Source organism: Monodon monoceros, unplaced genomic scaffold (genome assembly GCF_005190385.1).
Source record: "Monodon monoceros isolate NGI ecotype Baffin Bay Population unplaced genomic scaffold, NGI_Narwhal_1 Super_Scaffold_18, whole genome shotgun sequence".
In the NCBI taxonomy this organism is placed as follows: Eukaryota; Metazoa; Chordata; class Mammalia; order Artiodactyla; family Monodontidae; genus Monodon; species Monodon monoceros.
The window spans coordinates 133,673,297-133,817,475 of record NW_021703774.1 but is presented as its reverse complement, the minus strand read 5'-3'; the positions used below and the strand labels follow the sequence as shown (position 1 = coordinate 133,817,475).

At 43.4% G+C, this 144,179-nt stretch overlaps 1 protein-coding gene across 1 annotated transcript; it reads right to left on the bottom strand.

Annotated features, from left to right (window-relative positions):
* Window positions 1–26,096: 26,096 nt before the first annotated feature.
* Window positions 26,097–106,792, bottom strand: PLPP3 (phospholipid phosphatase 3). The gene is made up of 6 exons (XM_029228496.1): window positions 106,066–106,792; window positions 65,774–65,931; window positions 51,243–51,523; window positions 50,780–50,837; window positions 39,707–39,883; window positions 26,097–26,357 (listed from the first exon to the last, which is right to left on the bottom strand). Exons 1-6 carry the CDS (start codon window positions 106,202–106,204, stop codon window positions 26,232–26,234), a joined length of 939 nt encoding a protein of 312 aa, XP_029084329.1. The 5' UTR covers window positions 106,205–106,792; the 3' UTR covers window positions 26,097–26,231.
* Between the last annotated feature and the right edge of the window lie 37,387 nt (window positions 106,793–144,179).

The window sequence follows — 144,179 nt, the reverse complement described above, 5'->3', positions numbered from 1 at the left end:
AGGATCTCTGCCTTGATAATTCCAGGGATACCACTCACATCAGAGTCTACAGAGTAAGCTGGTGGTTATACGCCCCTCATGGCCCTGGTCGGGAGGCTTGGGTTCAATGCCTGACTCTGCTACTAACCAGCTGTATGACCTTGGGTGATTCTCTTCCTGTTCCTCGCTCCCTTCAAAAGTGGAATCAAGAAACTGAACTGGGGCTTCCCTGGTGGCGCAGTGGTTGAGAGTCTGCCTGCCGACGCAGGGGACACGGGTTTGTGCCCCGGTCCGGGAAGATCCCACATGCTGCGGAGCGGCTGGGCCCGTGAGCCATGGCCGCTGGTCCTGTGTGTCCAGAGCCTGTGCTCCACAACAGGAGAGGCCACAACAGTGAGAGGCCCGCGTACCGCAAAAAAAAAAAAACAAAGAAACTGAATTGGATGGTATCTAAATAATCTCTTCTCTCTAGACTCCTCTATGAGTCTGTGAATCCAGGGTGAGATGAAATGACGTAGGAGTTAAAGCTTGTCATTTCAGGACTGAATTAGGCATTGTCCTTGGAAATAAAACTCTAATATTCTCCAAACTCTTGATTTGTGTACATTTTTTACATAATGTTAGTTAAACATTGATATATAAAATATGAGCACTAAAAGGGAATTTAAAGATCATTTAACCCAAGTGGTTCAGTTTTGAAAAGGTGAGACTGAGGCCCAGAGACAGTAAATGATCCACCCAAAGGCACATGGTGGGTTAGGTCAGGACTAGGACTCGACCAGACTCTTTGCCCCAAATTTGACCCCAACTCCTTCCAAGACATTATAATTTTCTTGGCCCAAGTTTCAGGTTTATTAAAAAACAGAAAAAAAAAAAAGAAAAAGAAGCAGTATTCTGTTAAGAAGCATAATGTTGCTAATGAAGGCTGCCTGCAGATCTTCCCCTGTGCCTCTTGGACACCCTATTCCCACTCTGCTGGCTCCCAAATATCAGAGCATCCAGTTGACCAAACCTTCAGATCTAGGACCATAGCACACTTCCACCTAATATTTCTTTGAAATACAAGAATTCCAAACCCTTTTCCTCATAAGTAAATTAAATCTATGTATATATTCAAGTCACTTTACATGTGACCAAAATATTCCAAGCACCATCCACCCAGATACCCAAATGAGAAACCCGAGTATGATTCTAGCTCCTCTTCTCTCTGCCATTCTCTCCTCCTAGTTCCAACACATTCCCTCTCTCCAACCTCACTGACCTATTTCATAGCCTCACCCTTTCGTACCTGGACTATTACATTAGTTGCCTAACTAGTCTCCCTCCCTCTCATCCATCTTCTTCCTCCTGCCACCATGATGGTTTTGATTCTGCCCTGCTCAAGGGCAAACTAGGGGCACTCCCACACCTATCCAGTCTTAAGCATGGCATCTCACATGGTTGCCACCTTCTCCCACCCACCGTCACTGTTTATCTCTGCCTTCGTACTCCACCAGAGTATGTACAGTTATTATTTACGGTTCTACAGGTATGCTGTGCTACCTCAGGCCTCCACACCTTTACTCAGGCTGTTTCCTATGCCCGGAACGCTTCCCCCATCCTCAAATCCATCTGCCTTGTACCTGCCTCCTGTTCAAGTTTGCTCAGGATACCACAACAAAATACCACAGACTGGGTAGCATAAATGAGAAAAATTTATTTCTTCACTGTTCTAGAGGCTAGAGGTCCATGATCAAGGTGCCAGCAATCTCAGTTTCTGGTGAGAGTGCTCTTCCTGGCTTACAGACAGCTGCCTTCTCTCTGTGTGCTCATGTGGGCTTTGCTCCACGTGTGTAGGAAGAGAGAGCTCTCTGCTGTCCCTTCTTCTTCTTACAAAGCCACCAATGCTATGGGATGAGGGCCCCACCCTTATGATTTCATTTAACGTAATTGCCTCCCTAAAGGCCCTCTGACTATATACAATCACATCGAGGGTTAGAGTTCAACATATGAATCTGGCAGACACAATTTAGTCCATAACACCTGCATTATAGCACTCATCTCTATGTATTATGATGTTTTATTTTCATGTCTTTCTCCTCCATTGGATTCTAAGTTCTTGAGGAAAATTAGAATCGTCTCTGAATCCTTATGTTGGTGAAGCCTGGTCCAGGTTTTGTGAAGCCCGAGGCTTATAAAATGTGATGGGCCTTCACTAAGGAAGGGATTAAAAGTTAGGTCCGGGGCTTCCCTGGTGGCGCAGTGGTTGAGAGTCCGCCTGCCGATGCAGGGGACACGGGTTCGTGCCCCGGTCCGGGAAGATCCCACATGCCGCGGAGCGGCTGGGCCCGTGAGCCATGGCCGCTGAGCCTGCGCGTCCAGAGCCTGTGCTCCGCAACGGGAGAGGCCACAGCAGTGAGAGGCCCGCGTACCAAAAAAAAAAAAGTTAGGTCCAAAGTGACTTGAAAAAGTGTCCATGCAATTGAGTAGCCCTGGAACTTCAGCTTCATCGCTTCACAGTCTACTGCCTCTGGGCTAACAATAAAAAGCTTCATTGGATCTTACAAAGACCACAGGCTGGGGCGCATTCAAATTTCTCATGTGACTTTGGGCAGGTAACTTCATTATCCACACTTCAGTGTTTCTGTGTGTGTAAAATGGGCTTATAATACCTGCCATGAGGTTGTTTTGAGGATGTAATTAAATAACCTGAAAATACATTAAATATTTGTTTACTTGCTCATTGTCTGTGTTTCCAACTACGATGTAAGCTCCTTTCAGAAAAGAGACTCTGCCTTGGTTGTGGCTGAATCTCTTCCAAGATGGTGCCTGGAAATGGGTGGATGCTCCATAAATATTTGCTGGGTGAAAGAATGCAGTGCCTTGTGGGACCTGAAAGAATGGTGCTCGGTAAGTTCTCCCAATTGTAACTATTGCTACTATTAATGAGTCTTAGTTAAATGAATAAGGAAGAGACATAAAATACCAATGATCAGAAGACGTAAAAAATCACTGATAGCTAGACTCTGGAGAGTGTTACCATTCAAAACCTCTTATTGTCTTAAATGTTTTTAAACTGAGAATAAGAATACATCTGGAAGGAAAGAAGGAAGAAAGGAAGTTGAGGGAGGGAAGGAGGGAAGGAGGAGAGGGAGGGAGAGAGGAAAAGAAAAAGGGAGAGAGACAGACCAAAAAATAAATAAATAAATAAAACAAAAGAACACTGAAAACCATCCAGGCAATGGGGAGAGTCAAAATAGGAAAGCCCCAGAAATTTGACATCGTTTCTTCCAAGACCAAGATAGCTTACATCAGCTCCCTCTGTGCTCTCCAGGGAGTAGGGAGTGTTGCTGGGTGCAGAATGCTCTCCAATCAGCCTTCTAAGAGGGGGCAGGCAACTTCAAATCACGTCAGGCCCCAGTCTCTTCCAGCTTGGAGCTGAAAAGCCAGTCCTCCAACTTAACTCTGAACTCCTCACCCCAATCAATTAAGAGAAATCCCATCAAAAACCCCAAGTAAGTTTGCTTGGCCTGACCTAGCGAAAGAGGCATTGCTCCTGCTGGAAGAATCTATCATTTTTAAATGGCTCACACTGGTGGTTGAGGAATTCAGGGAGAGAGGCTGAATCCCAGCACCTCAAGAGCCTAGAGGGACCCCCACACTCACAGAGGGCCCCCTTCATTAGAGATGGGGAAACTGAGGCTCCAAGACAACCAGCTACTTTGTCAGGGTCACAGAGCTTCATTATTACTATCGTTAAAGGGAATCCCTGAGATAGACCTAGCCTCCTACACAGTGCATTTAATTCTCACACTTGACTGTGTCAGTAACTCTGACTCATGGTTCAAGAATAAGACCCTCACCTCAGCTTCACAGATCTTGTTTCTGTTTCTCATTCTGCTTTGCATGCGCTGTGGGAGCTCGGACAAGTGACTGCACCTTCCTGGGCTCCAGTCTTATCCTCTGCAATTTGTCTCACACGTGCACTGTCAAGATTAAGTGAGGTAGCATTTTCTTAAAAGCTGGTACTTTTCATGCTTAAATGCTGATTTCCCACCTTCTCCCTTCCTCCCCCTTGCCCTACCTTCTTTCTCCTTCCCTCCACTCCTCTTTCCTTCCTTTGTCCTTCATAGGTGCTACGATGAAGGCAAAGAAGTAGAATACAGGGTCCTTGCTCAGAGGAAGTTCATCTCCAATCAGGCTTCAGTTTTCACTTCTCTAACACATAAAGGCGGGGATACACAGATGTCCATTCCCTGTCCTCAAGGAGCTTATAGAAAACCAGAGCTAGATAGAAGGGGGAGAAAACCCTACAGGAAGCATGACATTTTATAAACATTTTCAAGCGTTCAGAAGTCATGAAGAAGGGAGGGAATAGCCACGTCAGGGTCCAGCAGTAAGGTGTCAGAGGGGGAAACCCAAGAGGTACTATAGTTCTCCTTGCCTGATGCAAAAAACAAGCCAAAAAAAAATGTTAAAGGGAAGTAGAAGTTCGCCAGTCAGGGCAACTATTTCTGGGCACCGCATTTTCTGAAGAGAATCTGGTACGTACCAACTACTACAATTTTTTTTAGTCCTCTGGGCCCTATGATTATTGAACCTCGTGGGAAAAAATCTAAACTTACATGAAACTGAAACAAGAGAAAGAAAATGAAAGGAGAAGAGGAAAGAAGAAGGAAGAAAGGAAGGAAACTACCTTGGGCTTTCACTTCTAAGTACTAAGTCCCAGGCCAGTTCCCTTTATTTATTCATTCTATGAGTGATAAAAAGGAGGAAAAGGGGCGGGGGAGGGGGGGGGGGGGAAGGTGGAAGGAAGAAGGAAGGGTGGGAAGAAAACGTGGAGATGAATATTATCTTCTGTTTAAACAAGAGGAAACTAAGGTCAAGAGAAAATGCCTTGCCCAAGGCAGCAGAGTCATAAGAAGAAGAACTAGGACTGAAAGCCAGCTCTGTGTGACTGCAAAGCTTGGGCTCCCTCAGGACATCACGATCCCTGGGTCAGAGTCCACTTTATCCCCCAAATGATAGCATCAGCGGTAAGGTATGGTCTGAAGAGCCAGGACATCATGGAAGCAGCAATAGAAAGCACAAAGCAAAGAGCCCTCCCAGGTGCCCAGTGAATCCCACCACTCCTGCAATTATCTCCACAAGATTAACTTCTCCCTGTGCTACTGACCAAGTTAACCCTGGGTGGGTCACTTAACCTCTCTGGCCCAAAGTTGTCTTCTCTGTAAAATGGGTCCATAATATCTTCATCATTTGATGAAAGAGACTGGATTAGCTGAAATCTTGAGCTCCTGTCCAGGTTGAAGTTTTTAGATGTTACTCACATCACAGAATTTCACACCTAGAAAAAAAAGTGTAGAAATTCATGTGTCTCAAGCTTGAGAAATGGCTAGACTCTTGGCAGAGATTACCATTTGGCCCATTTGTCTGTTCTCTTCTTTTGCATAATGATAGAATTTTTAGTTGGTCACAAGACTGCCCAACTAAAGAGATTTCTTGGCCTCCCTTGAAGGTAGGGGTGGCCATATGATCAAACTATAGGTAGTGGATGTGAAGAAAAAGTGATTGTGTAACTTCTGCCCTTAAAAAGAAATGGTAGGCTCTCCCCTTGCCTCCTTGCCTCCTTCCTTTTGGATGAAATGCACACTTGACGGCAGGAACTGGGGCTGCCATCTTGGATCACAGGTTGGAAGGCACACGATGAGGACTATAGAGCAACATGATGGGAAGAGCTCGGGTCCTGATGCTCAAGGAACCATCATTCTATCCCTGGAACGCCTACCTGGACTTCATATATGAGAGAGAAATAAATTCCTATCTTGTTTATGCTACTGTCTTCTAACAAATACATCTTTTTTAAGGAAAAAAAATCACAGATTGTCCAATTTGGGAAACACACTGCATGGAAAGTGAAATGGAAAACATTTTAGACTTATTCATGGTGCTGCCATAGTCATAAATAGAAAGTCAAATGGGGGCCACTGAAATCTCACATCTATACATAGAAACAGAGATGGGGGGAAGGTCAAGTAGATAATCCATATTATGTTTATATGGAATGGGGAGAGGGGCTGGATAACCATTTCAATGGATACACAAAATTATCACAAAACTTTTTAATTGCACTCACCCCTACCCTGAACCCAGGGGCCAGAGGAGCCCAGTTAGAGGAAAAATGATCTAATCCATTCATTTTCAAACCAAATTCCACTCTGACTCCAGGACAATATCTGGTAGTGGGAGAAGTCCAGGGAGGATGAGGCAGGACAAGATGAGATCAGCAGATCTCCAGGCCCCACCACTTGCCTTAACCGCGGCATCACTGCTTTTATCTGTTTTACATACTGAGGTCCCACAGAAGAATTCAAATGACTCTGTTGTTCAGGTTTGAATAAGTTCAACCTCCTGGTTAATAGAGGAAGGAACTACTACCCAGAAAGGGGAATTGACTTGTCTACAGCCACATAGTGAGGAAGAGGACAATTTCCCAGGCCTAGGAATCAGCCTCTTTCACTGAATCAGACCTATTTATTGATCAGGCCAGACCCAGCTTCTAGCCCGGGGATAACCCTCTCTTACCCAAGAGTCAGAGCTTCCCTTTTGTTTGTGATTTCTAAGTGACTCTCTCATCCACACCGGTGCTTCAGCCAGAAGAGAAACAGCCTTTGACCCAGCAGATGCTCATAGCCTGAGAACGAGCCAGTGAATTCCTATACAGGCCCCAGGAAGTCACAGGCCATCCAGCCTGCTCAGCTGACCCAGAGAGGTTGGATCTTTCCTGGTCAGGATGGGCCTTGAGAGTAGAGCAAGGGAAGGCGTCACATTTCCTGTCGCATCAGGACCATGACAAAAGGTGTCTTCTTCTCAGAAGGTAGGATCAGGTGGGTGCCAGGAACAGGCCCCCAAATTCCTGGGCACAAGTGTTGGTCACTCAGATTAAGATTAAAAGTGATTGAGGGGCTTCCCTGGTGGCGCAGTGGTTGAGAGTCCGCCTGCCGATGCAGGGCACACGGGTTCGTGCCCCGGTCCGGGAAGATCCCACATGCCGCAGAGCGGCTGGGCCCGTGAGCCATGGCCGCTGAGCCTGCACGTCTGGAGCCTGTGCTCCGCAACGGGAGAGGACACAACAGTGAGAGGCCCACGTACCCCAAGAAAAAAAAAAAAAAGTGATTGAGAATTCCCTGGTGGTCCAGTGGTTAGGACTTGGTGCTTTCACTGCCAGGCCCAGGTTCAATCCCTGGTCGGGGAACTAAGATCCTGCAAGCCACGCAGTCCGGCCAAAAAACAAAAGATTAAAAGTGATTATTTATTGGAATGATTCAGAAGTTCCCAGTTCTCAAAGGCCTTTTATACACATTATCTTGGTTGGGGGCTCATACAGTGCTAGAGGGGAGGTGGGTCAGAAATCAATATGGCCTCATGATGCCGTCATGGACACCGGAGGCCCATCGGGATCTCACTAGAATGTGAATTCCTCCAGGGAAGGGCATTGGGTTGATTTTGTTCACTATTTCCCTAGTATTTATGGCCCTACACTTGGACTGATACCCACTAACTGTTTGCTTCATAAGTGAAGAAACAGCCTCTGCCAATCTTCCCAACCTCATCTCTCCTCAATCCCCCCATTAATACACCACCCGCTCGTCCCTCCAGTCACTGAACCACAGGCAACTCCCCAAGCGGAGGCAGCATTCTCTCCAGCCTGCGGGGTTTATACACACTCCTTTCTGAGCCTGAAATGGTCTCTGCCACCTTTTCCTTCTACCGGACCTTTCTATCTCAATCTTGACATTCAGGGCTGCTGTGTTCAGATAAGCAAGTTGTTCACCAGGCAAGAGTGATCAGCCTAGGAGGCAACTGGGGACACAAAGATCTGCTTGGGCTCTGCTTGCCAAGCTGTACATCCAGGTATGAGGCTACATTTGTCCAGAAAAGGAGGAGCCTTTTTCAAATTTTCACAGAGCTTCCACAAGGGCTAGGGTCCTGTTGACATCAGTTCTTCCAGGGGGCATTTACCCATATCCCAGAGCAGCTTAGAATCCACTCACAGTCTCTAGCCTTGAGCATTTCCCCCCAGAAGCTATGAGGTCTCCCACTGCAGAGGCTGTCTTGTTAGAAGCTGTCTCAACCATTAAGACGGTGCCAGGCCCACAGTAGCGCTTCCAGAAATGTGTATGGAATGACAAAATGAGTAAATGAATAATGATGGGCTTAGAGAGGTGAACTGCCTTTTCAAGGGTCACACAGTCAGTCATTGGCAGAGCTGGCTCGAGCCCCCCAGACCTCCTGGGATCTGGTCCAGAGATTCCTTCCACAGTGGAAACCCATCTTTCAAACATCCCTTCTGGAAGCCAAACCCTCAGAGACACCTTATTGAGCAGTGAAGACAAGCCAGATAAACCTAATTAATTTTGAGCGCTCTCATGAAGCTTATTCACTCAGTCAGTGAGGGTTACTAGTGAACGGAAATATTTGGGGAGACTCATTTTTCCACCCCCAATTCATAATTCTGTCTACTCGTCACTCTTCACCCAGATGTAAGAGGTGCTAACGCAGTTCAAGCAGGCCCCAGGCCTCCAGCGCCACTGTCCCGACCGGGCTTTGCCCCTTGATGCTTATCCTGCAAACTTAAACCAAAGGGGCTTGACCAAGTGGCTTCTCCAAAGGACCCTGGAGCTAAAAGCATCTCACACTTTGGTCTTTGGGGGATAATGTGATCCAGATCCCCTGATGACAAAGCTGCGCAGGAGAAAGTGAGGAGGAATGCAGAAAATCACCTCACTGGCCTCCGGGAGACCCAGGTCCCTGTCTTGTTAGGATAGGTAATTCCTCATTGGAGAAGTAAGATTTGACCAGAGCCACTTGGCCTGCAGAGGACGATCCCAAGGCAGAGCTGTCTGGAAGATGTGAAAGACGATCAAGAGACAAGGGGCTTTGACTGCTTCTCTCTCCAAGGTGGGGCCTGTGATAGGAGTAGAGAGAACCCAGGAGTAGTCACCACTGCCCCCTCCACCACTTTATTGCTCTGTGACCTTAGGCAAGTCACTGACGGTCTCTGAACCTCAGTTTCTCATCTGAATAAGGGAGATAAAAATACATACGTTGAAAAGGGTTTTTTTTTTTTTTGGTCACACCCTTCTTTCCGTATCTGCTTATCACTACTAGAGCAGAGAGGAAAGAGCCTGGGCTCCAGGCTCAGACTTGCAGTGTGATCCTGAGTAAGTTACTTCCTTCAGTCTCAATTTTCTCCTTTGTAAAATACCGTCTACCTCATAGAGTTGTTCCAAGGATTAAAAGAAAGGAATATATATAAAGTACTTGTTTAGTAAGTGCTGAACAAGTGTGAACAACTCTTACATTGTGTCTTACTACTAAATTACTAATAAAGACAGACCACAGATTAAAGGGCAGAGTACTGGGGTTCCAGCCCCAATTTGGGCACTTGCGTTTCGTGATCTTAAATAATTAAGTCCCCTCTCTGGGCCTCCATTTATTCCTTCAGTAAAATGAAGGGCTGGGGTCTCCCTAAGGGCCTTCCCCCATTACATTCTGTGGATGCCAGAATCTCTTCCCCTTTGGACCTTCTGCTCCCAGGGCCTGAAATGTCCATTGTCAGCGTGTGGAATTCCCTGCTCATCCTGTAGGGCCAGGTTAAATGAACTTCCTCTGGGCATATTTCCCTAAAGGGCACAGAAACAAGCAAGCAAACAAAGTAAGTCATGGTGTTTTCCCTTGCTTTTAGTGGTCGCCTGGAGTCTGCACTTCCGGCTTTACTTAGTTCTCTTGTCCTCTCCCCACCCAGCAAACCCAGTATCCCTGGAGGGCATGGCTCTAGTAGAATAATAGATTATACCTGGGCTTTGAAGGCAGATCAGGGCCAAACCGAATTCTGTCCCACCTATCTAGATGATATCGGTAAGTCACTTCATCTCTCTAAGACTCAACTGCCTCATCTGAAAAATGGGAGACTAATGTCGACTAAACAGGTTGTGAGAATTCAATGCAGGAACCACCAAGAGCTGGGACGTGAGAATGAGAGGCAGTCACTCCAAAGGGCTGGAAGTTGTCCTTCTCTTCGGAAACGTCCCCGGGGTGTGGCACGAACGAAGCACGAAATACAGTGTTTGGTGGACAGCACTCTGTGCGTGGAGCTGCTTGGAAATCCAAATCCTCCGGCCGCCAGGCCTCCCTGACAGATAAACTGCCGCCACAAAGAGTTAATGTTCAATCACCCTTCCGACCCCGTGCCTTTCAAAAGGAGGACTGGCTGGAAGCCCTGGACTGCTCCCACTGGGTGCGTGCCTGGCCACCCGAGGAAGTCTGGAGAGGGCGGGGAGTGGGCGGGGAGGCAGGCCAAACAAAATCTGTCTCTGTGATGTCACCGCAAACACTCTCCCAGATAAATGCCCAGCTACAAAGCATCTGCATTGCATGCCAAAACGTCCGGCTGGGCAGAAAACAAGAAATCAGGTCCCCCGTGGCCCGCACAGTCCCGCCCCGGGAGCCCGCCTCCCAGGCCCGGGATGGAGGGACGGCAGGAGCCCAGCGGCCCAGGGAGAACCGCGGCTGGCTCAGCTCCTGGCCGCCCTCCCCGCCTCCCGGCAACAGGCCCCGCACCGGCTCGCAGCACAACCAATCAGCGCTTCCTTCTCCCCCAGAACCTGAAGGGACCGCCCGGATCCGCCGCTGCGGGAGGAAAGCCGGCGACCAAAACAAACAGAAACGCGAACGCCTAGGAAACGTGCAAAGCGGGCCACGCAGGCGGCAGAGGTAATGGTGAAAGAAACCGCGACTGACCTCCTTGAAGATGTTAGAAGATATTCCACCTGTGAAAACGACGACAGAAGTATTGAGGACGGAAGAGGAGGAGAATCGGAGAGTCGGTGCCCTTGGGGGGGGGGAAATAAGACGGCTGAAATTTTAAAAAGAAAGTCAATACTCCAAACGCAGCAGTTGGCCCCCGACAGGGAGTTAATTATTCATGGATTGCATCACCCATCCCTGTGGCCGTCCTGTCCCTCCTTCCGCAGCTTAAAGTCCAGGCTCCATCATTTTAATGACTCGGCCTCAACTCCCTTGCACCCGCACCCATCAGTGTGTGCACCTGCACATTGCAAGCTGGGTAAATACAACTCTCCCGCCCGCCCTCACCTGCGTCCACCTGGCTGCACGTGGCGGAAGAAGCACACCGCCTGGCTGTCTCCTCTCAACAAACTCCTGAAACCAAGCCCAAGTCCTACTGCACTTCCCGAGTGAATTCCGTTCCACTCCTCTAAAGGACCGTTCGACATCTTCTCTCTTGTCGTCCCCAACACCTCCTCCCGCGCCCTTCCTCACGGCTGCTAATCTTGCTTTGATTTTACTGAGGAAATAGACTCAGTCAGAGAGAACTTCCTCCAGCCACCACCCGCTCCTCCATCCCACACGGATATACGCGCTTGCCCTTCGCCCATCCTCTCTGCCCTCCCTCCTGGCGTCGGCCACGTCGCTCTGCCTTGTCCTTTCACGGGCCTCACATCTGCTGGTACTCTGTGCCCACGTCCTTCACTGCCCCAAGCCACCGTCCCTCCTCTCCCGCACCATCACTTTCACCTTCCTGGCTAAATCATTCTCCTCGGCACATAAACATTCTGTAATTTCTCCCATCGTTAGAAACAGGAGCAAACCCAAACCAAACAGGTCTTTTGAGGTTCCATATTTTCCTCCCGCTACCTACCCATTTCTCAGCATCCTTTACGGTACAACTTATCAAGGACAGTCTGCGCCCCCGGTTTTCAAACTGGTTTGGTTTACACACCCACAAAAGAATTCTGAAAAATTAGGTACTCTAACACACATTTTACACTGACATCTAAAATTGTTCATTGTAAGGTTACATAGTTGCGAGGAAATTTATGGCAATTTGTAAATATTGAAAATTTGAAATAAAGGTACTAAGTCACTTTTAAATGATCTAGTTGAAAGTGAATATCATAGTGTTCTGATGCCTACATTTACTTTAAAAAATGTATAAAAGAACTCTTCTCAACAATCAGAAATTTTAGTTTCTTTTATTCCTTGAACTCATATTTCATTCCATTTACCTCTCCTCCAGAATCTTAACCTAATACAGATTATAAGATTGAAAGTCTTTTATTGATCACCATATCATATATCTCTAAAATGTATATAAATGCTATATAAGATGTTTTGTTTCCTCTAAACATATGGTTCTAAGCATTAAAAAATTCCATCTGCATTGAGTTATCATTATAATGATTAGTATACACAATTGATCAAAATAACAAATCTGGGTTTAAAAAAATAATTCCTAAACATATAAAGTAAGGAAACATACAAAGTATAGGGAATTTATCTCATAATGGGATATCTGAGAATTTTCTTTAGTATATATATCCACTGGTATATAATATTTATCACTAGAGTGACACAGAGTTAAGCACGAATTCTAGTCCTATTTATCATATTTACAGATGTCAGCACAGAGAACTTAGTGTCAAGAATCAGTTCATGGGGAAAGAGTTTTGTTTACAGGACTGCGACTTCATTCTTTGAACTCCTAAGTTGTATGCCAAAAATCACACAGTGAACTATCATCAAAAATTATTTTTAAGAATATACCATCTGATAACTAGTAAATCAAGAGCTCCGTATAGCTGATTGCAAGGTGCCTATCAGATTTTCAAGCAGAGATGTCAAGGGACATCTGTCCTGCAGCAGGAACCGTGGTGCCCCAAGCAGGATCAGGATGTGAGAGGTGGCTGCAGAGGTTGCCCCTGACCCCTGACCACAGGTGGAATGGGGAGAGCGCTGCACTCAAGTCAATGACTCGGGTTCTAATCACAGGACCAGCCCTGCTGACAGTGTGACCTGGGACAAATTACAAAACCTCTCGGAGCCTCAGTTTCCCCTTGCCCCTTTCATGCAGGTTCATAGATTCGGAAAACAGGAAGAACTCTCACTAGGAACACAGACCTTTTGAGTTCTTTCACTTAGGAGAACAAAATAACACAGATTCAGATGCAACTGAATCACTAGTCACACTCTGAATTTTATTTTATTTTATTTTTTTACTTTTAAATGTAGTAAAATACATATTACATAAAAGTTACCATCTTAACCATTTCCAAGTGTTCAGTAGTGTTAAGTATATTCACTTTGTTGTGCAACCAACTGCTGGAACTTTCTCTTCTTGCAAAACTGAAACTCTACACCCATTAAACAACTATCCATTCTTCCCTGCCTGCAGTCCCTGGCAACCACTATTCTACTTCCTGTTTCTATTTCTTTGACTATTCTAGATACCTCATATAAGTGAAATTATGCAGTTTTTGTCTTTTTGTGACTGGCTTATCTCATTTAGCAAACTGTCCTCAATATTCATCCATGTCAGAGCGTGTGTCAGAATTTTCTTCCTTGCTAAGGCTGAATGATATTCCATTTCAGGAATATACCAACGGTGAATTTTATTTCATGCTGAGATGAAACTTGTTTATTCAAAAAATATTTATTGAGCACCTACTATGTGTATATACATCTGGATATGATGTGCTTGTGAGCCAAACAGATATAAATTTCATAGTCTAGTGTAAGTGTAAAGTGGATTCATTCTCCTGTCCTATCTTTTCATCCATCAACCAAGCCTCTGGGTCAGAATACCAAGTTGGCATCACAATCCCAGTATTCCAATTTGTAGCCCCGAGACCACCTAGTTCCGTCCTCCACACATACAGCACATCTCCAGACCCTTCCTCACAACAACCCAAACCTCTGCCCCGCTTTGATTCACTCCCTTATAATAGCCGCATAGGTGTCTGTATCTCTCATGGGATTGTAAACTTGTTTGCAAATAAGAAGCAAGTAAGATTTCTGTATCCCCAGCAGTTTAACAAGGTACTTGGCACATAGAAATGTTCAAGAGTTGTTTATTAATATTTGCTCATAAAGCTGGAAAATCCTTCATTTGTTCAAAATTATTCAAATTCAAAATAATTCAAAAATTACTGCTTGCCTACTACATGCTAAGCTTTCTTCTAGGAGACTGGACTATCACAAAGAACAAGGCAAGTTTGACCCATACTTTCATTACACGTTCTGGTTAGGGGGTGCAAGAATCAACAATGAGTAAAAAACAGTAAAAGAAATAGCAGACAGCGATTAGAATAGGGTGCTTGAGTATCAAGGGCCTGGGTTTGCACTGCTTTATCCTGGAGGGTCAGGGAAGTCCTCTCTGCAGGAGTGTTAGTGGGGCAGAGATCTGATGAGAAGGAGCCCAGCAGGGGAAGGTCACAGGGAAGATCTAGGCAGAAGGAACAGAGACTGCAGAGGTCCTGAAGCAGGAGAGTTATACCGATGCAGGTTAAAGCCATATTATTCCTAGTTTAGAGATAAGACCATCAAATCTAAGATTCAGTGACTTGTCCACCTCTCACAGAAGTGGTAGCTAGACTGGGAGTTGAGTACAGTCAGAAAGTAATCATATTTAAAGGGTGTGCAGACATTTTTCAAAGCAGTTCAATCCTCTAAGCCATAGAAAAGAACTTGATCCAAAACAAGCCCACGTTTCTCATCCTACACAACCCCGCTGGGCCATCCACCTCATCCACTTCCCACGTCTTTCTCCACCTCTACCATGTCCAAGCTGTTGATTCCCATAGGTCTGTCTTCAGCCCAGATGTCTGTTATGTCTATTCTGAGCTAGAGACCCTAGTCCCCAACTGGAATGCAAGCTCTATTTTGTTTTGTATACTGCTGTCCAAAACCAAAGCATTGCCTGGCACAGAGTAGGTACTCAATTAACATTTGTTGAATGAATGAATGAGTAACTAAATGAACTGCAGGCCTATTTATCCAACTATTTACTGGACACATCTATCTCAACATCTCACAAACAGGTGAAGTTCAGCATATCCCAAACAGAGTTCCTCATCTCTACTACTCTCTCCTCCAAACTGCCCTTTCCCCGTTTTCTCTCTCTCTGAGATCAGTACACACTCCACCTGATTGCCCAAGTCAGAAACCTGGGCACCATGTTTGATTTCTTCTCTCTGTTTTCACCCATATCTAATAGGCAATGAAGTCTTCTCAATTCTAACTCTTTATATTTCTAGAATCCGCCCTCCTGCTTGTACATCCCTTCTGGCTTTGCCTTGGCTAAAAATCTTATCACTTCTCTCCTGGGTTATTGTAATAGTCAACTAACTGTCTCATTTCTTTCTGTCTCTCCTACATAAACCTCTATTCTATACAGTGCCCGTAAGAGTGATCATTTTTAAAAATATTTTTAAATTGTGAAAGCTACATATTCATTCTAAAGATGTGGAAAGTACAGAAAAAACTTGAAAAAGAAAACAGAAATCACCAATATTTCCACTATGCAAAGATAACTATAGTTATTTTTTGGTTTTGGTACAACTCCTCCCAATAGTTTTGCATATTTATTCATTTGTTTATTTATTTTAAATCAAAACCAGAATCACTGTATTTAAGCTTTGAATTCTCCTTTTTGGCTTGGCATTTCATTTTGAATGCCTCCCTATACCTTGAAATATTGCCAAATGTACTTGAATGCTTTAAAATATTGCATCAACTGGATGTATTGTGATTTATTTAATCATTTTCCAATTAGTCAACATTTAGATTGTTTCCAATTTCCTTATGTGCCTTCAGCACACATTCTTGTACATAAACTTTTGTCTTTATTTCTGATTATCTCCTTATGATAAATTCCTAGAAGTAACATTAGTAGAGCAAATTATATGTCCATGCTTAAGGCTCTTAGCACTTTTGTCAAGTTGCCTCAGAGAAACTTCTTAGAAATGCGAATCTAATCATGTTACTCCCTTTTGAAAACCTCCAGAGATACTAGCTCAGACTTCTTAGGTAGGTATACAAGACTGCATGATTTGGCCTCAACTTACCTCTCTGACTTCATCTGTCATTGCTTTCACATGCGATCCCTTTATTTCAACCACATCAAGCTATATATCAGCTCATGAAATGTGTCAGCCCTTTGGACATGGTTGTGCTCTCTGCCAAGAACACCATACTCCCTTTTCTTTATGTAGCCATCTCCTACTTGTTGTTTCAAAATTTAAGCAACATCTATATAAGATAGAAAATATCTTCAATTTAAATGCTTGTGGTGAGTTGGGCTCTATACTAAAATATCATTTCATTTAATCATTATAACCATTTTGCATAAGTATTATGTTATCTCCAACATCCAACTGAAGAAACAGAGGTTCAAGAAGTGAGGGGCTTATGTAGTTAAGTGGCAGACTGGAGATTTAAACCCAAGTCTATCTGACTCTGAACCCATGTTCTTTACAATTTGCTTCCTCTCTGATCTTCCTGTCATTTAGATTCCTCTTTTTTGGGTTTCCAGAGTATCCTGGTCTTACTTTTGTCTTTCTGTTTGTCCATCCATCAGTCTCCCTCGTTAGACTGTAAATTCCTTGAGGACAAGAACTATGTCTTATTCAAAGTGTAGGGGCTCAGTGAACATTCACTGAATGAATGAGGAATGAATAAACAAACACTGGCTGTACTCTTATAACTCTGACCTCAGTTTTCCTTAATTTCCTTTGCTGTCACTGATGATGATTTTATGAGCTTGTCTCCTTGGGGGATCACCACTCATTTCCTCTGATGTCTTGATTCATGCTGGGGTCCTCCAACTGAGCAGAGGTGACATCATGGTCGTGGAACTCCCCTGCCAATCAAGGTGGACCCCCAGACAGCCTCCCGTGAATCAGGCAGAAAGAGAAAGATGTCGAGTGAGAGTGCCAGTAGAAAGTTTCTGTTTGCCCACACATGCCAGAGTAATGAGAGGGAAGGAAACACAGAAATAGAAGGCAGACGCTTAATGGGATGGAAAGAGGCCCCGGTGTGAGGCAGGAACTGGCCTTAAAGGATTAAAAAGAAAATGAAAAGTGAAAACTTGGCACATAGCTTCTACTGGAGTTAAAGAGATGAGGTCCACAGGAGTCATTGTTCACTGAGGCTGTACCACTGATGTCAAAACTCCTTCCAACCCCTCGTTCCAACACCCTGAATTCAAGGGCAGTGCAGTGCTTACTTAGGTACAATGGATTCCACCCCCCCATCCCCCATAAAAGGCACCTTCCATGGGGCGAGTTTCTGAGAGCTGCTTGGACCACATATTCCACAGTTTGGGCACCAAAGTGGCAATTATCCTTTATTCCCCCTCTCCGCCGTCACCACAAACATCATAGCATCCCCACAAATGCCACCTAAGAGTTTGTGTCGCCTACTCAGAGGAAGCAGAGTGAACATTCACGTACGTGCATATACTTGGACACACACACACACACACACACTTGCGTGCATGCCCAGAGATACACAATTGTGTATTGGCAAATACATGTACATCCTTGCATATATAATTCACACACACACACACACACACACACACACACTTCCAAACATATACTAAAGAAGGGACTCTCTAGTCATCTATTCAATCAAAAATATTTAATTGAGTACTTACTCTGTGCTAGCCACTGTGCTCCATCCTAAGGAAATGAAGGATAAGACATTGTCATTGCCTGCAAGGAGTTCACAGTCAATAGGTGAGATAGTTGGACATCTAGTCAATTGCAGAGCAAGAGGACAGTGGAAGGCCAGCAAAGCCATCCAACACAACCTCTGGGCTCAGAGTTTTCCCAGGTAGGTGGAGGCAGATCTGATTCTTGACAATCACTAGGAAGAGGTAGCTACATATGCAAAAGCAAAGTGATATGAGTTTGGGAGAATTGCAAGCAATTCAGCATAGCTGGATTTTAGGGGACAAGGGGAAAGGTAGGTGTATCACAAGAAATAGGGGTTGAGGGATAGGAAAATCCCAGATCATGGAAGGAATCCCATGCTGAAATTCCAAATCTAGCGACGTGGCAGACTTCATTAACGTAGAACTACCTCTCCCAGAAAAAACACATAGAAATACTGAATAAAATATAACAGTTCTCTCCACTGAACATAGTTCCCTTCCTCTATTAATACATGGACCAGATCAAAAGACATTCCATGTATCAGAAATAAAAGGAGAGTATAAAACCAAGGTAATAACTTCTGGCTGAAGTTGAAGTTGGAGAGGCACATAAAAGTCAAATCACACAGTCTTATATATCCATCTAATAGGACTGAACTATTTTCTGAAATCCTTCTTTAGAAAGTTTAAAAAGAGAATAACATAATTTGATTGCATAGCCCAGGGTCTATGAACCCCCTGGGATTCCTTCCTGGTGGCAGCAAATACAAAACTGCTTTTTAGAGACCAGGATGCATGGGACTCCCATAGACAACAGAAATCCTGCTATAGATAAGCTCACAATAAAAAATTATAAACCACACACACTCAACCTATTTAGTTTGCAAGATGAAAATTAAAACTCAGAGGGATTTTACTTATTCACACTTATCAGATTGTTAAAATGTTAAAGTCCAACAGTACCAGTTGTTGAAGATGGAAATCAAATAGAAATTACATATGCTGCTAGTGATAGTATAAATTTGATACAACTACTTCTGAGAGCATTTTGGCAATAATACCTGTTAAAGTGGTGACGCATATACTCTACCATCTAGCAATTCCATTTCTTTGTGTATTGGGACTAAAAGGAGAAATACATAAAGGAGTCTATTTCTGCACTGTCTGCAATAGCAACAAACTGGAAACAATCTAAACGTCCATCAACTTTATAATGGATTAATAAGGTGTGGTTTACCCATACAGAGATGCTACAGTGTTAAATGAACATTACGGATCTGTGTGCCATCATGTATAAATCGCAAAAACACGATGTTGAGTAATTAGAGCAGATTATAAAAAACATACTACTTTGATACTCTTTATATATATGCTTATTTAAAACTCACTAAACAATTCTATATAGGACTCATGGATGCATACATATGTTGGGTCAAGTAAGAAAACCTGATTTGAAAGGGCACGCACCAAATTCAGGATAATAGTTACCTGGCGGAGAGACTGTGTGGAATGAAGGGACTGGGCTAAAATTGTATCTCAACCGCTTCTTTCTTAACAACAACAATATCTGATCTGGAACAAATAGGGCAATATGCTAATCTCTTATAGTTGAGTGGTAGGCACACGGTTCTCGTGTTATTCTCTGTATTATATTATATTTTTTGAAATAAATTCAAATTTAAAAAGAAGAATAAATACCATGTGAAGGATTTTATTCCCTGAGCAGGTGAGTGGCATGGTCAGATTTGTGTTTAGAAGGTTCCCTTTGGCCGCTGTATGGAGGAATTCTTACAAGAATGTAGACTGAAGCAGCGATACCTGGTAAAGAGGCTATTGCAGTTGGTTAAAAAAGAGTTAATGGGGCCTCACATAAACAAAGGGAATAAAGGGAAGGGATGAGTTTGAAAGCTATTTAGGAAGTAAAAATTGCCAATATCTTGTCAATCTTTTTATTTTCCTTTGGTATTGAACAAATTTCCTTCTGTTCCCTTTTTCAGTTGAAGTGTGACATAGCAATAGACAAATACATGAATCGAAATGTACTGCTTAATAAATTTTCACAAAGTGACTACCACCCACATTAAGTCCACCTAGGGCACTGGTCAACTGCTCTGTGAGGTTCTGGCTTTTTCCTTATGGCTGGCAAGGTAGCTGCCAGAGCCCCAAACATCATACCCTCACAGCACAATGTCGAGGGAAGGAAGCAGCAATAACCAGGCTAATGAGACATCTCAAGTGCTTTCCTGTTTTCTCAAATACATAGAACATGATCAGCTGAATGGGGGCTGGGAAAGTCAGTGATCCCCTTTTTTAGAATCTGTGATAGGAGATGAGTAGAGAAAAACAAGGTTGAGTATCATTATGACAGTCAAATAATTTCCTTGGTTTCCTACCAGGCCCGATTCAATGCTAGGAATCAAGTGGTACAAATATTTATTTTGGTTCAAGTGTGTTTTTCTGACCAAGGTATAATCATTGCTCTGGAATTTTCTGTTCTTACTGAACTCCTTGAAATGTATTGTTTTTGCTTGCTTGTTTTGGGTTTTTTCTTTTTTATTCCAGTTTTATTGAGATATAATTGACGTACAGCACTGTATAAGTTTCAGGTGCACAGTATAATGTTTGACTTCCATATATTGTGAAATGATTACCACAATATGTTTAGTTAGTATTAATCATCTCTTATAATACAAAAACTATATATTAAGAAAAATATTTGTTCCTTGTGATGAGAACTCAGGATTTATTCTCTTAACCACTTGCCTATATGCCATACAGCAGTGCTAACTACATCATCATGTTGTACATTACACCCCTAGTTCTTATCTTGTAACTGGAAGTCTGTACCTTTTGACCACCTTCATCCAATTCCACCTCTCCACAACCCCTGCCTCTGGTAACCACAAATCTGATGACTTTTTCTATAAGTTTGGTTTTTCTTTTTCTTTTTGTTATTTTTACATTTCACATATAAGCGAGATCATACAGTATTTGTCTTTTTCTGTCTGACATTTCATTTAGCATAATGCCCTTCAGTTCCATCCATGTTGTTGCAAATGTCAGAATTTCTTCTTTTTTATGGCGGAATAATATTCCATTGTATCTATATTCCACAACTTCTTTTTTTTTTAAATTTTTTTTATTTTTTGCAGTACGCGGGCCTCTCACTGCTGCGGCCTCTCCCATTGCGGAGCACAGGCTCCGGACGCGCAGGCCCAGCGGCCATGGCTCACGGGCCCGGCCGCTCCACGGCATGTGGGATCCTCCCGGACCAGGGCACGAACCCATTTCCCCTGCACCGGCAGGCAGACTCTCAACCACTGTGCCACCAGGGAAGCCCCTCCACGACTTCTTTATCCATTCATCTGTTGATGGACACTTAGGCTATTTCCATGTCTTGGCTATTGTAAATAATGCTACTATAAACATGGGGTGCAGATATCTCAACACAGGATTTTCATTCCTTTCAGATATATACCCAGAGGTGGAATGACTGGATCATATAATAGTTCTACTTTTATTTTTTTGAGGAACCTCCATACTGTTTTTCCACAGTGGCTGTCCCAGTTTACCATGCCGCCAGCCGCGCACAAGGGTTCCCTTTACTTCACAGCTGCACCAGCAATTGTTATATCTTGTCTTTTTGATGTTAGTCATTCTAACAGGAATGAGGTGATATCTCATTGTGGTCTTGATTTGCATTTCCCTAATGATTAGCGATGTAGAACATCTTTTCATGTACCTGTTGGCCATTCATATACTTCTTTGGAAAAATGTCTATTCAGGTCCATTGTCCATTTTTACATTAGGTTATTTGTTTTTTGCTATTGAGTTGTATGAGTTCTTTACATTTGGGGACATTAACTCCTTATCAGATACAAGGTTTGCAGATATTTTTTTCCCATTCAGTGGGTTGTCTTTTCATTTTGTTAATTGTTTCTTTTGCTGTGAGTTTGCCTGTTTTGAACTTCATAAAAATGAACTCACACAGTATGTATTGTCTGTGCCTGGTTCCATTCACTCAATATTCTTTCTGTGAAATTCAGTCATATTGTTGTGCATTGCAGGGGTTTGTTCATTTTCATTGCTAGATGGTATTCCTCATGTGAATATTTAATTACACATTTTAATGATCTTTTTAATTTTCACTTTTTAACTCAATTGTTGATGGGGATTTGAGTTGTTTCCAGTTTTGGTGAGAACACATACATCCCTCTGTTGGGTGTATATTTAGGAGTGGAATTTCTGGGGGATGGGGTATGCATATTATTGGCTTTAGTAGATACTGCCAAAGTTTCCAAAATGGCTGTACCAATTTATATCCCCACTTGCAGTGAATGAAAGTTCAATTGTTTCACCTCTTCACCAACATTTGTACTGTCAACATTTGTACTATCTCACTGTGATTTTAATTTGCATTCCCCCATGACTAATAAAGCTGAGCACACTTCTATGTTTATCTACCATGTGTATATCCTCTCTTAGAAAGTTTAAACAATATGTTGTCTCTCTTTTTCTTATTCATTATTATTTACAAACTGTTTGGGTATCAAAAGAAAACTACCAAAGCCTCCCTGAGCCTATATTCATCTCTGACATCTGGGGCCATTCATGCCTCATCTTTTCTCCTAAGGAGGTGAAGAGAATCCAAATGTGATGTGTGCACTCAAGTTTTCAGAAAACTGCAAAGGGCTGTTGAAGGCACAATTATCGTCATTGGAAGGGTTGGTTCATGCAGAAGCTGGAATGTTTTTTCAGGGTTGAATGTCCTAGAAGGGATGCTTACCAGAGATAGGGAGAGGGTCCACATGGAGGACGTCAAAGTCTGACTCATTCTACTTATGATCCTGCAACACCTCCCCTCCTCCCCTTATCACACTACCGTAATTACTTGTCTCTTCTCCTAGACCTACATCTGGCAGAGCTCTTTTCATTCATGTCATTGGTGTAGATAAGTGGTACACACAGGCTTTGGCCCTTGGTAGATCTCAGAAAAACCACCATCAGATAGGACACAGTCCTCCAAATGACGTCTCTCATAGCTTCCTGTATTCTTTCTTCATAACGCTCTTCTTACTTCTTAATTACCTATTTGTGTGATTAGTTGATTTTTTTGCATTCTTCTCTAGCCCATAATTCCCTTGAAGCTGAGACCCCGTCCCTTTTATCCACTGTCCTACCTCATGTGTTTACAAGTGCCCGGTACAGGGTACTTAATTAGTATTAATCAACAAATAACTGAAATAATTTATATCTGAATCCCAGAGCTGCGCCATACCATGGCACAGCCCCATCTTTCCTTAAGTGCCCATGAAATGGCGTTCTCCCTCCTTGAGACTAGTTTAATTCACCAAGTGTTATTGGAAAGGTATAATGGGAAGACAGGGAGACAAGCAGTATGGAATGACCTGATTTGGTCTCCCCGGCTCCCCCACTAACTTGCTGTGTATCCCCCTCCTCCTGCCAGGAAGTTATTTTGTCTATCTGGAACTTTGTTCCCCTAGATTTGAAGGAAAAACTTTGGACTCTGGCCTTAAGAATCTCCCTCGCTGCATCGTGGGGTCCAAAGTTACAACTCCACTTACAGGAAAATGCTGAGTTAGGACAGGGACCTGAGTGAGGCTTGTGTAGCAGCGAAGAGCAGGCTGACCTTGGTGGCAGAAAGGAAGCCACAAGCCACATGGGTTTATTCCCAGGCCCTGAAATCAAATGGGAGTTTGCCTGGCTGCATTTTAAAATTGCTTGAGACCAATGATTCCCTCTTTCCTTCCATTTTCTCTTTTGACTAGGAATGTCTATAACTGTTATTCTGTGCCTGAATTTTGGGAGCAGATAACTTATTTCTTAAGTTTCACGGATTCATAGATGGAGAGGAATTGTGCCTCAGGATGGATTAAACCCAGAACCTCATCCTTACCTTATTTAGATGATGTAGTCTGATAATGAGATTTGAGATTTTGAATTGATGCTATAATGTGTTGAGACTTTGGTGAATGTTGGGATAGGGCGAATGTACTTTGCATGTGGGCTGGATGTGAATCTTTGGCGGCCACAGGTAGGCAGAATAATGGTCCCCTCAAAGATGCCCATGTCCTAATCCCCGGAACCTGTGAATATGTTATGTGACATGGCAAAAGGGGAATTAAGGAATTAAGGTAGCAGATGGAATTAAGGTTGCGAATCAGCTGACTGTAACCTCCAGGAAACGGAGCCCCTAAAGACTCCAGAACGAGAAGATAGTACATTTGTGCTGTTTTAAGCCACAAGTTGGTGGTAATTTGTGACAGCAGCAGAAAAGGAAATGAATCCAAGCTCTGGCCTGCAGTTTACTCCTCTACGACCTTAAACATCATCTTTGCATTCCTTAGCAGTCCTTATTTCTCAATATAAGAACTGCTGGAAGGATCAAAAGTGACAAATAGGCCACAGCGCCTGGCACGCAGGTGCTTAAACAATATGAGTGAACGTCCAGCTTCCCCTCTTCTTCCAGGCTGGGGAGACACAGGGAAGGAAAGCAGGGGGCAAATACCATTCTTAGCGGTGCAGCCTCCTTCCTTTGATGTCGCAGGCTGGGTAAAGGACTCCCTTTGTTACCTCCCGAAGCACACCTTATCTACAGCCTGCTCCTTATCTGCTTTCGGGGACCCACAGCTCCCCCTGCCCCGAGGAAACCCCCCTTTTGAATACAGAAGCTCTTTAGAAGACCCTGAGAGGAGAGCAGGACCGGAGCTCTCTCTGTTCACTCTGCAAACAGGCTCTCAGAGATGAAAGAGCTTGAGGCATCCCTATCGACAGTACCATGGCCACCATATTTTCCATTGAGAGAATCCCACGGTGATGCCCTGAGGGGAGGCGAGGCCCCTCGAGGAGCACAGCCTTCAAGTCCCCCTCCTCCCACCCACCCAAGACCAACCCCCTCAATCATTCCGAGCTTCCAACTCCCTCCTTAGTTGTTATGAGCTTTTATTTAAAAAGCACCTTTAATACAAGTATAGTTTCGCAGATACAAGTTTTCACTTTGTATTCTACAAAAGTCTTTGAATATTATTCTCTTTACAAAATGGAACCTTACAAAAATACTGACAATTTAATGTTTTTATACAGTTTTCTCTAGTTGCAGTTATTTCTTTCATTGTAAAAACAATGTCTAGCACAGAACTACAATATTTTAGTTGATATTAAAAAAAAATGAACTCCATGCTTTTGTAAGCAGCTAATGTAAATAACACAGGTCGAGACACAGTTTATAGTCATAGTGGATATAGCTAAAATTGTTTCAGAAATAATATTTTACATAGTTAACTTTTAATGTTTTATACATTATTTATATAATATTTATATATAAAAATCATAGCTTGCTATAAGTTGAAATGAAAGGACGGCTTCTGTTGTAAGGATGTGCATGTGGTTGACCCATGTGGTTACATTTAGCCCTTTGAAAGGTTTGCATCCGAGATCTGAAAGCATTTCTTCCTTCCTCCTTTCCTCAAAGGTTCAGTAGAAGCGGTCCCTGTCTGCTGCCTCGAGTGGGACCTTGCTTGGAAGGGCACTTATGGAGAGAGGATGAGGAAACTCTACGGAGATTTAACCCACGTGTTCTGCCCAGCAGAACCTACCAAGAACTGCCCTAGAGATCAACCCCAAGACAATAGTGCTTTACACAGCTTAGCAAGAGCGGCTCCCCCAGAGACCCCCACTTTATCTGGAAGGGCAGCCTCTGGGATGTGAGACTGTCTGCTACTCTGGCTCATTCAGACTTTGAGTAGCCAAAGGGTTGCTTCACTTTTCATTCTGCCCCCTCCACTCCTTCATCTCTTGCATGGAAGGCTGCTTTCCATCAGCTGATGGCAGACCACATCTTTGCTCGTCTCCGGGCGCTCCCAGGCAATCCCGGTGGGCACCCAGCAAGGGTTTCCAGGAAGAAAGCAGTAACCGAAGCTAACCATCACTACTTGAGCGTGGCAGTGCCCTGGTGATTGACGTAGACAACATCAGCATCCTGTAATTGACATCTCAGCATCACAGGCTGGTGCATCAAGAGAAGACACGGGAGGGCCTGTGCCCTCGAGCGCTTCTGAAATTGTGCTATTTGTGAAATTCACTCATCCACAAAGAGTCACCTAATCACTAAAGTGAGGGACTGTGGTTGCTGGCCTACGGGCTGAGGAAGTGAATGATAAGGCTTCACAACTGGGAATTTGGATTCAGGATCTGATCGCTTGACTGAGCAAACGTGCTCTCTTCTTAGAGTTAAAAACAGAAACAAACAAACAAATAAGATTCCTGAACCAAAGTCACAGTGGAGAATCGAGTGGTGTGGACAGAGAGACACAACAGGGGAGACCCGATGGCTATTTTCTTGATTCAGTGCTATTTCTGGCGTCGTGTGCTACAAGGTGAATTTGAGCTTTTCCAACAGGCCTGGGATTCCTCAGGTCACACAGGTGACCGGCAGGCTCTACTCAAATCATCTTAGTGTTTGTTCCAGAACAAGCCTGTGTTCACTAGAACATGAACACTTAAACCAACTGCACATCCAGCATTCCCGCACTTGCTGTTACTTTGCTGTTGTTTCCATATAGGTGAACACTACCTATTTTGGAAGGCCACAAGGTAAGACTTTTTTTTTTCCTTTTTAAAAATCAGTCGGGCAAAAAGTTTTTCCCTACATTCTACTGTCTGATGAGATAGGAGAGCAGCAAAAACTTGCTGTCAGCAGTCATTTTCCAAAAACAGCTCAGGAGGTGGGTAGTACCTACACCATGTTGTGGTGACTGTTCCTGTCGATAATGTCCACAGGTGAAAGGATGTCCTTCCTGATAGCAGGAGGAGGCAGGGAGAGTGTCGTCTTGGTCTTGAAGAGGTCAGACACGAAGAAAACCTAGAAGCACAAAATCAGAGATCCCAATCAGTCACTGACATCTGAGCCTTGGGGAGAGGCAAAGGCAAGACCATAGGAGCATAGACTTTAGAGAAAGGCGCCCCCAAACTGTAGATCTTTGAATACGAAGGACCAAAGGGACCACAGAGTCCAATTCTTCTTGTACAGAGAGGAAAACTGAGGCCCAGAGAAAGGCAGTGACACGCCCGACGTTGCACAGCCATGGCAGGGGCAGCCCGCACTTCCGTGGGCTCTCAGTCCAGTGCCCCCTATGTGCAAGCCCCACTTCCTTATTTCTCAAGGTAAATGAGTAGCAGTGAAAGATAAGTTCTCACACAAAGGAAGCAAGTCATAATTAGTCACCGTCATTAGTCCGTGATACTTTCCCTTTCCTCACAAAGGAATCTAGGGTGTAACCAAAAGAGATCAGCCAGTATGAATTCCTATCGGCAGGCGCTGGAGCAAGGAAGCAGTCGCTATCACCTTTTCCTGAAAGCCCAGTGATGTCAACAATTTGATGGGGGTCGAGAAGCCAGGGTCTCCTGACTGAAGGAGTCAGCAACTAACCCGGTGGAAAGGTCAACAAAAATTCTCCTATCGCTTATTCCCAACCTCCTTCCTCCTCCTGAGCATGTGCCCTCACGGAGTCGTTCTTAGAATCGCTGAGAAACGTTTACTTGAACGCTTACCCACAAGGGTATAAGGATGGCTCGGGCAGAGTTCCGGTCTCAATTAGCTTATGATGAAAGATTCAAGAACTTGCTAAGTTACCAGCGTAAGAAAAATTTATGCTTTGTATTAGGTGGCAAAATAAATACACAGATATCCATTTGAGCCATTAAGCAACAGGCGTTTGTACTAAGTAGCCATAAGAGGCAGCTGTCAGTCATGTAATTTAATAGGAAACATATGGCTGAGTTTAGCCACTAGTGTTTTAGTGGCTAAAACACTTCAAAGGTCTTATGGCTAAGGGCTCTCTGGATGGAAGAGTCTGTCCTGCAGATGGTCACGCGCTCACTAATAATGACGGTCCTGTGACTTCATTCAGGGCACATTATAGGCAAGAAAATGAAGTTCTTAATAAGACTGCACCAATACCAAGGCTCTGCAGCCAGGGCCTGGCCACAGAAGTGACTTGGATCCTTTGCTGAACCTATTTCTACAGTGTTCTCTCTGTAGATACAGCCATCAGCAAAGTGCAATCAAAATCACAGCAAGACACAGGTGATGCTGGTCATCCCAGGAGAATGGGGTGACTAGAAGGCAAATAGGAAGCAGAGGCTTATTTACTGGCCACCATAAAATCCTTTGTATTGTATGTTTTGAATTTTTGTACCCATTATATATATATTACTTAAACATTTCATTACTAGTTTTTGGTTAAAAAAAAAATATATATGTATATATATATATACAGAAAGAAGGCTAGGCGATTTCTATCCTACAGCAAGGAAGTGAAATATTAGCCAAGAAATGGAACATTTTAAGACATTTGCAGCCTGAGTGCTATTGAATGTACCATTTTGCAAAGGAAAAAATTAAGCCTTTTGTCTCTTTCTTTTCTAAGGAGGTGTGAACAGTGAGAACCGTGGCACAGAAAGGTTTGTCTCGTAGCCAGGGCCAGCTTGAGAACCAGGAGAGAAAAGGTTTGTACCCAACCCTGCCAGGAGGCCCTAGGCTCCCCTGCACGGGAACCCTTTACAAACAGGTGGGGAAGGGGGGTTTCAGGCGCCCCCAGTATAAGGAAATCTGAACAAACATGATTAAAGTTATAGGAGATCATTAAACTTTTCAACTCTTCTCTGACAGGTGGAGAGCCCATGTCCTCATCTCTACCTGGAAATTACCTTCCCCTTCCTCCTTCACTTTGTCCCCGAGGAAGAGATTTCGGTCAATCTCTCCATCGCTGGCTCTGAACTCCACTTTCTCCAGCCTAGCAGCGAGTGCCACCAAATAAGGGTTCTTACGGATCTCATTTCTTAGAGATCTTTCTCCCAGCCTGTGTGCCATGTGCTGAGGGCAAAGATGGCAGGGGACACCCTCACACAAACATCCCTCCCTTCAAGATCCCGATACCGCCTCCATCTACTGGCTGACTTCCCAATTTAATTTCCTGAGCTCATATCCACTACATGTTAAGAGTTTCCGTTTCCGAACTGCAAGATAGGAATGAAATGAAGGTTAAAGGCAAGGAGGTACTTGATAAGAACTAAACCTGCATCTGGCACATAGTTCAATAAAGGCGTTCCTTGCGTGGGTACCAAGGTCGTGTCTGGGCCTAGAGTAAGCCACGTCCTCTCGTGTCTCCAAAACTTTGCCCATCAGTCTTTCTTCCTAATGAGAGGCTTCCTGAGGACGCAGCCCAGCCCTAATCATCCCACATCACCCACAGCCCTTTGCATTGAGCCTTGCACACACCAGGAGCTTATAAAATGTTTGCTGTTGAATTCCTCCACTTCTTTCCACTGGAAACAAGCACTCTGGCCTTGGATCTTATCGGCAACGGAGAACGCCTACGGATGTCAGGGGGACCACACCCTCCCACGCCACATGCACACACCCCAGCGGCAAGATAAAAAGTGGAGTCGGGTCCAGCAGGATCCCCCCTTAAGCTGTATTTTGCCTTCAGCATGGCCTGAGGTTACGCAAACACTTTTTGGGGGATCATGAAACACGATCCCGTCAAGACTCAAACAGGGCTCCGTCTTCATGCTTGAACAGCAGAATACAAAAAGGACTAGGAAAGGCCAGTTCTATTTCCTGCAGAAGGTGATTTCCACCTGGAAAGAAAACCCAGAGGCCCAGGCTGGGAAGGGTCTATACGAATTAGGTGGCTACCCCAGGTCTGAGGGACAAACCCACTCCCAGCCCACAGCCCCACTGCACAGACCTCCTCTGTGGTGTGAAAGAGCCGATCAGACGACAGTCTTGGCAAACATGAAATCTAGGCGTGAAGCACCAGGGAGAATTTTAAGTTCTCCTATCCTGAGCGTATGCTTTCCATTCCATTTCTCTTCTCCTCTACCTTCACAAATTGCTTTTTTGAAAAGTGCAATCAGTAAAGACTTATTGAACATCTGCTCCGTGCCAAAGCCCTGAGATGATAAATGTACAGAAGAGAGAGAGTTCTTTGCCCTCCAAGAGCTCACAGGGCAATGAGGGAGAGATCCGGGTAAATAGAGCAGTTACAATAGTGTTCTGAGGATTATGACAGAGGGAAGCTGGGGTGTTAAAGCAACACAGAGAATGTGGCATCTAACCCAGGCTGAAGTGGAGGGGAGAGGGCCTTAGAGGCTTCCCCCAAAGGAGGTATATTTGAGCTTAGCTTTGAAGGATAAGTAGGAGTAAGCCAGGTGGTGAATGCCAGGAATGTTATTCTAGGCAAAGGGAGTAGCGCGTGCAAAGGCACAGGAGTGAGGGAGCCCAGCTCATTCAGGAGCCGCAGGAAGCTCAGTATAGGGAGGGCTGAGCGGTCAGGGAGGCTGGAGGGGGAGCCAGATACTGAGAAGGGGTCTGGCACAGCCCGAGGAGCCACTGTCAAGGCTGAAACAGGGAAGCAGCACATTGGGAAGACTTGCATTAAGATCATGATTACCTAAGAAGGAGAAGGCGTCAGAAAGGGAGCAGAGGGCCCGAAGACAGGGGTCCCGGTCAGGACACTGTTGCAGAATCTAGGAGAGGATGAGTCCTGTAAGATCACCATGCAGTGAAGACAAAGAAGAGATGGGTGTTTGAAACGTTGAGGACACAACTGCCGTTGATGGAGGCGGCATGTATGTGTGCAGGGGGACATAATGCTTTTATTTCTAGTTTTGTTTTCAACTCTAGAAATCTCTCACCTGTTCCCAGCGAAACTCTTAAAGTTTGGGTAACTACGCTAGGGGAAAAATGACAGCTCTGCTTTCCTCTGCCTTCTAAAATTCTGGCTCCCTCAAATATTTGCTTGGGAAAGTGGTTCTGACCTTCTCCCGAGTCAGAAAGGCAAGCTCTTCTGTGATCTGAGGGTGTAGTAATCTGATTCAGACAAGCACTCAAGACAATGAAGCCCTTCCACCAAGAGCAAACACACAAACAAGGCAACTCCTGGCTGGAGGAATCCTGTTGGCGGTAATGAGATGAGAAATGTACAGGAGTCTCCTTCTAAATGGCGACTCTTGTTACTGTGCCATTGGGTCACCACCTCCCACTCTCCATCCTACACATGTAGCACAGGCTTTGCTCTTGGTAGTGGGACAGACTTGTCTTTAAATCCAAGTTTTGCCATTTTCAGCAAAATACCTGAATGAGGGATACAATGCCTACCTCAGAGGTTTACTCAAAGGATTATATGATGTCACAAAATGAGCAAGTGGGGCTTGTTAATAAACAGAGCAATGATCACTGGCTTGCGTGTTCAGTGCCTACCCACATCAAGTCACGTCTCTTCCCCTGCCCCTTGGGTGGAAAGAAAAGAAACAAGAGAAGGAACCAGAAACAAGGAAAATTAGAGAGGGGAAAATTGAAATGATTGAGAATATGGACAAATAGGTGAAAGCCTGTATAGATTCAAGCCAGACATAAAGACCATATGAGATGGGAGTTTTCCACAGGGCAGGTAGGATATGCTCTCAAAGTCCAATAATTTCTGGGGCTATTTTGGGGAATGAGTCAGCACAATCAAAGAGGAAGATGCTTCCAATGTCTCGTTGCCAGCATTCACCAGCTCTGGAGATGCGCACAGCACACAGCCCAGCCTGGCCTAGGTGCTGCCTGCCTGGAGCTCACCAAGAACCACTGGCCAGAAACAAAAAGTCTCGTCTGCAGCCAGGTTTCCACTCCCATTGCTGCAAATTGCTGAGTCAGCAAGCCCTGAGTGTCATTTTGTTAAGGGCAGATTATGACAACAAAATTGTCCTTTAAATATTTCTGGAGTCCCTGAGTGTTTCAAGTCCTGAGAACTCCTTGAGAGAACTTCTTGAAGACAGGCACCACATCCTTATATATTGAAATTTTTATAAGCCCTCGTTGAGCTTAGATGCCAACACAGAGCAAATAAACATAAGAGTGGAAGAATTTTGGAATCTCAGAATCAGAACAGAGTTGTCTATTCCAATGTTTCTCAAGGTATAATCTTCAGATCGTCTATCTCCGAATCAGCAGGGTGCTTCTTGAAAAAGCGGATTCCTGGGCCCACCCAGACCTACTAGAAGTGTGGCCTAGAATCTGCATTGAACAAACACTAGTGGTGTTTGTTATGTAGACTCGAGTGAGGAGAGCCATTAGTGGACAGTCCATGGAGATGAACAGACGGGCTCAAGCCATAGACCTGCCACTCACTGGCTGTGTGTCTTAGACATCTTGTAATCTCTCTGAGAGCAGCTTCCTTATCTATACACTGGGCTCCAGGAGCCCTTCCTTAAGCTGCTCGAATCTGCTCTCTTTGGTACCCACGCTGAACTTTTAATGAACTTCTGTCTTCGCATGAGGCCTACAGGCTCGAGTGCAGACATAATGCTATAAATGCTATGTCATGCTTCCCCTTTAGACAATGAGATACTCAAAGCGAATGAACTGTGCTCAGAGCCCAGCAAGCGTAGCCTCAATAAATCTAGGCCATCCCCCTTGTGAGGAGAGAAACCATGGGCTGCCCCTGTTGCATACACCCTGATGCCCTGGTCTTGGGATATCCTTTGGGCATCCTGCTCTACTGTAATAAACAATCTCATTGATTAAGGAATAATTTTCTTTGCCTTGGGTCTCAGCTCACTCTCATGCCCTACGTATAATAAGTGCCGTCTAAAGAAAAGTCATCTTTGGCAGCCCTGTCTTTTGACTAAATGGGAGTTACTTGATTGCAGTAATTATTTTTTGACCTCAGTAGAGGCCTTTCAGTGATTTTCTGGCACGGGAACTTGTCAGTGTCCGTACTGAGTAATTTCCTGGTATATCTGAAAGGGCACTTGATGAGGTAGAAAGTGTCATACGAGGAGTCAGGCAGCAGGATCTAGTCCCTAAATTGCTACTGCTCTATGACCCAGGCCAAGTCACACTCTCGTCTAGACTTGCATTTATGCAAAATGAAGAGGTTTATGATTTCAGAGGATGGGTCTGCCCTGCATTTGTGTGCTACCATTATTTAAAAATCTACCTTCTCACAGTTTCTGCCAGGCTTAAATGGAAGAATTCACATGAAAACGCTTCATACCTATAAAGAGCTCTTCAAATCCTCCCTCAGTTACCATCATTCATGACCATCACTGCTACTGAGGGTCACGAAGGGAGCTGGTCCCGTAAAAAGAAGGAGGGTTTGGAGCACCAGAGGAAAGTCGTGGGCAATTCTGGAGGAGAATAGGCGTCTGAGCCCTGTAAGGAGTCTCACAGGAAGGCACTTCTTGGCTAATACAAAGGAGGGTTTCTGGTAAGGAGGACCCAGAGGGCTGATGGCAGTCACTAAGATGCTAGATCCAGTATCAGCTAGAGTTCAGGAACACGGTACCCAAGAATAACAGACGTTAGAGGAGGGCAGGGGCCTACTTCTAGAAATCCCACCTTTTGAAGCTGAAAGGGTAAAGAGAGCTACTATTATTGACTTCCCCCAAATATTCCACAAGTTCCATCATTCTGAACTTTTTAGGGTCAGAAGACATACCACGTTCCCATCCATCTCCATGTCTTTGTGTTATTCCTTTTGCATGAAATGCCCTTCCTTATCTTTTGTATCTCAGAAAATATCCATTCATTGCTCGAGATTCTCCTCCTCCAGGAATTCTTCCAGTCTTCCAGCACCCTCAAGAAGAATGAGCTCTCCCCTCTCTCAAGCCCTCACTGTCCCCAGGACAGGATCCCATCCTAATGGCTGTGCCCTTCTACCGCACTTGTGTGTTTGCGTGCCTGTCCCCAATAGCCCAGTGTTTTTCAAACTGCATTTCACAAGTCATTAGTAAGTTTAAAATCAATTTACTGGGCGGTTACTACCAGCATTCTTAAGGGTTAAATTTAAAATATTAGAATGTATCACATACAGTAAGCCTAAGTCTTATTTTGTGAAATCTTTTAGTTATGTGTGGGTACCTCTATTGGGTTATAATGTATTTCTTATTACGGATCATGGCTGGGAAACTACTGCACTCGAAGCTCTTTAAGGACCAATTCTTTTCAGCTGTGAATATTTAAAACAAGGCCCCATACTTAACACGCAAAACACATCTGATCAATGCGTTGCATGTGTCAAGCATGAGGCACCTTTAATTCACTGAATCCTCCATCCAAAGATCAGGTGATGTTAAGACGGATCATCCCCACATCGCGGGGTGGGAAAAGGCAGCTGAGAGGAAGTGACTTGCCCAATATGCCTGAGTGGCAGGAATACAACTCCCCCTTCTGAGTCTCTGCCTCACCATCTACCCCATTCATCTCAGCAAGGGAATGAGAAAGGAGATTTTAGAAGAACTGTGCAAATTGTCATTATCTACTGGGGGGCAAAGTTTACCCCTGCCTCTGCTTCCTTCCCTCTCCCACACCCAGGGGTTCCTGGCACCCCTGCCCACCTGAGAGTAGAGGCCCAGGATGACAAGGTCAGCCCCAGGGCTTCTGGGCAAAGAGCTAGGCTTTTGCAGGGCAAGAAATGATTCGGGAGGTCATTTCATCCATTCCCCTGTGCCCAGGCAGTAGTGGAATGAATCCAGTGGAAATAGATGGGAATCTCCTGTTACAGAAGATCTCACAAATTCAGGGCATAGACTACACGTGTTTGGAGTTTACTAGTTTAATCCTTTGAGATAGGATCAAGAGAGCCGAGATCTGGTTCCTACTCCGCCACCATGAGTCCTTGGGTGTGTCCCATCCTCTCTCTGTGCCCCATTTTCCCCTTGGGGGGCTGTCATCACTGAACCCTTCTTCCATTCACATTCTCACTTGTCCTTTCTCCCAGGGTCACCTAACTGCGGCAGAGACAAAGAACATCCTTGCCCTTCCCTACATCCTGGAGGAAGATAGCAGCACACAAAAGAGCGACTGCTGGCTGAGCCACACACCCTGCAAGAGGAAAACCAGGAAAGACTCTGCTGCATGTTTATGAAATTCACGAGCAGCTGCTTCCTCTGCTGCACCCACAGCCATGGCGGCCTGGCCCTGCCCTGACCCCTCCCAGGGCCCCACAATTTGCCATCTGTTGGAGGGTCAGGGAGGAGGTGGACAGATAGTCAAGTTGTCACCAGATAGGAAATGAACCGAGGTCTGTCGCTTCGTCCAGGTCCCTGAGTTACGCCAGGGGTGGGAATGGTGAGCCCAGCTGTAGAGTTCACATCTTGGGAGGGGTGGCTCTGTGTGTGTGTGTGTGTGTGTGTGTGTGTGTGTGTGTGTGTGTGTGTGAGCATGTGCCTGTGTTTGCCTTGGCCTGTCTGTGTATCTGTGATTCTGAGTGCTGGTGACGGAAAGAGGATGGATGTCTGTGTCTGGGTACGACTGGGTCTGTCCCCGTGCCTCTGTCCTGTGCACCTCCGTCCACGTGTGTGAAGATGTACATCAGTGTGCCTGCCCTTCTGCCCCTGCGTGTCCGTGTCTCTGTGTTGAGTTCACGACACTGTGTAGGTTTTTTGTCTGTGTTGGCTGCCATTGCCCTCCTCCTCTGGAAAGCGTTCAGCTAGTAAGCAGTGAGGGAGGGGACCAAACCCTCTCCTGTTTGGCATGTGATTTTTGTCTAGACATGTCTTTTTGCTGTGACAGGACTTACTCTCAACAGACCCGGGTAAAAGTGCTTGGCTGTCATGGCCTGTTGCCCAAGGCTCTGCAGTGGCTGAGCCAACATTCTGGAGTGATGCACTGTACACCCTGGGGACTTAAAGACATGTCATGATCCCCAAATAGAGGTCACCTACATGGGCATTACATGGAGACAGTTCCAACTGAGAAGGCAGGTCCAGCTCAGTTACTACGAAGTCCAAAGTTGGCTGTGCCTCGGAATCTCTGTGGGAGAAGGTCATGGAGCTAAGGGCCTCCAAGATCAATTAAGATGAGAAAACTAGGCTCAAGAGGAAGTGTCTTGCCTGGGGTTACAGGCTAATTCATCATTCATTCTTTAGCCAATGCTTATCAAGTAGCTATTGTGTGTCAGCCACTGTACCAGGCACTGATAATGAACAACGAGAGGGTTAAGCCATGGATTCTGCTCTTAAGGCACCCATAGTCTAGTTGGGGAGACAGACATCTGAACAATTATGACAGAACCAGGCTGAATGTCATAGCAGGAAAAACATGCAAAGGACTATGGGAGCATTAGAAGACAGTTAGGCAATCTGTCGTCAGAAAAGACAGAAGAGAAGGTATGCTAGACTAAACAACAGACCCCCAAAGATGCCCACGTCCTAATCCCCAGGACCTGTGAATATGTTACCTTACATGGCAAAATGGACTTTGCAGATGTGATTAAGTTAAAGATTTCGAGATGGGGAGAGTATCCTGGATCACTCAGGTGGGCCCAATGTAATCACAGGGGTCCTCGTAAGAGGGAGGCAGGAGAGTCAGAGTCACAGAAGGAGATGTGAAGATGTAAGCAGAGGTCAGAGAGAATGAAAGAGAGATGAAGATGCTACGCTGCTGGTTTTGAAGACGGGGGAAAGGGCCACGAGCCAAAGAATGCCGGCAGCCTCTGGAAGCTGGAAACGTCAAAGAAACAGACTCTCCCTAGAGCCTCCGGAAGGAATCCAGCCCTACCAACACCTTGATTTTAGCCCATTGAGACCCATTTTGGAATTCCGAACTCAAGAACTCTAAGAAAATTAATGTGTCATTTTAAGTCACTAAGTTTGTAGTAATTTGTCAGAGCAGCAACATGGGGAACTAACACAGGTTTCATCAGAGATGGGGTGAAACTGGAACAGTGTGCTCCATCAAAAGGGGACAGCTGTCTAAGATAAGAGCTCAGGGTGTTGAAAAATCTTGATAAGTTTCATGTGCCTGGAGGTGAAGGGACGTGAGAGGGGCAGGAGATGAGGCCTTATAAGAAGAGTCTGGGGTCTTCAGACCTGTCTCTGCTGGACCGCCCTGGGGTCGACCCTCTACCCTCTACCCTCTCCTTGTTACTTCATCCTCCTTAGTCCCTATTTTCTCATCTTTTTAGTGAGGACACTGATGGGTATAGGGTTCAAAATAGGATCTTTGGGGGCTGGAGATGGTCTATGTAAAGTGCTTAACATAGTGGCTGGCACGTGAGCTCTCAATGCATGTCAGCAAATATGATTTCCCTGTTGACGGGGGTCCATCGAAGCTTGGCTCAGGAGGAGGTTATCAGGCATAGTGGGAAATGGCTTCTGGGCTCCTTGACCTCTGTGCGATGGCCTTGTACCTCACTGGGCTGCCTTTTCTTGGTCCTCCTAACCAAGCTCAGGTAATGTCCCTGTGTTAAGATCCATTCATATCAGCCCCATTCACGGGCAAGAAGAGAACTCGGCTTTGCCTGGTATGTGCCAGGACAGCCTTGATTCTTGGGGGCAAGTTCTGCTTCGAGACACAGCAGAGCAGAGACCACAGGCTCCTGCCTAGGCTGCAAGCTACCCGGTACAACTCTGGAAAAGCACCCGATAAAGCTGCAAAACCCGTGAGGCAGATGCCCTTCAGCCACCTCACGGTCCCCTCCCCCAGCATGCGGTCTCCTCAGATGGCCTCTTGGTTCCCCAGACCCGTCTCTGGCTCAACTCAGGGTCTTGATCCTTATACTTCCTTTGATGGGGAGTGACCCACTGCCTTCTCTTCCCCAAGCTGAGCATCCTCAAGCTCCTAGGCTGACTCCAGTGTCTTGCCCTGGCCTCTCAGGTGGCTTAAATGAAACGGCTCACTCAGCGCTGGAGTGCTGAGCCAGCCAGGACCATGAGCTCCTGAGGACCAGGCTGGAAGTCAGGCACTGGGAGAAAAATGATTAATATCGAGTCCCTACCCTCATGTGTTCACAGCTAAGTGGGACAGGGAAAGGTGTTTGTAACCCTTTTCTAAGCCATCTTGACACTGTAAAACAGGCTTTCAAACGGAAAGCAGCAACTGGATCAGCCCGAAGGGTTGGGAAGGCCCCTGACACCCTTCAATTCTGCTCTGTACGCAGCTGCCTAGGCTGCTGATGCCTCGGGTGACTCCGGCCGCTTCAGCTCCGGTGACCATGCCTCCTTGCCAAGCACAGAGGGCAAAGCTTTGGAGTCAGTGATCATCCCGGGAGCCGCTGTCGACTAGCTCTGACCTCAGATGACTTGAGTCATCTCTCTGAGCCTCAGTGACCTCATCTGTAAAATGGCCGCGGTATACAACGGCTTCGTGTCCCTAAAAGGAGCCGATGAGTAAAGGACCCAGAGCAGAGCTAGCATAGAGTAGATGCTTGACAAACGCTAGGACCAAATTCCTATCCAGCGCTCCGGTGCACCCGAGCCAAACAGGATAAAAGTCAGACCCATCATTTCCCTTCTCGAAAATAAACCATGGTCCTCCCGGACACTTTGTCTCATTGTGCATACAGAGTGCTCTATAAAAGAGGGGAAGGCTATGAAGGACCCCCCAACCTTTCAATTTTTTTAATTGGGGATTCGGGAGACTTTAATTAGTGCAGTGGCGCCGAGAAGGAAACACCACAGCAGGCCCCCGTGGGCTGACCTCCTGCCTAGAGCAAAGCTCAGAGGGCACGGTCAGCAAAGGGTTACCCTGGGTTACCCTGTCGTGCAAACACCCATCCCCCACTGTCACTTCACATTAAAGGGCCAAGCTTCAGAGAACAAGCTCTCAGTGACAGCTGCTCTCATTAACGGTCTGCTCCCCGAATTTCTCTCCCTTCTAGCCTTGACTGAAAAGAAAAACGAAAGAAAGCAATGAATAAAGCCCTCAAAACAGCCAGTCCCTAGACTAGGGCTCCTGGGATGAGGCTGGCCGGCAGCTCAGATGCTACTTTCTTTGTGGTGTCCACTCTGATCGCCCCAACTCCCTGCCCCTCTTCTTGCCTCACCTGCCTGCCGAAGTGCCCTGGCCAGTCCCCGTGACAGTCCCTCGTTGTACTGTAGCTCCTGTGCTTGGCCTGGCTGTGAGCAACTAGACTGGGATTTTTATGGAAGTAAGGGCTGTGCCTTATCCATCCCTCTGCCTTCAAGAGAATGTTCTCAAGAGTACTAGCTTTGTGTTGATTACACACACATTCACTTACTCTGAGCTAGAATCTCTGAGAGGCCTTGGTGACACAGGGAGAATAACATATATGTTAACTAGGGTCCCTGTCCCTGAGAAACAATTGAAAGGGAGACACACGTCCACAATTTCAACACAGGGTGACGAATGCAGGAAAGCAGGGAGGTTATTGCAGGGGGACATGGGGCTGCAGCCAGGCTGAAAAACCAGGAAAGGACCAGGGGCTGGCCTAGATCTCACTTCACGATTCTTACCGGGAATGAGCAAGGGTTAAACTAACAATACAAGCTGCATTTGTGGTACTCGAACACGGATTCCTGCTGGACCAGGGTGAGTGCCCCTGAGTAGGGCCCAGGAAGGCACAATGTCAGAGGAGGTGCTCAGTTCTGTTTGCTGAAAAAAAACCCTCAAAATTTTAGCGTGAAATGTAATGTTGTACAGATTAAAAAAAAAAAAGTTTCTCTTTTTGACTCTTAAAAACAAAAACTTAGCAGGCGAAAAAAGCACAGAGATTCCTGAAGAGATAGAGCCTCAGAGGTGGAATGCCTCATCCCCCCTCACTGGGAGTCAGAGAGGAAGTACGTGAAGGGGTAGGTCACTTGAGGCCGATCGGAATGTGGTCCATCCCAAGGCCATTCTCTAGGCAGCTCTGTGACTTGATTGTACAAAGCCCTCAGGCTAGGAGAGGGCTTAGCCTTTGCCATACTCCCACCTCCCCAGCCAACACCTAGTTTAGCGTCTGACCAAGTCCTGTAAAGGTCACAGTGGGAAGGGTAGATGTTTTCCAAGCAGCTGGGAAGTGCTTCTGAATAGTAAGTGATCACCAAAGCAGCATGTGAACAACATGAGTCGGAGACTTAGACTCTTGACATGTGACCTGAGGCAAGTTTCTTCCCCTCTTGAACCCTGACTGCCCGCATGGATAGAGTGAGTGAGTAGAATAACATCTAAGACCTCTTGCTATTGCAACTATGAGCACGAACCTTCCGTATTTCTGGAGAAAAGGATTCACAGAATCTGTTGGATTAAAACTCCCAGGCTGGAAAGAAGCAGGAATTATCCTCATTTCACTGAAGGGCTCCTGGGGCAGGATGGCTCCTCAGACACCAAGCAGAGAAGAGGACTGAGCTCCCTGGCTTTGGTCACTGAGCTGGAAACATTTAACAAGCAAGCCATCCAGGGCCCTGCTTGTGTGCTGAGGACAAGAGGCTACTTACTATGCAGCAGGCCACCAGGGCTCCTTGAGCAAACCCCGCCAGGACATCACTGGGATGGTGCTTGTGGTCAGACACGCGGGACAGTCCTGTGTAAAAGGCCATCATGATCAGGGTGAACTGCAGGAGGGGCCGGAGCAGGCGGGCCCCTCGCCAAGTGAAGCGGGCCTGCAGGTACAGCTGGAGGGAGGAGACAAAACGAACAGACACTGAGTGACTGGCCGCTCCCCTGCATTCTAGCCCCAGGTTGACACACGTGACATTCCCACACATGGAACAGTCTGGAAGAAAGAGCATTCAACTTGGACTTGACCTCAAGCCCATGTTTTTAAACCTTGAGCCTTAGTTCCTCTACTAAACACTAAGAAAAATGGAGCTTTTCTAGGGAGGTAAGCTAATAAGAGCCAAGGAAAAGAATTCATGAGAATGGCCTTAGCACGCTGCCTGGCATGTACTAGACCCTCCAGAAACTTGAGTTTCCTTTTATCATCTTCTTGATTGAAACCAATTAAAGAATAGTAACTGGGGTTAGTAAAGGTTTCTTTTTACAATTGATGACAACTCATTCAATGCACATGTGTGTTTTCCTGGAGATTACGGCTATACAATCCCTACACTACCTGCCTCTCAGGAGTGTCATGGAAACACAAGCATGATGATGGGGTGGGGGAGGGTGGTTTATTATGATAGTCACAAGGGAATGCTTCTGCTTCAAAAGTAAGCAACTCTATCAAAGAACAAGCTTCTAAGTCACCACTTGGAACTAGGGATTTTGCATTAGAATATGAGGAAACACATAAACCAACCAGACAATGCCAGAGAGCTTTCAAAGAGAGGTTGACAGAGACTGGACTGGGTGGGGTAGAAGAGTAACCTGAAGAAAAATGGAAGAAAAAAACCAAAAAGCCGCTCTGGCCGAGGCAAAGAAGTTGCAATGACGTCAGCTGGGCATTGTCCCTTGGAGTTATCTTGCTGCAGTTTCCGTTCTAACCTCTGGGCACAGCAGACTTCTCAGGTTCCTGTGGGAACTTGGGAAATGAGGGGGAAGACACAACGGGACGAGGGGAACTTCCGACTACAAATCAAAGCAAGGCACTGGGAGACCAGAGAGAGGGGAAGAGAGCAGAGGGGAGGGGCTGACAGCCTAAAGATAGACCTGGACAGTGGCAAGGGAGTGACTCTGCCCTTCCTGAGACAAATGGACACCTTCCTTTGGGTGGTCAGGATTGACAAGCCAACAGTAAACCTGAGGAGATAGAAGAGTGGAAGATTCCAGAGTCACTCTTGCCCACGTAGGAAGAACCTCTAGCACTGAAACCTCAACGACTTGGAAGACAACTGCAAAAAAAACCCAGGCCTGGAAAACAGCAGGCAACTTTATAATCACTACGAAATTATATAAATGTACTGTTGGGAAATGTAAGAACAACAAATAAAAAATAATAAAGAGAACGCACTGATGATGTTGACCACTAAACAAGTGATAAAAACCAATCGTTTTGCAAGAATAAAAAATACCCAGTTAAAAATCTAAAAGAAGAGATAAAATCATCATAATGGGGCCTTCCTGGTGGCACAGTGGTTGAGAGTCCGCCTGCCGATGCAGGGGGCGCGGGTTTGTGCCCCGGTCCGGGAAGATCCCACATGCCACAGAGTGGCTGGGCCCGTGAGCCATGGCCGCTGAGCCTGCGCGTCCGGAGCCTGTGCTCCGCAACGGGAGAGGCCACAACAGCGAGAAGGCCGCATACCGCACAAAAAAAAAAAAAACAAAAAAAACATCATAATGGCCAAGATGATGCTATAAATAGTTATTAGCTTACCAAGAACTGCATAGAGCCTTTATGAAGCCAAGGACATAAAGGACAATTTGAATAGATCGCTAGGATTTTTATTTATAAGAACACCCATTTATAAGAACCCTCAACTTATAAACTCAAAAGTTAATATGTAAACTTAATCAGATTCCTAGGAACATCCTAAAAAGGTTTAGAGAAAAAAACCTTAAAAAATTATTCTAAAATTAACCTAAAAGGCCAAACCTGTGGAACTAGCCAATAAATAAATAAATAAATACACACACACGCGCACACACAGCTCAATAAATAAGCCAGGCACTATGATAGGTGCTAAGGACACAGAAATGAGAAGTTATAATTCCTGCCCTACGAGCAAACGGTTGGAGGAACATATGAAAACATGTAAGTGCACCTATGGGCTTTATAGAAACTAGGAAAGAAGTTGGGGGGACCAAGATCAGTTACTAAGGGGAAGGTATACTTGACTTGAATCCTAAACATGAATAGGTATTTTCTAGGAGTTAAGGGGATGGTAGTGAGGGGGTGTGTATTCCAGGCAGAGCAAAGGCTTATAAGGCAGCAATCAGAGCGGCAGAGAACTTCTTGAAGTTCTGTAATAGCAGAAAAGGGGGTATGGGGCAGGGGATGGGGGAGGGGGTGAAACACAGGGCTACAGAGGCAAACACAGGCAGTTCATGAAGGGGACTGGAGGTCAAACTAATGAACGTGGCCTTTAATTTAGTAGGTCAGTCTTTCCCAAACCATACTCCATGGAATACTAAGGGTCTTTTTAAAAAAGATTGGTAAATACTAAATGTTTATTTTCATCACTTACAAGACATTATTTTTACAGAGTATCTACCTAATGAATCACAATTGGGAAATGGTACTGTAGGCCATGGTGTAAAATGATTTTAAGCAAGGTACTCAGTACCAGAAAATAATCTGCAGGTCAAAGGCTACTCCCTCATTTCTGCTGAAATGACCCAACAAACAGCAGATTCTACAATCATGAATCAAAGAAATCTCTTCCTTTTTAAGAGTGAGAATGATGTTGATAGCTCCAACTCAACCCGGTCTTTAAGACAATAGCAAGTTCAGGGAAGAAGGACTAGGCCATATGTAGTGTGACCACCATGGTCTGGCCTTCCTCCAGCCAGTCTTGGCCATGGACAGGGGCGGGGTGGGCAACGGAAGGGGCACAGGTTTTCACCAGAAAAACCTCATTGGGGAATTCCCTGGTGGTCCAGTGGTTAGGACTCCATGCTTTCACTGCTGAGGGTGTGGGTTGGATCCCTGGTCAGGGAACTAAGATCCCTCAAGCTGCAGGGTGCAGCCCAAAAAAAAAAAAAAAAGAAAAGAAAAACCTCATGGAGCCTCAGTTTTCGCCCATGTGAAATAAGTGTAACAACCACTGTTTCACAGGCTGTAGCACAGATTGGTGCTAAGTGCCTGGCACCACGTACTGCTCAAAAAACAGATGCTTTTATTCTCTAACCATGGTTTTTTTTTCTCTTAATTTGGACCTAATAACCTCAAGGTTTTCTCATTTCCTTCAATTTAAAAATCTGCAGGTCCTCAAAAAATGACTGTTCAAAATCCCCCATCTCTCCCTGCCCCCTCCATGTAGACTTTAGGTCACGGGCCCTGGAGATCAGGGTGGGACAGAGGAAGGGTGGGTTTCCCAACCGGACGAGGCACACATCTCCCCTTCCACTGACTCAGATACTGAAGGCTGCAGCTTAATATAAGAAAAAAGCAAATGCATGAGAGGAACTTGAGGAGGGAGGAAGAGACTTGTCATCAGAATAGCTTCAGAAAGGGAGTGCTCAGGAATAAGAAAGAAGTGAGGGGCCATCTTGGGGGAAAGAATCCCTTCGGGAAGCAGTCAGGCATGGAATGAGTGGGCAGATGGAAGCTCGCGCCCCCAAATCCATCAGTAACTGACACATTTATTGAGAAATGTCTCAAGATCTCAGGGTGGATCCTGGTGTCTGTAGCTGGGGCACAACAGTAGCAAAGTGAATTTTGGGGTGAGACAGCCCTGATTCCAGTCCCAGCTCTACCACTCACTAACTTCTCTAAGCCTGTCTCTTTCTCTGTGAAACCGGCAGGACAACATCTTCCTCTTAGGGTTGCCAGGATCAAATGAGACATCACAGGACCCTGCCTGGCATGAGACAGGGACTCAAGGCACTCTTTATAGAAATCGATGTCACTCTTTCTCTTTGAAAGATGAGACTGACTCAATGACTTTGTTGATTTCACCAAAACAAGCAAATTACTAAAGAAAGCGATTGCACAATGACCTTTCACCCAAGGACTACTTTAGATTTGAAAAGTCAGCTGAGGGCAACTGGCTTTGAGGTTGACCAAAGGATCTGATAACACCCTCTGCCCTACCCCAATCTAAGTGCTGAATGGATTGGATTTTGCCAGTTGAAAGCCCAGTTCACAAGAGCCACTCACTCCAGGCCAGAGGCTCGGGCCTCTCCAGAATCAGTGAGTACATTCTGGAACACCCTGCTCCCTTGGAAACCTGACCTGGGGATACTATGTGGGTCAGGAGGCTCCATTCATTCCCACTCCACAGGGGGCAGGTAACCCTTACTCAGGAGAGGGAGTCAAACCTTGTGGGCCCAAGGATGTAATGCCCTGTCCTAGACCAAATAGCAAGGAGCCTCTCCCAGAATCAAAGCTCCTGCAGGGGCTTCAGCAAAGTCCCAGGCGCCCTGAAACGGGTGGTTAAGAAAGGAGTGAGCACAGCTGGACAAAACCAGAAAGCCTAAATCAGCTTGACCTCTCCTGGGCATCTGCAGCCCTGAGGTCCTGTCCTCTCTGTCTTCAATTCCCCACCTGTGTGAAGGCCTCTGTGTTCAGAGAATCCACTTCCTGTGTGTCAGTGCAATGCCACAGAAAGTGCCTGACTTGCAAACAGAGCAACTGGATTTGAATCTTTTCTCTGCTACACACCAGCTGTCTGACCCTGGACAAGGCACTCTGCGTCTCTGGATTTCTGCTTTCCCATATGTCACATAAGGAGATTTGTTCACTTATAAAAAAATACTGTGAGCATCTATTCTGTTCAAAACTGTGAAAGACACAGACATGAATAAAACAAGTTCCTTCACACAAAAAAAGAATATAATCTTTCAGTCCTTTTCTGGGACTAAGATTTTTCTTCCAGTTGCTAAAATAAAACTGCTGATTGTAGATATGGAGTTTACAATAGAAAGGTGTATGTCTGTCCCCCCCACCGCCCCCCGATGTATATGAAAGTCCTCGGCACACAGAACTCACTCCAGAAATGGAGCTCTCTTCTTCCTGGTCTGAGCTTCAAAACTGGGATCCTGTGGAATTCTAACAAAACCTCCTTAGAAAGATCTGGCTGAGTTCAAGCCAGCTTGGGGCTGAACCAGCAAGTCAGACTGGGGTGAGTCTCACTGGTTCTTGCTAAGTCATTTGTGTTTCATTACACAATTTGCATACTGGTGAAACAGGTCTGTACTGTCCTCTGGCTTCATTTCCATTGCTCTTGGGAGCTCTCTGCTAAGAGTGAGAAGGAGGCTTTTGTCCTTCCTCTGTCCCTGCCCTCTTTCTTCCTGGAAGTCTGTCCAGATCGCTGACACCCATGGGAGAAACTTTCTCCCTTCTCCCATCTCCTCCATGGCTCAGGTTCACGTGCCTGGTGACTCTACGTGGTGCAGAACTGGGAAGTTATTCAACTACGTTCAGGACAAAGAGGAGTTTTTAGTTGACTTTTCTCCTCCTTTAGAAGGGAATCGGATCTTGTTTTCTGCCACTATCAGGGGGAGAAAAAGAAACTACTGGTTTGCTGAGCTCTTCGACACCAAGCGAAGTGCTTTAAATTATATCCCCTGCAATTGTTACAACCATCCTGGTAGGCAGACACCATGGTGCCCATTTTGCAGATGAAGAAAGCAAGGCCAAGAGAGGCCATGTCACCTGCTCAAGGTAACAATGGGCCATGATTTCCATTGAGTAAGATTTTCCTCTTTTAAGTCCATGCTCTAACCACAGAACCACCTGGCTTCCTTAGGGAATTAGTGCTTTGCATGTCAAGTATTGGTCTTTTGTATTGGACTTCTGTCTCTGGAGAAGCAATCTGAGGGGACTATACAGGCGTCATGGACTAAAGGACAACCCGAATGGGACATATGGAACTTCAGGCTCCTCTAATTCACCTGTCACACACTTTTATAGCACGCACGTCTCAAACACAGGTGTATAGCTTTTGTAAGAGAATAGAAGAGTCTCTTACCAGATCTTAAGCTCAGGAGAGCCTGTAAACTGACTCAGAGCAGAGTTAATAGTCCTTTCCTCTGGGCTCCAATCCCTCAGTCCACCACTATCAGAGAACTTAGCCAACTGCTTTGCAACTATTTAAATATTTTTCAGGCTTTCCTCACAAAATGTGAGCTCTTTTGGTGTCCCCAGGTGCTCACACAAGGTCTGGCACAGAACAGGTACTCAGAAACTGCTGGATGGATGGATGGATGGATGGATGGATGGATGAGGCAGGCAGGAAGAAGAGGAAAAACATCTGGTGCTGTGGTTTATCCCCCCTTGGAAACAACAATCTTGTTCCCGGAAGGGGTTTCACCAGACACTCCCAGGATCTGTGGGCATGTGTCGTGGGCATACCAGACCCCACTGCTCCAAGATTCTAAACATGTTGAACAAAAGCTCAATGACTAACAACCAGAGGCCAGAGAACATGGCTATCAGAGCACAGCCACTTCCCTGGTACCCAACAAACCCTCTGACACATCAACAGTATTCACGGGCACCACAGTGAAGAGTCCAAAGGTAAACAGTTCAGCAAAGAGGCAGCAAAGGCCTTCCCTACATCACACAGGCCCTTTGTGATCTATCAAGTCAGTGATGAGGAGATGAACAAAGTTCTGATTGGAATGGAAAAGGAGCACGGCCTGGGAGTGTCAAAAGACGCGGGACTCATCCATCCATCCATCCATCCATCCTTCATCCATCCATCCATCCGTTCATTCGTTCATCATTCATTGCATACTTAAGTATCAGACACTGGGAAGTGAGAAACAGCAGTGAATCAAGAGACCAAAAACCTCTCCTTCATGAAGCTTATAATTTATCTGGTGGAGATACACAAAGAGTATGTCAGATGGTGAGAAATTGGGGGAAAAAATAAGGCTGCAAAGGGAGTTAGGGAGTATAGGAGGGGGCATCCAGGGAAGGCTTCTCAGACAAAGTGTCCTGAGGAAGGGGAGGGGCGAGGTGCAGATTCCCAGGAGAGAAGCTCGGCAGTCCAGGAAAGGTCTCACTCGAACTTGCTGCTGCCTGATCTGAGCTGCAAAAGGAGGAGCTGAGGCTGACGACCCCCAGGGTCTCCTCAGCTCTCACTGCACCCTCCACGCCCTGCTTCCTACCAGCCATCAAAGCCCTACACAACTGAACACCTGCAGATCCCACATCACCATCCTCCTTTCCACCTGTGCACCTGGCAGTCCTTCCAACCCTCCCACCATCCCGTGACTACCTAAGGGAAGCCTTCCCCGGCTTCTGCTCTCCACTCCAGCTTAGCCAGGGTGCCACAATTCTGAGCTTCCATAATATCCTATACACCCCGGGCCCTCCTGTAGCATGGACCAGACTATCGTTACTGTCCACCTGTTCCTCTAGACTGAACTCCCCAAGGGCCATGCCCATGCCTTGCCAATCGCTATATCCCCACCCCTGGCATGGGGCTTGGTGCATAACAGCCACTCACTAAATACATGCTGAATGATGAATGTTGAAAGCATAGGTGAGTTCCTTGAGGGCAGGGCCCATGTCTGATTCATCTAGCAGCCCCAGAAGGCAGCAGCATGCCTGGTACAACAGAGGTAACTCCAGGTGTGCTATGTGAATTGGTGCCTGGCTCCTGTGTTGCCATTTTATCCAGACAGCCAGGCCACCCTCAATCCCTGACCACGGAGGCGCGGGGCCAATCCAGATGTGGTCCTCTGGAGTTTAGGCCAGGGCTCAAGGGTAGGAAGCACCATTTATGTTTATATAGGCTGTGGGATTTCTCTGATTAGAATTTGCATTAATCTCTGACAGGCCTTAACCTCATCCTTAAGCTTCCATGCCCAGAGATAATTTGGTGTTTGGAGCATGGTTTTTCCAAGCTATCCATTTTACAAATCAAAACCTAATATGGAGCGCCCTCCAAAGCCACGGGAGGCTTTAGATGGTGGCTAGTACTGAAAGGCCTGGTGAAGGGATGGCTGGCGCTTCTGGTCCGCCACTCTCTGAACTCCATGGGAATCTGGGCAAAACTGTCTCTGAGTGCCTCCCATCTTCTCTTTCAGCACGTAGTCCAAACTGCTTTTAAATAGAACCACAGAGATTGAGAATCAGAAGACACCTTCTAATTCCACTCTTACATTTGAAGGATGGGGAAAGCAGGGCCTAGAGAAGAAAACTGGCAACAACTCTGCAAAAACAGACACAATCGTCTCCCCTTGACAGATGAGTGTACTGAGGTTCGAAAACCTAAGTAATCAACTCCCGGTTCCACAGCTAGTAATTGGCATGGCCAGAGTCACCCAGGTCTGTCCAACTCTAAAGGCAAACATTGTCAATGCCATGCCCAGCTGGTTCAAACGGGCTTCTCCCCAAGGCTCCAGAGAAGCTGTGGATCACAGGCTGCCTTCATAAAAGCCCACAGGGCTCTGTGGGAGGCCAAGTGCTGCTCCGGCACTTCCTGCAGCCCAATATAAAAGCCCTGTGGGAGGAGTCTAGGGGCTTCTCTGATGGACTGCAGGATTTCCCACTTCCCCAGACAGGAGGCAACGGTGTTCTTCAAAATTCCTTTAGAAAGCTTTGCAAATTGGACTTTCAAAGAGTTGAGGTTTCTGTGTAATATCACATAAAAAGGAGCCCTGGTGAAGGGCACTGTCCTCCTTACTTCTTAGCCCTTACCTGCAGAGGTTGTTTTAAGACAAGATAATCTTCGAGCTAAAAGGAGAGCCCTGTGTTTGCACGTTGTATATGTGGGTGTCTGTGAGTTGTGAATGTATGTTTGCAAGAGCTCTGAAGAGTGTGCGGTGTGTGCACAGGGGAGTGTGTGTAAAAATATGCTTCAGAGATGAAGGATTAAGGAGGCTGTCTTCTTTCTTCTTTCGTCCTTCCCTCCCTCCCTCCCTTCCTTCCTTCCTTCCTGGAATATAAAAGCACTATAATTTTTTCCTCCCTCAAAGATGCAAATAAACATTCAATCACAATCTACTCCTCACCCATCACCCCCACAGAGAGCTCTTGCTATAATCATAGCTTCCAGGAGGTGATGGGTGCTGGGGGTAGGGGGGTATCTCACCCGTTAAAGCAGATCTGAAGAAAGGCAGGTCACCTTCAAGCGACATTGAAATTAGGGTTGGAGCTTATATTCTGTAAGTTTATCCTGCAGAGGTTTGTTTGGCCTTATTTTTTGTCGTGCAGCACAATGAAAAGAACATACAACGATGCTGGGGTCATGAGGACCAGCCGTCAAATACCTCTTAGATTCAGGTTTGTTTGTTTGTTTGAAACTGAAAACAGTGTAATCAAAACACATCTCATGGGCTTCACTGGTGGCGCAGTGGTTGAGAGTCCGCCTGCCGATGCAGGGGACACGGGTTCGTGCCCCGGTCTGGGAAGATCCCACATGCCGCGGAGCAGCTGGGTCCGTGAGCCATGGCCACTGAGCCTGCACGTCCGGAGCCTGTGCTCCGCAATGGGAGAGGCCACAACAGTGAGAGGCCCACGTACCGCCAAAAAAACAAAAAACAAAAAACAAAAAACACATCTCACCGGGTTATTGAGAGAATCGAAAGGTATAGCTTGAGTGCGACACAGTGCCTGGCACCTAGAAGGTACCAGAAACCTGTCAGCACTTTTACTTTACAAAACACTGAATTATATTTTGTAAAATTGCTTCCAGCCCTGGGTAAAATATAAATGGAACGGAAACAAAATATTGCTGCTAAATTGTCCTTCCTAAGAGCAAAGCAAAAACTAAAACAACAACAACAAAAAATGAAGAATGGTGGGAAGTGCTCTCCATGAATTTTTAAAATCCATATTTAATGTTTTTAGAGGTTGGGGCCTACCTCTTAGCTCTGTATCCTAGGTAACAGGAAGCCTGGAGGCCTCCAGACTTGGAAAGGATTGGGGGAAAAAACAAAACAAAACAAAAAAAACCTCTCTGCTGTTTTTCCAACTCCTAATTATGCTTTTCAAATAAGTTGAAATCAAAATGTTCTTTTTCCAAACAGCTTATGCTCCTCTGAGCTACATCTGACCTTTCAGCGCCTTCTCGCTCTGAACTCCATCAAAGCAGCCAAAAGCAGGAAGTGCTTTGGCACACGGACCTCATTCAAGGGGAAAGGAACGGCAGTGGGACCATATTTAATTGACAAAGAGAAACAGACCAGCGGCTGTCTGTCTGTGTAGCAGCTGGAGGGGAGCAAGGCACTTCACCTGCACCATCCCGGCATCTCCAGGAAGCATGGCATGGCGAGGCCAACAGCGGACCTCAGACCATGGCTCTACCACTATCTGAAGGTTCTCCAACACACTACTGATCCTCTCTGGGCCTTGGTCTCTGGATCTGAGCAATGGGGCCAAGGATTTCCTACTTCACTGTGCTATTATGAGGTCACGTGTGCTCAGGGATGCAGAAGGATTCTGTAAAACTCAAAATCACTCTATAGTCACACAATGATTTTTAAAGCCCTTCCATCAGTAGAGGGTGGGGGAGGAATGGCACAGAGAACATTACGAGGAATTCGAGCACAAGGCATGGATTTGAGCGATAGTTCTGGTGTCTACGTAAACTTTGGCAGTTTGCTTTAATTCTCTAAGACTTACTGAGTAATCCTTTCCCACAGTAGAGATAATATTACTTATAACACAAGGCTTCTGAAAGGATCAACTGAGTTCATGGATTTTTCAGAAAACGGTGCTTATTACCATAAAATGTTATACAAGTGTCTTTATCACTTAATCATTCCAAAATGGGTGCTCAATCCTTATCAAGCAGCCATGGTAAATATTATTTTTATTTGAAACATGGGAAAAGTCTGGAAAGTGAAACAACTTCTGCTAACTCAGTGGCAGAGCTCAGAATAGAGGCTAATTCTTCTATCTAACCTCTTTTTCAAAGATTTCTCAGTGAAGTCTGTCCCTAACAATTCTGATGGCTCTTTGCACAGACAGGATTGAAGCTGGGGCTGGACTCCACTGGAATCAAAGTACTTACCACCAAATACAGCATGGTGTACATGGAGAAGGAGGCGTGGCCAGAGAAGAAGGACCTCCTGTAAGAGCAAGAGAGGGCAGTGTAAGGGCCGTATTCATATCCCCGGTACATGTCTGTGCATCTTCCCTCCCTAGACAGTGACCCCGAAAGCAGCACTGCCTTGTTCATTTTTGCATCCTTGGTAGTGGTTTGCCTGGAACCTAGCGGGCACCCATGAATGTGTGAATAAACTAAACAAAGAAAGAAAGAATGAACGAATGGACTTAGCAATGCTCTATTGTAACTGTTTATTTACTATCTGTCTCAATCATCTGACTGTGAGTTCCTTAAGAATGTGGACTCTGCTTTATTCACCCATCTAAACCGGGGCCCAGCTCTGAACTTGGTACCCTACTAAGTAGGTGCTCACTGAACTGCCTACAGCAAAGGCATGGACACAGTGCCACGGGAGGTGGGGTCTCACCTGGCTTCCTGGACTTTGCTGTCGTTGCCTCTGCATTTGTAGTTTTGAATGTAGCCCTCGGAGCAGTTGATTTGACTGAAATCAGGGTTACAGACGCTCAAGAAGTGAGGACGCAGGCGCCCTATGGAGACTTTGGCAATGTCTGTGAAGGACTGGCTGATGGCACAGCCAAAGAGGAAGCAGCCCACTTGCTTATAGAGGGCTGCCACATAGGGATTCTGAATCGTGGACCGGGACTTCTCCTTCAGGTAATAGATGCGGTAGAATTCCCCTGTGATGATCTGAAAGACAATGGATGGGGGTTAGGCAGTATCAAGACCCATAAACAAAAGTGAGGCTGTAAAGGATATTTACTGACATAAGGGATATTCAGTACATAACTCCAAGTTGTAATCTAGAACATCCCAATTTTCTATTTAAGAAGTATACAGACATAAATATGCACAGGAGAAAAGATTAATGTGCTAACACAGTCATTTTTTCCTTTTTTTAAAAAGTTCTACATGGCCATATAGTATTTTTGTAACAAGAAAAATATGCAGTTGAATATATTTATATGTAAATATATAATATATAAAAATACATAATATATAAAAATATATTATACACACACACGCATATATTTTAAAACAAAGAGAGAGACAAATAATGACTTAGCTATTGAAGAATCAAGGTCATGGTCTGAGGGCCTAAGCAAATTTCCGGATTCTGGGATTTGGGGTAAAGGATCACCAACAATGATCTAACTTTACACCGGGCCTCAATCTGTGCCATGTCGAGCCACGGCCGAGGTTTCTGTGGGAAAGGGCGAATGCCCCCAGACCCAGTCCTGGGTTTGAATCCAGGCTCTGCCACCTACCTGGCGTCCTTCTGAAATAACTTAAATCTCTGCAGTTACTGCCGGAAAGGTGGTAACATGGATGGGAAATGCCCTGTTGGGTCACAGAAAGTGATTCTTTCATTTTACTCTTTAGAAGTAGCACACATGATGAAAAGAACACTGGCCTACAAACCAAGAAACTTTTACACAAGGCACGTCAGATCATACCCTTCCTCCATCCCACAGTGCCTACTCCTTAATGCTTAGGGGCGATTTATCACTACTTTAAAGAGAAAAAAAGAAAAAGAAAAGGGCCACCAACTATTGATTATCTATTGCATACCAGTATTTATTTTTTATACACTTTATTTTATGAACTCCTCAGGACCACCAGGAGGTGGACTGAGGCTCGGGGAGGGAAAGCACCTTAACCAAAACTGTCGGGTTTTACATTAAGAACGGGGGGTGGGCAGCTGACTCAAAATGCCTCTGCTGCCTACACAGCCGAGGACCGATTCTGCGCTGGTGATGCACCACCACACAGCCTGCTGCCCTTGTCTTAACTCCACGGCACAGCCCTGGCCACTTCCTGGATGCAACCAGAGTCCAGGGACAGCGATGTTCAACTCACCACTCACCACAAAGTCCCTTTCACACTTCCTCACAGGGTGAGGCCACACTGATGAGCCACACTTGCCCTTTCAGGGAACAGAGAACATGTTCACAACCACAAGGGAAGCAATAGATTGACACATCCGGGCAGTCCTTCTCAAAGTGTCCCGTCATTCTTTTACAGCTGGGGAAGGCGTCGAGGCTAGGGATCTGATCCAAGTCCAGGGCTCCCAAGTCTGGGGGGAGGATGGCCATGAAATTCCAGCTGGGCCCAGGGGCGAGCAGGTGCAGTCGTGACAACAGCTACCAGCACTGCTAACATTTATACAGTGATTCTGTGTTTACAAATACTTGATATTTCTAAGTGCTACCCTTTGGTTTCCTAGATCATATTGAGTTTCCTAGATCGTATGACTCTATATTAGAGAGAGCTGATCAAAGGCCAGTCTGGTCTGGCATCCTGGCTTAGCCGCTCCCTGGGAGAACAGGACGATCAGATGAATGAACAAATGAATGAAAGGGAGCAGGATGGTGGTCCTCACAGTTGTTTTATTGCAAAATTGGAAATGTCATCTAAACATTACTAAGAGTCCTTTGACAACATGCTGCAGAGATTAAAATCTGAGAAGCCTAGCCGGTCATAAATGAAAGGCTCCATTATATACGGAAGAAACTGAGGTCCAAATTAACTCACATCTAAAGATTAGACCCAGGTGTTCTAACCCTCCACCCAGCATTCTTTCCTACCATTCATGGTCTAATTCCCCTTTTGAACCTGTTTATACTTTTACCCTATGTAACCTTACAGGCTAACACATTCCAGATGTTTATTACCACCCTCATGTTCTCTCTTCCTTATTCTTCTTTATTTATAAATCATGCCCACGTGACGTTAGACATGGGGGGGGGGAAGCACTAAACTAGGAGTCAAGGGGCCAGGGCTCGAGTCCCTACTCACTGAGTGACTTGGGATAAGTTAGTTTCTCCATTTGCAAAACGAGGGCACTAGACTCCGTGATTCATTCCTTCATAATGGCAAAGACATTTATTCCCAGCTCTCCTGTGCCACCTCCACCAGTAGCCTCCCAACCAAACAAAGGTAATAAGCAGTAGCAGAGGAACGGTACTTCCTCGGAGATGACACCACAGGCAAGGAGCAGAACCAAAGCCCCATGAATGATCCCTGCCCTTGGATTGCTCCTGAGTTCCTTGAGCCATCCACTGCCACAGATTAAGAAACTGTTTCTAAATCGGCATGGCCTGAGCGTGATTTCCTATCTGATGCTGAAAAAGAACATGTGGGTTCCCACTGCATATCAGCATCTCTTACATCATTTTATTGATGAATCTCAGGGGAGTCACCTCTCTGCGTCAGCCATCTTAGGGAGAAAGGGTTTTGATTACACCTCAAGGACTGTTTTCAGCTCTAACATCCCTTCATTCTAAAACTGCAGTTTTCAGTGCCACAGTCTTGCAAATAGCAAGCTGCTAATTAAAATGCTTCCTCCTCTCATGGGAAGATGAAAAAGAGAATATTTGATGGCCCCTCAAATTCCCAATAACAACCTTAATAATACTAGCAATCTTTTATGTTTCTTTAGCAACTTACAGTTTCATTTAATCTGCAACCTGTGAAGACAATATACCCAGTTTACAGGTGGGAATACTAAGGCAATGAGAAACAGTGACTTATCTGAAGGATGTGAGGCTAATAAGCTTACAGTGTTAAGAACAGAGCCCAGGTATTCTGACTCTCAAGTTGAAAGACACACAGAAGAAATACATCGAGATCATTTTATTATTTCTATTGTTATTAAAAACAATTTCCACTGTAGAATGGCAACTGCGTATTTTCGAGGACAGGACCAGGCTGAAGCCATTTAGCAGACACATGACTCCAGGACCACATGGCTTCTGGGGCAGCCCTGACAGATCTTGGAGTTAATGAGCAACAAATTATGTATTTTCTCCATCCCCTTGTACAGAAGGGTCGGGGAGTCGACAACACAGCCATAAATCATCATTATGAACCAGCCGGGTTTGGCTTCTTGTAATCCTAACCCTTAAAAGACCATTTAATGAAATTCGGGCTGCCCAAATACCTCGCTTCTGCAGAAGAGGCAAGGGCTTAAATTGTTCTCCGACACGTTACACACGTAACTCTGGAGTTCCAGATTTACTGCTTTCGGGCTTTATTCATTACTCACAATGTTTTTATTCCCCGCTAATAAAATAAGCTCTTCCCTCCCCCTCCCTCTCCCCCCTGCAAAGGCTCTGTCCCCACTCGGGCCCATACTCCTGCCCCTGGAGCCCTCATTTCTGCTTCAGTCAGCAAGGTTATGATATGTAAATTTCACGGCTGAGAAAAAAGCCTTCAACGTGGATCCCTTTCTGAAACAGCAAGCAACAGATTCCGGGGGTGATGGCAGGCTGCCAGCGAGCAGAGAAGAATTCTCCCCTACCTGCCTTTTAAAGCACTTGGCACGGAATCTGGAAACTAATAAAGTGGGAAAGCATTGCAATTAAGCTACGAGTGGAGAGAAAGGGATCAGTCAATCAGTCCTTGCACGAGAATGGCCGCAGTCTGGAGGGAGGGAGTCTCCAACTCTCAGACAGCTCTTCTTCCTGTCTTTTCTGACGTACAAGAGCTCAACTGGCCACATATTCACAAATATTGAACTGTTCCGGAGGGGAAATTTGGAGAAACATTAGGAGACACATTTTGGAAAGAAGAGAGCACATGGTGGTGAAAGAAGCACTGACTGTGGAGCCAGAAAAACCTTGGTCTGAATCCCATCTCTTACCTTGGACCTAGATAAGTGACTTCACCTCTCTGGGCTTAGGTCTCCTTGTCTATGAAATAAGAGTAGTATCTTGCCATGTACACACTACTATAGTTAAAATAGATAGCCAACAAGGACCTACTGTATAGCACAGGGAACTCTGCTCAATATTCTGTAATAACCTAAATGTGAAAAGAATTTGAAAAAAAATAGATACATGTATATGAATAACTGAATCACTTTGCTGTACACCTAAAACTAACACAACATTGCTAATCAACTGTGCTCCAATATAAAATAAATTTATTTTTTAAAAAGTTCAAAAAAGAAAAAAGAGTAATCTCTACCTGACAGGATTGCCAGGGGATTCAAGAAGGTGGTATATCAGGGGCTTCCGTGGTGGCGCAGTGGTTGAGAGTCCGCCCGACGATGCAGGGGACACAAGTTCGTGCCCCAGTCCGGGAAGATCCCACATGCTGCGGAGCGGCTGGGCCCGTGAGCCATGGCCGCTGAGCTTGCGCATCCGGAGCCTGTGCTCCGCAATGGGAGAGGCCACAACAGTGAGAGGCCCGCGTACCGCAAAAAAAAAAAAAAAAAAAGAAGGTGGTATATCAAATGCCTAGCACCCAGCAGAAGAGCCATGCAAACATTGGTTTTTTTTTCTGCCCTTGGAAAAAAGAGAAACAAAAACTTAACACAGGCATACCTCATTTTATTGTGCTTTGCAGGTATTGTGAGGTTTTTTTTGTTGTTTGTTTTGTTGTTGTTTTTTTTACAAACTGAAGGTTTGTGGCAGCCCTGCGTTAAGCAAGTCTATCGGCACCATTTTTCCAGCAGCATTTGCTCAATTCGTGTCTCTGTGTATTACGTTTTGGTGATACTCGTAATATTTCCACTTTTTTCATTATTTCATAATTATTTCATTATTATTATATTTGTTATTGTGATCTGTGTTCAGCGGTCTTTACTGTTACCATTGCAAAAAGCTTATGATTCCCGCAAGCCTCAGGTGATTGTCAGCATTTTTTTAGCAATAAAGTGCTTTTTAATTCAGGCATATACATTGATTTTTAGAGACAATACGATTGCACACTTAATAGACTACGGTTTAGTGTAAACATAACTTTTACATGCACTGGGGAAACAAAATTTCGTGTGACTCGCTTTGTTGCAATATTCACTTTATTGCGATGATCTGCAACCGAACCGGCAATATCTGTAGGAAATGCCTGTACTTTTATACAAGACATCTTTTCCAAGATAGTTCTAAGAGCCCCTTGGAAAGGAACATTCCACACTAAAGAATGTGGAAGTACCACCCCTCCAGGGTAGAACCAGAAAATATGGGTGTGGAGATGTTGGTTTTGACCATTTTATCTAGGATGTCTTTTTCAGGGGAACAAAGCAGAAGGGAAGTCTAAATCCCAGGCAGCAAGGGCTATTTACAACAGTCCCCTCTATAGATTTTCCCAAGAAAAGACTTTTGCACACAGTGTCCCAACAATCCGTCTTTCAGAGACTGAGAACTCATCTTCTTCCCCTGCTGAGTTCGAAGGACAAACTTCCCTATATTCTGATCTGCTTGAATGATAACATCTGCACAGCCTGTTATGGCTTACAAAACATTTCCCTATCCACTGTTATCTGCTTCTCACAACACCCTATGGATTACTAAATTACTATCCATACTTTATGAGTATGACGAAGGCCAGAGAGGCTACTGAATCACCCTCAGGTACAAGGCAACGGGCAGTGGCAGGGCTGTCGCTGCAGCCTGGGCCTCCCGTGTTCTGTCCAATGGCGTCAAGCTAGCTTTCTCTTAGAAGCCCTAGCAGGTGGTGGCAGGATGGATGTCTCCAGGGAGACAGACGTTCCTTGAGCACCTGGGAAGGTCATGTAACCCTGTCAGGCACGTGCACATCTAGATCCCTGCCAGCCATAGAGCACCAAGCTCCCCCTTCACATCTCAGCTCTGTGGATTAATGAACTTCTCTCAGCCCAGAAGAGATTCATTCATTCAACAAATGTTAAATGATGGAGAATAATGGAGAATCCTTTTCTTCACGTTATTTCTCAGTCCCAAGGGAAAGGAAAAATGTAACGTATCTGGGTCCTGCTTCTAAGGCTGGAGATACACGTAGCTGTGTTTTCTTTGAGCTGAATGCTCCATCTACCACAATAAAATGCAGTATCTTTCGTGACGAGAAATAACTGATGAGAAATTTAATATCCCGTTCTTCTCCCACTAGGTTGTCTTCAACCTCTTGGCAGGAGATCAGCGCCTGACAAATCGGGAAAGGCAATGGGAACCTAAATCTGTCCAAGGCCACCAGTGGAGATTCTGGGCTTTATGGGTAGGTCAAAACTCCAATATCTAGAATAATGGACAGCAAAGAAGCCAGAGAGAGGTCACCATAGAAGCTATGAATGGTTGAAATCAGTAGTGGCTGCCCTAAGCCCACAAGCTTTACAAGGCAGGCAGTTTGAAGCGTGAAGCATCGTATTTTCCAAAGTCAGGGACTCACGGCCATGTGTCTCCTAGATGACCAGCTCTGCCTATCCATGCAAGAGTCTCCCGACTGTTCTCTCTGTAACATTGCCTATTGCCTACCTCTCGTTCCTTTTGACCTTGAATTTCCTAACGTCCTTAAGATCACCACTGTGCTTTTCTTCCTATTTCTCAAACACGCTTCTTCTTCCAGTGGCTCCACTTTTGGGTTCTACCAGGTGGTCTTCCTAGGGTGGTATCCTTGCCTTTTCACTGTGATCTCAGCTGCTCCAATAGCTTCAATGATTACCTCTGTGAAGATGACCTTCAAAAGGGCACCTTTCTCTCTCTAGTTTCAGCTTACCATTTACCCCTATCAGTCTTGTTCCAATCTTCTGCCAAATCATCCAAATAGTTAGTTATCAAACCGATGTTATCAGCAAGTCAACCTGACCAAGTCACACTCATTGCAACTTCTGCCCCAAACCTCACTTCTCTTCCCTTCATTTCTACTCAAGATGCTACCAAACATAGAACTGCAAAGACAGGAAATCTTAGACCCCTCCGTCTCCTTTACCCCACTGTCATCAAATTCTGTTCATCTCACGTCTGCAAGGTGTCTCACATCCATTCTTGTCTCTCTCTTCCCCTTGTATTACCACCACTGTGGTTCAGGCCTCATCCTTAACCTTGGTTGGAAAATTGGCCCAGTAGGCTGAAAATACTTTCATCAATCTCTAGGCAATTAACTGGAGTAAAAACTCCTCAGCACTCAAGGAGTTTCACAGTCTTGCAGTTATCTCTTCCTACTTTATCTTTGTCTACTCCCTTACACTCTAGTTCTCCAGCCAAACGGGTCTGGCTCGACTACTCTTGAAAACACCCTATTGTTTCAGTCATGGTGAAGCCATCCCCTCTGCCTGGAGTATCAGGATCTCTGATGAAAGTCTCGCCTCTGCTTCAAAGTAGAGCTCAAGTGCCGACTAGTGCACTGGGTTAGAGTTTGGGCTCTTTTACTCTGGAGTCTTGGACAACTGAGCTCTATGACTCTCAGCCCTCTTATGTGTACAAAGGGGGATGATATGATGACAGTACCAAGAGCTCAAGGGTGGTTGTGATATTAAATGGGACAAGTGCTCCATGAAGGATGATGACGATGAAGCCTTCACCAATGAAAACAACCCTCAGTGATCTTCCTCTCAACTCCCACAGCACTTTATTTACACCTTAGACCATCTATAGCATTTGGCCTGTTTTGTCCTTGAAGCTCTCACCTCTCTGGGGCCCACCCACCCTGCACAGCCCTGACTCTCTTCTCGTTCTCAGACCAATTCTTCAGTCTCCTTGAGGATCTAATGGTACAGTCAGTCTTGTACTTGCCCTGCTTCCCCTTTATACCATAAGCTCCAAGGACAGTATCTATGTCTTGTCTATCAGCTTCTAGGCCAAGAGGAAGCCTAGAAGCTGCCTGCCTGTTCTAAGGAAGGTCTCGCCCAGAGATTCTGCACAAACCACTTGCTACAAAACACCATCCCACACTGTTAATCTCGGGCAGTCAGCTGCCCGGTGCTCTTCCTCTATACATTGAGCTCTCTACACCAGGAACTAAAGATTTTCTAGCTCACTAAATAAAGAACACTCTGCATAGCCCCTAGCACTGAGGGGGTCTTCAATGTCAGTTCACGCGCCCGGCTCTAAAGCCAGACAGACCTGGGTTTTCATTCCTGCTCCCCATTCATTAAGCAGAGTAACCTCACACTAGCCACATCCCCCTTGTAAGCCTCAGGACCTTCCCTCATTTGTAAAATGGGGTAAATAATACCTACCCCCTGTAGCTGTTGAAGAGGACTTAAGATAAGGCATATTAGTTTCGGGCCCACTAGATAGTTCATCAATGGTATCCGATCCTCTACCCCATCCCCTAACACTAACTCACGCAAACAGATTTCCCAGCCCCCTAAGCATTATCACTTAAAGTGGAGAATATCACCACCTTCATATTCGATACATATTCCAAATAAACCTGAACCCTTAAGAGTGATAGTAACGAAGGAAGAATTTCTGAAGAGTGTGGGGCGTGGAGGGGAAAGGGAGAAACCTAAATCCTAACCTCCATGCCTGTGTTTGTTACATTGCAAATAGGGCCCCTCCCCCCACCGCACCCTCAGGGGTAAGAAGGTCTCAGAAGAACTCTGTAGCTGTCTGATCCGGGATGACACAGTGGAAGGATTAACACGGCCACTCTCTGTTGGTGGTCTTGGTAATTGCACAGATGTAGTGGATTGTAAACTGGGGAACTGGGTCTCCCACCAAGGCACCACTGGGCCAGCTCGACTTCATGCTTTTCAGAGTTGAAGACTCGACTAACCTTTAATGAGGAAGCAATCTTGGGGAACCTTGTTTTCTTGGCAGTGCTCTCTCAGATAAAGGGAGATGGGGGGGTGGGGAGGAAGTAATGAAGTCCAGATGTGGGCAAACTGAAGCCTGATCCTGAATAAACAAGTCTGGGAGCTATAAGCTCTTCTTCTTGTCTCTCCAGCTAGAAATGTGCATGTGGTAGAGAGCAGGCCCCCACGTGCATCAGGGACCACAGTGAAGATTTTAGGGAGATAAACAGGACACTTGTCCCTCCTTCCTAGGTCCTCTGACATCTTTTGGCCTAATGCTTGTGAGTTTCTGCCCAAAATGCATGACCTCCTCTGTGATTTTTACAAACATGTATATTGAGCACCCAAGTCTGTGCCTTGCACTAGCAATACAAAATCAAATCAGACCGGTCCCGACCGTGATGCAGCTAGCAGGATAACGAGGAAATAGACAATCAAACAGACATGACAGTTCAGCACAGTGACTGCAACGATAGCGGTGGGCCCGGGGACCTCTGGGACCTTTGGAAGGTGGGGGGAGGAGGCAGCCAAGGGATGCTTCCTGGAGAAGAGGTGATATTTGCTTGGTGTTTATTTAGTACTTACCATGTGCAGGAGGAAAAGACCTGATCTCTGCCTTGCAGGAACCTATTGTCTAGCTGGGAGACAAGATGTGGACACATTACAAGGCGATGTGTATTGAAGGTGCTATTCGTCTGCTTGAGATGGGGCAGCTTCTGGAAGTTTAGCGACAAGAGACAAGCGACAAGAGCCCTTGTTGGGCTGAGGTTCAACGCTGCATCCCCAGCACCTGCCACGCCCTGGGGGCTCGATGAGTAATTGTGGAAGGGGAGGCAGCCTTTAGAAGGTAGCAGTGGTGTCATTATTTTTCTTAAAAGCCTTGCCTTAGGATCCAGAGGACTACTGGTCTGGCCCTGCCACTCCTTAGTTATGGGAAAGTCACTTCATATCTTGATTCCCAGTTGCCTTAGCTGTACCAATCTACCCCCTAGAATCACTACCAAGTACAAGTGAAAGAATACGCATACGAAGCCTACTTTGTATGCACAGTACAAAGGCTACGGTACGACACTACAGAAAAGAAAAGGCTGATTCTCACTGACGACACACATAATGTCACTTGATTTGACTCCCAGAACTAGCCTACGGAGTTGGTGAACTACTGTCACCAATTTACAGTAAAGGAAGGTATAGCTCTTTTCCAAAGGGGTCAATGGATTGCTCGAGGTTGACGGACAAGTCACAGAATGGATAAGCTCAGAAGGCAGGCCGTGAGCCTCAATCAGAGGATGCCAAAGCCTGAGCTTTTTCTCTAGTTAGGAATATCATGACAGAGGTCAAAATCAATGGGATCTGAGGAAAAGTAGTGTTTTTACGGCCAGAGGGAGAAGGGGATTCACTTGGGATTCATCATGCTTCAACTCCTAGATATTAAGAATCTTTATTAAACCCCTTTCAGGGTCTGACCAAGGCAAGCACTGAGCTCATGTTTATTTAAAAAGAATACTAAGCATTTTTCCATATTAAGATCTTTGCCCATAATTCTCTTCACAGCGCGGTACAAGGCAAATCGAGAGAAGGCTAGATAGGAAATGACACGTACTGCTTTCGCTCCTGATCTCACTGCTGTAGAGTCCTTAAACCCTTACAAGGCAGGGATAGGAACCACTGCCTTGTGGATTTAGAAGGAATTCCTATTATGCTATAATTCCAGAATCTGCGATACATCGGAAAAAGAGGTCAAAATGACTAGATTTTTCCACATCTCCTGCCATAGAAAGGTGTCTGCTTTCTCTATAACTTCTGATTCGTGCATCTCTAAACCACACTCTAAACCCCACTGGCATGCGATTCCTTTGTTGTGGGGACTCAGACTGGAACAAGGGCATCCTAATCAGTAAAGGCGTCTCGTGTTGTTTTAAACAAACCTGACATTCGGTGGGAGGAGACCGGGGCAGCAAGTAGCAGGATGATTAGATTTCCAGCTCTGGGTACCCCCTCCACCCTCCCTGACTGTCATTCACGCCCTCTGATCAGAAGCAGATTCTGGCCGGGGCCAGCCAGGCTCTCTGGCCAGTCACAGTGGGAGAGAGTGCTATCGTTGTTGAATTCAAGTCGTATAGCTTTTCCAGAATTGAGAATATATATGAATGGGAATTAGTCACTTTTCCTCCGAGGTCTTTGCTTTTCCTTTTTCCCCTGAGTGCTCCGGTCCTTAATGGCAGGTGAGCAGGCAAGCAGACCTCATTAGGAGCCCACCTCTCACACATGCCTCCAGCTGAAATGCAGGGACAGCTGGACCAGGGGGTAAAAGTTTTCTTGCAAAGAGCACTGGAACGAGAATCAAGAGACCCGGTTTCTGACGAATAAACTACAAGGAAAGAGCGGGAGATGTGACGAGTGCAAAGGCTGGAAGTCATTTCCTGATTCTACTTATACCGGGCATAAGGTCTTGGCTAAGTCACTTCACGACTTTTTGACTGTTTACTCATTTACAATAAAAATAGTGAACATTTACCTACTATACCGCTTGTGTCGGGCCCTAAGTGACTTTCCATACTTTAGCTCATTTATTTCTGAAAACCTTCATAAGTAGACATATAATGTCCATTTCACAGATGATCCCACTGAAGCGCAGTGAGGTTCATTAATTTGCTACACGTTCCATAGCAGAGGAGCTCAGGGATGAACCAGCGCTTACGACTTTAACCCCATGAGAAACTGAGACACCAGAAAACCTCGTGTCAGGGTGGCGGGGTTTCTACGAGGGCAAAAGGCTTGAACACGGTCTCAGGTTTCCATGGCACAACAGTAGCCCCTGACAAAGGACACCAATTATTACCGCATTTGCTTGGCTGGCCTTTTTCAGAACCAGAGGGAAGCCCCACCAAACCTATTTTGCTAACCCTGTGTGGGAGAAGGAAACATCGCTGCCGCCCATCCTTTATAACCAAGGCCACAGCACATGACCATTTCCAGGAAACCTGGGAGGTCAGGGAGCATTTTAATTAAAACATCCACGTGACATGAGGAGAGAGGCCAGCCACAGCTAAGCTCTTCAAAGCAGATTTTTCTTAGAAACACTAGCATCTCGTGAGGAAGAAGGGACTCTTGGCAAACAGCAGGGAAAGAGCTGCTGACCAGGAATTTTGCTTGAGGAAGGAAGGATGGAAGAGACACGTGGACCTCAAAGAAGCCACTTGAGCACGCTGGGTCCACCCAGCCCACTGCAGCCGAGCATGTGCCCACGGAAGGGACGGCATTTGAGTCCCACAGCAATCCCCAGGAGTGAAGTCAAAGAACACTCTCATTTTACAGACGAGGAAAACGAGGCCTAGAAGAACCAGCGATTCACCTAATTCACGCAGCCAGAGGGGCCCAAGGCCTCTGAGGAGTGTCTCTCTCCAGGGCGCCATGTCTAGGAGCAGCCCACTAGGCAAGCCACTGATAATCGCACGTAAAGAGTACGAAGATCACAGAACATCCCTGTCACTGTGCTATTCTTATCTCAAGCCCTCCCGGGTTAGAGTCGGCTTCTAAAAGCATTCAATTAACGGAGCCTCCAAGTGTCAAAAGACACCTGTTCAAACCTTAGCACAAGATACTGTATTAAGTATTTAAACGCTTTTTCCAGGCAAAGCCATTCTTCCCAGAGAACTCAACCCCGCACTGTTAATTTGGAGCAAAGAGTAAAATTAGATTTCATATTTCTCAGCTTTTGAACACAAAGATCCTTAGTCCACCTTTAGGAAACTACTGCAGTTGCCAAATGGACTGTTTTTCTTTTAAAGGCTGGAAAGAATTCGACTAGCCTCCCTGCCCCCTCCCCTATGTCAAACTGTCGATTGCGCGCCTCGTTTACGATGTTATTAAAAAACAAACAGGGGTCTCAAAGTTATCACAAACCCCCAGAGTGGGGAAGTCAAAAGAAAAACTTCATGCACTGTGCTCCATGACCATCAGCAGCTTGCATTTGATGCAGAGAAGGCAACAGTCGCTAACTGCCCATCCCACTGAGCACTTGGATAGGATAGCCAACCTCCAAGCCTAAATCAAGCCTGCAAGATGGACAGAGGGTTTGGGAATAGCCAGGTTTAGGCTTGAATTTTTACTTGCTTTACACTTTGAGCATGTCACTGAATCCCTCCAAGCTTCTGATCTTCCATTTGAATGAGGAGGATACTAAGCCCTTATTTCACGTGCAGTGTTCTTAATATTAACTCCTTCCTTCTTGGCTTGCTGTTACAGGCCAAAGATAAGCTTCCAGGCTAGGATGAATACAAAGATGGCTCAAGGATGTGAAACAAAGATTTTCGATCTTGGTGGATGTGATGCCTATCCCTTTGCCCATTTGGCTAAAGTTCAAGGACAAAGAAAAAATTTAGAAAATATTGGAGGTGTGGAATGGATGGCTGTGAAAATGTATGAACTACAAATTATAAGACTGGAACACCCTCAGTTACTCTCCCCCTCCCCTGCCCTAAATGGACACATCTGAAACAGGGCAGTGACCAAGTAAAGCCCAGATAGACCATACCCTGATTCCCATGAGGCTACCATTGCTCAAAGTAATTCTGGACCTTGTCAAGTCGGTGGCACACTCTGGCATCTTCAATGAGGGCTTCATCCTCTAAGGGAAGATCTGGATGTAAGTCTAGATTTACACTGGCGTATGAGCAACCTGGCCGGAAATTAAGAGTTTGCCAATTACTTCAATATTCATGATCTCTTTTACTTCTGACTGCAAAGTTTTGAAGCAAGATGGTCACCCCTGATTTTAAAGACGTACAGCACTGGAACGAGATTCTAAAGACGTACAGCTTGGCAGTGGAGGGCCAGGTCTAGAACCTAGGTCCCTGGATTGCAAGTCTCATTCTATTTTCACTTAGACACTACAGTCCCTGGATGAGAGAATTAAACAATATGCCAGAGAATGTCAGTGGTGTTACCACTGTCAAAGCAGCACCACGAGAGTGTGGAAAGAACACAGAAAAGGCCTGAGATATTTGGTAAGGTATTACCCCCGTCCTCTGGGGCTCAGATTTATAGCACAGTGGCTAAGAGCTCAGACTCTGGGGTAAGGGACAATAGGTTGAAATCCCAACTCAACCACTCATTAACTAAGTGACCTTGGGCAAATTATTTTTACTCTGCAGACCTCAGCTTCTTAATTTGTAGAAGAAAGATAAGAACAATATCTAGACTTTGTTAGATTGTTGTAAGGATAAGGTATGCAAAGCATTGTAGAAGGCTGCTTAGCATACTTTTATAATACTTATAGTATATATATAAATATATATTTAGTATTTTAAAATACTTATAGTAATAGCATTAACTGCATGAAACAGTGTTAATCAAATGAAATTCTACTTGATCTTCCAAACCTATACTAGCTCGGACAGTCCACGATGTGCTTTGCACACGGCAGTCTGGGCGCTTACCGCGAGGATGGCGATGACAATCCCCACGGCGCACAGCACAGCATCATTGATTGTCTCACCGGTTTTCAGCGGGTACTTGATGCTCTCGTCATTGCAGTAAAACCCCCGGTGGTAAGGCTTGATGGTGCTTGTCTCAATGATGATGAAGGGCAGGCCCGCTGGTTCAGATGGAACCATCACCGAATATACCAGAAAAAAACAAGAGAGAGGGAAAAACATCAGTGCGAGGAGGCCAAAGAAGAATGGCCTACAGCAAAGACCATCCCAGATAACAACATCGACGGCAACGTTAATTCCTTGCATTTGATCTACAGCCTACAGAGCGCCTTCTCTACATGCACCCCCTTTCCTCCTTTAGTTGCCACTAAGAAGGGTGTGGTGTGATCCTCTTGCCTTGTCCAAGAGCACAGAGGGAGGCGGTGGAAGCGGCAGGGCAGGAGCTTTTCCACTGCTCTACAACATCCTGCTAAAAATCAAAGCCCGATTTGTAATTATTACTAACAAAGCCCCAAATCTAATGATGTCTCATGATGCCTCCAAGTGCCTTCCTCTCTTAAGTCAATCATTTCCCCCTTGAGAAGCTCATCCCAAGACTTTGTGGCTTGGAATTCTGAAGACTCTGGAATCAGACAACCTGAATTTGCACCCCAGATCCACCACTTCCTAGCAATGTGACTTCTGGCTCTCTCTCCATCTTCCCGAGCCTCAGTTTCCCCACAAATGAATTGTGGTGATGACTAAAGGGGAATAGGAAACAAAGCACATAAAACTCCTAGTACAGTGTTCGCACATAGTAGCTGCTTAGTGAATGCCATTTCCAGTGCTTTTCTTTCACTGTTCAAAGAGTCTTTGACAAGACTGAGCAGAGCTGACCTGGGCCCTCCTGCCTACAGACCTGGAGCAGAGCCCAAGGGCATCAGGGGTACCAGCTGCTGCTAGTTTATCAATGTCCAGCTCAGATGCCATTCTCTTAAAGGTCATGGAAAATGGATTCCATCACCTGCCAGGAAAGGCCCTCATAAGCCTGAAGCAAAAAGTGAAGGCCCACAATATCTCTTTCTTGGACACGGCGGCAGCTTCCAAATTGGTCTCCTGGCCTTCTGTGCCTCTTACCCACATCCACCAGTTTGCTTCCTGACCGTAAGTATGTCATGGCCACGCTCAAGCTTCTTCAATGTTTCCCCATTGCACAGGACAAGATGACATCCCTAAGTATGACCTCCAGAGTTCCCCACGACCTGAACCTCCTTGATACACCCTCCAACAAAACAGGACACAGAGGGTTTCTGTCTTGGTTCATGCTCTTCTTTAGGCTGGAAAGACACTTCCTCCCCTATATCCAAATTCAATACCTAGCCCCAAGGCCACCTCACAATGGTGAGTAAAAGGTAAAGTAAAAGTGCAAGGTGAGCCACTGAATGTCAGGCTAAGGAAGACCATGAAAACCATCTTGTCGATGATAGCAGCCCACCACTGCTGTGCACCAACAACAGGTGACGTATTTTGCAACCATTTTTGCATTGACTCATCCAACAACCCTGAGCAGTCATTTTAAAATCACTTAAGCACTACTATCACTCATCTGCCAGTGGAGAGAATAGAGGCTCAGAAAGAATGCTTAGCTCACTCAGGGTCTCTCAATCCACCCCAAAGTGCCTAAATCCCTAATTTAACTTTGCAAATTGGTTTCATCCATATATGAATTTCATTAGTGGAAAAAAAAAACCCACGATAAGCAGCCGTTTAAAAGATTCCATTTTCATGTTTTTCAAAAAGAATTAAGCTCACGTCATGTGGCTCGAAGGCCCGGACGGCCTCTTAAAGATAAAAATATATATACCATGAACTCTGCAGTTTTTCAATGACTTTGGTCCTGACTGGCAGCGATAAAAATGCTCACTTTCTAAAAAGTGTATTTATGTATCACTGCATACACACATGGATTTATTTGGTTTTATTCTTTGGATTTATTTGAATTCTACGGCTATTTATTTTGTGACCCCCCCCCCCCAACTGCTTCCTGCTAGAACAACAATTTACTTTATCAAATTCATACTGGTGCTTTGAAAAGAAAGCCCAGCCGCACACCACAGCGTTGTGCCTGACCTTCGGAGAGTAAACACAGAGGGGCCCTGGAAGGCAACAACTATTAGCTCTGCGATGGAGAGAAGGAAGAAAGGGAAACAGGGAATCCATGTTCTGGCTTCGAGATGGCAAGTGCAGTTAGCTGATCTTCTTGGGTTGGGGGCTGGGAGAGAAAAGATATCACGTGGGCCTGAGCCGTCTTCATTCCACTGCCCAAACATTTTGAAATGTGGCCAAGTTGGCTATGAAAAGGAGCTGTGAAGCCAGCAGCATGATATTAATAGTCCACTTTTAAAGTTCCACACATCGTGATAAACACCATTAGCTTCACATCTGAGCCCGGTCACAGTCTCTGTGGTGCCAAGGAGCCAGAGCGTTGCTAATAAAAGGAAGGGAACAGACCCCAAGTTCCTTACATTTGTGCTCCGCTCCTAAGGCCCCCAAGCTTCTATTTTTACTAGTGTTCACATGATAGGCCTGTAAAACATATGTTCCTAAGGACAATAAAACACATATAAAAGAGCTGTGGAGTCAGACTGAACTCGGTTAATGATCTCAACTCTGCTCCCTACTACCCGAGCAAGTTACTTTTCATCTCCAAAACCCCCCTCTCATCTGCTCAACGGGAAAAACAAAATCTTGCTTTGGGATTGCTGGGAGGATATAGTAATGTATTCATTCATTCATTCGTTCAACAAATATTTATTGAGTCTTAAATATGCCTACTAAGTACGAGGACTACAAAGATGACACAAGCCCTGCCCTCAGGAAGTTTATAGTCTAGTAGGGGAAGACACGTATCATGGAATAAAACCAGTACAGGAAGTTGTTTTCGTTGGAAAAAACCAGGCAGCAGCACGGGGTAGTGTCAGCACCGAGTCTGGCACACACTGTGGACACTCAAAAACGCTAAAAGGAAGAAGGAGGGGAAAGTCCCACAGAGAAGGTTAGGAAAGAAAATCTGTCTGGTCAGTTCCTCTGTACTCTTAACCTGGGAACAATCCAAATCCTTTTCCTTCCTTCCTTGTCCAAGGCTTGGGGAGGGTTTCCGGTTCCAATTATGTGGATGATGGCCACAAACAGACAAGAAGTTGGATCGGAATATGGTCCATTTTATTTTCTTGAAAGGCGTGGAGACGGCATTTAGAAAACCCGGTGGCCTTTTCTGTCTCCCCTACAAACTTGTGGTATGATTGGGGATGATGCCAGTCAAATCTTGACTTGGCTCCGGGAAAAGAATAACCTCAGATCCCCTTCAGTTGATGGGAAAAGCATGAACATGTCCCCCCAATGGGACAGCCAGTCCTCAAGAGACATAACACCACGCCTTGCCTCTCCACGACAGAGACGAGGCGTTCTTTTCCAAAATGGGATCTCCATTTCCAGCGTTGGCACCATCTTTATTACCAATCACTGCAGTCCCTGATCATTTCATTATAAGACCATTCCCAGGGCTAGCCACTGGGAATCAAGGGGTAAGTACATCAAAGTACAGTACCTGCCCTCAAGAGGTGCATCGTGTTGTAAGATCATGAAAACAAGTGCACTAAAACATTTTTAGTGTGATGACTGATGGATGTAGAGAGCACAGCACAGGCACAAAAGAACACTCTACTAGAGATACTAAAGATGGCCCAGATGGGAGGCTTAATTTGACCCTTATGTGAGTCAGAGGTTTTTCTGGGGTCCAGGGGCTAAATACACTCATAAAAACAGTGTAGTTTAGGGACCGCAACAGGCCATCAACAAAACTGATGGCCACTGCCATCACGAGAATACAGTTTTAAGTTTGGCTACAGAGCTGGGAGAGATACACAAGGTACCGAGGATCCCCACGTAAACTGTGGCAGATCTGACAAACCTGCTGCCTGTTCTGTTCTCAGCACTGATGGGGCTACTGAGTTGGAGTCCCAGCCTTCCAGTGGCCCAAAGGCCAACAGGAGGAGCAGTCATAACAGCTGACACGTTAAGTCACCCTAAGGTTCAAAGGGATTAAAGTGACTTACCAGAGTCCCCCTGTCCGTGGTAGTGGTGGACAGGGATCAAATGCTCTGACTCCTGGGTGCTTTCTAAAGTAAATGAGTCACTTAAAAGAGAGGGAAGGAAGCACCTATGAGTTTAATACATTAATTGAAGCCCAGCAAATCTCATGGGCTTTGAAGAAGAAAATGCTTTGTTTGGAACAGTCAAGGCAGCAGCACTGGCTCCTGCTCTCTGAACATTCACTGTGCACCACACACGACAGTACTGAATATAATGAAGACTCCGAAGCCAATATCCCGGAATTTAGATTTATCTATAATGAAAGGTACATTACAAGCTTTCTGCTAAGCAGAACCAAAATGTATGTAAATAGACACACACACACACACACACACACACGCCCCATCTGGTGATGCTAGACCTCAACTCAAGCATTTCTCCTTCTTTTAATCAAGGATCAATTAACTTCCTAAACCTCCAGGGACCTCTTGGGATGTGTAGGCTGCAGAGGAGGCGAAATACGAACTCACTGACAAACACTTAATGGGCAGAAAATCAAAGCATGAAGAAAAGCCCCTGTGTTGGGTTCAGGCCTTTGAAAGTTCTTGGGCTTCGAAAAACGAACACTTGGGCAGGTTGGGCGGTTTGGGGGTGGGGTGTAAGAAAACATGGGATAAGTTTCCATGGCCCACCCATTGATAAAGTCATGTGGGAAGTGTTACCAAAGTGACCCAGCCCCAGAGCCCTGCTCCCTCCAGCCACAGCTTCAAGTTTGTGCAAAATTAAACACAGCCTCCTGCTCTCAAAGTGCTTTTTAGAAAGCTCTTGTGAGGGTAGGAAAAGAGTGGGGGTGGAAGAGTGAATGAGAAATTTTTGCACTTTTGCATGACCGAAATCAGAGCATCGGGGAGAGATTTTCCCATCGCTCCTATGGACCATGCCCTTCAAGTACCTTTTCCAGAGTTGTCCAACTTTCTACTTCACCCGAGCTGTAGTTACCTTAAAATAAGCCAAGTTCAGCATCTGTGTGAGTGATAATTAAACTAATATCTGCAGAAAGCCTACATATCTGCTCACAAAATAATACTGGATATAGAATCTGTGTGTGTCAAGCACAGTCTGGTTGCTCAAATGATTCTGTGACAGGAATTTATGCATCTTACCTACGGTATAGAGTTCTACCAACTTTACTGTTTTACTCACTTTACAAGTGAAAAATTGAGGCTCAGGAAGTTTAAGCAGCTCATCTGAAATCAAAGCAAGCAAATGGCACCAATATGGACCAGATGTGAGAAGCGTAGGTGGACGCCACCGGGCTTCTGATTTCAAGGAGTTTAGAATCGAATTAGGAATTCATGTATTTTCATCACCACAACAGCTCTGAAAAGTTACGGGCCATTATTTTCATTTGTACCCAACAGAAAACTGAAACCAGTAGTTTTGTAATGTGGCCAAGGTTCCCAAGTGAGTCAATTGGTTGCTGGGATTTGAACCCAGGTCTGTCTTTCTTTGGGCTTATGTTTTCTTACTCCATGACCTGACCCTCCCTTTCTTTATAAATGTCTTCCCTGTTAAAATATGACCAACTGATTTTTTTTTTTAATCACTTAAGGCCAGAACGGTCAACCCAGCTACTACTTAGAGGTTCAAAATACAAATATTTATGTTGCTTGTAAGTGACAAGGTTTCTATTTAAAGTAATTAATTGCTACTTGTCTTAGAAGTGTGCAAACTTTCTTTGGTTTACGATATTTGTCCAGATTTCTAGACTGGCCACAATCCAGATGAGACAAAACTAAGTTTATTATGAAGGCATTTCCCACCTTTGAAAGAGGCTGCCATGAAAAACGCTTGCTGTTGGCTGGTGTGAACATGCAGTATTCTGGGTCTAGAGGTTCTCTTTGACAAATGCTCAGTCCTTCGGTACTGGAAAGTTCAGGCCCTTTCTTTACAAAAAGAAGACTGTCAGAACTTAAAGCAACCACATGGTAGAAATGAAGAAAGGAATGGCAGATCCAATCCTGGTCCCTGGGTTTCCTGAGCCCAAGTCCTTGGTCTTAGCTGGATTCCACAAGCATGTATAGACAGTTCCTGAGTTTAGTTTCTGGGCACCGTGTGAGGTGCTCAGGATACAACCTTGAGCACTGTTTTTGAGTTCCTCAACTTTGGAAAAATCTCAGATTCCGTGACAAAGAGACACCTGTCTCTAGTCTAATCGTGGGTATGAAAAAGGACTTAGAATGATCTTTCTTATTTGAAAGGGCTTAAAATAAACACATTTTATCCTTTAAAATAAACAACTTCAACCACCTTAAAACCCCCAGCTCTGGCTGTTTCGGCTTTTGTGCAGTTGGATTTTTAAAGGGCTGCCATATCCACCAAGAACTAAAAACTCAACCAACAGCCCATGATTCATACCTTTCACTGAGAGAATTCCAGACCTCTTTTGTTGCCATTATGTATTTCACAAACAAGATATTTTATTTCTAGTACTACACAACTACTAGAGCCTGAAGGACTAACGATTCCTCTGCTCCAGGTAAAACTGGGTCACTTCCCAAGACCTCCTTCCTCTCTTTTCTTCCCTCTTTTAAAAGGGTGAGAGTAAATTTACATTCATTGGGCACCTATTATGTGCCAGGAGGTTTGGATATATCAACTGATTTAACTCTCCAAACAATCCTCTAAATTGATTATCAGTATATAGCCAAAGCACTGAGGGTCAGAGATTATAATTTGCCTCAGTGCCCACTATGCTGATAAGAGGTGTAACCAGAGTATGCAATAGAATACTCTGACTCTAAAGTTCATTCAGAGACAGGGCCAGTTAGCCTTTATTCTTAAGTATACGTGAACTCTGTCTATGCAGATTATTCACAAAGCTACAAAGCTCCGGAAAGTGTAGGTTGACCTTGAACAAGGATAAAAAGCAAGGCTCCTCCTCCTTAGATGCTGAGATGGATTTGTACAGATCCGGCCACTTTCCTGCCTCAGTCTCCCTAATGACCCAGATGTGTTCATTTGCAATACACTGCCCAGAACTAGTACAGAGAAAGAATCACATGCGTGCACAGGGTTTTACAACTCTTACATAAATGATCACCTCTGATCTTCCTGACAACTCTGGGAAGTAATGTTTTTAACATCTGGATTAAAGTACCACTGGCAGACTCTGATTCAAGACCTAAATATAAATATCTTTTCTACAAAGGAGTCACTCAGCCACGTAACCCACTCTGGCAGAGTTACTTTTTTCCAATTTAACCAGGAACTTTGGAGTCAGGCAGACAGGATTCCACTTCTATCGCCTGTCATGCTTACTGTGTGACCTCGGGCATGTCAGTTTACCTCTCTGAACTCCACCTGCATCATTGTGCAATAGGCCTTTGTGTAATAGTTCCCAACATAAAGAGTGGACTGGAAGGACTAACTGGGACAATCTATAAAACAACCAGTAACCGCTGGGCTCCATAAATGTTAATTCTTGCTTCTGTGACAGGAAGCCATGAAAAGCTTTTAAGCAGGGATAAGATGTGATCAGAGTTCTGTCAAAAGCCACGGGCCCACCAGCCTCTTCCCCAGTGCAATCTGATGCCACGGGAAAAGCATGCTCATAAAATCCTTTAATTCCAGGGACTTCTAGGGATTGTGTAAACAGAAGGGGCTTCGATAGTGGTTAGTAGGACCTGGCACCCTGACACAGAGAAGAAATATCACAGCAGGAACCCTGCCCCGTATTCTCAACGATCACAGGAGGCTGAATGGGAGGTAAGTCTATAATAAGGGTGAAAAAACATTTCTTCTTATTTTTCCAATAGTTAAACGTGCATTCGTCAGCAGTGTGCTCCCATCCAAGCCATGCTATCCAGGTGTACACAAAACTCCAGGTTCACGTGGCGGTAAAATAAACAATATGGGGACTGGCAGGACATCAGACACCTGGGAGGGTCAAAGCTCGAGACAGTCAAAAGGCAAGACCGGAGCCAGATGCAGTGCCAAAAATGAAGAGCTGAAGCATTACTGGAGGCCTCACAAGAACAAAGTCATGCTGATAGGAAATCCAAGGCCGTCAGGGTATTCCAAGTTAACCCATCAGGCTACACGGTCCTACCAAGTTCTAGGTTGAAGGTGACACATTGGCAGTGCATGGCCGAACCTGCCTGCAGAGATGTTCCGCTTGGCCCACCCAGTGTTTAAGATTTTTAAAATTCATTGTCAACATTTAATAACAAGAGGTCTCACATAACATTCAGATTTCAGCTTCTTAAGCCATCTCTACCGCCCTGTGGCAATCAATGCAGGCAGTGGTAACTGGCTACACAGATTCTCCAGGGCACCACCATGCCCTACTGTCTCCCTGAACCAAGGCTGTCTCTCAGTTCCATTCCCATTGAGCTTGTACTGTCAATCTTCCTATACCTGGTCTACTTCAGTCAATCATGTTAACTGCCTGGCCCCTGGAGACGTTTGGCTTTTCCATCCCTACTCTAGAGAACATAAAGTCCTTGGCTGAAGCCATAAAAATAGAAATAATGAACTCTTGATTCAACAATGTCCTCCATGATAGGTAATGGCTACATTAGACATATATGGATGAGTATGTGCATGTGTGTATGTCTTAAACTTAACCAAAGACTGTGCCTCCTATCAACATTTTCAAATCCAAAACTTGTGTCAAGTCATCACTGCAAGGCAGTTAATAACATTTGCATTTCAGACATGAGGAAAGTGAGGCTCAGAAGCTACGTGACTTGCCAAAGGTCTCACGGTTAGTAAAATGAATGAGGGTTGCTCTTGAACTGTTGGTGGGAATGTAGATTGATACAGCCACTGGAGAACAGTATGGAGGTTCCTTAAAAAACTAAAAAAAGAACTACCATACAACCCAGCAATCCCACTACTGGGCATATACCCTGAGAAAACCATAATTCAAAAAGAGTCATGCACCACAATGTTCACTGCAGCACTATTTACAATAGGCAGGACATGGAAGCAACCTAAGTGTCCATCGACAGTTGAATGGATAAAGAAGATGTGGCTCATATATACAATGGAACATTACTCAGCCATAAAAAGAAATGAAACTGAGTTATTTGTAGTGAGGTGGATGGACCTAGAGTGAAGTAAGTCAGAAAGAGAAAAACAAATACCGTATGCTAACACATATATATGGAACCAAAAAAAAAAAAAGGTTATGAAGAACCTAGGGGCAGGACAGGAATAATGATGCAGACATAGAGAATGGACTTGAGGACACGGGGAGGGGGAAGGGTAAGCTGGGACGAAGTGAGAGAGTGGCGGGGACATATATACACTACCAAATGTAAAATCGATAGCTAGTGGGAAACAGCGCATCCACATAGCACAGGGAGATCAGCTCAGTGCTTTGTGACCACCCAGAGGGGTGGGATAGGGAGGGTGGGAAGGAGACGCAAGAGGGAGGAAATACGGGGATATATGTATATGTGTAGCTGATTCACTTTGCTATAAAGCAGAAACTAACACACCATTGTAAAGCAATTATACCCCAATAAAGATGTTTAAAAAGAAAAAAAAATGAATGAGGGTTGGAAGCCAAGGCTTGTTGAATTACAAAGGGCTTAGCAAGTTTATTCCATGAAGCTGGTGGTAGGGCCAGAATGAATCTGCCTTACTGGCCAGTTAAACAATGTGGACGTGTTAATAAATTACATGGTTATGCTTCAGAAGAAAGAAGTGGACCCAACTTATACACGTCTATGTGATAGAGTGTTCTATTTTTCAAGGCAATAGTATTAAAATGAAAACAAAGCCTCTTTCTGATAGAAGCTCATTCATTCTAAAAAGTCAAAGCCAAGTGAGAAGGAATTTACAAATTAAAATCCACTAGATAATTGTTGGTGTTACAAACCTTACTCTAGTGGAGTCAGGAACATTTCAGTAATACGCTGGTAAAATTTTGGAACTACAAGAGATCTGAGGTGTCATTTATTCCATTTACTAGATGGGAAGGCTGAGACCCACCACCCCCTAGCACTGTAATGACTCTTTTCTGGTAAGTCTCCTCACTAGCTGAGAGTCTCTTCAGAAAAGGGTCCATATTTTATTCATCTCTGTATCCCCAGCACAAAGAAGAATTCCTGGCACTTAGTGGGTGCTCAACGCACGGGTACTGAATAATTGTATAGGAAACAGACTAAAATTCCGAGGATATGGCTCCGCCCCCAGTACACTCTATGACCCCCCCCTTAGATTCTCCCCAACACCTCCCCCTGTTTCTGAATTTAAGCTAATCTCTCTCATATCCCCAAATCCTGTTTTTTTTTAACACAATCTCCCAAAGCAACACAGTACCACATACCCTCACAAAGAGCAGACGATTGCACCAGGAGTAAATTACGGAGAACCCAACTAGCTTCAAGTCTCAGAGGAGCGGCTGAACTGGATGATCTTTAAGACACTTACTCTTCAGAGTTCCCCAGACATTTAGGTAGTAAAACTATCAGAAAATACCTGGAAGGGGCAAACTGAGGAAAATGCTGCTCAGTGATTCAGTGCCACACCCACCCCACCTCGCAGGCCAAGGGCTAAAGGATCATTTTCAGCACAACCCGACCTAACCCACTTGCTGTGATTCTCTTGGGAATCTCTGCCGTAAAGAAAGTTCCCAGTAAGAGGAAGAGCACAGATTTCAAGAAAGCAACAGACCTGGATTTGAAAACCAGGTTTGCCACTTATCATGTAGGCAATCTTCAGCAAATGGCTTAACTTCTCTGAGCCCCAACTGTAAAAAGAGGATGCCAAGAGCCACTCTGAAGAGCTGTGAGGATGAAATACCATATGGTAGGTATTTAACAAAGGTTCGTTCCCTGCGCTCCCAGTCTGAAAATCGACTCTCCGGGACTGTTTCCATGCCAATCAACCGGCTTGACTGGTTTCCTCAAGAAGGTCACCTGACCAACCTGGACACGGCTGTGTCAGCTCAGACAAGGACTGTCACTCGAGCTGCGCAAGACTGGAGCAATTCCAGTGTGTGGTGGAGAAGACAGCCCTCACCCCAGGAGCATACTCCCCACTCCCAGCCCTGTCAATGTTCCTTTTGTAAAACACAGAAACCTTCTTCAAATCTGACAGCTGCCACCTGCACAAATAATTCGGGGATGTAATTTTGTAACTGAATACAAGCCCTGAAAGCTGAAAAGTTTGAAGTCCAAAATAATCCCTTTGACCTTCTGCCTAAACACTCACTAATCACTTTTTAATTTGTAGTTTATTTCCTCTCTCTGTGCTGTCCTTCTAGGCTATATTTTCATTTTAGACATATCCCGGGAGTGAATGGCATTACAGAACACCTGATTAAAGTACAAGTCAAACTTCTCTCCCAGACATCTGAGGCTTGGTGCATGCCCCACTGAGTTCTCCAAGTTGCAATGGGTGGCAAGAAAGTGAAGGAGAAAAAGCCTGCTTTGATGGAGGAAACTCCTCACTGAGAGAATTATGAGCTACAAAAATTAATAAGAAGTGGTCCCTGCCCTCTAAGAAGGCACACTCTGGGGACAACTGCCCATGATGCCACATGATGGGAACTTCCACGTAGGCATTTCTAAAATATTCAGGGAGCATGGAAGATGCCCTTTAGCACATGACTCAGCAGCCGATAGGTATGCAATACCGGTTTATAGACTAGCTCAATAAATGCATTTCAAAGATTCCTTGCTGTTATTTGAATGCTAATGATGTATTTAAAGCAATACAAAAAAAACAAAAAGAAAAATCCAGAACTGGGAAGTCTCCCCCACCCCCAAAAAACTGCTTCAGAGTTTCACCCTCATCCCCTACCCACCTCTTACTCTTGAGGCAAAGTGAGAAAAGTAGTTTGAGGGAGCCTATCTAATTCCTAACACACAAATGCTGAAAAGATGCTAAAAAGGAAAAACTGAGAGGTAGAAATGTTGTTCAATTCAGAAGAAATTTCTTCCTTGGAGGAAAAAGGTTTCTAACTTAATCATCACTAGGATCGCTATAAATTATAGTAAGTTGAAGGCAGATAGATATATTGGGGTCATTCTACTTTGTGTCTGTTCTAATAAATTAGCCAACCTTTCACCTACTGAGCAAGAAAGAATCTCAAGTAGTCTGAGCTGGGTCAGCTCAGCCAATATTCTGGAAGGAAAATGATCTCCACACTAGTTTTTGATTCAGTGAAGTAACGCCTGGTAGCAATAAGATAGCACAAGTGAGTTTGGGGAATTTAGTCAAAGTTTCTCTAGCCAAGGACACCTTAAAAACAAATACTAACCAATGGTAACTGATAATAAAAACTTGTATTCATCACCATTAACTCTGCTGCTAACTAACTATATCATTGCACTTCTGCTCTCTTGGGCTCTATTTCTTCATGTGCAAAATGAAAGAGGTGGTCTTACCAGGTGTCTTATGGACCTTCCAAAGTTTTCACCTTTATCCAAGGAGTGCAGGGCATCTTCTGAACAAACTGAAGGCTTTCTTTCCATGGCATCTTTACAGAGCAGATGGGCATCACCTCCTGCCCACTATCCCAGCTGGGGTAACTGGGGAGCAGGCTACTTTAAGTTTGTGAAGGTAGCCTGGCCAAGCAAAGCCTTCCAGGGTTCAAAGATGCTCATTTATAAAGAACAGCCCCAGAAAACATCCCCAAATCTGCAAACCTTCAGATACAAACCAAATTCATGATTGGCAGCTCTTGGCTCAAAGAAGTAGGTATCTATCAGCAATACTGCAGTGTGGGTTAGAGGCGGGGGGGGGGGGGGGGGGGGGGGGGGGGGGGGGCGGGAATTAGCATCAGTTACTCCTGCAAACTGGATACTATTCTAGGCACTTTGAGCTGGCTCTCATTTATCCCTCCCAATAATCCTTTCCAGTAAGCAGTACCAGCTCGATTTTGCAAAGGCCAGAACAGAAGATGAGAAATAAGGTCACAGAGCAGCAGGGCAGAAACGCCGCCGGGTCAGGCTGGCTTTGCACAGTGCCCTGCAGCCATCACATTTCCTACGTTTAGGTGCCTTTGACTGGACCTCAGAAGGGGTACTTCTCGTAAATGGGTCAGCCCTCCCGAGATAGAGACCCTTGTGCTCTGGGGCCGCCCTTGGTGGCTCTGGCAGAGAGCCCCGCCCCTTCCCCACCAGGATCAGGGAAACAAAATGTGGTCATCCAGGTGCACGTGGGAGAGCGGGCTGTAGGGAAGAACTCCTAGGTGGCTTGCTATAGGAACCCTATTGTTCCAGAGGGAAGCTCTTTTGCCAGAACTCTCCAGGAAGCCACTGCTCCATGATGCATTTTTCAGCTGTGGAGAGAAAAGGGTAGTTCCTGGGATGTTTCTTCCACGGTTCTGGAAGCCAGGCCCTTAATCCTTGCAAAGCAGCAAGGAGCCAGCTTCTCTCCAAGGGACAGAACGTCTAGAGCCCTTCTTCCAAATAAAAACATAAAAACTCCTCAACATCCCCTTTGCAACCTCTCAAAGTGAATGAATCAGGAAAAGGGGGAGGAGAAGGTATTGAAGCCCAAGGAGGGGGCTTTGAGGGCTTCCCTGCAGCCTTCCTCTCCTCATGACCCTGCCCACCTGACCTCTCTATTGCAGTAAATTACAAAGCCCACACTGTTCTCTCTGCCTATCCTCTCCCGCCTGTCCATCCGCATCACCACCCCCGACATACACATACACTTTCTTAAAAGGGCGGAATGCCAAATAACATTATTCTCCTTCACCATAGTATCGCCATGAGAGCTGCCTGGTATGTCTGCCTGAAAAATGGAAGGTTTTCATTGAAATCTCGGCCTCCACTACAGCTCTCCCTTTGTGGAAACGGACTTGGAAAAAAATGGAAGGAGGCCCCCCTGGAACCTAATTGGGCCGACAAGAGCAGAGGGCAAGGCCCCTGGAATTGCTCAAAGGCCCCAGGCATACCTGACTGCGCTCTTGGCAGCCAGTCAGAGGCCTTCGCACTCCTGCAAAGCCACCCTCTGCGGCCCCGCTCGGTCCCTCCATGCAGCATGGCTCTCTGTGATGGCAGCCTCACCCCTGAGCAGGGACCCTATTATATGATCTGAGGAGGGAGGTGTGTACTTACAGTACATATATTACCCAGGGATGCAAACAAGTATTCCCGCGCAGGATGTGAGTCTCAGAAAAACTCTTACACTGCCCAGATTCATCAACTGAGCACCAAGAAAAATTAAAAAGGGTCTTCCAGCTTTGGTTTGGTTCGGTGGCAGTTTGCAGCGAGCAGACCCAGGTGCGAGTCCCTCCCCTCTCCGCCAGGTGTAGTGGCGTGACCCTGGACTAGTGAGTTCTCAGGATCTCCACGTCCTCATTGGCAAAACACGTCATGTCATGCAGTTTGGAAGGGCTGCTGTGAGGATTTCCTGAGATGGTGTGTCACTCAGCCCAGCTCTAGCAGATGCGCTCTTAACGTTTCTTCCTTCCCCTGCAAGCGCACCAAGGGGGGGGAACAGATTCCTAAGGATAGGACAGGATCCATGAGAAATCATGTCTCCTATCATGCACCAAGGACTGCTGAGAGCAGAGCTGCATATATGGGCTCCAGCCTGTCCATCAAGATGACAGAATGGGTCTTGGGGAATTAATTATTGAACAAACTCGCCCTTCACAAATCCCATCCAAAGGAATGGTTTGATGCCTTTTAGTACACTGACTATACAAAATACTGAAAGAGCAGCGCGCTTCAAAAGCCTCACAAAAACCCAGGCCTGGGTTTGGCAGGAGTTCCTCAGCCACTGGGTTTTTCTGTGTGTGGTTTATAATAACATGCAAACCTGATGCCAGGTCCTAATCTATTAAGGGACTGCCAATTAGCAGGAGGCTTAGAGCTGCAGGTTTGAGCACTGGGGGGGAGGTCTAATTAGGCTTGCAAATCACTTCTATCCATCGCCCCTCTCCATCTGACCCCGGCTATACTGGCCAATTGTTCTGCATATAGCCTTTCTGTATTCCTTCGCACACAGCTCTTTGTGTGTGTGTTTGTTTTAAGGTTCCAGGCCTGAAGGCCAGTGCTTATTTTCATGTCTGTCTTTAAGGGTGACATGGGGGATCGAACAACGTTACCCTCTGGATACTGACTCTCCGATTTGGCCAATCATCCAAACCATCAGGGGCACTTATTAAAAAACACATTCCAGGCACTGCCCAGAACCCACTCAATAACTCAATCAGAAGTTCTGCGGCGAGGGCCTCAGAATTCTCCTTTTATAATAAGACCTTGAGATGATTCTATCCCAAGGCGATCTGGGAATCACTACTCTAAAAAGTCAAGACCATTTCACGTTTGAATTCAAGGGGTTTTACAATGGAATTTTTATATGCATACACCAAATAAACAAAAATTTTAAAGCATATTGAATATCAAAGGTTTACTGAGCGTCTATTTTGTGCTGGGAGTGGGAAATACTGAGATGAATAAACCAGGGCTCCTGCCCTCAAAGAGCTCCCTATTTAGGGGGCTGGTAACATTCCCATAGAAACCCCGTCTTTCCTACTAGGGCTCCACACCTGCAAGCCTCCTCTCACTTTCTCTTCTGCCTCGTTGTGAACCTAGCTTTCCAATGTCTTTGCCAAAACAGCTCTGAAAAAGAAACAGAACGATTTCAGACACCAAACATCAGAGGCCTAACTTAGAAAGGGAGAAAAAAAAACCTACGAAACATATGGTTTCAAGATACAGGAGAAAATATGTGGTTTAGGACTGCCTGGTCTGAGATAGAAGCAGAGCGGGGAGTAACATTAGGGGGCCTCTGTGCAGCAGAATAAGCCCAGGGCTGGGTCTTGGAGCCCAACATTGGATTCTTCGGTGACATCAGAAAGTCCCTTTTCCTCGCCAAGCCCCCTTATCTATTAAAGAGAGGAGCCTGCACTACTCGGTTATATCCCAAAGCATATTTGGCACAAATTGTTCTCCCTGGAGACTTCATCAGAGTTCACTTTTGAGTTTCAACAGGGAGATGTACAACCTAGAAGAACCACAGTTCTCCAGAGCCCTTGCTAAGGAAAGCTAGCCTAAATGGTCTCTAACCAGCTCCAAAATTATGTTTTAAGGGTATGGCTTTCCAACAAGACTGATTTCCTAGGCAGCAGGGATGGTGTTTCTTATTCATCCTCTACACATTGCTGGGTGCACAGCAGACACTCAAAATAAAGGAATACGTGTGGGGTAGACAGTATGGCCAAGTTGTGTTTGAGAGAGAGCACCCTGGCGGCCATGGGGAAGAGGGACTGGAGAACAGGACTTTACATCTAAAGCTCCTTGCTCAGTGACACATGACAAGCATCTTCCCAAGGAAAAACCTTCTGCATTCTCTAGACACATCCCCATCCGCCCTGAATAAGATGTATGAAAGCCTCTCACAGCCTGGACGCCAAGCTAGGTCCAGGACAGCACAACTCAAATAAACACTGCCTGCTCTCCAGGAGAGGCTGGGCCTGTTCCCCTCCTTGCTTCCTACACCTCTCTGAAACTCATTGCTAGTCTCAGACTCTCTCAGGTTATCTTAACGCACAGCACTATTCAAAAGCATTACTAGGCGTATACGAGAAGTATGAGGCTAAAGGGGGTGGCAATCCATCTGTTGGCTACTGAAGCACATGGCAAAGAGTAGCAATGTGTGTGTGTACACGTGTGTGTGTGTACACGTGTGTGTATTCTGGAGTCAGACACACCTGGGTCCTGTCTCCACCTTAAACATGCCAGTTAACTTCTCATAGGGATATGACATAAAAAAGATACTGTATGAGAAAATGTTTCATACAATGCCTAGCACACTGAAATGCTCAATCGGTGTTACTCGTATAATGAATATGGGATGGTGTGTCTTCTGTAAGAAGGTAAGAGACAAGTGTTATCTTGGCCAATAAAGAAGTCTACTATGTACTTCACAAAGAGTTACTGAATATGTATCATGAACGTCACCAAGCCTTTGGGTTTTTTATGAGATGGGAGCGGGTGACTGACAATACAGACTATCAAGAAAAGCACGGGCTTTTGGGATTAAATGGATTTGCTTTTGAAGTTTGCATCTGCCTCTTTTTAGTCCTGTGACATTGGGTAAGCTGCTAACCTCTCCAGGCCATCTGTAACATGGGGCCAGTGGAGGGGTTACTATGAAGTTTAGAGGTACAGTACCATATACAGAGTGCACTCAATTCATGAAGCTATGGTTATGGCTCATGGTTTCCCCACAAAATACATTGGAATGAAGCAAGATGACTAGGGTAGCCCTATGTTCCCACGTGGCAGTTCTTCCTTTCCTTTAAAGCAGGCAAGGGCATCAGCATATGTAGAGTTTTCTAAAATTCCAATGTCTTTTCAATGTTTGATTATTTCCAGCTAAAGGAAAATAACTGGGGATTTTCTCAGCACTTCATGTTGGTTTGAATGGAATGTCACTTGGATCTTCCTTAGTTCACGCCACACTATGGAAACTATGTGTTCACGTTCTTGTCATTCATTTTTGTCCAATAGATATTTATTATGCACCTACAATGAACAAAGCACAGATGTAAGAGCAACTGGGGAGATGCAGTGATCATAAGTTAAATCGTTTTCTTTTTTAATTCATGTGGGGAAATTAAGAAGAGTAGTGATTTGCCCAAGTGCACTCAGTGACAAAGAGACACAAGTACAGGTATCCATGAGCTGTACAACTGCACCATGACTGGCTACATTAGCCGGTTATTGTTATGCTGGTTCTAGCCTTCCCTGGGGCCTAATGGTGTGTGTGTGTGTGTGTGTGTGTGTGTGTGTGTGTATACATATATATATATATATATATATATGGGGTGCAAATGTGTGTGTGTACATGTGAGTGTTTGTGTGTGGCTTGCCATAATCACTAATGCAGGAGAAGGAAAATGAAGAACTAAAAGGAATCTACAAAAAAGAGAGACAAACAAGATAAAAATTGGTGACCAATATCTAATACTGATTGGTTTTGCTATAAAGTGTGATCCAGTTGCCAGGGAATTGATGGGATGCTATAAAGCCTACAGGTCACTGTATTATAAATACCAGTACTTATCTGGTACTTTCAGATAAGAATGGAAGAGTCTGTGCAACAGGCTTAGCAAATGCTTTAGAGCAATAAAACATTTTAACTAAGTATGGTGTGCTGTACTTAACTTCATTTTTAAATAACATGATTTACACAGGTTTCAAATAGTCAAACTCAGTTAAATTTAGCAGTTAATAACCATCAAACATTGTCTCACACTAATTAAATTCAGATCAAAGAATTTTTTTCCCCTTTGTTCATGGTGTTTTCAAGTCATGGGGAGAAGACAGGACGCGATGATAATGCGTCACTCCAGATTCACTCAGGCCAAAATTAAAACCTCCAGCTACTTGGCCTGGGTCTCAATCTCCTCATATACAAATGCGGGGTGTTAAGGATTGAATTATGCCCCACCTCAAAAATTTCATATATTGGAGTTCTAACCCCCAGGACCTCCGAGTATGACCTTATTTGGAAGTGGGGTCTTTACAGTAGTCATCAAATTACAGTGACGACATTAGGGTCAGTCCTAATCTAACATGGCTGGTGACCTGCTGCAAAGGGGATATTTGGACAGAGAGACACGCATACAGGGCAGACAGGGAGAATGCCATGAGAACATGAAGACGGCCATCTACAAGCCAAAGAGAGCGGTCAGGAACAGATCCTTGCCCCACAGCCCACAGGAGGAATCGCCCTGCATCACCTTGACTTCAGGCTTCTATCTCCATAGCTCTGAGACAATACATTTCTGCTCTTTAAGCTATCCAGTCTATGGTACTGTCACAGCCATCCAAGCAAAACAGGGGCAATAGTACCATTCCCAGGGTGAAGAGAAGAGAAAGGGAGTGAAAGAGAAATCTATGTGTGAGTAAAGGGTGATGCTTAATTCTGAATGATCATAAAGGGTCATATGGTCAAGCAAAGACAAAATAATTTTCATTATGGTGACTATTAGCAACATAGAAAATTGTATGTAGGACTTCCCTGGTGGCACAGTGGTTAAGAATCTGCCTGCCAATGCAGGGACACGGGTTCGAGCCCTGGTCCGGGATGATTCCACATGCCGCGGAGCAACTAAGCCTGTGTGCCACAACTACTGAGCCTGAGCTCTAGAGCCCGCAAGTCACAACTACTGAGCCCGTGTGCCGCTACTACTGAAGCCCACGCGCCTAGAGCCCATGCTCTGCAACAAGAGAAGCCACGACAATGAGAAGCCTGCACACTGCAACGAAGAGTAGCCCCCGCTCACCGCAACTAGAGAAAAGCCGGTGCGCAGCAACGAAGACCCAGCGCAGCCAAAAATCAAATAAATAAAATAAAAAATTAAAAAAAAAAAGAAATAGAGAAGTAAAAAAAGAAGGCCCCTGCCTCAGATTTCACTGTCAAGGTTCCACATAAACCCTCACTTATTCTCTATACCTCTCCAAATATACATAGGAATACAGTATTTTCCCCAAATTGTAATCTACCATACAAATACTCTAATTCAAAGAGCAAGAGAGAGAAAAAAAAAACAAAAAACTAAAGAGCAAGAGAAAAGCTATGTGTGTGGCCTGGTATCTGTAAACACACCAGAAAGTTTTCTTCTGAATGTTGTTCAATCAACCAATCAGACATTGTCACTTCTCTGATTAAGTCCTGTCATCAAAAACACCACCTTCAGTGGGAATCAAGACATCCCTACATCTGATGACAACATCCAACTAATATTAGGGGAACCTGTATGCAGATTCAAGGCCCCGGCACCTCTGAATTCAAGAATGTTTGCATTGGTTGATCAAGCCTACGTCTGTAAAGCTACTGTGTAGGAACAATCAGTAGTAAACTGGCACATAAATAACGCTACAAGGTAGAGACTGAGTAAGCTTGGATTCTTGACTCTTGGAAGACACGAACACATGGGCTACATTATCGATACACATTTGGGGCACAGAGCAAACATCTAAGATCACTAATACATGAAAGGTTGTCCCTTTTTGCCTCACATCTTTGAGCCCTTTCTGTTCCAGAAAAATCAGTTTTCCAAATGTACAACCCAAAGCCACCGCGCTTCTTCTACGGCGACGGGTTCCAGCTCCCAGGCTCTCCAGCGTAAGTTCTCTTGCCAGTGGTTCCGCCAAACCCACCCTTTTCCTTCTGTTGTTCCTACTCTTGTGTTTCCACTCCCCTCCCTCCGTCTCACCAAGACTTTGACAGGAAGTGGGTCTTTTCTGGTCATGGAAGTTTGTGCTTAATAGGTGAAGTTTAGATATATCAAAATGAAGAACTGGGAATTCCCTGGTGGTCCAGTGGTTATGACTCGGTTCACTGCCAGGGCCCAGGTTCAATCCCAGGTCAGGAACTAAGATCCCACAAGCCGCGTGGCCAGAGAAAAGAAAAAGGAACAGGAAAAAGAAAAAAAAAAACAAAACACGAAGAATAGAATCCATCAGAATTTAAATTATTTTCTCTTCCTTAAGCTCCATCACTGAGCCTTCCCCCGTGCTTACAGCCCTTCTCTACCTGAACTGGACTCCTTCTGTTGGTCAGGGCGCTGCTGTTTAGAATACCTGTAAAGGTGAGTATTCGAAGTTTCACTGCAGGGAAGGTCAAATGTAAAATCCTGTGTGCGTGATGGAGGAGAGGAAAGTCATGTGTGCGTGAACACATTGGGAAGTACTTCAAGTTTTGGTTTACTAAATGTTGAGCTCCTTGAGCAGGAATTGTGCTGTTTAACTTTATACCTCCATCAAGCTAGCACGTAGCAGGTGATCAGTAAATATTGCAATTAAGTGAGTGAATGAATGAATTCACGAATGTGGTTGCTTTGGGTCTTCAAAGAAAACCACTGGTCTTCAGGTCAGGCATCTTGCTAGAATGGGAACGTCCCCATGTACCTTGGAGGCTCATTTTCCTTTTCTGCTCAAAGACATACCATGTCGTTAAGTCCACATTTTAGAGGCATGCCGATGAAGCAGACAGAGGAAAGATGACAGCTTCCGAAACCAACTTTCGAGGCTTTGGAAAGAAAGTCTCACTGTATGGAGAAACTTTATACTTCCTCCCATCGGTCGCATAGTGCCTCTTCTCCTCAGCGAGTCCTAGGGCGCTTTTCCAATCCCACACTGCTCGGTGCTGAAGCCAAAGCCCAGTTTCCTGCTTCAAAAGGCCCTTTGTTTGGACTCTATTTCCAAATCAGCGCATCCTGAGCTTGAACCATCTTGCTTTTGAGAACTCTGATGCCTTGGCAGCAGAAGCCTTTGCCAGCAGGTTTGTGGTCCTCACAGCTTTCAAAATCCTCAATGTGAGGGTATGTCTATAGCTAAAAACTCTTTTCATGAGAGATGGGGCAGAGAAAGTATTATTTTAAGAGTTGCAAAAACAACTGCAAATTGACTCTTTAGTCTTTAATTGCTACCAGAAGACTGAGAACTTCTTGTTCCATTGTATTCAATTAAGATGATAGTTTTAATGAACTTTAAATGATATTGGTTCATAGTCTCTGCTCAATCTCTTGGGCAAGTTTTGCCTCAGAACACTGGAATGCATTAAAGACAAATTTCCAACACGTTCTCTCCAAATTGGAAAACACCTTCCTTCAGCAAGCGCAGACAGAAAGGTAGCTACATCTGTACAGCTGCTCGATGATTCCCTGGAAGGACTCCAAAGTTACTTTTGGCAGATCAGGTAAACTGCATCTAATCCATACTGTGTACACTGCACATCCTATCAATCCAGGTAGCACTCTCTCTTACTCCTTGTGAAGCTTGCCAACTGTGACTGAAAAGTTTCTAAACAAAAAGGTTTTAGAGAGTAGGGTAGAGATTAATGTGGAAGAGCCTACTGTCTGTATCTCCCAATCTTGGGACACTCTGTCAGATAGGAACTGTTGTCCTTATTTTACAGATGAGGAAACTGAATTTCAGAAAGGTTACAACCCTGGCCTCGGGTTGTAAGCTAGCAAATGGTGGAGCCAGGATTTGAGTCCAGAACTGTCCCCCAGGACACATCCTCTTTCCATTGTGCCGTATCGCCTCTGAAAGTTTAAAACTTTCTAACTCTTGAGCTTAAACTGTGGGAACTTCTTAGGGTGAATCTCTTTATCTCTCCTCTTATGTCGCAACCCTATACAGGATTCAGCAATTCAACACGGATCAAGACATCTAACCGTGAAGCAATGTCCTAAGTGTGGAGTCTTTTATATTTGATGACCTCAGCAGAGCTTAAAGATCATCTAACTCAACAGCCCCATTATTTAGGGAAGGAAAGTTAACCCAACAGAAAGTCAGTGATTGAAGGTCGCTACCTAGTGTCACAGCTGGAAGGACTTGAAATGAGGAGGTGAAAGTTCCCCAAGGTTGGGGTAGTGAGGGTACAGGATGAGCAGAAACCAGACTAGAGATGAATACTCTTTCCCATAGGCAGAGAAGAAGGGGAGGGTGCTCTGAAGAGCAAAGGCATGATCCAGAGCCAGAAGGCAGACATCTGTGGGGTGTGTCCAGGAAACAACCAATATGGATGAAGGTGGATGCCAATCAAAGTAAGGCTGGCAGGAACTACAACTGTTAACAGCAGCTGTCTCTGGGGAGTGGAATTGGGAGGGAGGGTGGGAGGGTTATCCACTTTTAACATAATCATATTTTTGGAATATTTTTTTACTGTAAGAGTATATTGCTGTGCTTTGGGATGTTACGTTAAGGTTTAAAAGGCTTTATGACACATGGGGTCATTATCTGACTTGCATAATAACCAAATCCACAGCATAAAGGGATGCTTTAAAATATGGCATGTATTGGATTTAAACTTGAACCTGCACAAGGTAAGGGTTTTATTTGCTCTGGATCTTACTCATTTTCTAAGAGACTGAGCTTCTCTGAGCCTAGTTTTCCCGTCTATTCAATGGGAGGGGGCAGGGGAAAACAACTGATGCTTGGGCCCCTCCACTCCTGCATTCTAAGGTTATTCTAAAGGGTGGTCACTGTACCAATGGTTAGAGCTGAGGCACAGGAACCACTCTGCCCAAGAAAGGTCTTCAGTGCAATGCCTTCTTTGACAATGGTCCCTAAGAGCATTCTCCTGAGTTGCCTATCCAAACAACTGTGACAAGGCTGTCCCTAGGGCCCCCAGTTCGATCCTGTTACCTCTGTACTGTGTCTGTGTTGTATTTCTAGAGCTGCATCTGACCAGTGTCTCCTCTAGAAGACCCTAGAAGAACTACATCCAATTCATCATTAGACCCCAACAGCAAGCACAGTACTCGGTACATGAAAGGTGCTCAATGAATATTGGCTGAAGTGACGTATCACCACCACTTATTCAGGAGCTTTTAATTATGAAACTGATTGATATGATTATCAATGTTGATAACAACTTACCAGCAGAGTACTAAACTTAGCCGATGCTGGGTTAAGTTTATAGAAAGGTAGATTTTATATTAACATAATATTCTGAACAATTAGAACTGCTATAAAATTTACCATCACTGAAATTATTAACAGAGGCTTGACACTAACCAAGAAAAGATGGTTTAGAGGGATTGCCCCAGATGTGGGTGAAAGTGGGAAGATTGATTAAATGGTCTTGAAGCCTGAGTTTTGAAATAAGATACACAGATCTGGGGTTAATTCCTAGTAACTAACCTCTTCATGCCTCAGTTTTATCATTTATAAAATTGGAGTAATCCACCCATTCCACAAGGATATCACAGGGATCGAATAAAACACATTAGGTGCTCTGTACTGTTAGTTCCTTTCTCTTCTGAATCAGACATTTTGGTACTACAATCTCAGCCCTCTCAAAATTATGAAAAGCAAGATTAACCCAGATTAATACCTAAAAAGGTAAACATACAAATGTACAGTGTCCTAGTATACAAGGGGATTGTTTTTAAGTTTTTCCAATGGTAAAAGCTATGAACCAAATACTTTTGAAGGGACAGAATTAAGAAAAAGTACAGCAATATGATCAAACAGAAAAGATTTGAAAGGAGAAAATCCTTCCCTTCCTCCTTCAATGTGAACTTTAAAATATTTTAAGGAACGGAGATAGAGATTTCAGAGGAAATGCCGAGTTGGACAAAAGAACAAGAGAATTCTCCACGCTGGAAGATTTAACTGTCCCATTTCACAGATGAGACAACAGTGTCACAGAGAGGAAAAGTTACTTGGCGAAAGTGACCCAGTAAGTTAATAAGAAAGTTAAGACATAAACCTAGATTTCGTAACTCTCCGCTTGGGCATCTTTCCCCAACAGGAGGCGTCTGCTCTCCTCATTCAGAGCCTCTCCTTAAGGCACGACTAGGATGAGAAAAACCACTCATCCTAAAATACAGCCCTGGCTTTTAGGGTAAGTTCAATTTTTTTTTTTTAATGGAAGCTATTATGGTTAGTACAAATTCAGTCTGTTGACCAAGTTCAAAACACTGCATGAAATGCAAAATTGAACTTAAAATACCTAGCTGTCTTTAATTAGCTATCTCTCAGGTTAGTTAATACTTTATTATGGGCTGTTATAAACTCTAGGAAGCGAAGGCTTTTTTCCATTCCATCACACTGATTTGCAGGAAGTATGTCTTAAGCATCCAGTGTTTAGCTTTATAATTATACTTAATAATAATTCAGCCATTTATAGAAAGAAGAGATACTGTGCCCATGGCTACTTTAGGACTATGGTAGGATAAGCAACAAAAATTTTATTTTTCTTTTTGCTTCTTGTCTATATTTACTAAAATAATGTTTTATTGACATTTTCTTCAATGTCTTGACTTTAATAAAAATTTTCAAGCACCTGTTATATACAAGGGAATCATAATCTATTAAGATGGAACTGTACAAAACCATAAAACAAGCCAAAAAATTTGACACAAGAAAGGTCAATACAAAGTGCTATGATAGCCCAAAGAGGGGCTAATTCTGTCCAGAGGAAATCAGAAAAGTCTTCACAGAGGGGGTGGCACTTGAATTGATTATAAGAGGTGAGTAACACGTATCAAGCAAAGAGAAATGATTTGGTGGGAAAGTTCCTGGAAGAGCCACAGAATAGAGATGTCTGGGACAAGGGCATAAAGGGGGGAAGTGGAGGGGGACGGGAAGGGAATGGGGAGCAGAAAGGGTTGGTTGGGGCCAGATTCTGAAGGGTCTCAAATATACTAATAAGTGTTATTCTGTAGTCCACGAGGGGTCATAAAAATCATGAAGAGAAGGGCCTATGTGATCCGAATTACAGTTTTGAGAAACGATTCCTGTATAGTTAATGCATAAATAATATACGGGAGGACACTATCCCCCTAAAAATAAGATCTGTAAAGGAATGTTTTCAGATCTAGGTGTATGACAGCATGCACTTAAAGTGGGATAGAAATAGGGAGAATGGAGGAGAGCAGATTCAGAAGACTCTCTCTCTCTCTCTCTCTCTCTCTCTCTCTCTCTATATATATATATATATATATATATATACACTGTACAAATATGACTTCACAGTTTCAAAGCATTTTCCTATATATATGTGATACCATACCCTTGGTCTCAATAATAGCTCCATGAGGTAGGCAGGGAATGAATCATCATCTCCATTTTACCATTCCTAAAGTGGCAGTGATATGCCAGGGATCACCCAGCTAATACAGCAAAGTTGGGAACACAGCCCAGGATCAGTGTGGAGCTGCCTCTTAAACTTTCTAAGACTCTTTAAAATTTCATTTAATGATCAGCTCAAGACACCTGGCCATGTTTTCTCCAGGAATGAATGTGTGTCTATCTTCTCATCTTCTCTCCTACACTTTGAGGGCAGGATCTGCCTCTAGAATTTCTTTGTTATCTCTTTGTATTTATCTCAATAAATACCGAAGGACAGATAAGATGGACAGCTGAGTCCCAGGGTTGCTCTCATCTGTAGTTTCCCCCGACCACAGAGAATGATAAATAGGCAATCATCCATTTTCCCCTTGCTTCTGTGAGCATTTCCCATTCATCACCAGTCCACAGTGGAGGAACAGCGCTTGCCATGACTCCTGTGATCTAAGCTGCCTCCTGCCAGCTGCTCTGCATTCTAAGTGTGAAGGATCTGGACAAAATGCGCTTGCTCTCAGGCCTGTTTAACTTTTCCATCGGTCTGTGTTTGTCAAAGCTTCATGCCAACTCTGTCAGAAAAAGAAATGCCACAAAACTTCTTTGAGGAAAGGGAAAAAAAGACCTACTTTATACACTTGCTCTCATGCAAATCACACTCCCATTCAAATCCCAGCTGAATAGGAGTCCTGCAATAGCCTGGGAAATACACAGAGCCTCTAACCCAAGTGTAGGCTGCTTCACTCAAATTGTTGCATTTCCCTGCCCTTTTAACTCCTTTGGAGAAAACCCATAGGAAGAATTAACAATACAAATCCGAAGTTGCTATCCCCCAGAGTCATTCCATTTCTGTACGAAATCGGCAAAGTAGTCCCCTGCCACGGTTTTCTGCCCTTTTCTTCTCAGGCTCTACAGAATTGGAGTTGGGATGCTCTGTGAGCATATTTTCAATCAAAGTGGATGCATGGTCCAAGCTACCAGCTCCAAATAGATTCTAGCAAAGCAGTTCCCCTGGAATCTTAGTGAACAGTCTCTGCTAGTGATGAAGTGGCTGAATTATTAATACAATGTGTTACGCCACCCACCAAAAAGAGTTGAGACAGGCAGAGCCGACCAGGTTCTGAGAAAACTGAAATGAACTCCAACCCCCTCCTCCTCCATAGGTTGTTGTGAAATTCAAGCCAGTTAACAAGCCCCTTGCATGATTGCCTGCCAGGGATGTACAGCAAAGTTCATGCCCTTCCCCCTTCCAGCCCAGACGTTTTGAGTCTAATATCTATCCTCTAGGAATTTACAAAGAAACAGGCAATACTAAAAGAGGCAAAAGGCTTTAACCCCCAAATCACACTTGAACACTTTACAAGGTCTAGTCATTTCATTTTAAAATTTTCTGGCTGGCTTGCTTGCTTCATATGCTTATTATTGAAAATAGCAGTCAGGGCAAATTTCAATGAGAGTCTTCACTGTGGGAGGAAAGAGGAGACATAGGTGCTGGCTGGTTCTTGTCCCAGGCATTCCACCATTTTCCAGATGCAGGATCCCCAGCAAGTTCCTCGACCTTTCCCAAGGGCAACTGCCACATCTGTAAAATCAGTTACAGCGATATCTCCCCTCCACAGTTGTAGGCTTTGATGAGATGCGTGAATGTGCCTGACTATAGCGCAAGGGTTCAAAAATGTTCCTTTCCCGGACTTTTTCCTGTTGACATTTGGAGAATGATATCCTGGGTAGGGTGGTTTGGGTGTTTTGTTTTGTGGGCTTTTCAGGGCTGGGGAGCTGAAGAAAGAGCTAGAATGAGAAAAATGAATTGAGGCAAGAAGAATATTTACGTTCAAATTCTCAGATGTATATGCTATCATTTGGTAGAACTGTTCAATGAAAGGGATTATTAATTAATAATAAATGTTTGGATTTCACAGCTGAGGTCAACACAACCACAAACATCCAATTTAAAGCAAAATTATAATTAAAGGGTCTTCAACTCCGTCAGTGGCCTTCGGAAAATTAAACCCTAAAATCAAGAGGGCTTATTTTCCCCTGGGATTGAAAGCCCTGTATTTTGAATACTTTGACTCAAGAAGTATACTTTAATTTCCCAGCCAGCCCCAGAGAATTCTGCATTCACACAATGCCCACAGTATAGACCGTCCAAAGCAAAGGTTTACTAGAGTGAGTGGGACCCATCATCCCTCCTGCCAGGGCATTGGAGCCACTCTCTTCAGACAGATTTAAATGAGAAAACTGCTATACAAAAGATTCAAGTATAATAGCCCCCCACCTTATTTTCAGGGGATACTTACAAGAGCTCCAGTGGATGCCTGAAACTGTGGGCTGTACCGAACCCTGTACGTACCATGAATTTTCCTGTACATACATCGTTATGATAAAGTTTAATTTAAATTAGGCACAGGAAGAGATTAACAATGACTAATAAAATAGAATTACGATAATATACTGTAATAAAAGTTATGTGAATGTTGTCTCTCTCTCTCTCTCTCAAGATACCTGCTTGTACCGTAGTCTCCCTTCTTCTTGTGATGATGCAAGATGATAAAACGCCTACATGATGAGATAAAGTGAAGTAATGACGTAGGTATTGTGACACAGCGTTAGGCTACTACTGACCTTCTGATGATACGTCAGAAGAAGGACCATATGCATCGGGTGATCCTGGATCATCAAGTCATAACAACGTGGACGGTTGGATGTCAGTAGCTGACCATGTCACCAGTTGGGGATCCTAGCGAGAGATTTGATCACGCTACTCAGACGGCATGCAAGTTAAAACTTATGAATTGTTTATTTCTGGAATTTTCCATTTAATATTTTTGGACTGAGGGTAACTGAGAACATGGAAAGGGCAACAGCAGATAAGGGAGGACTCCTGTAAGTTGGTGACACCTTTGGAAATATTCTTAAATCTCAGCCTGCTACAAGTTCCTCCCTTTGATTGCGATACATGTGGCTGCTTCAAAAGAAGACACTAGGCATTTAATCGAAATATCCACTAAGGCGAAGATGACAGCAGGACACATGCAAGGATGAGAAAGAATGTATTAGGCCATTCCTCCCTAGAAGCCTACGAAAGCCAAAATGACCAAAACAGCTACTTTGGGCCAGTGTCTAATGAAATCCACTGTGTGGCTGGAAGCTCTCCTGCCACTTCCTGTCAGTGGTTGCTAACTTTACAACAATGTGGGTCATTTGTGGGGAAGAGGCTACTGGGGGAAGTTCTATTTACTGCATTTAATGAAGATGCCACATCCACAGCCACTAACCAGAGAAGCTCACAATTTCTCAGTGTGACCCAAAGGTTACACCAAACCACCAAGACAGCAGACAGAGCCCACGGGACAAACAGGGTCACTAACAGAGAGACTGCTCCCTGATATGAGTGACAAAGGCCTTGTTCAAGTCTCTCCTTCCTTTAAGAAGCCTTCCCAGGATCCAGCGGGCTTCCTCTGCCCTAAATCCAGAGCTGCCTGTCCATTCTAGAATGTCCAACCTTTTCACCATCAAAGATGCCTTGCAGTTCCTACTCGACCCTCTGTGACATCTATAAGATGTCTTTATTTACCAGGTAAACTATATTTAAATCATTTCTCCACTTCCGTTAATCAAAGCATGGGGAGTGTCAGTCACATCCCCTGATGAGTGGAAATAACCAGCGAGACCAGAGTGATCTGCCAGTGTCGTTCCACATTCAGATCACAAGCACAGAACCCGGTGCTGTGACCAGTCCAGGCAGAGGCTGCTGTTCTCAGTTAGTCTAGGCAAGTTAATCATCGAAAAACATATAGGACACGTTAGGTATTTCTGAAGTCCTAAAAAGAGCACGAGATGCCCTGTGATTGCCCTAACAGACCTTGGCAGGTCCAGAGAACCCAGGGTGAGAATCATGAGTCTAACTCATTTTGGACAATTCATCACGTGTTGCTGATGTGAAAGCTGGCAGGGAATAGTGGGGAAAACTTGGGCTTCAGGCCTCAAAGCAAGAGGGAGGGGGTATGGGGATATATGTATACATATAACTGATTCACTTTGTTATACAGCAGAAACTAACACACCATTGTAAAGCAATTATACTCGAATAAAGATGTTAAAAAAAAAAAAATGGCCTCATGAGACAGACTTTTCAGGTCTGACCCCAACTCAAACTCACCTGCTGTGTAACTTCTGGTGAGTTATTTTTTAACATCTCTGAACCTCAGTTCTGTCAATGGAGATAATAGTAATGAAGACTTCATAGGCTCATTGGGAGAATTAAATAAGAGAACGCATGCACACTGCTTTGCCCAGTGAGAGGTACATACTTGCACTCAATAAATGTTAGCAATTGTCATTATTTAGTCAGGCTTGCTTGAGTCCAAATCCCAGGCCTAACACATATGAGCTGTGTGAACTTGAGCAAATCATTTACCCTCTCTGAGTTGCAAAACCGGTTATTGACATCTACCTTTTTTGTTATTGGAAAGATTAAGTGAGATATCAACTAAAACTCCTAATAATAAAGGTTGAGTGCCTTTTCCTCACCTTCTTGTATTCTATGTGGTTTAATTTTTCACGCACTTATAGCTTAATCTTCACTGTAATTTCCAACTTGACACTCCAACCAGTTTCTAAAGATCTGTGTTTGTGTCTTATACTCTTTAATATCACCCAGGATCTAGCACATGAATCTAAAAGATGCACAGTAATTTTAGTTTTTGAGATGATAATCATGTATACAGCCATATCTCCAGGGGGGAAAGGGGATGGGGAAAAAAAAAAAAAAATCAACCTTATCAGGAACTACAGTTCTATTTCATGGTCTTAAAAATATTGTAAAGCTAATCCAAGGAATAGAGATTTTTAATAGTTCTACTTTTAAGTGTTTTCAGGGTACTCTGAAGATCTAAGGCTGCTTTTCATTTTGCTGAAGCAGGAATCTGCTTGTCACACACCCTGGTTTGTGGAAGTATGTTACTCAGCGGGTGAGGGGGTCTAGCTGACCACCCAGCATCTATTCCTCAGGCAGCTTTATTGTTCTCTGCTCACTCATCGTAAACCCACTGACACTGCTAAACTGACTGAAAACTTTGTTTCTTTGTGAAATATTCTCTGACAAACAAAGCAGCACTAGCGTGGTTTCATGAATATGTTAATTCCAAAGGTCTTCGGTAAACCTTTTGTATTTTTTCCATACATATTTTAATTAATCTTAAGATACTTCCAAAATGGTGTAGGCACTATGGAAAATAGTTTGGCAGTTCCTCAAAAAGTCAAGCACAGGAACCATATCGTCCTGCATTTCCACTCCTAGGTAAATATAACCATGAGAATTGAAAATCTATGTCCAATAGCACAGGGAGATCAGCTCGGTGCTTTGTGACCACCTAGAGGGGTGGGATAGGGAGGGTGGGGTGGAGGGAGACGCAAGAGGGAGGGGATATGGGGACATATGTATACGTATAGCTGATTCACTTTGTTATACAGCAGAAACTAACACCCCATTGTAAAGCAATTATACTCCAATAAAGATGTTAAAAAAAAAAGTAGATGAAGTACTAATACCTGCTGAATACACATGCTGAACATACATGCTACGATATGGATGAACCTTGAAAATATTATGCTGAGTGAAAGGCAAAGAAACAGAAAGTGGATCAGTAGTTGCCATGGGATGGGGGGAGGAGGAGGGTAAATGTGGAGCGACAGTTAATGGGTACAGTTTTTTTGTTGCGGCAGTGATAAAAATGTTCTAAAATTGATTGTGGTGATGGTTGCTCAACTCTGTGAATATACTAAAAGCCAGTGAATTGAACACTTTAAATGAATCAATGTTATGGTACATAAATTAGATCTCAGCAAAACTGTTTTAAAAATACCATTATAACTCAAGGAAAACCGTTTCTCTAAACCAAGAGGATTTCCAATGGCCCATTTATTTTAAGGGGCTTTGAGAAATTTAAAAATTCCAGAGCAAAATATATATTAATTAAATAAATTATGTGTATAGAAAACTTATAGCCTCATCTTTCTAATAAGGCTATGAACATAAAGAAGCATTTACTAATCCTATAATACAGGCTTCATAGGTCTTCTACAAACACTGCCTTTAAAGTGTTCGTGGAGAGAGAGGCATCACCATGGTTCAGAGGCTCCCAACCAGGAGATCAGGAACCCCACCACCACCACCATCCCCCTCACCCCCCCAATCTCCTTTAATCTCCTTGTCACCCATCCTTCTCCTCTCTGTCCCCTGTACCTCAGGTTCATTTCTAATCTGCCTCCCAAATGATCTCCCTCCTTGGCCTCCAATTTCCCTCCCCTCAAACACAAATCAGATTAAATTAATCCCCTCTTAAAAACTGCTCATGAATATGTCAATGTCAAACATTGCCTGTAAAACTTTGGTAATTTTTTTTTTCCTTACACATTTTAACTAACCTTACGGTACTTCTAAAATGGTGCAGCTGCTATGGAAAAACAGTTTGGCAGGTCCTTATAAAGTTAAACATGGAGTTACCATATGACCCAGCAATTCCACTCCTAGGTGTATACTGTGTTTGGTTTCTGTATGAAATTTTCCATAATAAAAAGAAAAATGAAAACGAAAATACAACCTCATTCGCTGGTCCTCCAAATTAAAGTTCAAGTCCCTTAGCGGCCTGCCATTTATAGCTCCCCTTTTTAATCTGGCTCCTAACTATCTCTCCAGCCTCATCCCCAACATCCTCTTTCCCCACCAACTCAATGCAAATACACAGCACTTACACTCCAGCCTCCAACCACTCACCCTTCCCAAAAACGTTCTTGTTTCTAAGTCTCAGCATCCGTTGCTCCCTCTGCTGCAATACCCTTTCCCACTCCATGTAATGTAGGCTATTATTTCTCTAACAAGACCCAGCTCCAAGCCCTCAGGCAAACTCATTGCTTTTCACTGTGCAGCTATAGCCCCTCCCTTACCATGCCCAAATCAGCAGCACTAAGTGTGTAAAATTACGCAAAAGTCTGTTACCCTTTCCCAACATGGGAATTCATAAAGCACAAGGAACGCCACCCACCAACCCCATCCCAGGGGAAGAAGGGACTAAGGGGTGTTGCACATAGGAGATGCTCAAGAAACAACTGCAGAAGACAAGACATGCCTGAAAGACAGGTACAAACATAGACTTAATTAAATAGGCTCTCTAGAAATTACACTGATTGATGCTAATTTGGGGGCCAGATATAAAGAAACCATCAGTGAGAACAGCTTCCTCCGTGTCAATATAATCATGTGTATTATGTGCTTTAGGGATACATAAACAGGAACAAAAGCATACTGCTTATTATGACAAGGCGCTTACACTGATTTGCATTTCTCTGCAAAACTCTCTAAGCATATAATTTTGTTAATTTGTGACAAACCTCAAAAACACACTTCCCACCAATACTCTGATTGCAGTGTATACTCTCAAAGCACACAGAAATCATCAAGTTCCTTTCATAAGGTGCCAACTGGATCTTATGTGTGTTGTTTGGTTTGGTTTGGTTTAAATTTGGGAATTTTAATGCAGATCATAATTTATAATTTAACTTGGACCTAAAGGAAGAATAGTTTCACAAGGATGTTTCAGAAACTGACCTAGCCTTCTTTTGAATGTTGGGACCACCAACTCATGCATGACCTTGAGAAAATTATTTCATCTGAGACTCAGTTTCCTCCTCAGTCAAAAACAAACACTTCGAAAACGTGGGCTTCTCTTTCTTCTCTCCTGGGACACATCATTTGAAAAAGATGGTGTCTGTTCAAGTTCAAATCAGTCAGCAGTGATCTTTGGTAATAAGCACCTTCTAGAACAAGGGCCAGTGGAAGAAAAGTGATATATCAAAAGAACTGCCTAGCCCTTCAAATTTGCCCCATGTGTCTCTGCCCTCACTAAACTACCATCCTCTGATTTGGGTTAAAAGTTAAACCTGTTTGTCTTGTTCCTCTTTTAATTGACCCAGGAAAGAGAAAAATGAGAATAGGGCTCTCTGGAGAACTACCTCATAAATGATAATCAAGTTTCGAACTGACATGTAGACACCAGAAAAGCAAAATGGTATAAAGGCAAGACCTTGGTTCTAGGTCCTGCCCTTTCCCTATCACCAGACAATTACTAACCAGTCCAAGCATCCAAGTCTTCCTATGTGAATCAAGGGCACTGACTAGGACGTGGTGACAATGACAACAGCAGCTGGTGAGTGCACAGCGCCACACACTATACCAGGCATCGCCTCACAACTTCACAACACATATTATCCCATTTTACAAATGAGAAAACCGAGGCCTCAGAGACAGTCACAACTTGCCTAACCACGTACAGCTAATAACCCTAAGCAAACTCCCACCTAATCTGTCTCCAAAGCCTGTGCTTCCTCCTTGGACCTCCCACCTGTCCCCTGTTCAAAGAGGCCTATTTTTCTGACTGAGATAAAAAATGACTTTGTATTGTTGATAATGAAATCCCCAAGGTACTTTCAAATTCTAAAGCATCCATGAATCTAGGCACTAAAGAATTGCTCCAATGGAATTTTCTTTATTACGTCCACCGAGAGGCTCAGTCAGCACACTCCAAGCTGTTCTGCAACTATTTATATTGGGCCCTGCAGAACATATTTGTACATATTTGGACTCAAAAAAATGGAAATAAATGAAATGGAATGGAATAGAAAAGAGGGAGCCTTCACTGCATTAACTGCATTGAAAAGTGGGCAGCAAGGTAAGCCAACAAGAGTTCTGGAAAATTTAGTGACTACTAGCTGGGCACCGTTGTGCAAGTTACTTAACCTCTCTGAACTGCAGTTTCCTCCTCTCTAAAAGGAATCTACTATCTATATTACATGGTTGACCTGAACAATAAATATGTTCACTACCACAGTGATTCCCTTCCTCAAGAGATATGGAGAGTGCCCTGGATGACAAGCATTTTGATTATTTTCAATCATGTTGCTCTTTTTAGTTATTTTTTCTTCCTCTGGGCTTTCAAAAGACACATATAAGAGTTGACACTAAAATAGGCCATTTGTCCAAATTCCCTCCCCGACAAAGGTGTATTTGTCTTTCCCTTAAGATGATATAGCCATGTCCCTTCCAGAGGGGAAGAAGGTAACCACCAAAGACTCTTGAGGTTCCTGCACTGTGACTTTTCCCAAACCTGCCACTGCTTTTCTCTGGCTAATAGAAAACATTTGTGTTCCCTCTGTCTGGTTTTTTCTTGGGATTCTCTTCACAATTGTTTCCCCTAATATATTTCAGGCAACGTTGCTGCCAAAATATTAAATTCATAGAACCATCGAGGAGTAAGGACACCGGGAAGGAAAGGAAAATGCTACTATTACTGTGAATAATAATAGCCACATAATACCCGATAATGATTTAGTGCTTTTTACCTCTTCGAAGTGCTTTCAGATTTGTGATCTCATCTGAGCCTCACCATATACGAGTGTCACAGGTTTGCTTTTGTATTTTACAGATGAGGAAACTGAGGCCTGAAAGGTTAAATAATTTTTGCCCATGTCACCTGTGTAGATGACTTTATGTCAGGATTCAAACCCAGACCTGGGTGAATCCGAAGCTTGTGTTGTTGCTACAATACTTTGCCAAGCTAACTTTGATCTTTTAAAGGCTCTCTTTAGAAGTCTCATTCATTCATTTCACTGTCTACTCATACACAAACTTCAATATCTCAAAAGAAAATATTTATAGAGTTAACACTTCATTTATCCAAAGTGGTCACTTGGCCTACAACACTACAGAGAACTCAGTTTAAAAATAAATAAAAATCCCAGTCTCTTAGCAGTTAGGAGACACCAGCAAGTCCTTGCACTAAAAATCAGACCTTCAAGCCAGCACCCAGAGGTAATTTTTCCTTTTGAAGGGATTCTAACAGTCTTAAATATTTTTTTTTAATTGGAGTATAGTTGATTTACAATGTTCTGTTCGTTTCAGGTGTAAAGTGATTCGGTTACACATATACCTATATTCATTCTTTTTTATATTCTTTTCTCATATAGGTTATCACAGAATATTGAGTTGAGTTCCCTATGCTATACAGTATGTCCTTGTTGGTTATCTATCTTATATACAGTAGTGTGTGTACGGTTATCCCAAGCTCCTGATTCATCCCTCCCCTCCACGTTTCCCCTTTGATAACCATAAGTTTGTTTTCCATAGCTGCAAGCCTGTTTCTGTTTTGTAAATAAGTTCATTTATATCATTTTTTAAAATTAGACTTCACCTATGAGAGATATGTGATATCTGTCTTTGATATTTGATATGATATTTGTCTTTCTCTGTCTGACTTCACTTAGTATGATAATCTCTAGGTATCTTGAATATCTTTATTGGAAAAGACAGGTGTACTGGCCACAAACAGAAAGGAAAGTACAGACAACCTAACAATTCAAAACGTGCCAGAACATGCGATCCCTCTACATAAACCAACTGCCTTTCCTCAACTGCCTGTAAGACATTAGCTATTAAACAACACAGGGATTCTCAAATTGGCCTGATAAGAATCACCAGAAGCTTTTCGAAAACACAGAATCCTAGGCCCTGGTCCAGAGCCCTAGTGAATTTGAATCTCCTGGGAAGGAGCCTGAGAAATCTGCATGTCACACCAGATGGGTCTCCTTATTAGCTGAGTTGGTGAAATACTGACACAGTAGGCATCCCCCAAATTATCACTCCTCAAATAATGTGTACCAGGTTGACATGACACCTAGGGCAGGGTGTCTCCATAAACATAACTGCCTACACGGGGAAGAAGCCCTCAACTATGGTATCATTAGCATCACGCTATGAACAGGGCTTGCCAGCCCAAACAACTGCACAGGAAGGGGGAAAGAAAGAATCTCAAATTGACAGGAAGTCAAAAGGGCTAAAAGTGGAAAAGGCCACCAACTCTGGCTTTAACAGTCTCCCACAAAGGCAGCTATAACCCTATGGTATATCTCAAGTATAAGAGAAAGGGATGGAAGAGCTAAGGAGAAAAAAAAAACGAAAAACAAAAGAAACTAGCCAATCCAGACAATAAAGGTTTTCAACCATCCTGGAAGAGTCAGCCGGGCTGACTGCATGGGTTGGAAGGAGGCACTCAGTAGATATCTGGGGAGGGGGACAAGGAAGAGACAGGGGACAGAGCAGAGAAGCTCCACAGGGATTTACCAAATCTCTGCATTTGTGCTACAGCCGTGCACTGCCATCTGTGCTTTCTTTGGAATCACTGTCTCATGGGGTAAAAAGGCACCCTCAAAATTTGGGAATTAGTGTTAGAACGACCCCAAATCAAAACGATACCTTGGGGAGACGAGGCCGTATCACTGACCAGAAGAGTTGAACCACCTTTATCCATCTGCTTTGGTGCAAATGACTAACTGGAAAACGTGGAGAGGCAGGACTTTCTGCAAACCGAGCTTTAGAATTTTCTAATGATCTGAGTTTCAGGGTTCTTCAGATGAGGGAAGAAAAGGGGGATGGACTCCAGTCATGCTCACTGAGGATTAGAGATCAACTCAAATTGACTTCAGTGTGAACCTCAGTTTTCTCATCTATAAAATGGAGATAATCTCATCATCAGAGTTGAAGTGAAAAGGACATAAGCTCATTCATCTGAAAAAGAGGCTAACAGAGCTTAGAAAGACAGTAGATGCTCATTCCTTCTTGCCTGGGAATATTGTCCGCTGCTCTCTTGTAACCTGGTAGAGCAGAAGGAGTGCATAAAAAAATAGAAGGCCATACTTTTATGCAACTGAAAGGAAAACAAAATCGATTTCAGAAAAACTACTATGCAAAGATTCATAACTGTGTTTATAAAAGCAATAATCGGCAAAGATGCTATTTTCTGAGCCATAAACCTCCATTGGTGATTCTCTGACACCAGATTCCTTTGGTCCTCAAAGGAGAGTGGACTTCTGTTTTTTCACCAAGAATTTAACATTCCAAAAGGTATGTGAAACAAGTTAAACTGCTTGCATATTTCCACTTACATAACACGTATATTGCACATCAGCTTTTATTTTTTCCAGACACAAGGAGAGGAAGCTTGGTATATATTCCTGTGAGAGAATAAACAGAAAAATGTCTCCCTTTTTCATATATTAGGGCCTTGTAATCCAGACCATATGATCAATACACTATATAAAAATTAAATCATACTGACAGTCCCAGGCAGAAAGTGAACCAAGTAGAAACAATTTTTTAGGACTGTGATGTGTGGAATATTAAAATCACATGTTGTGTTAATAATTTTCTTTTAGAAGCCAATAGAGTTCTCCTGCATAAATTTCTCAAGTAAATGTTTACCTTACAGTGTTTCCTATTAAGGGTGGTTGAGAGGCATTAAATTAGTGATATTGTAATTTGGCCTATGCATAGGGCAGACACTTTGAAAATGACTTGGTTGACATTATGTTAATGGAAAGGCACATACCTTAAAACGGATAGCTATGTGCTCCTTATGGTAAAATACAAGGTCCTGGTATCTTATTAACTTTTTTTTTTCAGTAAACAAAAATCATTTGCTCAAAGAGGCCAATAGTGAGTAAACTTAACAAACAGCTAGCTATAGAATATTAGCTTTGAAGGGGACACAGGGAGAGTTGGGGCAGATGAAGAGCTGTAATGTGCAAACATACACCTTACTTAACACCTTCAATGTACAACAGTATCTTGGGATTTCTGTGTCCCCCGCTAACTATAGCTGATAGGTGTGTCTTTTTGCAAATTCCTTCACACTTTTTCCTTTGATAAGATACACCATCTCGTGGGACTGCCTTCTGAAATCAGAAGAGTGGAAAGAGGAGGGGAGTACAATAAAACTGTCCGAAGGCTGTCAAGTGTGTTCTAGCTCTGCTTTCCTAATCACCAAGTAGGAGGTAGGAGGGTACAGGGAACAGACAGTCTAGAAAGAATTCACCCTACCACCAGGGAACAAAACACATCAGTGAATACTGGGAAGCCCCAGACAAGTTTACAGCAAACAGCTTCAATGTGTTTGTGTTCCTGGTACTCCCCCAGGACCAGGGAAGGTCTCTTAAACATTCAATAGCTTGGCAAGGGGACTTTGAAGTACTCAGCTCTGCACTGTGGATAATAAGCCAGTGGCCTTCAGGAAGGTAGGCCCCCCAGTGACAATTCCTTTACATAACATCTTAATGCTGAATTGATACGAGGAGGTGGGAATGGGATTTGCCACCTGAACTACAGTCACCTTTCTTCCCTTCCGCAGAGCACAATTTGACCTTCAGCTGTCTCTGCATATCTAAAGGGGGCCATTCTTATATTTAAACTCCAAGAGTCCTTTCTTTCTTTGACTCTCAAAATTTACTATGGACAGTCAAGCCAAGGACAGATGGACCTCAGTAAGGATCCTGCTACAGAGTCAAGAACACAGGGTCATTGGACTCCAGCCCAAGAAGTCTCTGGTTTGCACACTCTGCGTGGACAACTCCATTTCAAAGGGACTTGAGCTTCCGTGCAGGAGTTCTATTTTAAGGGGAACAGGGAACACAGATGTTTCTTCAGTTAGCAGAGTTGGCAGAACAGCTCCGGGACCAAATCCGAGTTCTTAATGCAGGAAAGGGCCTTAGAGAGCATCTAGTTCAAGCCACTCACTCAACTGATGAGGAAACTGAGGCCAGAGAGGCAGTTAGGTGGCCCCCAAGGCAAGTGGCAGAGTGGTGGTGTCCTGATGACAAGTCCTGCACGCTTCCCATAACACCATGATTCGCTTAAAAAAAAAAAATCTACACTTACTTCAATCTTGGAACTCCTGTAGATTCTTGTCAATAGCCACCCCCTGCCCCGGGGGCGAGTTCATAAATCCTCCTCTCCCTCCCACTCCATTCCATTTACTCCCGCTCTTCCAGCTGTGCTTCCAACTAGTTTGGAAAACAGAAGCGGGCTACGGCCTCAGCTTTCTGGGAGTACAATTAATTGTGGTCCCGATGCATGAACCGTGGCTAGCTTTCCCATTGCCTCAGTTGCCTCATTGGTGAAATGGACCTCCTCGCCCGTGTTGCACCGAGTCAGGGAGAGGCAGTACTCCCTGGCACACAGTAGGCGCCTAAAAAGTGACTGCTGGATCGGTACCCCGCATCACGCCCCTCGAGAGCACCCTCCCAACCCCCGGGGGGCGTTCAGGATAGCGGCATGAGAAAAGGCCCAGGCAGCCCCGGCGGAAGGGCTGGATGTTTACATTCGGCCGGGGGAAGGCAGCGTTCTACACAGGCTGGAGCCCAGCGCTCCAGGAGATCCATCTTACTTGGATGGAGGGCAACCAGCTCTACGCCGGCTCCGGGTCCTGGTTCCACCGATTTCCCCTATCCTAACAGGCCGAGCCCACGCCTTTCGTGGGATTCTGGCCGGGCTTCCAACCGGAGGTCGTCTTTTAGGATTCGGTGTCCAAGTGGCCCGCGAAAGCCTACAGCGCTCCCGACACTCCTTTACAGGCCGGGGAGGCGGCGGGAACGGGGAGGGCGGGGACCCGGGGACCGGGAGCGGCGCGAAGGCTCCGCGAGAAGCCTGCGGGCGGCCCCCGGGGCGGACTGCGCGGCGCAGCCGGGAGACGCGGCCCGGCGCGCAGCCCTGGTCAGGCTGGGACGCGCGCCGGGCGCCGAGGGCCGGAGGGACAACGGGGCTGGGCTCACCCATGAAGAGGCAGAAGAGGTCCAGGCAGATGAGCAGCACCCGCTTGCTGCCGCCCTTCCTCGGGCTGTTGTTGAGCGCCGGGCTGCCGCCGTTCTTGCTCTCCGCGACGATCGCCTTGTCGTACTTGTAGTTTTGCATGGCGCTGGTCAAGACGCCCCGCGACAGCAGTCACACACCCAGACGCCCGGGTCGCCTCCCGGCCGAGGCTGCTCGGGGCGCGGCGGGAGAGTGCGGCCCCGCTGCCCGCTTCCAACGGCAGGCGGTGGTGCTTTCTGCTCCCCTGGGGCTCCTCTGCTTTTCCTGCCTCAATCCCGAATCGTTCGAAAGTCCAGGGGGAAGAGAGACAACTCCCGAGCAGAAACTTCTGCAGCGCCGCGCTGCCCCGGACGCGCGGGGCTCCCGTTTCTGTGTGCAAAGCAGCGAGCGGGCAGCGCGGGCCCTCGACCACCTTCCTCCGCGGCTGGTTGCTTAATGAATGGGAGCTGCGCGGAGTCCAGCTGCGCGGAGCCCAGCCACGCCGAAGCGCTGCCGCAACTCTAACTTTCCTCCTCCTCCTGCTGCTGCTGCTGCCGCCGCAGCTGCCGTTGTGATCGCCTGGATTTGTTTTCGGCAGTTTTATTTCAAGAGGTCCTTTAAAAAGAGAGAGGGACCTCCTTACTTGGCTCAGAAGAGATTCCGAAGGCACAGCCCCTTCCTTAAGCAGCCGAAGACGTAGGATAATTAAGGCCACATTTTCCCCCACCCCTTTACAAAAAAAAAAAAAATCCTAAAAGGAAAAGTTACTCTCAAACCAGAGAATCCGGGAGCCCCTAGCGTTCAGAAACACTAAATTGTCACAAAAGGAAAAATAAATAAATAAATAAAAGAATAAAAAGAAACATTTTCTTGCCGGCCTTGGGTCAGGCAAAAGTTGAGGCTGTGCAGCTCAAAAGCATTTCTCCTCCCTGACACATTTGGGGCTTTCAAGTCTTTATTTTGATTTGAATCATATTATCCCGAAAATACTCAAAGAAAAAAAAATTTTTTTTAAAGATCTTAACACCCAGCACCGGGTACTGGGGTAGATTCTGAGGATACGAACAGGAAAAGGACTGTACGACTCTGGAGCTAGACCCTGTGGACTGGAACCTTGGCCGTGGCTCTGTGCCTTGGTTTCCCCATATGTAAACTGGAGATAATAACTGTTTCTCCTAAATAGAGTAATTGTGAAGACTTAAATAGCTAACCCATATAACGCCTAGAACAGTGCCAGGTATATAGGTGTTAACTATGACTTTTACTCCTGTTTCCAGGGTGAATGAGTCCCAAGCCCTACAACCCCCTGCTAGTTCAGCTGGGCCCCAGCCTGCTTGTACAACTACGGGGGGTAGTTTGGGGGGCAATCTAATGCTTTGCCTTAGAGGTTGTCATGTGCTTTTAAATTAATTATTTTATGTGAATTAATTTTTCTTCCAGGTAGACTATAATCATTTCCAAGGCAAGGGCCTTTCCTTCTATCTTCTGTAGTGCCTAACAGAAAACTGGGCACACAGTACAATAAATAGGCATTTCTTCCAGATGTCTCTTTTTGTACATCCAGAAATAGAAATAGTTGTAGCTTTTTTATATGTTATATTGTTCATGTTCTTTTTTTATCCTGACTTGTTATGGGGTTCAGTAACCCTATATCCAGCCACCTCCAGCCACTTGACCTTTCTCCAATAGTCCTTTCCCACTCCACACCCCATCCTCCTTTTCCCTCTGCCTGTAATGCACATCCATCCCTTTTCTAACTAGCAAAATTCTTCTCTTGCTTTAGGGTACTCTGAAATGTCACCTTCTCTCTGAGCCCTTTCTTGATCTCTAGACAGAATTAACTTCACTTTCAACACTTTATTTATAACACTCTTGTGGCACTCATCACAGTCTGATTTGGCGTTATACTTAGTAAAGACTAGTCCACTCTACAGATTATCAGCTCCAAAGCATCTCCCAGGTACCTCGCACAGAGTCTGACGCCTGCAGAATTAAGCTTAAGTCCAGACTGCACAGCAACCATTGGACTGGCAAAGAAAGGCAAAATCGCTGTCTTCTGGAAGCAAGAGTAATTGAATCTCTGAGACAGTTTTGGAGCTGCAGTATCTAGCTGCAGATCAGACACAGCATTCTCAATCAAATAGCAGCAAGTCAAAGCCAGGGAAACCAGAAGAACAAATTCCTTAGACGGCTTTACCATGAGAAATACCTTCTCTTGACATGTTAAAATAGCAGAAACAATACAAAACCGATTTCACCATTACTGACATTCTGAAAGGAATTCTGGACTCCTGGTGTCTTCCCTTTTGCCCACTCAGCACTCCTTGTCATGATAATCACCCTTGAAGTTCTAAGTCACCAAGCCACATCTTTGGAATCCCAAACGAAAAGTGAGAGCAAACCCCTGAAACTTCAGCAGCCCACTCTGATCTTTCCCTCCTTTGAGTTTCAAAAGTCCTAGGGCATCTGTGCCACTGACAGCCACGAATATTCCACTGTAGAGTCCTCTGTTCTATTATTTGAATTTTACAGTCACCTCCCTTTACATTTCCTGTCTGTTTTTCCTTCTCTGTGAAATGACTCTTATTAATTTAAGAACAGACATTTTTAAAAGCCAGACTTTTACTGTAGTTAACTGGTATTATAACTCAGCAGTCACTGTTGGGCTCTTTAAAGTTACTGGGTAAGATTGATGGTAAACTTCAGCTGGCACTGGATTGAATACTAGGAACCTTTTTGGCTTCAAAGGTTCCCTGGATTAAATTCAACTACTTATTAAGAAAGATAAAAATCTGTTATTCCAGGAGCGAATAAAAGGGAATATAAATGGATGTTTAAATAAGAGCTTTATATTTCCATTTACAAGGCTCTGGGGGCTATTTTTTTCATAACAAAAAGATCATAGTGTTAATTGGTGCATGTAGTTGGGTGCAAATAATGATTACATTTGGATAACTCTTCAAGGGATCAGAACACGGCAGATACTCATTAAAATGGACTTGAACTGGTCATAAATATAGTGTCAATATCATTCTTTATGTAATAGGAAATAAAACAGCCTCCCCAGATGCATCTGAAGGCCTCTTTGCTTTAAATCCTAAAATTGAAGAGTCCAATTAGCAAGTAAAATGCAACAGAACAGACTGGATAGTTTAGAATGGTGTCATTTCAAAGTAATTACATAACTTAAATTCCTGGTAAACATAGCCCACCAGAATGCACACCTGAAAATGACATCCATTTCACTCAACTAGTCTGTATAAAAACTATAACATCAGCGGGGATAAATGCCTTTTTAAGATTAACTTATTATGTGTGGCAACAACAGCACATCATTCTTAAATAATTGATACCTCCCAAGAGATTTAAAAGACCTTCATTTCTAAGATCTCTCGTTACCTCATAATTTTATTTCTCTCTCTTTTTAACCCCTAACATTTAATAATTAATCATTTTTTTATTTTTTGAAAAGGCATGAATTGGCTCTGGAAATACTTAAGGGAAAGGTAACTGAGTTCCTTTACATAAAATTGTGTAGTCAAAAGGTCAGAGCCCAAATTTCCCAAGCCATTGAAATTCACTTAAAGAAACCTAAGTTTGGGCTAACAAGTACCCATTTATCCAAGTTCTTTAAAAGTGTTCCATTCCATCTCTGGTTTTTACTAAACAAAACTTGTTGGCCTGCTGCTCTAACTGTTGGATTCAATATCACGAGTGCTCCCACTGGACTGAATAGAGGCCTCCAGAGTGTTACTCTGGAGAAAAGGCAGGAAGGAGCAGAAGTTTTGAGGTCTGAACATCTTGACGTGCTGATTGATCTGAGATATGCTCAACAACCTCTCTGAACCTGAATTGCCTCAACTTTTAAATGGGACTGACATTTTTCTCTGGTTCTGGGGACTAAAACATTAATAATGAAATAATACATTTGAAAATACCTAGTACACAATAGGTAGTTGACAAATGTTAATTGAATGTTAATATTTTAAATGAGCACTTTATTTCTACAATATACCTGTTTTAAACACAGATATTAAAAGTTATTCAGTATAGATTAAGGATTAAAGTCTTGGTGGTTCTTGTATCAGACTGCCTAGGTTGCAAACAAAGATGTGGCAGAGATCTAAAAAGGTGTTTATCCAGTACTAACTCTGAATGTACCATTTAATTTTATTCATTTTTCCCTAGATGCAAAAACACCTTCAGCATCTCTATATCTATCTTTTTTTGAAATGTGCAATTTCTTGAGAATTCTGAAGGTATTGAATCAAACAAGCTTATTTCTTTTAGACAATTTAGTTACAGATTATTTTCTTCAGGATTGTTTGTGAAACTCAAGAAAAGCTATTTACTTAAACTAATAATCTTGTACAAGTGGGAGTACTTTCATTTTAAAGGCATTTTCACACCTATTATTTTATTCTTACAGTTCACCAAAGTAGGTGGGGGCGGGTTGCTATCGTTAGCCCATTTTATAGATGACAAAACTGAGGCAAGCCCATTTAACTGGATAGAAATGGTTTTCCTCGAAGGTAAAATGGAAATGATTCTAACATTAGCTCATGCGGAGTAAAATAGAACCCTTCACAGTTTATAAAGGCATTTACATTCACTGATCTCATTTCAGGTAGATAAGGCCGAGATTATTATCTTCATTTTAGAAATGAAGGTAATGAATTTTTGAAAGATAAGAGATTTGCTTAAATTTGGAGGTAAGGAGATTCCTGAAGGACTAGAATTCCAGATCTCTTAATTTCTAAACTAAAATTCTTTTCTGTACACCCTCAAAAGTGCTCAGAAATTTCTGCTGCTCAACCATGGTTCACAGAGTAATTTAGAGGGACTGCAGAATTAGCCTCGCGTCTTTACTAAAAAGACGGAGAAGTTTTATGTTGTTTTGTATTTTCTTATAGACTTGGAAAGGAACAACGTTGTTGCACCTTGTGTCACTGAAAAGCAAGAATTGGGTTCATTGTTTGTCAAGCAGTTATTTGTTACAAAAAGGGAGCTTGAGAACACAAAACAGTAGTATAGTAATGTACAGCATTACTGTACAGCAGCCTCAGTTCATGTCAATATGTTTACCTTTCTACAAGCAGTCATCTTTTCTTTAGCGAGAAATTATAGCAGTTAAGAGCTAACTTTATGATAATTCAAAGAGAGAATGCTGTTCATTAATTTTTTTTAAAAAAAGCAGTCTAGAATGGACAGAGGAACTTGCAAATAAAGATGTGGCAGTTCGTCTCCAGAATGGGTAATACTGGAGCATGGCTGATAACTCAAAAGGAGACTGATGCTGCCACCTTGTGTCGCTGTAGAAAAATGCTGGGACTCCCAAAGTGAAAATTGTCATAGTTGGGGGATGGGGAATGGCTGTAATGGGAATTCAGAATTTTTATACCATATGTGAAATAATAATAGCCTAGAGTTTTTGATATTTTCCTGATACAGTATTTATCATTCATGTGACAGGTATATATTGAGTATCTGATATGTACCAAACAATTTTAGGAGCTAGGGATATGTCAATGAACAAAGCAGACAAGAATTACTGTCCTCATTGAGGACGGATAATTAGGTCTCTAATTATCTCATATGTATGGATTCATTAAACAACTCTATGCGGAAGGTTTTGCCATTTTACAGATAAGGTTACTGGGGCACAGGGAAGTTAAGAAACTAGTCTAAGATTATGAGGTTAATGAGTGGTAAAGCCTGGATTTGAACCTGGGCTGTCTGATACAAGAGCCATTGAGACTTTAATCATTAATCCACACTGAATAAATTTGTCCTCTGTCTAAGGTACACAAGGGAAAGATCAGTGGTTTCTCCAAGTGACACTTTAGCTGTGTGTGTCTGGGAAGAAGGGTAGAAAATGTGAACAGTTTTGTGTTTGTGTGTGGGTATACACATACATATATATTTACGTGCATTTACTGAATTCATATGTATACATATTCTGTATACCTATTCACATACATTATGTGTGTATTTATTCACTGTATATACATGGGTGTTTATTCATTTGTTTAATCACTCACACATTTTCATGAGCACCTGTTCTACACTAGAATTCATGCTAGATGCTAGAGATAATCAAATGAAAAGCTTATGGTCCCTTTCCTCAAATGACTCATTTTTAGTAGGAGAAAAACATAACCAAATACTTGCAATATTATCCTGACTCTCATCACGTTTTATTATAAAGACTTAATTGGTTTCTTCAAAAGCCTGTACTCGGGCTTCCCTGGTGGCGCAGTGGTTGAGAGTCCGCCGGCCGATGCAGGGGACGCGGGTTCGTGCCCCGGTCCGGGAAGATCCCACATGCCACGGAGCGGCTGGGCCCGTGAGCCGTGGCCACTGAGCCTGCGCGTCTGGAGCCTGTGCTCCACAACGGGAGAGGCCACAGCAGTGAGAGGCCCGTGTACCGCAAAAAAAAAAAAAAAAAAAGCCTGTATTCTTCAGACAAAAGCCAGACCTTTGTGCTTAGCATGGTACATAATAAGTCGTCAAAAAGTAGTTGTTGAATAAAAGGCTAGCAGAGAGTTATAAGTTCCACATAGGGCCATGAGGGAAAGTTTCACAAAGCAGATAAGGCAGGGCTGCGTAATAAGGCTGGAAAAGACATGTAATAACTTGAGTACATAGAAACAAAAGAGTTGAACCATTCATAAAACTTAATCCCAGAAGGATCATTGATATAAACATGAATGATAAAATGCAGCTTTTAGAATCAAACAAAGGAGAACCTATTCATGACTGTGGGGTAGGCAAAGATTTCCTATATGGGAATAAAAAACAATAATGACAAAAGAAGAGATACAAATTGGAGTATTTTAAAATTAAGAACTTATATTTATGAAGTACATCCGAGGTCACCAAACTACGGCCTGTAGGTTAAATTCAGCCCACTACACGTCTTTGTGCAGCCTGTGAGCTCAAAATGGTTTTTACGTTTTCACATGGTTGAAAAAAACTCTAAAGAAGAATATTTCATGATATGTGAAATGTATATGAAATGCAAAATTTTGGTGCCCATAAATAAAGTTTTATTGGAACACAGCCGTGCTTATTCATTTAATTGTATGGCTATCTACAGCTGCTTTTGTGCTACAAAGACAGAGTTGAGTAGTTGCAACAGAGGTCACATGGCCTACAAAGTCTAAAATATTTTCTACCTGGCCCTTTACAGAAAAAGTTTGATGACAGCCAAAATACACAGGTAAGAAAGTGAAAAGGCAATTAGGACAGATTAGGAAAAGATGTATATCTGCAAACAGGATTTATATCCAGAATGTATAAGGAACTACAAATCGATCAAAAATACGACAACCCCCCAAATTTTTAAAGGTTCAGGGGAGAGGAGCGAGTCTTGAATAGGCACTTCATGAAGGAGGATATATGAACGACCAATAAGCATAGGACAAGGTGCTCAACATAATTAGACATTAGGGAAATGCAAATTAAAATCACTGTATATCTATCAGAATGGCTACAATTAAAAATCCTGACAATATCAAGTGTTGATGAGGATGTGGACCAACAGGGGGGAAAACTGGTATAGTTGCTTTGAAAAATTCTTTGGCAATATCTACTAAAATTAAACATATGCATATCCTATGACCCAGCAGTCCCACTCCTATAGATATGCCCAACAAAGATAAAGGCATATGTCTATCAAAAGACTTGTACAAGAAGGTTCAAAGCAACTTTATTCATGATAGCTCACAAACAGAAGCAACACAAATGCCCATCAAAAATAGAATGACTAAATAAATTAGGATATATCATACAGTGGAATACTATGCAGCAGTGAAAAAGAATGACCTGCATCTACACAGGGGAACATGGATGAATCTCTCAGGCATAATGTTGAAAAAGAGAAATTGACACACAGAAGCCCTAAGAAACTAATACCTTGAGTTACTGAGTATATTATTTTCTTCAGTCCAACAAAAACTTTTCTTTCTTTCTTTAAATGTTAGAGGATGGGGAAATGGGATACAGAAGGTAGAGACAGGAAGATGTGGGACCTTTGCACTGAATGTTCCCTCTGTTGTAATGTTCCCCTCCTTCAGCCCTTTATTCACCATGTCCACATCTCTCCTGATGCCATTAATTTATTTTTCTCCATAGAATTTATGCATCTTACTTGTTTCTTTCCTGTCTTCCTCCACCAGACTTCAAGCTCTATTAGAATAAAAACTTTTGTCTTTTTTCACCTTGTGTATCCTTAGCACCTGGCACTTAGCAAATATTTGTTGAATTAGTAAATAGTCAACTTAGTAACTAATTGAATTACTAAATAATCAAACAAGTGAGTAAATGAATGAATGACCAGCTGGGATGGCACACACGAACGCTTTGGGAAGAGTTAATGATAAGTTTAGATATTGTCAAGTCAGAGCCCTCACGGGAGGAGGCCTGCTTTATTGATGATATTCATCAGATAAAAGACACAGCTGTGGAGTTTCATCTCTTAGCAGCCAGTGTCCCAGACCAACCCAACTCTCCTTTTTTCAGGAACTATAGTGTCTGCTTCACTGTTTAAGCTGAATTCCAAATTTGCTAATTGCGTTCTATCTTCCCAGCCTGGACTGTGCCTCTTCTCTTAGACATTCCTTTATCCATTGTCCCCTCTTCGGCAATGTTAACCGGGCTTTATCTCCCATCTTACATTGTTGGGCAGTATAGTGGGCTTTCCAGTAGGAGAGGGTGTCTCGGGTTAATCTAATCTGGATAAAAGCTAGATTAAGACAAAATTCAGGTGGAAAAATAAGGAAAGAAATTTTAGTCCCATTCTTTGAACATCTATTACACACTGGTGTCTTTCATGTATATTATCTCATCTCTTCATGTTAACCCTGTGAGATAATAGTAATAGTTACCACTTATATCAGGCTTATATGCCAAGCCCAAAGCACTTTGCTTGTATTATCTAACGCAGCAGTCCCCAACTTTTTGGCACCAGGGACCGGTTTCATGGAAGAAAATTTTTCCACGGACGGGGCTGGGGGGAGATTCAGGTGGTAATGCAAACGATGGGGAGTGGCAAATGAAGCTTCGCCACTCACCTCTTGCTGTGCAGCCCGGTTCCTAAGAGGCCATGGACCGATACCAGTCCGCGGCCCAGGGGTTGGGGATCCCTGATCTAATGCATGTACTATTTAATGCCCCTAGGAGATAGGTGCTTTTATTAATGAGATTCAAAGAGGTTAAATAACTTGCTCAAGGTCACACAACAATAGTCATGGTGGAGCCAGGATCCAAAACAGACAGTTGGGGTCCAAAGTCTGTGCTCTTAACCAACAAGCTGTAATAATCCAATAGGCTATTATTTGACTCTTAGAGGGTATTGCTATCTCCTGATGAAGGAATCAGGAAAAAATAATTTTACTCAATGTCACAGTGCTAGTAAATGGCAGAGCCAATATTTGAACCCAATTTAGACTTTATATCAAACTACCTATGTACATAGACGCTTTGTTGTTTTCAGATGTATCTCAAATTTAGCATGTCTGGAAATATACTGTCCCAAACCACTCTTCCTCTAGGGGTCTCCACCTAAGTAAATAGAATCTCCATCTACCAACATCCTTCATGCCCTACATCCAACCAGTCACCAACTTTCATTGCTTCTCCCTCCAAAGTAGATCACAAACTCTATCTCTTATCTCTGCCTCAACATCAACCATCCTTTCTTCCTTATCTATTGCAATAACCTTTTAATTGCTCTGGTTCTACATTTGCCCACTTCTAACTCTCCACACAACAGCCAGAATGATTTTTGAAATGGGAATTTGCTTATGTCACTTACCTGCTTAAATCCTTTTTAAACTTTGAGGCTTATGATAAAATTTAAAATCCTTCATAATGCGGCCCTTAACTAATTCTCCAGCTTATTTCCCACCTTGTTCATACACTCTGGGGACACTGGCTTTCCCTGTATTCCTCAAATATACTAAGTTCCTTCCCAATTTGGAGTCTTTACATATACTGCTCCTCTTATTATGTTCTTTCCTCCCTTCTATTACCTTCCATTTTTTAACAGCTTTATAAAGATGTAATTCACACACCAAAAAATATGCCCATTTAAAGTGTACAGTTCAGTGGTTTTAGTATATTCACAGAGACAAGCAACCATGACCACAATCAATTTTAGAACATTTTATCATCCTCAAAAGAAACCTGAAAAAAAGAATATATATATAACTGAACCACTTTGCTGTACAGCATAAATTAACACAACATTGTAAATCAACTGTAGTTCAATAAGATAAAATTAAAAAAAAGAAACCTGTACCCATTAGCAGTCACCTCCCTATTTCCTCCAATCCCTCCAGTGCTAAATAATCACTAACCTATTTTCTGTCTCTATGGATTTGCTTATTCTGGATATTTCATATAAATGGAGTCGTATAATATATGGTCTTTTTTGACTGGCTTCTTTCAATTGGGTAATGTTTTCAAGGTTCATCCAAGTTGTAGCATGTATTAGTACTTCACTTTTTTTTTCTTACCAAGTATTATTCCACTGTATGGGTACACCACATTTTTGTTTATACACCCATTGGGTGACATTTGGGTTGCTTCCACTTCTTGGTTATTATGACTAAAGCTGCTCTAAACATTTGTTCCAATGAGGGACTTTAGCCTTTACTCAGAATGAAGTGGAAGACTATTTCAGAGCTGGGGTCAGAGGAGTGATGATCCGACTTGACTTTTAAAAGAATCATTCTGGATGTTTTGAGAGTAGACTGGATGTGGGCAAAGGTAGAAGCAGTATGTCTAGTTTAGAGACTATTGCAGTAATCCAAGAGAAAGACAGTTATGGGTCAATTTAAGGCAGTGCTGGTAAAGAAGGTGATGACAGAGGTCAGATTCTGGAGATATTTTGAAGGTAGAACCAACAGGATTTGCTGACAAAATGGATGTGTGGTAGGAGAAAAAGAGAGATGTCAAAGATGACTTGGAGGCTTTTAGCCTGGGTAACTAGAAGGATGGAGTTGCCATCCCTAGAGGTAAGAAGAACTGAGAGGGAAGCAGGTATGGGGAGAGAAGACGAGGAGTTCAGTATTGGACATGGAAAATTTGAAATATCTATTAGTTGTTCAGGATGTCAAGTAGACAGATGTATATTACAGATATCATTTTATTTGTCCTTATATCATCAAATAACATACTACTAATTTAATTTTTTACTCATTCGGTGAACAATTAGTGAAAGCCTAGATGTTTAAGGCACACCTGTAGATATCCAACAAAGATAATCTAACTCTGTTTATGCCTCTGACAGTATTCTACATACTGCCAGTGAATCAGTGAAAGCAGCATGGGGTGTGGAGACAAGAATGTTAGCTCTGTCTCTGTTGCAATTGATTATGTGACTTTGGGCAAGTATCTTCATTTGTTTGTGCTTCAATTTCTTCAACTTTAAAATGGGGGGTTGGATTTCCCTGGTGGTCCAGTGGTTAAGAATCCACCTGCCAATGCAGGGGACACGGGATCCATCCCTGGTTAGGGAAGATCCCACATTGCCGCGGAACAACTAAGCCCATGTGCCACAACTACTGAAGCCCGCGCACCTAGACCCCGTGCTCTGCAACGAAGAGTAGCCCCTGCTCGCCGCAACTAGAGAAAGACCGCATGCAGCAATAAAGACCCAGCGCAGCCAAAAATAAATTTTAAAATAATGGGGGGTGTGCAAGATGATAGCCAAGATCCCTCCCCCACCCCAGCCCTAAAAATCCTTCAATTTGCTTACCTTAATTGAAACCTAGTTTTCCCCAGTTTACAACATTTCCTTAAACTTTGCTGAGGAAGGCAGCTACTTTTCCTTCTGTTAATTCACTGAACAAAGAAAAAGAAGTTGGTCTATATATTCCTGACTCTCCATGGCCACTTCCATACTTTTGTTTCTCTTTCATAAATTTAACAAACTCTTCTTTAAAAAACAAACAAATGAATCTTTTTATTCTTATTACAAAAGTAGTACATATTCAATGTAGACAAAAATTTAAATTTAAAATTATGTTGCATCTTCTTTCCCTTTGCTAATTTCTTTTTTTTATTTTTTTAAATATTTAAATTTTTATTTTTTTACATCTTTATTGGAGTATAATTGCTTTACACTGCTGGGTTACTTGCTGCTGTATAACAAAGTGAATCAGCTATATGTATACATATATCCCCATATCCTCTCCGTCTTGTGTCTCCCTCCCACCCTCCCTATCCCACCCCTCTAGGTGGTCACAAAGCACCAAGCTGATTTCCCTGTGCTATGCGGCTGCTTCCCACTAGCCATCTATTTTACATTTGGTAGTGAATATATGTCAATGCCACTCACTCTCTCACTTCGTCCCTACTTCCCCTTCCCCTTCCCCATGTCCTCAAGTTCATTCTCCACATCTGCGTCTTTATTCCTGTCCTACCCCTACATTCTTCAGAACCTTTTTTATTTTTAGATTCCATATATATGTGTTAGCTATACAGTATTTGTTTTTCTCTTTCTGACTTACTTCACTCTAGGTCCATCCACCTCACTACAAATAACTCAATTTCATTTCTTTTTATGGAGTAATATTCCATTGTATATATGTGCCACATCTTCTTTATCCATTCATCTATTGATGGACACTTCAGTTGCTTCCATGTCCTGGCTATTGTACATAGGACTGCAATGAACATTGTGGTACATGACTTTTTTTGAATTATGGCTCTCTCAGGGTATATGCCCAGTAGTGGGAATCCTGGGTCATACGGTAGTTCTATTTTTAGTTTTTTAATGAACTTTCATACTGTTCTCCATAGTGGTTGTATCAATTTACATTCCCACCAAGAGTGCAAGAAGGTTCCCTTTTCTCCACACCCTCTCCATCATTTATTGTTCGTAGATTTTTTGATGATGGCCATTCTGACTGATGTGAGGTGATATCCCATTGTAGTCTGGATTTGCATTTCTCTAATGATTAGTGGTGTTGAGCATCCTTTCATATGTTTGTTGGCAATCTGTATATCTTCTTTGGAGAAATGTCTGTTTAGGTCTTCTGCCCATTTTTGGATTGAGTTGTTTGTTTTTTAATATTGAGGTGCATGAGCTGCTTGTAAATTTTGGAGATTAATCCTTTGTCAGTTGCTTTGTTTGCAAATATTTTCTCCCATTCTGAGGGTTGTCTTTTCATCTTATCTATGATTTCCTTTGCTGTGCAAAAGCTTTTAAGTTTCAGTAGGTCCCATTTGTTTATTTTTGTTTTCATTTCCATTTCTCTAGGAGGTGGGTCAAAAAGGATCTTGCTGTGACTTATGTCATAGAGTGCTCTGCCTATGTTTTCCTCTAAGAGTTTTATAATGTATGGTCTTATATTTAGTTCTCAAATCCATTTTGAGTTTATTTTTGTGTATGGTGTTAGGGAGTGTTCTAATTTCATTCTTTTACATGTAGCTGTCCAGTTTTTCCAGCACCACTTATTGAAGAGGCTGTCTTTTCTCCATTGTATATTCTTGCTTCCTTTATCAAAGATGAGGTGACCATATATGCGTGGGTTTATCTCTGGGCTTTCTATCCTGGTCCATTGGTCTATATTTCTGTTTTTGTGCCAGTACCATACTATCATGATTACTGTAACTTTGCAATATAGTCTGAAGTCAGGGAGCCTGATTCCTCCAGCTCCGTTTTTCTTTCTCAAGATTGCTTTGGCTATTTGGGGTCTTTTGTGTTTCCATACAAATTCTGAAATTTTTTGTTCTGGTTCTGTGAAAAATGTCATTGGTAGTTTGATAGGGATTGCATTGAATTTGTACATTGCTTTGGGTAGTGTAGTCATGTTCACAAAGTTGATTCTTCCAATCCAAGAACATGATATATCCCTCCATCTGTTTGTATCATCTTTAATTTCTTTCATCAGTGTCTTGTAGTTTTCTGCATACAGGTCTTTTGTCTCCTTAGGTAGGTTTATTCCTAGGTATTTTATTCTTTTTGTTGCAGTGGTAATTGGGAGTGTTTCCTTAATTTCTCTTTCAGATTTTTCATTGTTAGTGTATAGGAATGCAAGAGATTTCTGTGCATTATTTTTGTATCCTGCTACTCTACCAAATTCATTGATTAGCTCTAGTAGTTTTCTGGTAGCATCTTTAGGATTCTCTATGGTTTTTTTCTCTATGTTTTTTTCTTATCATGTCATCTGCAAACAGTGACAGCTTTACTTCTTCTTTCCAATTTGGATTCCTTTTTGTCTCTGATTGCTGTGGGTAAAACTTCCAAAACTATGTTGAATAATAGTGGTGACAGTGGGCAACCTTGTCTTGTTCCTGATCTTAGTGGAAATGGTTTCAATTTTTCACCATTGAGAACAATGTTGGCTGTGGGTTTGTCATATATGGCCTTTGAGGTAAGTTCCCTCTATGCCTAGTTTCTGGAGAGTTTTTATCATAAATGGGTGTTGAATTTTGTTGAAAGCTTTTTCTGCCTCTATGGAGACTATCATATGGTTTTTATTCTTCAGTTTGTTAATATGGTGTATCACATTGATTGATTTGCGTATATTGAAGAATTTTGAATTCCTGGGATAAACCCCATTTGATCATGGTGTGTGATCCTTTTAATGTGCTGCTGGATTCTGTTTGCTGTATTTTGTTGAGGATTTTTGCATCTATGTTCGTCAGTGATATTGGCCTGTAGTTTTCTCTTTTTTGTAATATCTGTGTCTGATTTTGGTATCAGGATGATGGTGGCCTCATAGAACAAGTTTGGGAGTGTTCCTCCCTCTGCTATATTTTGGAAGAGTTTGAGAAGGATAGGTGTTAGCTCTTCTCTAAAAGTTTGATAGAATCGCCTGTGAAGCCATCTGGTCTGGGGCTTTTATTTGTTGGAAGATTTTTAATCACAGTTTCAATTTCAGTGCTTGTGATTGGTCTGTTTATATTTTCTATTTCTTCCTGGTTCAGTCTCAGAAGGTTGTGCTTTTTTAAGAATTTGTCCATTTCTTCTAGGTTGTCTATTTCATTGGCATATAGTTGCTTGTAGTAATCTCTCATGATCCTTCGTATTTCTGCAATGTCAGTTAATACTTCTCCTTTTTCATTTCTAATTCTGTTGATTTGAGTCTTCTCCCTTTCTTTCTTAATGAGTCTGGCTAACTGTTTATCAATTTTGTTTATCTTCTCAAAGAACCAGCTTTTAGTTTTATTGATCTTTGCTATTGTTTCCTTCATTTCTTTTTCATTTGTTTCTGATCTGATCTTTATGATTTCTTTCCTTCTGCTAACTTTGGGGTTGTTTTGTTCTTCTTTCTCTAATTGCTTTAGGTGTAAGGTTAGGTTGTTTATTCGAGATGTTTCTTGTTTCTTGAGGTATGATTGTATTGCTATAAACTTCCCTCTTAGAACTACTTTCGCTGCATCCCATAGGTTTTGGGTAGTCATGTTTTCATTGTCATTTGTTTCTAGGTATTTTTAAATTTCCTCTTTCATTTCTTCAGTGATCTCTTGGTTATTCAGTAGCATATTGTTTAGCCTCCATATGTTTGTATTTTTTACGGTGTTTTTCCTGTAATTAGTCTTATAGTGTTGTGGTCAGAAAAGATATTTGATATGATTTCAATTTTCTTAAATTTACCAAGGCTTGATTTGTGACCCAAGATATGATCTATCCTGGAGAACGTTCTATGAGCCCTTGAGGAGAAAGTATATTCTGTTGTTTTTGGATGGAATGTCCTATAAATATCAATTAAGTCCATCTTGTTTAATGTATCATTTAAAGCTTGTTTTTCCTTATTTATTTTCATTTTGGTTGATCTGTCTATTGGTGAAAGTGGTGTGTTAAAGTCCCCTACTATGATTGTGTTACTGTTGATTTCCCCTTTTACAGCTGTTAGTATTTGCCTTATGTATTGAGGTGTCCCTATGTTGGGTGCATAAATATTTACAATTGTTATATCTTCTTCTTGGATTTATCCCTTGATAATTATGTAGTGTCCTTCTTTGTCTCTTATAATAGTCTTTATTTTAAAGTCTACTTTGTCTGATATGAGAATTGCTACTCCAGCTTTCTCTTGATTTCCATTTGTATGGAATATCTTTTTCCATCCCCTCACTTTCAGTCTGTATGTGTCCCTAGGTCTGAAGTGTGTCTCTTGTAGACAGCATATAGATGGGTCTTGTTTTTGTATCCATTCAGCCAGTCTATGTCTTTTGGTTGGAGCATTTAATCCATTTACACTTAAGGTAGTTATTGATATGTATGTTCCTATTACCATTTTCTTAACTGTTTGGGGTTTGTTTCTGTAGGTTTTTTCTTTTCTTGTGTTTCCTGTCTAGACAACTTCCTTTAGCATTTGTTGTAAAGCTTGTTTGGTGGTGCTGAATTCTCTTAGCTTTTTCTTGTCTATAAAGATTTTAATTTCTCTGTCAAATCTGAATGAGATCCTTGCTGGGTAGAGTAATCTTGGTTTTAGGTTTTTCCCTTTCATCACTTTAAATATGTCCTGCCACTCCCTTCTGGCTTACAGAGTTTCTGCTGAAAGATCAGCTGTTAACCTTATGGCGATTCCCTTGTATATTATTTGTTGCTTTTCCCTTGCTGCTTTTAATATTTTTTCTTTGTATTTGATTTTTGATAGTTTGATTAATTTGTGTCTTGGTGTGTTTCTCCTTGGATTTACCCTGTATGGGACTCTGCACCTCCTGGACTTCATTGACTATTTCCTTTCCCATATTAGGGAAGTTTTCATGTATAATCTCTTCAAATATTTTCTCAGTTCCTTTCTTTTTCTCTTCTTCTTCTGGGACCCCTATAATTCGAATGTTGGTGCATTTGACATTGTCCCAGAGGTGTCTGGGACTGTCCTTAATTCTTTCCATTATTTTTTCTTTATTTGCTCTGTGGTAGTTATTTCCACTCTTTTATCTTCAAGGTCACTTATCCATTCTTCTGCCTCTGTTATTCTGCTATTGATTCCTTCTAGAGAATTTTAAATTTCATTTATTGTATTGTTCATCATTGTTTGTTTGCTCTTTAGTTCTTTTAGGTCCTTGTTAAATGTTTCTTGTATTTTCTCCATTCTACTTCCAAGATTCTGGATCATCTTTACTATCATTACTCTGAATTCTTTTTCAGGTAGACTGCCTATTTCCTCTTCATTTGTTTGGTCTGGTGGGTTTTTACCTTGCTCCTTCATCTGCTGCGTATTTCTCTGTCTTCTCATTTTGCTTAACTTACTGTGTTTGGGGTCTCCTTTTCCCAGGCTGCAGGTTTGTAGTTCCTATTGTTTTTGGTGTCTGCCCCTAGTGGTTGAGGTTGGTTCAGTGGGTTGTGTAGGCTTCCTGGTGGAGGGGACTTGTGCCTATGTTCTGGTGGATGAGGCTGGATCTTGTCTTTCTGGTGGGGTGGACCGTGTCCGGTGGTGTGTTTTGGGGTGTCTGTGAATTTAGTATGATTTTAGGCAGCCTCTCTGCTAATTGGTGGGGTTATGTTCCTGTCTTGCTAGTTGTTTGGCATTGGGTGCCCAGCACTGGAGCTTGCTGGTCGTTGAGTGTAGCGGGGTCTTAGTGTTGAGATGGAGATTTCTGGGAGAGCTCTTGTCAATTGATATTACATGGGGCCAGGAGGTCTCTGGTGGACCAATGTCCTGAACTTGGCTCTCCCACTTCAGAGGCTCAGGCTTGACACCTGGCCAGAGTACCAAGACCCTGTCAGCCACATGGCACTATATTAAATTCTCTCAGTGATATCTTGTTCTTGAATAGTTGTTTGTTGTACTGCTTCTCTTCCCCAGAAGAGAATGTAAAATCCTTGAGTGATGTTTCCTAGTCTCCCTGATACCTGCTGGTCTTGGAAGGTCTCCTGGGAGGCGGGGAGGCAGCTGTTCATCAATTCACTCAGGCCGGGGAGGAGTACAGCAGCCACGACTGGGGTGTACACAAAGTGCCTGTGGCGGCAGAGGCCAGCAGGCAGTTGCAACAGTCTCCTTTGCTAATGTCTGGTAACACTGTGCTCACAGCTCTGGTAGCATCTGTAACATTTTGTCTGCTATTATAGTTACTTGTGTACTAGGAGATTGTACATCTCATGAGGTCAGTGATTGTGTCATACACATTTTTACAGTTCTCATAGTGTTCAGTTCATTGCCTTGTCAATAACAGACACCCCAAAAATGTATACTGAATTAATGAGCGAGTCAATCAACCAACTATAACAAAATAAAATTTAAAACATTTGATATACAGGGGCTTCCCTGGTGGTGCAGTGGTTAAGAATCCGCATGCTAGTGCAGGGGACAGGGGTTCAAGCCCTGGGCTGGGAATATTCCACATGCCACAGAGCAACTAAGCCTGTGCTCTAGATCCCACAAGCCACAACTACTGAACCCCCATGCCACAGCTACTGAAGCCTGTGCGCCTAGAGCCCATGCTCCACAACAAGAGAAGCCACCGCAGTAAGAAGCCTGCAAACCGCAACAAAGAGTAGCCCCTGCTCACTGCAACTAGAGAAAAGCCCACGCACAGCAACGAAAACCAAACACAGCCAAAAATAAAATAAAATAAATAAAAAACATTTAATATACAATAAATAAAATTTCCCAGAAAGACCATTCTGACATCTGTGGGTAGTTTTTCTGCTCTTTTTGAGTTTTTATGTAATATCATTAAACCCCCTTTGATTTTATATATACCTATGAGATCACTGGAATTATCTCTGGCACAGGCAAGATATTTCTAATTTTTGAAAAAAGTAGCATAATGGAAATATCACAGCAAGTAGAATCAGCAATTTGAATTCCAACCAGTCACTAAGTAGCTGTGTGAGTTTGGGCAAGCTGCTGTCTCTTCTTAAGCCTCAGTTCCCAGTGTGAGAAAGCAAGAATTGCAGACCTTATATTCTGGGTTGATGTGGGAATACAATGAGATAATTAATGTGGAAATTCTTTGCAGACTGAAATGACCATATTAAAAAAGTCATCTTTAAAAAAATTAACTTCTGAGAAGATATACTATTATTACATTATTTTTACTGTTAAAAGGATCATAATTCTTCAATGGAATAGGTTAGCTGACTCCTAGTTTAATGCTAAGATTTGATAGGGATTTTACTAGAGAGGCATGTTTTGTAATTTTCAAATAAGGGGACAGAGAAATATGTCCATAAAGATTTTGGAAATGTATAAAATCTTAGGGCCACCACACGTGGCTACACAATTCCAGGATCTCCATCCATGTGGACATATATGAAGGCCCCTGGTCTTGTATAGATAGCATAGCAGTCCTGGTAGTCAGCCATGTGGTTAAAAAGCATGGAGAGCCTTAGAATGGAGCACCAGATAAATTCTGTGGATATTTTCAGAGATATATTTATAATTTATAGATGTTTAAGCCTCAAGGAAAAAAGGTGGTGCGGGGGAGATAAAGACCATCTCTAATTTTTATGGGGTAAAATCTTGAGGTAAGAAAGACTTAAGACAGCTTGGGGCTCAATATGAACGTTTGACAAGAGGAATTGTTTTAAGCAAGACATTGAATCACTGTCAAATATGTTTCATTCCAGCCAATGGGGAAAAATTTATAAAGCCCTTTGTGAGCCAAATTCAGAGCTATGAATGCTGGAAGGGGAAGGCCCTTATCCATTCCCAGTGATACCAGGAAGGGAAGCAGCAGCAGTTTTGGAATGAGCCCAGCAAGTGTCAGAGAAGCAGGGAGACTTGGAGTAGCTGTAGCATCAGAAAGAAAACTTCATCCAGGACCCCATGGGAAAGGCAGCCACTTGGGGGCTTGGGATCCCAGTGACCTCACTGAGAAAGTTTAACAATATTAAAGGTGGTCCCACAGTAACAAAAAGAAAGGGTTAACACAAAGGGACTTGTCACTCAATCTTTTATAAGAATGATAAGCCTGTTCATCTTTTTTTTTTACAGTATTATTTAAATTCAAATTTTCTGTTTTTTAACCCAATTCGTAATATAGTCATAAAGAATATATTATCTCACAGTTGAATCTGGACAAAGTATTTTGTCTATTTCCCTAATCTGTGAGTTGGAGTAAAGGTTAAAGGTCACTGCTTCAGGATAATCACACATAAAAGTTTGTGTTCTTTCCTTGAGTATTCCTTCTAGGTCATAATCAGTAGTTATTCGGGTTTCAGGATTTGATACAGACACTCTCTCTTAAAATAGGGCAGGGGGCTTCCCTGGTGGCGCAGTGGTTGAGAGTCCGCCTGCCGATGCAGGGGACACGTGTTCGTGCCCCGGTCCGGGAAGATCCCACATGCCGCGGAGCGGCTGTGCCCGTGAGCCATGGCCGCTGAGCCTGCGCTTCCGGAGCCTGTGCTCCGCAGCGGGAGGGGCCACAGCAGTGGGAGGCCCACACACCGCAAAAAAAAACTAAACTAAAATAAAATAAAATAATAAAAAAATAAATAGGGCAGGAAACAGAAAACAGGAGAAAATATTAGGACTAATATTTGAGGAAGAGCCTTAACCCTTAATAGGCATGTTTCTGAATTTTTTTTTTTTTAATTTGGAGGATAATGGATGTCTTCCTTGAATTACCTAAGTGATTCATTTGATTGAACTCGATATTATGATAGTACAGAGTCAGGATGAACTATTTACTAGCACGTGTGACCACGGGCAATTGACTTCAGCTCTCTGTCTCTAGAGTTTCCTGATCCGTAGAAGGAGGAGACTAGCTCTGCTTTGAAGTGTTCCTGGGCAGACTAAATAAAGAATGTATATAAAGTCCCCAATAACATGCTCCATTCACAGTAAGTGTTTTATATTTCAGTAGTGTAATGGGAGGACTCCCTAGAAACTACATTCTGTCATGAAGGATTAATGCTTCACATTCAGTAACTAACTGAAATTTCTAAAATGTATAGACAAATGAGAAAGGAAACTTAGTATTCTAAACCAGGCAAACAGATTCATCAAAACAGAAAGAGAGCTAAGAAGGAAAACAAGACTGTGAGTTCATGTAGACCAATAAAAATCTTCCTCTGAAAAAGCCTGGGAGGCTGTTGAAATTCTTCCTAGGCTTTGTCATCTGACCTCTAGATTATTTGATTGTATCTAAATAGGAAGAAGGGTGATAGAATCTACACTCTTCCCCTCTGCAATTTACAAGTTGCAAAACTGGTCTGTGACCACCTTTGCCACGGAAATAAGGTATCTCAGCAGAATTAATTCTTTAATGCATAAACATCATCAAATTTTAGAGCCATAAGAACTCTTAGTTGTCGTTTGGACCTCATTTTATAAGAAGGAAGTTATTTTAGGAAAACTAAGGAACTTGTTTAAAATAGAGAAAGACCAAGATCCCAGATTTGGGTTGATCTGTTTTTTGTTCTTCTGGTTTTTGTTTTTCAGTTTAAATGAATTGAATTTTTTAAAAATCCCAGATCTTCTCATTCTTGGTCCTGTGCATTTTTCACCACACCACATTGATTTTGTTCCTGTTTTGTTTTGTTTTACATGTAAAGGATTCTGTTTCACCAAAGAAATTGAGGGGAAAAGAGACTTTACATTCATATACCTATTCCTCTGCCTCCTAATCCATAACTCTTATACATGTGGTTTTCAATCAGAGATATTTAGAAACATAGGATGATATTTTTTAGTAGTAGTGCTAAAATAACTCAGCACTCTTTTTAAAAAGACATCAAAATTGATACCTGGCACCATAACATCACAATGTCTAGATTCCAGTGAAAAATTGCAAAGAAGCAAAGAAACGTGCAAAGAAGCAGGAAAATGTGACCCATAACTAGGAGAAAAATAATATAAACAACTCAGAAATGACAGATGTAGGCAGGAGCTTTAAAACAGTTCAAGAATTTAAAGGAAAATATAAATACAATGCAGGGGAAATTAAAAATTTGAAAAAGAGTAGAATGGAAATTCTACAGTTGAAAAATACAATATCCCAAATTTTAAAAATTCACTGAATGGATTTAACAGCGTAGGTACTACAGAAGAAAAGATGAGTGAATCTGAAGACATAGTAAACTGAAATATCGCTAAGTGAAACACAGAGAAAAAAGACTGAAAAAGAGTGAGCAGTTACAATGGCTTGTGGGATAACACAGACATATCTCGTTTTATTGCACTTTGCTTTATTGTGTTTTGCAGATATGCATATTTTACAAATTGAAGGTTTGTGGCAACCCTGCACCTATTGGTGCCATTTTCCCAACAGCATTTGCTCACTTTGTGTCTCTGTGTCACATTTTGTCAATTCTCCCAGTATTTCAAAACTTTTTCATTATTATTATATTTGTCATGGTAATCTGTGTTCACTCATCTTTGATATTACTTTTGTAATTGTTTTGACATTTATTGCAATAAAGTATTTTTAATTAAGATATAGACATTGTGTTTTTAGACATAATGTGATTGCATATTTAGTAGGCTACAGTATAGTATAAACATAACTTTTATATGCACTGGGAAACCAAAAAATTTGTGTGACTCACTTTATTGCAATACTTTATTGCAGTGGTCTGGAACTGAATCTACAGTATCTCAAAAATATGCCTATTTGCCATGTAATATATATGTAATTTGAATCCCAGAAGAGGAATAAAGGCTGAAAAATCTCCAAATTTGATGAAAACTATAAATCCACAGATCCATGAAATTCAACAAATAGCAAGCAGAATACACACACACACACACATACACACACACACACACACAACAAAGGCACATCATAAACAAATTACTGAGCACCAGTGTAAAAAGAAAATCTAAATGCAACCAGAGGAAAATAGACATATTACACATATGAGACATTGTCAGAAAAAATTCTAGCCAGAAAAACATATAACAATATACTGAAAGTTTCTTGGGAAGATGTCAATCTGGAATTATATACCCAGGAAAAATATCCTTTAACAATGAAAGTGAAATATAGATTCTTTCAGACAAGAACATGAAATTTATTGCCAACTGACCTGCACTACATGAAATAATAAAGGAAGTTCTTCAGGCTAAAGGAAACTCATCTCAGTGGATTGGGGCATGGATTGTCCCTGATCCAAGGTTGTGGCCAATTGCTAAAACCCATAGGTGGTAGCTTGAAAGAATGTTCTGGTGAAGGGGATTCCTTGGTTGGTGTAATGATTCAAGCATGGGAGTGGGAGGAGATGCATACAAAGACAATGTAATTGGCTAGTTATTACTAAGCTGTATCTTACAGGTTCTCCCTCCTACAGAGGGATAATGGAAAAAGCTGAGGGCAATTAACAATGGAAAATTAATTGTGAAGGCCAGAGATCCTTTGTGGTATCTTAGAAAGAGTCCTGCATCACCTGCAGTGAGAAGCAGAAAAAGTTAAAACCAAAAAGAACTAGAGAGAGTTCCTAACTTCAAAGACGATCAAAGACAATTGAACACATAACCAAAGAAGGTCCATCATGCCCATGTCAGTGCCCTGGTTGGGAAAGCCTAGGATCCTGACCCATGGAATAGAGATAACTGCATATCCCCTGAAGATTTTTGCTCCCCAGACTTATCTAAACCCTCAGAGCCTACAGAGGTGGCCTACCCTTCCTCACTTAGAGCCAGCATGCTCTTCATAGAGGAAGACACTCGAGGGATCTCTTCTTGACAGGGCACCTGGACCCAGCTGCCAAGCCAGTCGCTCCACAGAGTAACGGCATAAGCCAGCTGAGTTCATGTTGAGCCTGGTAAGAGAGGATAAGGTTAGTACTCCAAATGCACTGTGAGAATTCATAAGCATGTTCCAGGTGGAGCCAGGGGTTACCTGTGGTACTGGATTTTAGAACATTTTATCAAAGGAACATAAACCTGAACAAGGGAGAGTTTATTAACTCGGTGGGAACTCTCTTGAGATATTGAATGTAACTCTCTTGAGATATTGGATGTAACACCCTTCTAAGACACTCAAGCGACAGTGAAAACTCACTGCAAGGGTGGCTGCAAGAAGTAATGGCTTATGCCAAGATAAATAGAAATGCTTGAATTTCTGTGTATATGGTGGGCAGAGAGGATAAAAAGTTCAGGCAATGGACACGCTGGGGTAGACATACTATGTAAGGCTAAAAGACCAACCAGAAGACTTTGTTCCATGGAAGTCCCAAAGATCATGCAATTTACCAAGGCCATCAGGTATACACCAGTGAGAGAGGCACCTGCATCACCAAGAAGTTTAGTGGTGGCTTTCCTCTAAAAGGCAGGTCTGACAGTAAGAGAGGTATGAGAACTTAGCTCATTGTTAGGAAAGGGGATGAGGCCAACAGGTAGAGTTTAACCACCAGAAGTCAAAGGCTCACAATGATCATAATAATGGGCAAAGTTGATGTAGCATCTAAGATACTGACCCACAGAATTGTAGAGATGGTTAATAGAACACAGTGTCCCTGGAGGCAAAACAGATGGGCAGTCAAAAAAAGGTACTGCTTTATGACTCTAATAAAAACAAAGCAAGAATAGATAAACAGGGAGCTGAAAACAGTGGCCTCAATAAAAGTTGATGATTCCTTGATCAGTCTCTGACCTGTGGCAGATACCAAACGTGGAGGCCAATTTTTTCAGTCTGGGTCCAACCAGGAGATAGAAACCACACTGTGATTTAAACAAGGGAAGTTCAATATAAAAAATTATCAAGCAATGATAAAAGAGTAAGTATAAGATATAAGTATACCTTGGGGCTGAGGGAGAGTAACCAAGAAAGGACAAACAAGTACAGGAGTTCACACCTCACTGGAGAATGTGTAGCTGCAGTCCACTAGATGATGAAAAATTCTCTGATTTCCCAGACCACAGCTGGTCCACAGTCGCTGGGAAAGCAGGAAACAACCCTCTGGAACATAGGCAAGCCGAAACCAGTTGGCATGCACAGGTTGTAGGAGAGAGCTACTTCCCTGAGTAAGGGAGCTGAGAGTTAGCTTGAGTTTGTCATTTTTTTCTCTGTATGTGCTGAAGTGCTCTCAAAAGAATCCATGCCAGGGCTTCCCTGGTGGCGCAGTGGTTAAGAGTCCACCTGCCGATGCAGGGGACGCGGGTTTGTGCCCAGGTCCGGGAAGATCCCACATGCCACGGAGCAGCTGGGCCCGTGAGCCATGGCCGCTGAGCCTGCGTGTCCGGAGCCTGTGCTCTGCAACGGGAGAGGCCACAGCAGTGAGAGGCCCGCGTACCGCAGAAAAAAAAAAGAATCCACGCCATACCACAGTCCTTAGAGTCGTCTGACAGTCACAGTGGTCAAACACAGTAGACACTCAAGCTTCCAAGGCTCATGCTCCATCTGGCATTTCATCACAATCAACCACAGCTGGATTAATTGTGATGCCCTTGCATGTCATGGGTTCCTAGCATCCCATTTCCCATGACCAACGTGCTCAGCACTGCACTCAAGCCCATGAGCTACCCAATCCCCAAATCCTAAATTTCTGGGACCATTCCCATTCTATATCAGTCTAAGTCCAATTAAGAGACGGAAACCACACCATAATTTGAAGAGGGAATGTTCAATATGAAGAATAATTAAGCTATGATAAAAGAGTAAGTACAAGACATTAGTACCCTAAGGCTGAGGGAAGGTACCCAAGAAAAGACAACTTGTAAAGGGGGAGGTCTCTCCTGAAGACTGGGTTCAGATCTTGTTGGAAAAGGTATATAGCTGCGACATATTGACTGGCAGGGACATGTGCTGATTTTCCCAGGCCTGGGCTGGACCAGTTTCTGGGCAAGCAGGGAGACGACCCTTTGAGAGTGAGGATGGCCTGCAGGGGGAGTCAGGGTGCCAGTGGAGATGCCATGTCTGGAGAGCACAGCATCTGTATCAGGAAAGCCACACCATTGCCGGGGATGTAGAAGAAAAATCTCTGGGGGGAGGGGTGGAGGCCAGAAGGAGGTGGGGTGCTGGTGCAGGCAGTATGCTTTGAGGGCACAATGTCTGTGTGGAGAGGGCTATAGGAAGATCATCAAGCTAGGCTGGGGCCGTTCATTCGTCTTAGTGATACAGGTGCCTCTCACTGGTGTATACACGATGGCCTTCGTAAATGGAGCGAGGCTGGGGCAGAGGATGGCACTGAGCAGCCAAAAATAGTGAAAGAAGCCCTTTCCTCCAGCAATGCCTCTCTAACGCTCTCTACTGAGAAAGCTCGAGGGGTGGGATAGGGAGGGTGGGAGGGAGGGAGACACAAGAGGGAAGAGATATGGGAACATATGTATACGTATAACTGATTCACTTTGTTATAAAGCAGAAATTAACACACCATTGTAAAGCAATTATACTCCAATAAAGATGTAAAAAAAAAAAAGAGAGAGACAGCTTAGCATTTTGCTCACTGTAAAGAACAAATGCTTAAAAGGAAAGATTCTATCCATTTTCATAGAGTACGTATTAATGTGTAAATTTTTTTTTTTTTTTTTTTTTTTTTTTTTTTTTTTTTGCGGTACGCGGGCCTCTCACTGCTGTGGCCTCTCCCGTTGCAGAGCACAGGCTCCGGACGCGCAGGCTCAGCGGCCACAGCTCACGGGCCCAGCCGCTCCGCGGCATGTGGGATCCTCCCGGACCGGGGCACGAACCCGCGTCCTCTGCATCGGGAGGCAGACTCCCAACCACTGCGCCACCAGGGAAGCCCTAATGTGTAAATTTAAAGCTGGAAGGTAATAAGTTGATAACTAGTACACCACGGAATAAAAAGGTGATTGTCTTCAGGAAGAAGGATCCTGAAATACCACACTAAGTATATACTCAGATGTCCCAGACCTTTCCCAAAGGGACCTAGGGCCATTTGCTTGGGTGACTTGTACAGTGGGGAAAGAGAAATACCAATACATTTTTTAAACTATTGGAAAAGGGTCTGACTTTTGACATCGATACTGTGATGGTTAATTTTATGTGTCAGTTTGGCTAGGCTGTGGTGTCCAGATCTTTGGTCAAATACTAGCCTAGATGTTACTGTGAAGGCATTTTTCAGATGTGACTAACATTCAAATTAGAAGACTTTGAGCAAAGAAGATTACCCTCCAAAGTCTGAATGGGCCTCATCCAATCAGCTTAGGCCTTAAGAATAAAAAGATAGGTCCTCTGTAGGAAAAAGTAATTCTTCCTCTAGACTGCCTTTGGACTTGATCTACAATAGCAACCCTTGCCTGTGTGTCCAGCCTGCCAGCCCGCCTTGCAGGATTCAGACCTACAACTCCCTGTAATCACATGAACCAATTCCTTCAAATCTCTCTTTCTCTCCATACACACACACACACACACACACACACACACCGTATTGGTTTTGTTTCTCTGGAAAACCCAGGCTAATATAGATACCTAGAAACCTGATGTCATCCTAAACATTTGTACAGTGGAAGCGAGAGTGAGCCAAGCAGTAAGTGGATTCTTGGCCAAAGTCTGACTTAAAATCTGTATACTAGGCCTGTGCACCCACCCTGTGGTTATTTCCTCCATCCTTGAATGTATAATTGAGATTGACATACTTGGCATTTGGAATAACCCTCAGCCTGTGGGGTAAGGGATATGAAGGTAGGGAAGGCCAAGTGGAAGCCTCTGAAGCTGCCCCATCCCCACCCTTTAATCAAGATAGAAACAACACTGTATTCCAGGGAGGATGGAGTGGATTAGTACCACTCTTAAGGATCTCAAGGATGCAGGGGTGGTGATCCCTACGATATCTCCATGTGTCCAGCCAGTCTGGCCTCTGCAGAAACCAGATGATAGATTCTAGAGAATGACTACTATGAGCTCAACCAAGTAACAACCCTAATTTCAACTAACAGACTGGACATAAACCTTTATAAGAGCACATTAATTATGGCCTTAGGTGTATGGTATGTGATCATTAACTTGAAGGATGTATTCTTTTCTATTCCAATCAAGAAAAAGGACCAGAATCAGTTCACATGGAATGGACAACTACGTACATTCACAATTTTGTCCCCAGAGCTACCTTACCTCTTCTGCATTCTGACATTAATACAGTCAAGAGAGATAAGGGCTTTCCTTTCTGGATGTTCCACAAAACATCACGTTGATCCATTGCAGTGATGACATCATGCTGATTTGGCAGGATGAATAAGAAGTAGCTAGCACACTAGTTATTCATGTTCTCCAGGAGGTGGGAGATATATCCCATGATAATTAAGGGGCCTGCTATTTCGGTAAAGTTTTTTTTTTTTTTAGAAGATGTTGGGGGTAGGAGTTTATTAATTAATTTATTTATTTATTTTTGCTGTGTTGGGTCTTCGTATCCGTGCAAGGGCTTTCTCTAGTTGTGGCAAGCGGGGGCCACTCTTCATCGCAGTGCACGGGCCTCTCACTATCACGACCTCTCTTGTTGCGGAGCACAGGCTCCAGATGCACAGGCTCAGTGGTTGTGGCTCATGGGCCTAGTTGCTCCGCAGCATGTGGGATCCTCCCAGACCAGGGCTCGAACTCGTGTCCCCTGCACTAGCAGGCAGATTCTCAACCACTGCACCACCAGGGAAGCCCTCGGTAAAGTTTTTAAAGCTCCAGTGGTTAGGTACTTGCCAGAACAACTCTTCCAGAGCAAAAGACAAATTGATGCATCTTGCACCTTTCTATAAAGATGGAAGCACAATGCCTGGTAGGTCTTTAGGTTCTGAAGGTAGTACACTCCACACCTAGGAATACCACCCATATGTTGGTGTCATGAAAGTCTGTCAGCCTTGAGTTGGGCCTGGAATACGAAAGGGCTCTGCAGCAGATCCAGGCTGTAGGGCAAGCAGTTCTGCCACTTGGGTCAGACATTTGGTAGATCCTATGTGTTGGAAATAGTGGTGGAAAACATTTCCGTGTAGAGTTTGTGGAAAGCTCTAGTTGCAGATTCACAATGCAGGCCCTAGGGCTTCTGGAACAAAGATACTCTATTCACAGCAAAGAACTATGTGCCTTTTGAGAAAGAGCTCCTGACATGTTACTGGCTCCTGCTAGATGTGGAATGACTTAGGTCACTAAGGACTTAAGGACCAGGTGTTCAGAACTGCCTGTCATGACTTGGGCTCTGTCAGACCCACCAACTTATAAATTTGGGCAATCCCAATAGTAATCCATCGTAAGATGAAAGTGTTACATCTGAGATCAAGCATAATCAGAACCAAAGGGCACAAGTAAACTGCAAAACTGGGTATCCCAAACATCCAAAGAACCCTGGAGGAGATATTCCCTAGGGACTGCATGACACAAGAGGTGGACTGTAGTGGTCATAGTGGTGCACCACTTAGCTCTCCCTTCAAGAAGGAACTTGTTGTCCAGCCACAGTTGCAAAGAGTGAAGTCAGTTGACAGCTTCCGGTTTCAGTGCCTTCAGGGTTCATTTTGGCTTTTGAACTGAGAACTTCCTCTTTCCAGGCGACACCAAGCCAATGAATAAACACAGTGGAGGTGTGTTATGGACTGAATGTTCATGTCCCAATTCTACCAATTCATATGTTGAAGCCCTAACCTTCAATGTGATGATGCTATGGTCTGAATGTTTGTGTGCCTCCCAGATTCATATGTCGAAATACTAATGCCCAGGGTGATGATATTAGTAGGCGGGGCCTCTGGCAGATGCTTCGGTCAAAAAGGAGAGGTTCTTCAGTCCTCTGAAGATTAGTGTTCTTATAAAAGAGTTCACTAGCCCCTCCTGCCATGTGAGGACACAGCACAAAGTCTATGACACAGAAGTGGGCCCTCACGCAACCATGCTGGCACCCTGGCCTCAAGACTTCCATCCTCCAGAACTGTGAGAAATAAATCACTGTTATTTACAAGCTACCCATTCTGTGGTATGCTGTTAGAGCAGCCAGAACAGACTAAGACAGATGGTACTTGGAGATGGGGACTTTGAAGTTAATTAAGGTTAGATTAGATCATGAGGGTGGGGCCCTGATGGTGTGATTTGTGGCCTTCTAAGAAAAGGAAACTAAAAGGACATGAGAGGATGTTGAGAGAAGGTAGCAGTCTGCAAGCCAGAAAGAGAGCTCTCACCAGGGACTGAACCCAGTCCAACTTTGATCTTGGGCTTCCCAACCTCCAGAAATATGAGAAAATAAATGTCTGTTGTTTAAGTCACCCAGTCTAATGGCCTTTTGTTATGACAGCCTGAGCAGACTAAGTCAATATACTACAGCCTGGCCATTTATGTCCAAGCAGAACCCTGAATCTTTGCTCTAGAGCTCCTCATTGGATTGATAAGACTTTGTCAGCTTTGCATTTCAGTTTTATGCCCCTGCTTTATTGGTAACTATTCAAGATATATATGGTTTGCAATTTTGTTTTTTCATATAAGCAAATACTAATATATATAGCTGAATCCTCCCCTCCCATTTTTAGATAAGTGGTAACATACTATATGTTTTCTCCTCCTTGCTTTTTACACTTAACACTATATCCTGAAGGTAATGCCATAGTAATATATGTCTTTTTTCCTTTCTTTTTACATTTGCTTGGTACTCTATTATATGAATGTGCTATAGCATGCTCATCTAATTCCCTGTTGATGACACTGGGTTGTTTTCAGTATTTTGTCATCAGTTTATCTTTAGGATAGAGTCTTAGAAGCATAATCGCCAAGTCGAAGAGCAAATAAATATGTAATTTTGCAAGATATTAACCGGTATTCATTCTTTAATTTGCCATGAAATCCATTTCTGCTCTTTAATTTACCATCTTCCCACAAATAACCTCTCTCTATCCAGTCAAGCAAGTCAGACTTTTGGAAATTTCCTCCAACTTTCCTTTTATTCCCTGCCACCGTCAAAATAGGTATAAAATTAAAATAATTTTGCTTTCCAGGGAGGTTTCAAATTGGGTTCTGACTTTGAATCCCTAAAGCCACTGCTTTCATTCAAACCCTTGTAAACTGTTTGGACATGTTGTCTCTTACATCATATTATTGGTGTCTTGGTGCCTAGGATGGAGTGTACAGTAGGCATTTGACTTAGTTGGAAAGTTGGAGAATGCTTACATTAAAAAGATGATTTCTAAAATTATACCGGAAGACTGAACAGACACTAACTAGAGAAAGGGCATTCTAGGCAGAGGGAAAAGCATATCCTAAGGTACTGTGGTAGGAGGGCGCATAAAGATTGTGAGGAACTGAAAGAAAGCCAATGAGTTAGAAGCACAAAGCAAAATAAAATAAACTGAAGGGGTAGGTAGAGGCTAGAACATGCAGAATTTGTAGGCTAGAATATGGATTCCTTGTTTTATCCTAAAATATATAGAAACAATTTAAAGATTTTAAGCAACCGGGTGACTCAATCAGATTTGGAAATTTGAAACATTATTCTGGCTGCTGGGTCAACAAGAACTGGAGTAATCCAGGCAAGAGATACCAGACTGGTAGCAGTGGTGGCAGCAGAGCAGACAGATTCAAGAAGTATTTTGAAATAGATTTAATGGCGATTAAATTAATTAAAATACTTAAAAACCCTACAAATAGACACGCTTACTGATGGACTGGTTACGGGGGTACTTCCCCCTTAACCACGTTTCTGCTTATATGACTTGATGGTCAGTCACACCAATCACTGAAACAGAGAACACCAAAAGACAACCAGGTTGGGCAGAGTGGAAGGTGGGTTGGAAATAGTGAGTTGCTTTTTTGGACATACTGAGCCTGCAGTGCATTTGAGATTCCAAGATAAGATAATAAGCACAAAATAGAAATAAGGGTCAGAGGAGAGTTCTTCGTTGATGAGATATACTTGTGAGTCATCTGCAAATAACATAATTTGAAATCAGGGGTGTATATGAGAATGTCTAAGTATGTAATGAGGAGGGAAGAGGCCTAGGCCAAGTCCTGAGGACTCACAGCATTAACAACCAGAAAGAGGAGGAGAGCACAAATGTAATAGAAAAATGGCAGCGTGTAAGTGGGGTTAAAAGGAGGCCAGGGAAAGAGAGTGTTGAAAGGAGAGAATGCTGAGTTGTGTTGACTGCTGCTTGAGGCTGAGTTAAAATGAAGCCATCAATAAAGATCATTAGATTGAGCAACAGAGAAGTCCTAGGTAACCTTTATAAGGGCAGTTTTAGTGAAGTGGTAGACGTGGAAGCCCAATTAAAGTGAGTTGAGGGGTGGATAGCAGGTGAGAGAGCAGAGACAGCTTTCCCTGTAGACTGAGAAACGAAGTACAGAAGCAATAAACGACTGCGTGCAGTAAGGGGTTGTATTTGGAAGATGGAGAGCATTTTGAATGCAGTCGAGTGACAGAGATGATGGTTGCAAGGAGGAGGGAGAAATAACAAGGAACCAAGCCTGGGAGAAGGCCAGAGGGAATCAGATCTGTATTGAGGAACTGGCTGCCAACAGGAGAAGGGGCACTTCATCAGATGAAATGGGAGAGAAGGAGGAGATGTGGGCAGGGTTTGTTGACCTAGTGATAAGATTACGACAGAGGGCCCATCTGATGGTTTCTATTTTCCCCATTCAGTATGAAGAGAGGTTATCAGTTGAAGGTGATAGCAACGGGGATAGGAAGTTGGAAGGTAGAGATTCTATGAAACAGATATCTCAGAGAATATGAAAGCGAGCTTATGAGAGAAATGTAGCCTTATGGTTGGAAGGTGCTGACAGCTCATTTTACTTGTCAATTGGCAACATTACTGTTCTTCTCAATTTAACTTCCTAGCTTGTAAAATTAATCCAAATTGATCTCTGCAAGAGTTTGGTCTGAATTCACCAGATGATGGTTTCAATTTTCCACTTTATTTATGTCCTAGCCTGGATCTCCCAGAAGCAGAGCCTGAAGCAGAGGGCTTAGGTGCTCTCATTGTGTTAAGGAGTGCAATCCCAAGGAAGAAGAGTGAAGGGCATTCTTAGGAAAGAATGCAGTAGAAGAGAGGAATTAGCCATTGGCTATAATCTGTGAGATCCTTGGTTCACCCCCTGTGCTTCCAGGTCTTATATGTCTGGATGTCTGCACTCTAGTAGGGTCCAGAAGGGGCTGTAACACAAAGAAACCCTGGGATGGGAAGGGAGAGGCACAAGGCAGGGCCAGGAGGTGAAGTGCTTCCAACCTGGGCCTGTGTGAAGTTTGTCAGAGCCCATGCAGAGCTGGTTGGCCCCATAGCAGCTAGAATAAGAGACAGGTACGTCCAAAGAAGTATCTGATACAACTGGGAATATGGCTTCCTTGATTTGACTAAACTCACCTAATACTTTATTTTTTTTAAGATTTATTTATTATTTATTTATTTAATTTATTTATTACTTTTATTTTTGGCTGCATCGGGTCTAAGTTGTCGCACGTGGGATCTTTCGTTGCTGGCACACGGGCTTCTCTCTAGTTGTGGCGTGCAGGTTTTCTCTTCTCTAGTTGTGGTACGCAGCCTCCAGGGCACGCAGGCCCTCTAGTTGTGGCACATGAGCTCAGTAGTTGTGGCACGTGGTCTTAGTTGCCCCATGGCATGTGGGATCTTAGTTCCCTGACCAGGGATCCAACCCGGGTCCCCTGCATTGTAAGGCAGATACTTTACCACTGGACCACCAGGGAGTCCCTAAACTCACCTAATTCTTTAGAAACACAGACAAAAATGCAAATCAACTAGTCTGTTTCTAAAGTCATGATAAAGTCCTCTAATCCGGATGATGAGCTGACTAGAGATTTTTAAGACACTTTCAACATAGCAGGAGGATTTCAGGTTTACATTGGGCAGAAAACAACTTTAAAATTGTTATTTTAATAGGACAAAAGAGTCTTATGGATTCTGAAGGCTGACTTTTTCCCCCTTAATCATAAAGCACTCTGTCCTGCCATCTAGCGTTCACTAGCTTATCAGAGGGAAATTTGTAAGGAGTTGCTTATCTGTTTCCCAGTGGCGGCACTACCGGCATTTTGTGGCAGGACAATTTCCAGTTATGAGGGGCCACCCCAGGCACTTAGGAATATTTGTGTCTCTGCCTCCACCCCACCTCCTCACCAAATAGCAATAACCAACCCCAGTTATTGTGAGGACTGAAAACACTCCCACACGCTTTCAAATGTACCACTGCAGGAGGGGGTGACCGTGAGTCCCCACTTTTCAGATGAGGAAACCAGGGCATAGAGAAGCTAAGTGACAAGGTCATGTTACAGAAAAGCAGTGGGGCAGGTGCTCAGTCAACACAAGTCCTTTTCTAACTTCCCCCTTTCCCTCTACAAAGGGTCTTGAAGTAACTTAAGCGTTCTTAGTGCATTTGTACAATGACACGATTTATTAAAAAAATTATTTTCACATGGCTGTATTTCATAAAGTGAGGTTCAATTGTAAGATTATCAGGGTAACAAAAATAAGACAGTTGAGGATCAAAGTCACAAAGTACAAAGATAATTGAAAGTTTGAGAAAGAACTTGTGAGAGGAAATTTTAAGCAAACTTGGCTACTGAATCTAAAAATTAGAATGAGGATTTGATAATGGCCTTCTGGCATATGAAGGGTTTCACAAGAGAATGGTGTGTTTATGCGACATACTACATAGTCTGAGATAATATGAATTCATGGTGATTGTATTGGGGTATTGTTTGTACAGCACTTAAAAGCTTATCGAGCACTTTCATATACATTATCTCATTTAGTCAAGTTAAAATGTCAATGCTATTTATATGTATCTTGTTATGTACATATGTAAAAGGCTAGGAAAAAAACAAACATTACTGATAAAAATGAGAAAAAGGGCTATAGAATACAAACATATCTAATGACCAGGTTTTAATTAGATAGGAAGATAGGAGTTCATATGAGCCCATGCCTGACCACCTAATATCTAGGTAATGTAGGGAACTGATTAATTGAATTGAAGGTATAGGTATGTATTACAAGACTTAGCTAGCTGAACAAACCAATAAAACATCAATCAAAGTGAAATCGAGTTCAAAGAGAAAGTATATATGCCTGACATATTGCCAGTTATCTATGAAAACAAACCAGAAAACAGTTAAATTAGGGACACAGAATTACAGGGAATGCATGAGGCACAACAAAAAGACAGGACAAAGAAGATGATATAAGAGAAAAGCCTGAAAAAACAAGAGATTTCGGAACTCCTTATGAGAACAAAACTACATGTAAGCTGCAACCATCTAATTCATTATTCATGAAGAATTGTCCATCCAACTACCCACGTTTGTTAGCCTGAATAACTAGAAATGGGCACCTGATATTAGGTAAGAATGATTCACTCTGCATTGTGGATATTTGTTTTCATAGTCACAGTATCTGACCAACTTTTAAATCAAGGAATTATCTTCTGTGATGGTGCTGTTACACCTTCCTCCTTGCATTATTCATTCCACAGAGAGAGCACCCACTGTGTGCCAGACACTATTCTAGGCACTGGGGATATAGTAGAGAACAGGATAAATATATTCTTACCCTCATGGCGATTACTTTCTCATGTGTATAAGAAGCAGGGGAGGGGAGAAATAGAAGATAGATACACAAAATAAAGAAGTAAAAGAAGTGCAGCATGTAAATAGCGTTACAGAATTAGTAAAGCAGGAAAGGAGGTTAGGGACTATTGGGGCATCAAAGAAAAAACAACATTTGTTGCTTAGGATAATATATTAGGTGAAAAGAGCAGGATTGAAAACTGCATGTAAGTACATTGCTTATTTTTATGTAAAAATATATTTTAAAAATATGTATAGAAAACAGAATCAAAGGAAATGTTCTTGAATATTAAGGTGATTATCTTTTTGGTTGGTGAATCTCAAAGCGGTTTTTAAAGTGCATCTCTTTATTCTTTGCTATTTTATTAGTTTTTCTATGATTAGCCTATATTACTTTTATAAATCAGAAACGATAAAAATTTTAAGATATTTTTCTAAATATCTTTTTTCCATTGCCACTGAATACAATGGTTTATGTTCCAGCATAATATATTTGTGTTAGATGTATAGAAGAATCATTTACTCAAGGGTTAAAATAAAACCTTCCCAAAATGTCCTGTATTATCTATCGCTACTCACATTCCTGTTAAAATGTTATTAATTTTTACAGTTCTGAACCATATACCCCTGACTTCTCTCCCCTCATGCACTTACTGCTTAAACTGCTCATAAGATGCTTATCATCTATTTTCTTGTAACAGTAGCCTCCCCTTGAGAAGCAGTATGATAATCTCTAGGTCCATCCATGTCGCTGCAAATAGCATTAGTTCATTCTTCTTTATGGCTGAGTAAAATTCTATTGTGTATATATACCACATCGTATTTATTCATTCATCTGTGGATGGACATTTAGATTGCTTCCATATCTTGGCTATTGTAAATAATGCGGCTAGGAACATTGGGGTGCATGTATCTTTCTGAATTAGAGTTTTTGTCTTTTCCGGATATATGTCCAGCAGTAAGATCGTTGGGTCATATGGCAGCTCCATTTTTAGTTTTTTAAGGAACTTCCGTACTGTTTCCCATCGTGGCTGCACCAATTTACATTCCCACCAACAGTGTAGGAGGGCTCCCTTTTCTCCACACCCTCTCCAGCATGATTTGTAGACTTTCTGATCAATGTGAGGTGATACTTCATTGTGGTTTTCATTTGCATTTCTCTAATAATTAGCGATGTTTGGCGTCTTTTCATATGCGTGTTGGCCATCTGTATACCTTCTTTGGAGAAATGTCTATTTAGGTCTTCTGGCCACTTTTTTGATTGGGTTGTTTGTTTGGTTTTTCTTGTTTGTTTTTTTTTTTGCGGTATGCGGGCCTCTCACTGTCGTGGCCTCTCCCGTTGCGGAGCACAGGCTCCGGACGCGCAGGTTCAGCGGCCATGGCTCACGGGCCCAGCCATGTGGGATCCTCCTGGACCGGGGCACGAACCTGTGTCCCCCTGCATCGGCAGGCAGACTCTCAACCACTGCGCCACCAGGGAAGCCCTGTTTTTTGATATTGAGCTGTATGAGCTCTTTTTCTATTTTGGAAATTAAGTCCTTGTCAGTCACATCCTTTGCAAATATTTTCTCCCAACCCGTAGGATGTCTTTTTGTTTTGTTGATGAATGCTACTCATTATTATTCTAAATGTAGTTTTCCAAAAGGCAGGGACCATGTTTTATATTTCTCTATATTCTTAGCTACAGCTAAGCACATAGTAAATGCATCCATCCATTTTATTTCCCTAGGACCTAACATGTGGGGAACAGGTGAGATTTGGGGTGGCAGTGGGGGAGAATTAAATGCCAGTTTTAATTAAAAATTAAATGAAGTTTTATATGTTAGGTTTTTAATCCACTCTATTATTCTGTGAGGTAGATAGCAGATATGAAAGATGAGGCTCTGAGAATTTAAACAACTTGCCCGAGATCACCCGGCTTTTAAGTGCAAATTAAATCCATGTTTGTTTGACTCTTTCCATTGTACTGTGTGTTTGAAATAAACGTGAAAAAATGGATGAGTGAATTTGAGAAGGATCTAGAATTGTCTTTTGGCTCCTCCTGTGTTTATCTATTTACCACCGTATTCCCAGAACTTCCCACAGTGCCTACTTCACAGGAAGAGTTCAATAATTATTTTTTAAATGAATGAATAAATAAATGAAGAAAAGGACAAAGAAACAAATCAAGGAATGAATGGACAATATAGCCACTCAAAAAGTCTTCTACATCCAGTATATGACATATTTATGACAAATTCTTCTATTCCGTACCTACAGAAAGTGGAGGAAGTAATTCATTACCTATTTGCTACATGTACAAATCCAGACCAACTGGTACACAATCACCTTTGGCTTTATTTTTATAAAATGAAGAAGTAATAAGTCTCCAGCTGTGCAACCATAAGCTTCATTTATTTGTCTGTGGGTTCACTTGGAATAAGCAAAGGAATTCAAATAAATCTGTGTAGTGTATCCCAAACATATTTTTTCTCTCTGATTCAAGGAACTTTGGGAAAACACACATTTGTTTGTATTTTAGATAATTGTGTTCAACTCCCACCCTGCCTCACTACAAAAAAAAATCAGCCTCAAGCTGCTAAGGGTCTACAGGGACTAGGGACTCCTGGAGGGACTATTACAGATACTTCTTTGGATTGAAACTAGTCTCCCACTTCCTCTTAATATAAGCATGGGGGAAACACCATAAGCTTAACATAAAATGGATTTGTTTATAATAAGATGTCATCATGATAAAAACACATTAATACATCTGCA

Coding starts and splice junctions, on each gene's coding strand:
- PLPP3 (XM_029228496.1), bottom strand. CDS start 106,204: ATGCAAAACTACAAGTACGACAAGGCGATCGTCGCGGAGAGCAAGAAC. Junction 65,932..106,065: donor CCTCTTCTGCCTCTTCATGG/GTGAGCCCAGCC, acceptor CATCTGAACCAG/CGGGCCTGCCCTTCATCATC. Junction 39,884..50,779: donor ACACCATGCTGTATTTGGTG/GTAAGTACTTTG, acceptor TCCTCCCTCCAG/CTGTACCTGCAGGCCCGCTT.